General features: G+C 32.2%; 2 long non-coding RNA genes across 3 annotated transcripts; both read right to left on the bottom strand.

Moving 5' to 3' along the window:
- Positions 1-4965: 4965 nt before the first annotated feature.
- LOC139521658 (uncharacterized) lies at positions 4966-61280 on the bottom strand. Its single transcript, XR_011664041.1, has 5 exons — positions 60907-61280; positions 16489-16505; positions 10844-10910; positions 6445-6511; positions 4966-5683 (listed from the first exon to the last, which is right to left on the bottom strand). It is a non-coding gene; the product is annotated as an uncharacterized lncRNA (long non-coding RNA).
- A 1809-nt stretch (positions 61281-63089) lies between these two features.
- Positions 63090-106241, bottom strand: LOC139521657 (uncharacterized). 2 transcript variants are annotated; one of them, XR_011664039.1, is made up of 4 exons: positions 106131-106241; positions 70854-70955; positions 64717-64791; positions 63090-64031 (listed from the first exon to the last, which is right to left on the bottom strand). It is a non-coding gene; the product is annotated as an uncharacterized lncRNA (long non-coding RNA). The 2 variants fall into 2 exon arrangements; XR_011664040.1 differs by lacking the exon at positions 70854-70955 and having other exon boundaries at positions 63091-64031.
- Positions 106242-126020: the final 19779 nt, after the last annotated feature.

Raw genomic sequence — 126020 nt, 5'->3', positions numbered from 1 at the left:
AATTAACCGAATAAAAAAAATGTACCCTAGCTGAAAGTAGCATCTCAAATATGCAATAGAACTGTTTTAAATTCTATTTCACTCATAAAACTTGAAGGTTGAGAACGAGATTATATCGATCACCTCTATATCATAGTACATTTGTACTACTATATATACCGACTGAAAAATACACGGGGGTAGTAGTCGGTACTTCAATAAGACAGCAACCAGACAACAACACAAGGCCAAAAGAAAATTAAAAAGGAAAAGACATCTTATAATATGCATTTGACTGGGTTGGGGTGGTGGTTGTGGTGGTGGTCGTGATGGTGGAAAAGGGGGGGGGGGGGGGGGGGGGTTGCAGGGGTCCTGATCCCGAAATCCCAGACTTAAAAACATGAAATCCCGAGGTCCCGAATTTATAGAAATTTCAATCCCACCATACCGAAATTCGAAAAAAAGAATAGCCGGATCCATAAAGGATCAATCCTGAGATCCCGTGCTGAAAAACATCCGATCCCGGCGTCCCGTTTAAGGTCCCCCCTCATTTGTGTAGATTGACTAAATAACAAAACACAATATTACCAGTCATGTCTCAGCCTGTGTGCGATTGTTTTTTTCTTGTTTTTTTCGGTTGGGGGAGGGGGGTTGTAGATATATCAAACATATATATGTACATCTGTTTTTATGTCATATGTCTCAACCTCCGTTAATTTTGTTTCCTCGGAAAGGTTTTTAAACGATGGAAATACACTGTACTACAAAGACTACAAATGTCTTGAGAGAAAGAGAAATTCAGAGAGAGAAGCACAATAATTTATTGTCACACATGATTAGATCTCAAAGGGAGTTGCAGAATAAGGAATACTGGCGAATGTCAAAATTGAACAAAAAAGTTTGCAAAATTATAAAGAATAACAACGGAAAATAAAATAATTACTTAATATAATAGTGTAGACCATGTACAGAATTTTACAAAATCGTTAATTGAAGATTTTACAGAATAAGCGTTATATCTAAAGATAAAGAACATTTAGGTCCACACTTCAAATGGACCCTTGGACAAGTAAAAATCGTTGGATTATCTCGGTGTTGCTGGTCAGTAATGAATAAAAAATCACTGGTCAATTTAAAGGTTGTTGTAAGTAATGCAATATATTCTTATTTTCCTGTTCCCCTTATGTAACTTCCAGTTTTATTAAATTTTACATCCATCAAAGCCTTAGTTTAATTTATTTCCTGTCATTACTACCCCCCCCTTTTATTTGTCACATGTTGTGTATCATGTACTGATTCTATATATACTTCGAGCATACATATGTACACTTATGGAACAATAACCATTTAGTAAACTTTTTAAAACGTTTTTGTAGACTTGTATACAATAAATTTTATACAGAACAAAAAAGATATTAACAAAGATGTCAGTTTGTCTGCGTGTTTTACTTGTTAACTTGAAGATGTATAAATAACCACACGACACTCTTTCAAGAATTTGTAGAATCATTGATATAGTGTTTGTTTATATATGCGATGTTAAGCAGCAGTATATGGACAGAACGTGATCTGTCGTGATATAGTACCAAAACACAAGCTTTTACATGTTCCGCTGCTAAAAAATCGTTTTTTTTTTAAAAGTGGCCAAATCATATATCGGAACGGAGAAAAAGTGTAAACAGATGACTTACAAGATAGTCTAAGAGATTTATGAATTTGTTACCCACAAATGACAAAGTTCAACTATCTCTCATTAGAGCAAATATAAATTAAGATCAAAACCCTGACCACATGCAAACAGACAGTAAAGTACGTTCTAGGATTCAAACTGTAGATGTTTTGCGGAAACACTATAAACTTTAAAGGGAGGCGGTCGGACAGAAGGACAGGTGGCCAGACGGAATGACGGACGGACAGACGTACAGGGGTAGTTGAGGGGGCATAAAAAATATAGCTTCAATTACATCTTTTATTGCGTCAACTTGTAGACAGTAACCCTAATGATTTCTATTTTTAAGATTTTACCATTTTTGCGTTCATGTACTTACAACGTATTTTTGTCTGAATTAGAAATTGTTTTAGATATATATATTGATAATGAACATACATGTATCACATTTTTTACAACGTATAATTTCTTTTTAAAATGTTTCATAAAAGAGGGTCTGATTGAGGTTTACAGAATACAGAAAAATGGACAAAAATTGCAGAATAAAATGCAAAAAAGAAAAAAAGAAAAAGTGTATAATGAGGTGCTAAAATATAAAGAATAAAGAATATTGGTAATACTAAATAAAAATTTATGATAATTATCCAGACTCTTATGATAAAAAGAATCTATCAATACGAAACACATAATCATCATGCATAATCAACACGAAGAACGTTTGAAATTATTAGCATGATAACTTGACGTTATATGATAAAAATTACGACGTCACGAATTTTTATGTTTTTTTTTGTCAAAATGTTGGGTTTGCGTCGCTTCTACAGGGAAAACGAAGTCGGTGACCATACTTTTTTTTAATATTATCTAATTCGTAAGACAAAGAGGAAAAACATATTACGTTAAAAAAAAATTCTATGGAGCGGTTCTCGTGATTTATACCAGAAACCGAAAATTGTAGAAGAAAAATATAGATTTACCCAATATATTCAATGTAATTTAGTACCCTCTCGGACCATTTTAAAAATGGATTTTTCTTGAAAACAAAGTCGGTGACATATACCTTTTTTCACATCTTCTGATGTATATTTTCAATATCTAATCGAGTTCTAAGTTTTAAAAAAATCTATGGACTAGTTTATTTACTGATCCTTGACCTTAACATAGTAATTATATTCCAATAAGTAGTTCGTGTGTATTATACTTGCTTGGAAAGATGTTTTGAAAATTTTACTTAGCCATGGTATTTTGACCCCCATGCAGTATATTGAACCCCCCATGCAGACCTCTCATTTCAAAAGTTTTAGCTATACTAACTCCTTAACATAATAATTTCACTCCAATAAGTAGTTTGTATGTATTCTAATCTTGAAGAATGTTTTGAAAATTTTACTTTGCCATGGTATTTTGACCCCCCTTGTAGTATATTAACCCCCCTACTAAATACCTCCAATTAATAAATTTGATAGCCAGCAATTTGTAAATTAGACTATCTGCAATACTATTTATTAAAAACAGGGGGGATGGGGATTCAAAATATCATATGGGTAAAATTACCCTTGGGTCACTTTTTAGGGGGTTCAAAATACCATATGACACCGGTCAGGAAAAACAGCATTTGTATGTGATTTGATGCATATTTTTCTACTTCTAGAAAGAATCTATAGGCCCCATTATGTATGGAATTGACACAAGAATATGTTTTACACTCATAGCCTTTTCATATTCTATTTGAGGAAAAACCAAACTTTCCTACAATTTTATTTATTTTAATACATCGAAACAAACACCTCCTAAAAGTTAAAGCGTTAACTATTACCATCCCTAATGCTTTATTTGCTGAATATGCAACGGCTTTTGCAGTTATAGTCTAAATGCTCATTAAAAACTTATGACAATTACAATTTACAAATACATCAGATCTAGGTATAGAGGGTGTTCAAAATTGTACAACATAACACTTTGTTTGTAATAATTGTCTATACATCATGAAGATAAAGCATTTAAAAAAAGTTGTTGCACTTTTCATAGTTTGTCATAATAATCAGCATATAATACATTTCAGGTTTTTTTCACAAAATTGTAATTGGCAGTCTAAGAACTCAAGAAATGAAACTAAATTATTTATATACAAGTTAAACAAAATTGGCCACAAGGGACATCCTTGTTTCAAGCCACAGTTTACATCAAACCACTCTGTGAAATGATTATTTATTCCTACATAACATAACACATTTGTAAAAATGGACTTAATAGCAGAATAAAAAGTCTGGAATACACCAATTATATTTAGTCAATACCATAACATCTCTTTCCAAAGTGTTGTAAGCCTTTTAAAAAATTAATAAAGCCACAAAATGTTGATTAAGGAAGTGTTTTTCTATCAAATTAGTAAGAGTAGATAATTGTTCTTTTGTACTACAAACAGTTCTGAAGCTAGAACATTATTATCATCTACCAACTGAGCTAATCTATCAGTCAGTATAGTACAGTATTATAAGTAAGACACTGATGCAGAGGCAACCATTTATAACAAAGGGGATCTCTCGCATCTTACATGTTAAATTTAGAAACAAGATTCATAATACATCAATATTTTTAATAGAACATCAACAGGATCCATTATATACTAAACTATACAACACTAATTAATAAGTGGATTATATAACCCTGTTTACCATCAGTGATTTTGCAGATCCGTTTAACCAAACATTTTTATGAAGCAAATATTTAGAAATTTGTTTTCACTTGTGCTAAAATTTAGAACCAAAAATTAAATCAAGTTTTTCAAATTTTCAATTTCCATCCATCAAACGGTGTTAAATACAATTTAATTTTGATACAATACATTTCCAAAATAGATTTAAAAAGTTATAAATTATAAAGTTTAAATATTTTACATTCACAGTTCAAATGTTCATGCACTAATATTGTTTCTTTTTCAATGACAATAAATTACCAAATATATATCATTTCAGAATTACATTGACATTCCCTTTGAATGACAAAACCATATCCTGAAGACAAAGAAACTACAAATTCCTCCATAGAAAAAACAAGAAACACACCAATAAGAACTACCTCAGTAACTCTGAAACCCACAATGTTAAATGTTAGTGAAGATTATACCATGCAAGCGAAATGTACTTCTGAAATGATATTTCCTTAGTCCACAACAAAACTTTTCAGATGAATGAACTAAACCAACAAAACTTTTCAGATATAAATTCTAAAATGAATGAACTAAACCATAAGTTAGTCAATTATAAATTTAAAATTTATTTCTTTTGAATTTTGAATTTGAAATGTATTTAACAAAATTGTTTAAACTACATATACATTTTTGTTATTATCTTACAAAATCAATGATAGATACAACAGGAAAAATATTTCACCAAATTTGAATTTATTTGGGTGTTCTGATTCCTTACTCAAAAGATGATGTAGGATATTTACAGAGTATTCTATATAAACTCATCGTATATACAAGAATTAATAATTTGTAGATATGATAACATGTCAAATTTGAATATTGTTTTTTCAAATTCTGGAATTTAAAGATAGTATGAAGAGCTGCATTTATTGCAACCAACACTATTGTTGAATTGATCTTTTGGCTATATATCATTAAATATTTCCATTTCAAATTTCAAAAATTGAAATTGCTGGTAAACCTAAATTGTATATATCTGGAACAGAAATAATAAAAATTTCGATATGAATATCTAAATAAAATCTTATTGTTCCAATTACTTAATAATAGTTGTCAAAATTCAGGTTAATAAGTAAATATCTAAATTTACTATCAGACACTACTTGTGAATATTAGAAAAGAGGTTTAAAATACCAGTAAATTCTTAGTTATGCATGCTATATCTTTGCCGACATATCAAGGGCACTTGGCAAATTCTCATCTGATATTTTAAACATTAATCAATTTTATTATCTAAAGAATTAAACTGTCTCATCACAACTCAATTATACATCTTCTGCTGCTATGCTGCACCTTTTATGACTCAAACATCTCACAAGTTGCATCTGTAACAAAAACAATCAATTCAGAAATTAATGTGATGTTTGTTTTTATATGTCAATTTCGAAATTAGAGACAAGTTATAATATTTAAAATTACTTAACATTCTTATTACAGTTTTTAATTAAATAAAGGAAATGTTATACAAATTTGTTATAAAATTTCAAACTGTTGTTCAAGGGGAAAACTGTAGGTAGGTCTAGTATAGAATTTTAATATAAGTTTAAACTGTTAGAAGTTCGCAGTATATACATGTAAATGTTGAAAATATGCTGCAAACCCATATTTTTATTACCTTTGAATAAAATAGTGCATATGTTTTTTTTTCTGTTCTTGGATATAATATTTCATGAAACTTCACATTAAAATTGGCAGTTTTAGCCACAAAGTGACTTCCTATGGTAAATTGCATTCTCTATTTTCAGAATTGCAATCTAAAAAAACAATTACAAAATTTAATCTTTGAGTAAGCAAGTCAACGTTAAATCAAAACCTATATTCAAGTCAACGTTACATCAAAACCTAAAGTTTACTCTTTGCTGAGATCTGCTTTGAACATTTTTTGATTCAAGCATCACTGATGAGTCGAAAAGCGCGTCTGGTGTTAATATTAAATTTTAATCCAGGTATCTTTGACCAGTTTATTTACAAGTCCAGGTATATAACTTAACATGAAGTATCTTTTTGTCAAATTGTTCAGGAAAAAAACAAATTTTATTGCCTATCAAATATAAACATAAACTTAAACAAACTGTAATGTACTTACATGTGGCCACTCCTATACTGATGAGTCTTCATCTGTCTAGGAGGGCAACATATACTAGATGCTGTATCTGTAACAAAAACTATCAATTAATATCACCTTTAAAAAGAGGCTATTTGTTGTTTCAAGTTTTCAGAATTTAATCTTTGAATTAGCGTGTCAAGGTAACATTAAAACCTAAAGCTTGCTCTTTGCAGAGGACTGCTTTTAACATTTTTTATTTGAGCGTCACTGATGAGTCTTTTGTAGACGAAACATGCGTCTAGATAAATATTAAATTTTATATTATATTTTAATTCAGGTATCTATGATGAGTTTAATTTACAAGTCCCATTTTAACATGAAGCATTTTTTTGTCAAATTGTTGAGGAAAAAAACTAATTCCATTGCCTATCAAATATAAACATAAACTTAAGCAAACTATAATGTACTTACATGTGGCCAGTCCTATACTGATGAGTCTTCATTCTTCATCTGTCGAGGAGGGCAACATATACTAGATGCTGTATCTGTAACAAAAACTATCAATTAATATCACCTTTAAATAGAGGCTATTTGCTGTTTCAAGTTTTCCGAATTTAATGTTTGAATTAGCGTGTCAAGGTTACATTAAAACCTAAAGCTTGCACTTTGCAGAGGACTGCTTTTAACATTTTTTTATTTGAGCGTCACTGATGAGTCTTTTGTAGACGAAACATGCGTCTGGCGTAAATATTAAATTTTAATTCAGGTATCTATGATGAGTTTAATTTACAAGTCCCATTTTAACATGAAGCATCTTTTTGTCAAATTGTTGAGGAAAAAAACTAATTCCATTGCCTATCAAATATAAACATAAACTTAAGCAAACTGTAATGTACTTACATGTGGCCAGTCCTATACTGATGAGTCTTCATTCTTCATCTGTCGAGGAGGGCAACATATACTAGATGCTGTATCTGTAACAAAAACTATCAATTAATATCACCTTTAAATAGAGGCTATTTGCTGTTTCAAGTTTTCAGAATTTAATCTTTGAATTAGCGTGTCAAGGTTACATTAAAACCTAAAGCTTGCTCTTTGCAGAGGACTGCTTTTAACATTTTTTATTTGAGCGTCACTGATGAGTCTTTTGTAGACGAAACATGCGTCTGGCGTAAATATTAAATTTTATATTATATTTTAATTCAGGTATCTATGATGAGTTTAATTTACAAGTCCCATTTTAACATGAAGCATTTTTTTGTCAAATTGTTGAGGCCAGGATTTTTTAATTTGTTGGTTTACGGATCCGCCGACCTGATTTTGCCGATTTCCAGAATAAAAATAAAATTGACTTTTCATGCTTTTTCATTCCCGCCGACCCTAATAAATGCATTATCCCTGAAAAATAAATAAATTATCCTTTTTTTATAAAATGAAATGCATTAATCACTAACAGAATTGATAACACTTTCTGTTGTGAAAAAATGAAACTTCCAGTTTATGTTTCTAAAAATAGATAAATCAATTATTAATGACCTTGACATGTCGTTTGGACAAATATTTTTGTGGAACGAACCCCGTGTTTAAATCCAATTACACAATAAGTTCGTTTCTCTTATTTGTCAACAGTCCGTAAGATGCATCTTCTCATAGAAATAGACTTGTCCAAATGTGGACAGGTGGAAGTTCAGGACATCAAGTTAAAGTACTGAATATTAACAGATCATTTAAAATTTTCTTGTTTCATAAATAATAAAAAAATTTCGTCCATTTGGATAAAAACGGGAATACGTGACAACAGATTAACCCGATATTCTCATTTTTTCCAGTGGACGAGTCTATTACGTTTTTGACGCGTGTGTTGAAAAATTATTTTTCTTACCACGCTTTTACATTTATTTCTTTATCAGTTTTCGTTCTTGAAGATCATTATTCACCAAGTTTTCTGGAATTGATTAAGAGCTATGTGAATTTGTCTTCCTTTATGAAATTTAATTACGTCTTTGTCCTTGCACCCCCCTTTTTTACGGGAAATTATTAGGCAATGTCATGCAATTTTTATTACAACTGAGCAATAATATTTCATTAAACTAAAATTTAAGAAATGATGACAAAATAGGATAACAAACATATTATTATAGAAAGGTGAAATATATATTTATTTTGCATATCAGTTTTCTGTCTTGAAAGATATTATTTTTTTAATTTTTTTCCCGACCGACCGACCCGACTTTTTCATGGAGAAAATCCGTAAACCAACAAATTAAAAAACCGTGGCCTGAGGAAAAAAAATAATTCCATTGCCTATCAAATATAAACATAAACTTAAGCAAACTGTAATGTACTTACATGTGGCCAGTCCTATACTGATGATTCTTCATCTGTCGAGGAGGGCAACATATACTAGATGCTGTATCTGTAACAAAAACTATCAATTAATATCACCTTTAAATATAGGCTATTTGCTGTTTCAAGTTTTCAGAATTTAATCTTTGAATTAGCGTGTCAAGGTTACATTAAAACCTAAAGCTTGCTCTTTGCAGAGGACTGCTTTTTACATTTTTTGATTTGAGCGTCACTGATGAGTCTTTTGTAGACGAAACATGCGTCTGGCGTAAATATTAAATTTTAATTCAGGTATCTATGATGAGTTTAATTTACAAGTCCCATTTTAACATGAAGCATCTTTTTGTCAAATTGTTGAGGAAAAAAACTAATTCCATTGCCTATCAAATATAAACATAAACTTAAGCAAACTGTAATGTACTTACATGTGGCCAGTCCTATACTGATGAGTCTTCATTCTTCATCTGTCGAGGAGGGCAACATATACTAGATGCTGTATCTGTAACAAAAACTATCAATTAATATCACCTTTAAATAGAGGCTATTTGCTGTTTCAAGTTTTCAGAATTTAATCTTTGAATTAGCGTGTCAAGGTTACATTAAAACCTAAAGCTTGCTCTTTGCAGAGGACTGCTTTTAACACTTTTTGATTTGAGCGTCACTGATGAGTCTTTTGTAGACGAAACATGCGTCTGGCGTAAATATTAAATTTTAATTCAGGTATCTATGATGAGTTTAATTTACAAGTCCCATTTTAACATGAAGCATCTTTTTGTCAAATTGTTGAGGAAAAAAACTAATTCCATTGCCTATCAAATATAAACATAAACTTAAGCAAACTGTAATGTACTTACATGTGGCCAGTCCTATACTGATGAGTCTTCATTCTTCATCTGTCGAAGAGGGCAACATATACTAGATGCTGTATCTGTAACAAAAACTATCAATTAATATCACCTTTAAATAGAGGCTATTTGCTGTTTCAAGTTTTCAGAATTTAATCTTTGAATTAGCGTGTCAAGGTTACATTAAAACCTAAAGCTTGCTCTTTGCAGAGGACTGCTTTTTACATTTTTTGATTTGAGCGTCACTGATGAGTCTTTTGTAGACGAAACATGCGTCTGGCGTAAATATTAAATTTTAATTCAGGTATCTATGATGAGTTTAATTTACAAGTCCCATTTTAACATGAAGCATCTTTTTGTCAAATTGTTGAGGAAAAAAACTAATTCCATTGCCTATCAAATATAAACATAAACTTAAGCAAACTGTAATGTACTTACATGTGGCCAGTCTTATACTGATGAGTCTTCATTCTTCATCTGTCGAGGAGGGCAACATATACTAGATGCTGTATCTGTAACAAAAACTATCAATTAATATCACCTTTAAATAGAGGCTATTTGCTGTTTCAAGTTTTCCGAATTTAATCTTTGAATTAGCGTGTCAAGGTTACATTAAAACCTAAAGCTTGCACTTTGCAGAGGACTGCTTTTAACATTTTTTGATTTGAGTGTCACTGATGAGTCTTTTGTAGATGAAACATGCATCTGGCGTAAATATTAAATTTTAATTCAGGTATTTGTCAAATTGTTGAGGAAAAAAACTAATTCCATTGCCTATCAAATATAAACATAAACTTAAGAAAACTGTAATGTACTTACATGTGGCCAGTCCTTTACTGATGAGTCTTCATTCTTCATCTGTCGAGGAGGGCAACATATACTAGATGCTGTATCTGTAACAAAAACTATCAATTAATATCACCATTAAATAGAGGCTATTTGCTATTTCAAGTTTTCAGAATTTAATCTTTGAATTAGCGTGTCAACGTTATATTAAAACCTAAAGCTTGCTCTTTGCAGAGGACTGCTTTTAACATTTTTTATTTGAGCGTCACTGATGAGTCTTTTGTAGACGAAACATGCGTCTGGCGTAAATATTAAATTTTAATTCAGGTATCTATGATGAGTTTAATTTAAAAGTCCCATTTTAACACGAAGCATCTTTTTGTCAAATTGTTGAGGGAAAAAACTAATTCCGTTGCCTATCAAATATAAACATAAACTCAAGCAAACCGTAATGTACTTACATGTGGCCAGTCATATACTCATGAGTCTTCATCTGTTGAGGAGGGCAACATATACTAGATGCTGTATCTGTAACAAAAACTATTAATTAATATCACCTTTAAATAGAGGCTATTTGCTGTTTCAAGTTTTCAGAATTTAATCTTTGAATTAGCGTGTCACGGTTACATTAAAACCTAAAGCTTGCTCTTTGCAGAGGACTGCTTTTAACATATTTTGATTTGAGCATCACTGATGAGTCTTTTGTAGACGAAACATGTGTCTGGCGTAAATATTAAATTTTATATTATATTTTAATTCAGGTATCTATGATGAGTTTAATTTACAAGTCCCATTTTAACATGAAGCATCTTTTTGTCAAATTGTTGAGGAAAAAAACTAATTCCATTGCCTATCAAATATAAACATAAACTTAAGCAAACTGTAATGTACTTACATGTGGCCAGTCCTATACTGATGAGTCTTCATTCTTCATCTGTCGAGGAGGGCAACATATACTAGATGCTGTATCTGTAACAAAAACTATCAATTAATATCACCTTTAAATAGAGGCTATTTGCTGTTTCAAGTTTTCAGAATTTAATCTTTGAATTATCGTGTCAACGTTACATTAAAACCTAAAGCTTGCTCTTTGCAGAGGACTGCTTCTAACATTTTTTGATTTGAGCGTCACTGATGAGTCTTTTGTAGACGAAACATGCGTCTGGAGTAAATATTAAATTTTAATTCAGGTATCTATGATGAGTTTAATTTACAAGTCCCATTTTAACATGAAGCATCTTTTTTTCAAATTGTTCAGGAAAAAAACTAATTCCATTGCCTATCAAATATAAACATAAACTTAAGCAAACTGTAATGTACTTACATGTGGCCAGTCCTATACTGATGAGTCTTCATTCTTCATCTGTCGAGGAGGGCAACATATACTAGATGCTGTATCTGTAACAAAAACTATCAATTTATATCACCTTTAAATAGAGGCTATTTGCTGTTTCAAGTTTTCAGAATTTAATCTTTGAATTAGCGTGTCAAGGTTACATTAAAACCTAAAGCTTGCTCTTTGCAGAGGACTGCTTTTTACATTTTTTGATTTGAGCGTCACTGATGAGTCTTTTGTAGACGAAACATGCGTAAGGCGTAAATATTAAATATTAATTCAGGTATCTATGATGAGTTTAATTTACAAGTCCCATTTTAACATGAAGCATCTTTTTGTCAAATTGTTGAGGAAAAAAACTAATTCCATTGCCTATCAAATATAAACATAAACTTAAGCAAACTGTAATGTACTTACATGTGGCCAGTCCTATACTGATGAGTCTTCATTCTTCATCTGTCGAGGAGGGCAACATGTACTAGATGCTGTATCTGTAACAAAAACTATCAATTAATATCACCTTTAAATATAGGCTATTTGCTGTTTCAAGTTTTCAGAATTTAATCTTTGAATTAGCGTGTCAACGTTACATTAAAACCTAAAGCTTGCTCTTTGCAGAGGACTGCTTTTAACATTTTTTGATTTGAGCGTCACTGATGAGTCTTTTGTAGACTAAACATGCGTCTGGCGTAAATATTAAATTTTAATTCAGGTATCTATGATGAGTTTAATTTACAAGTCCCATTTTAACATGAAGCATCTTTTTGTCAAATTGTTGAGGAAAAAAACTAATTCCATTGCCTATCAAATATAAACATAAACTTAAGCAAACTGTAATGTACTTACATGTGGCCAGTCCTATACTGATGAGTCTTCATTCTTCATCTGTCGAGGAGGGCAACATATACTAGATGCTGTATCTGTAACAAAAACTATCAATTAATATCACCTTTAAATAGAGGCTATTTGCTGTTTCAAGTTTTCAGAATTTAATCTTTGAATTAGCGTGTCAACGTTACATTTAAACCTAAAGCTTGCTCTTTGCAGAGGACTGCTTTGAACATTTTTTGATTTGAGCGTCACTGATGAGTCTTTTGTAGACGAAACATGCGTCTGGCGTTAATATTAAATTTTATATTATATTTTAATTCAGGTATCTATGATGAGTTTAATTTACAAGTCCCATTTTAACATGAAGCATCTTTTTGTCAAATTGTTGAGGAAAAAAACTAATTCCATTGCCTATCAAATATAAACATAAACTTAAGCAAACTGTAATGTACTTACATGTGGCCAGTCCTTTACTGATGAGTCTTCATTCTTCATCTGTCGAGGAGGGCAACATATACTAGATGCTGTATCTGTAACAAAAACTATCAATTAATATCACCTTTAAATAGAGGCTATTTGCTGTTTCAAGTTTTCAGAATTTAATCTTTGAATTAGCGTGTCAACGTTACATTAAAACCTAAAACTTGCTCTTTGCAGAGGACTGCTTTTAACATTTTTTGATTTGAGCGTCACTGATGAGTCTTTTGTAGACGAAACATGCGTCTGGCGTAAATATTAAATTTTAATTCAGGTATCTATGATGAGTTTAATTTACAAGTCCCATTTTAACATGAAGCATCTTTTTGTCAAATTGTTGAGGAAAAAAACTAATTCCATTGCCTATCAAATATAAACATAAACTTAAGCAAACTGTAATGTACTTACATGTGGCCAGTCCTATACTGATGAGTCTTCATTCTTCATCTGTCGAGGAGGGCAACATATACTAGATGCTGTATCTGTAACAAAAACTATCAATTAATATCACCTTTAAATAGAGGCTATTTGCTGTTTCAAGTTTTCAGAATTTAATCTTTGAATTAGCGTGTCAACGTTACATTTAAACCTAAAGCTTGCTCTTTGCAGAGGACTGCTTTGAACATTTTTTGATTTGAGCGTCACTGATGAGTCTTTTGTAGACGAAACATGTGTCTGGCGTTAATATTAAATTTTATATTATATTTTAATTCAGGTATCTATGATGAGTTTAATTTACAAGTCCCATTTTAACATGAAGCATCTTTTTGTCAAATTGTTGAGGAAAACAACTAATTCCATTGCCTATCAAATATAAACATAAACTTAAGCAAACTGTAATGTACTTACATGTGGCCAGTCCTATACTGATGAGTCTTCATTCTTCATCTGTCGAGGAGGGCAACATATACTAGATGCTGTATCTGTAACAAAAACTATCAATTAATATCACCTTTAAATAGAGGCTATTTGCTGTTTCAAGTTTTCAGAATTTAATCTTTGAATTAGCGTGTCAAGGTTACATTAAAACCTAAAGCTTGCTCTTTGCAGAGGACTGCTTTTAACATTTTTGATTTGAGCGTCACTGATGAGTCTTTTGAAGACCAAACATGCGTCTGGCGTAAATATTAAATTTTATATTATATTTTAATTCAGGTATCTATGATGAGTTTAATTTACAAGTCCCATTTTAACATGAAGCATCTTTTTGTCAAATTGTTGAGGAAAAAAACTAATTCCATTGCCTATCAAATATAAACATAAACTTAAGCAAACTGTAATGTACTTACATGTGGCCAGTCCTATACTGATGAGTCTTCATTCTTCATCTGTCGAGGAGGGCAACATATACTAGATGCTGTATCTGTAACAAAAACTATCAATTAATATCACCTTTAAATAGAGGCTATTTGCTGTTTCAAGTTTTCAGAATTTAATCTTTGAATTAGCGTGTCAAGGTTACATTAAAACCTAAAGCTTGCTCTTTGCAGAGGACTGCTTTTAACATTTTTTGATTTGAGCGTCACTGATGAGTCTTTTGAAGACGAAACATGCGTCTGGCGTAAATATTAAATTTTATATTATATTTTAATTCAGGTATCTATGATGAGTTTAATTTACAAGTCCCATTTTAACATGAAGCATCTTTTTGTCAAATTGTTGAGGAAAAAAACTAATTCCATTGCCTATCAAATATAAACATAAACTTAAGCAAACTGTAATGTACTTACATGTGGCCAGTCCTATACTGATGAGTCTTCATTCTTCATCTGTCGAGGAGGGCAACATGTACTAGATGCTGTATCTGTAACAAAAACTATCAATTAATATCACCTTTAAATATAGGCTATTTGCTGTTTCAAGTTTTCAGAATTTAATCTTTGAATTAGCGTGTCAAGGTTACATTAAAACCTAAAGCTTGCTCTTTGCAGAGGACTGCTTTTTACATTTTTTGATTTGAGCGTCACTGATGAGTCTTTTGTAGACGAAACATGCGTCTGGCGTAAATATTAAATTTTAATTCAGGTATCTATGATGAGTTTAATTTACAAGTCCCATTTTAACATGAAGCATCTTTTTGTCAAATTGTTGAGGAAAAAAACTAATTCCATTGCCTATCAAATATAAACATAAACTTAAGCAAACTGTAATGTACTTACATGTGGCCAGTCCTATACTGATGAGTCTTCATTCTTCATCTGTCGAGGAGGGCAACATATACTAGATGCTGTATCTGTAACAAAAACTATCAATTAATATCACCTTTAAATAGAGGCTATTTGCTGTTTCAAGTTTTCAGAATTTAATCTTTGAATTAGCGTGTCAACGTTACATTTAAACCTAAAGCTTGCTCTTTGCAGAGGACTGCTTTGAACATTTTTTGATTTGAGCGTCACTGATGAGTCTTTTGTAGACGAAACATGTGTCTGGCGTTAATATTAAATTTTATATTATATTTTAATTCAGGTATCTATGATGAGTTTAATTTACAAGTCCCATTTTAACATGAAGCATCTTTTTGTCAAATTGTTGAGGAAAACAACTAATTCCATTGCCTATCAAATATAAACATAAACTTAAGCAAACTGTAATGTACTTACATGTGGCCAGTCCTATACTGATGAGTCTTCATTCTTCATCTGTCGAGGAGGGCAACATATACTAGATGCTGTATCTGTAACAAAAACTATCAATTAATATCACCTTTAAATAGAGGCTATTTGCTGTTTCAAGTTTTCAGAATTTAATCTTTGAATTAGCGTGTCAACGTTACATTAAAACCCAAAGCTTGCTCTTTGCAGAGGACTGCTTTTAACATTTTTTGATTTGAGCGTCACTGATGAGTCTTTTGTAGACTAAACATGCGTCTGGCGTAAATATTAAATTTTAATTCAGGTATCTATGATGAGTTTAATTTACAAGTCCCATTTTAACATGAAGCATCTTTTTGTCAAATTGTTGAGGAAAACAACTAATTCCATTGCCTATCAAATATAAACATAAACTTAAGCAAACTGTAATGTACTTACATGTGGCCAGTCCTATACTGATGAGTCTTCATTCTTCATCTGTCGAGGAGGGCAACATATACTAGATGCTGTATCTGTAACAAAAACTATCAATTAATATCACCTTTAAATAGAGGCTATTTGCTGTTTCAAGTTTTCAGAATTTAATCTTTGAATTAGCGTGTCATTAAAACCTAAAGCTTGCACTTTGCAAAGGACTGCTTTTAACATTTTTTGATTTGAGCGTCACTGATGAGTCTTTTGTAGACGAAACATGCGTCTGGCGTTAATATTAAATTTTATATTATATTTTAATTCAGGTATCTATGATGAGTTTAATTTACAAGTCCCATTTTAACATGAAGCATCTTTTTGTCAAATTGTTGAGGAAAAAAACTAATTCCATTGCCTATCAAATATAAACATAAACTTAAGCAAACTGTAATGTACTTACATGTGGTCAGTCCTATACTGATGAGTCTTCATTCTTCATCTGTCGAGGAGGGCAACATATACTAGATGCTGTATCTGTAACAAAAACTATCAATTAATATCACCTTTAAATAGAGGCTATTTGCTGTTTCAAGTTCTCAGAATTTAATCTTTGAATTAGCGTGTCAACGTTACATTTAAACCTAAAGCTTGCTCTTTGCAGAGGACTGCTTTGAACATTTTTTGATTTGAGCGTCACTGATGAGTCTTTTGTAGACGAAACATGCGTCTGGCGTAAATATTAAATTTTAATTCAGGTATCTATGATGAGTTTAATTTACAAGTCCCATTTTAACATGAAGCATCTTTTTGTCAAATTGTTGAGGAAAAAAACTAATTCCATTGCCTATCAAATATAAACATAAACTTAAGCAAACTGTAATGTACTTACATGTGGCCAGTCCTATACTGATGAGTCTTCATTCTTCATCTGTCGAGGAGGGCAACATATACTAGATGCTGTATCTGTAACAAAAACTATCAATTAATATCACCTTTAAATATAGGCTATTTGCTGTTTCAAGTTTTCAGAATTTAATCTTTGAATTAGCGTGTCAACGTTACATTAAAACCTAAAGCTTACTCTTTGCAGAGGACTGCTTTTAACATTTTTTGATTTGAGCGTCACTGATGAGTCTTTTGTAGAAGAAACATGCGTCTGGCGTTAATATTAAATTTTAATTCAGGTATCTATGATGAGTTTAATTTACAAGTCCCATTTTAACATGAAGCATCTTTTTGTCAAATTGTTGAGGAAAAAAACTAATTCCATTGCCTATCAAATATAAACATAAACTTAAGCAAACTGTAATGTACTTACATGTGGCCAGTCCTATACTGATGAGTCTTCATTCTTCATCTGTCGAGGAGGGCAACATATACTAGATGCTGTATCTGTAACAAAAACTATCAATTAATATCACCTTTAAATAGAGGCTATTTGCTGTTTCAAGTTTTCAGAATTTAATCTTTGAATTAGCGTGTCAACGTTACATTAAAACCTTAAGCTTGCTCTTTGCAGAGGACTGCTTTTAACATTTTTTGATTTAAGTGTCACTGACGAGTCTTTTGTAGACGAAACATGCGTCTGGCGTAAATATTAAATTTTAATTCAGGTATCTATGATGAGTTTAATTTACAAGTCCCATTTTAACATGAAGCATCTTTTTGTCAAATTGTTGAGGAAAAAAACTAATTCCATTGCCTATCAAATATAAACATAAACTTAAGCAAACTGTAATGTACTTACATGTGGCCAGTCCTATACTGATGAGTCTTCATTCTTCATCTTTCGAGGAGGGCAACATATACTAGATGCTGTATCTGTAACAAAAACTATCAATTAATATCACCTTTAAATAGAGGCTATTTGCTGTTTCAAGTTTTCAGAATTTAATCTTTGAATTAGCGTGTCAACGTTACATTTAAACCTAAAGCTTGCTCTTTGCAGAGGACTGCTTTGAACATTTTTTGATTTGAGCGTCACTGATGAGTCTTTTGTAGACGAAACATGCGTCTGGCGTTAATATTAAATTTTATATTATATTTTAATTCAGGTATCTATGATGAGTTTAATTTACAAGTCCCATTTTAACATGAAGCATCTTTTTGTCAAATTGTTGAGGAAAAAAACTAATTCCATTGCCTATCAAATATAAACATAAACTTAAGCAAACTGTAATGTACTTACATGTGGCCAGTCCTATACTGATGAGTCTTCATTCTTCATCTGTCGAGGAGGGCAACATATACTAGATGCTGTATCTGTAACAAAAACTATCAATTAATATCACCTTTAAATAGAGGCTATTTGCTGTTTCAAGTTTTCAGAATTTAATCTTTGAATTAGCGTGTCAAGGTTACATTAAAACCTAAAGCTTGCTCTTTGCAGAGGACTGCTTTTAACATTTTTTGACTTGAGCGTCACTGATGAGTCTTTTGAAGACGAAACATGCGTCTGGCGTAAATATTAAATTTTATATTATATTTTAATTCAGGTATCTATGATGAGTTTAATTTACAAGTCCCATTTTAACATGAAGCATCTTTTTGTCAAATTGTTGAGGAAAAAAACTAATTCCATTGCCTATCAAATATAAACATAAACTTAAGCAAACTGTAATGTACTTACATGTGGCCAGTCCTATACTGATGAGTCTTCATTCTTCATCTGTCGAGGAGGGCAACATATACTAGATGCTGTATCTGTAACAAAAACTATCAATTAATATCACCTTTAAATAGAGGCTATTTGCTGTTTCAAGTTTTCAGAATTTAATCTTTGAATTAGCGTGTCAAGGTTACATTAAAACCTAAAGCTTGCTCTTTGCAGAGGACTGCTTTTAACATTTTTTGATTTGAGCGTCACTGATGAGTCTTTTGAAGACGAAACATGCGTCTGGCGTAAATATTAAATTTTATATTATATTTTAATTCAGGTATCTATGATGAGTTTAATTTACAAGTCCCATTTTAACATGAAGCATCTTTTTGTCAAATTGTTGAGGAAAAAAACTAATTCCATTGCCTATCAAATATAAACATAAACTTAAGCAAACTGTAATGTACTTACATGTGGCCAGTCCTATACTGATGAGTCTTCATTCTTCATCTGTCGAGGAGGGCAACATATACTAGATGCTGTATCTGTAACAAAAACTATCAATTAATATCACCTTTAAATAGAGGCTATTTGCTGTTTCAAGTTTTCAGAATTTAATCTTTGAATTAGCGTGTCAAGGTTACATTAAAACCTAAAGCTTGCTCTTTGCAGAGGACTGCTTTTAACATTTTTTGATTTGAGCGTCACTGATGAGTCTTTTGAAGACGAAACATGCGTCTGGCGTAAATATTAAATTTTATATTATATTTTAATTCAGGTATCTATGATGAGTTTAATTTACAAGTCCCATTTTAACATGAAGCATCTTTTTGTCAAATTGTTGAGGAAAAAAACTAATTCCATTGCCTATCAAATATAAACATAAACTTAAGCAAACTGTAATGTACTTACATGTGGCCAGTCCTATACTGATGAGTCTTCATTCTTCATCTGTCGAGGAGGGCAACATATACTAGATGCTGTATCTGTAACAAAAACTATCAATTAATATCACCTTTAAATAGAGGCTATTTGCTGTTTCAAGTTTTCAGAATTTAATCTTTGAATTAGCGTGTCAAGGTTACATTAAAACCTAAAGCTTGCTCTTTGCAGAGGACTGCTTTTTACATTTTTTGATTTGAGCGTCACTGATGAGTCTTTTGTAGACGAAACATGCGTCTGGCGTAAATATTAAATTTTAATTCAGGTATCTATGATGAGTTTAATTTACAAGTCCCATTTTAACATGAAGCATCTTTTTGTCAAATTGTTGAGGAAAAAAACTAATTCCATTGCCTATCAAATATAAACATAAACTTAAGCAAACTGTAATGTACTTACATGTGGCCAGTCCTATACTGATGAGTCTTCATTCTTCATCTGTCGAGGAGGGCAACATATACTAGATGCTGTATCTGTAACAAAAACTATCAATTAATATCACCTTTAAATAGAGGCTATTTGCTGTTTCAAGTTTTCAGAATTTAATCTTTGAATTAGCGTGTCAACGTTACATTTAAACCTAAAGCTTGCTCTTTGCAGAGGACTGCTTTGAACATTTTTTGATTTGAGCGTCACTGATGAGTCTTTTGTAGACGAAACATGCGTCTGGCGTTAATATTAAATTTTATATTATATTTTAATTCAGGTATCTATGATGAGTTTAATTTACAAGTCCCATTTTAACATGAAGCATCTTTTTGTCAAATTGTTGAGGAAAAAAACTAATTCCATTGCCTATCAAATATAAACATAAACTTAAGCAAACTGTAATGTACTTACATGTGGCCAGTCCTATACTGATGAGTCTTCATTCTTCATCTGTCGAGGAGGGCAACATATACTAGATGCTGTATCTGTAACAAAAACTATCAATTAATATCACCTTTAAATAGAGGCTATTTGCTGTTTCAAGTTTTCAGAATTTAATCTTTGAATTAGCGTGTCAAGGTTACATTAAAACCTAAAGCTTGCTCTTTGCAGAGGACTGCTTTTAACATTTTTTGATTTGAGCGTCACTGATGAGTCTTTTGAAGACGAAACATGCGTCTGGCGTAAATATTAAATTTTATATTATATTTTAATTCAGGTATCTATGATGAGTTTAATTTACAAGTCCCATTTTAACATGAAGCATCTTTTTGTCAAATTGTTGAGGAAAAAAACTAATTCCATTGCCTATCAAATATAAACATAAACTTAAGCAAACTGTAATGTACTTACATGTGGCCAGTCCTATACTGATGAGTCTTCATTCTTCATCTGTCGAGGAGGGCAACATATACTAGATGCTGTATCTGTAACAAAAACTATCAATTAATATCACCTTTAAATAGAGGCTATTTGCTGTTTCAAGTTTTCAGAATTTAATCTTTGAATTAGCGTGTCAACGTTACATTAAAACCTAAAGCTTGCTCTTTGCAGAGGACTGCTTTTAACATTTTTTGATTTGAGCGTCACTGATGAGTCTTTTGTAGACGAAACATGCGTCTGGCGTAAATATTAAATTTTAATTCAGGTATCTATGATGAGTTTAATTTACAAGTCCCATTTTAACATGAAGCATCTTTTTGTCAAATTGTTGAGGAAAAAAACTAATTCCATTGCCTATCAAATATAAACATAAACTTAAGCAAACTGTAATGTACTTACATGTGGCCAGTCCTATACTGATGAGTCTTCATTCTTCATCTGTCGAGGAGGGCAACATATACTAGATGCTGTATCTGTAACAAAAACTATCAATTAATATCACCTTTAAATAGAGGCTATTTGCTGTTTCAAGTTTTCAGAATTTAATCTTTGAATTAGCGTGTCAAGGTTACATTAAAACCTAAAGCTTGCTCTTTGCAGAGGACTGCTTTTAACATTTTTTGACTTGAGCGTCACTGATGAGTCTTTTGAAGACGAAACATGCGTCTGGCGTAAATATTAAATTTTATATTATATTTTAATTCAGGTATCTATGATGAGTTTAATTTACAAGTCCCATTTTAACATGAAGCATCTTTTTGTCAAATTGTTGAGGAAAAAAACTAATTCCATTGCCTATCAAATATAAACATAAACTTAAGCAAACTGTAATGTACTTACATGTGGCCAGTCCTATACTGATGAGTCTTCATTCTTCATCTGTCGAGGAGGGCAACATATACTAGATGCTGTATCTGTAACAAAAACTATCAATTAATATCACCTTTAAATAGAGGCTATTTGCTGTTTCAAGTTTTCAGAATTTAATCTTTGAATTAGCGTGTCAAGGTTACATTAAAACCTAAAGCTTGCTCTTTGCAGAGGACTGCTTTTAACATTTTTTGATTTGAGCGTCACTGATGAGTCTTTTGAAGACGAAACATGCGTCTGGCGTAAATATTAAATTTTATATTATATTTTAATTCAGGTATCTATGATGAGTTTAATTTACAAGTCCCATTTTAACATGAAGCATCTTTTTGTCAAATTGTTGAGGAAAAAAACTAATTCCATTGCCTATCAAATATAAACATAAACTTAAGCAAACTGTAATGTACTTACATGTGGCCAGTCCTATACTGATGAGTCTTCATTCTTCATCTGTCGAGGAGGGCAACATATACTAGATGCTGTATCTGTAACAAAAACTATCAATTAATATCACCTTTAAATAGAGGCTATTTGCTGTTTCAAGTTTTCAGAATTTAATCTTTGAATTAGCGTGTCAAGGTTACATTAAAACCTAAAGCTTGCTCTTTGCAGAGGACTGCTTTTAACATTTTTTGATTTGAGCGTCACTGATGAGTCTTTTGAAGACGAAACATGCGTCTGGCGTAAATATTAAATTTTATATTATATTTTAATTCAGGTATCTATGATGAGTTTAATTTACAAGTCCCATTTTAACATGAAGCATCTTTTTGTCAAATTGTTGAGGAAAAAAACTAATTCCATTGCCTATCAAATATAAACATAAACTTAAGCAAACTGTAATGTACTTACATGTGGCCAGTCCTATACTGATGAGTCTTCATTCTTCATCTGTCGAGGAGGGCAACATATACTAGATGCTGTATCTGTAACAAAAACTATCAATTAATATCACCTTTAAATAGAGGCTATTTGCTGTTTCAAGTTTTCAGAATTTAATCTTTGAATTAGCGTGTCAACGTTACATTAAAACCTAAAGCTTGCTCTTTGCAGAGGACTGCTTTTAACATTTTTTGATTTGAGCGTCACTGATGAGTCTTTTGTAGACGAAACATGCGTCTGGCGTAAATATTAAATTTTAATTCAGGTATCTATGATGAGTTTAATTTACAAGTCCCATTTTAACATGAAGCATCTTTTTGTCAAATTGTTGAGGAAAAAAACTAATTCCATTGCCTATCAAATATAAACATAAACTTAAGCAAACTGTAATGTACTTACATGTGGCCAGTCCTATACTGATGAGTCTTCATTCTTCATCTGTCGAGGAGGGCAACATATACTAGATGCTGTATCTGTAACAAAAACTATCAATTAATATCACCTTTAAATAGAGGCTATTTGCTGTTTCAAGTTTTCAGAATTTAATCTTTGAATTAGCGTGTCAACGTTACATTTAAACCTAAAGCTTGCTCTTTGCAGAGGACTGCTTTGAACATTTTTTGATTTGAGCGTCACTGATGAGTCTTTTGTAGACGAAACATGCGTCTGGCGTTAATATTAAATTTTATATTATATTTTAATTCAGGTATCTATGATGAGTTTAATTTACAAGTCCCATTTTAACATGAAGCATCTTTTTGTCAAATTGTTGAGGAAAAAAACTAATTCCATTGCCTATCAAATATAAACATAAACTTAAGCAAACTGTAATGTACTTACATGTGGCCAGTCCTATACTGATGAGTCTTCATTCTTCATCTGTCGAGGAGGGCAACATATACTAGATGCTGTATCTGTAACAAAAACTATCAATTAATATCACCTTTAAATAGAGGCTATTTGCTGTTTCAAGTTTTCAGAATTTAATCTTTGAATTAGCGTGTCAAGGTTACATTAAAACCTAAAGCTTGCTCTTTGCAGAGGACTGCTTTTAACATTTTTTGATTTGAGCGTCACTGATGAGTCTTTTGAAGACGAAACATGCGTCTGGCGTAAATATTAAATTTTATATTATATTTTAATTCAGGTATCTATGATGAGTTTAATTTACAAGTCCCATTTTAACATGAAGCATCTTTTTGTCAAATTGTTGAGGAAAAAAACTAATTCCATTGCCTATCAAATATAAACATAAACTTAAGCAAACTGTAATGTACTTACATGTGGCCAGTCCTATACTGATGAGTCTTTATTCTTCATCTGTCGAGGAGGGCAACATATACTAGATGCTGTATCTGTAACAAAAACTATCAATTAATATCACCTTTAAATAGAGGCTATTTGCTGTTTCAAGTTTTCAGAATTTAATCTTTGAATTAGCGTGTCAACGTTACATTAAAACCTAAAGCTTGCTCTTTGCAGAGGACTGCTTTTAACATTTTTTGATTTGAGCGTCACTGATGAGTCTTTTGTAGACGAAACATGCGTCTGGCGTAAATATTAAATTTTAATTCAGGTATCTATGATGAGTTTAATTTACAAGTCCCATTTTAACATGAAGCATCTTTTTGTCAAATTGTTGAGGAAAAAAACTAATTCCATTGCCTATCAAATATAAACATAAACTTAAGCAAACTGTAATGTACTTACATGTGGCCAGTCCTATACTGATGAGTCTTCATTCTTCATCTGTCGAGGAGGGCAACATATACTAGATGCTGTATCTGTAACAAAAACTATCAATTAATATCACCTTTAAATAGAGGCTATTTGCTGTTTCAAGTTTTCAGAATTTAATCTTTGAATTAACGTGTCAACGTTACATTTAAACCTAAAGCTTGCTCTTTGCAGAGGACTGCTTTGAACATTTTTTGATTTGAGCGTCACTGATGAGTCTTTTGTAGACGAAACATGCGTCTGGCGTTAATATTAAATTTTATATTATATTTTAATTCAGGTATCTATGATGAGTTTAATTTACAAGTCCCATTTTAACATGAAGCATCTTTTTGTCAAATTGTTGAGGAAAAAAACTAATTCCATTGCCTATCAAATATAAACATAAACTTAAGCAAACTGTAATGTACTTACATGTGGCCAGTCCTATACTGATGAGTCTTCATTCTTCATCTGTCGAGGAGGGCAACATATACTAGATGCTGTATCTGTAACAAAAACTATCAATTAATATCACCTTTAAATAGAGGCTATTTGCTGTTTCAAGTTTTCAGAATTTAATCTTTGAATTAGCGTGTCAAGGTTACATTAAAACCTAAAGCTTGCTCTTTGCAGAGGACTGCTTTTAACATTTTTTGATTTGAGCGTCACTGATGAGTCTTTTGAAGACGAAACATGCGTCTGGCGTAAATATTAAATTTTATATTATATTTTAATTCAGGTATCTATGATGAGTTTAATTTACAAGTCCCATTTTAACATGAAGCATCTTTTTGTCAAATTGTTGAGGAAAAAAACTAATTCCATTGCCTATCAAATATAAACATAAACTTAAGCAAACTGTAATGTACTTACATGTGGCCAGTCCTATACTGATGAGTCTTCATTCTTCATCTGTCGAGGAGGGCAACATATACTAGATGCTGTATCTGTAACAAAAACTATCAATTAATATCACCTTTAAATAGAGGCTATTTGCTGTTTCAAGTTTTCAGAATTTAATCTTTGAATTAGCGTGTCAACGTTACATTAAAACCTAAAGCTTGCTCTTTGCAGAGGACTGCTTTTAACATTTTTTGATTTGAGCGTCACTGATGAGTCTTTTGTAGACGAAACATGCGTCTGGCGTAAATATTAAATTTTAATTCAGGTATCTATGATGAGTTTAATTTACAAGTCCCATTTTAACATGAAGCATCTTTTTGTCAAATTGTTGAGGAAAAAAACTAATTCCATTGCCTATCAAATATAAACATAAACTTAAGCAAACTGTAATGTACTTACATGTGGCCAGTCCTATACTGATGAGTCTTCATTCTTCATCTGTCGAGGAGGGCAACATATACTAGATGCTGTATCTGTAACAAAAACTATCAATTAATATCACCTTTAAATAGAGGCTATTTGCTGTTTCAAGTTTTCAGAATTTAATCTTTGAATTAGCGTGTCAAGGTTACATTAAAACCTAAAGCTTGCTCTTTGCAGAGGACTGCTTTTTACATTTTTTGATTTGAGCGTCACTGATGAGTCTTTTGTAGACGAAACATGCGTCTGGCGTAAATATTAAATTTTAATTCAGGTATCTATGATGAGTTTAATTTACAAGTCCCATTTTAACATGAAGCATCTTTTTGTCAAATTGTTGAGGAAAAAAACTAATTCCATTGCCTATCAAATATAAACATAAACTTAAGCAAACTGTAATGTACTTACATGTGGCCAGTCCTATACTGATGAGTCTTCATTCTTCATCTGTCGAGGAGGGCAACATATACTAGATGCTGTATCTGTAACAAAAACTATCAATTAATATCACCTTTAAATAGAGGCTATTTGCTGTTTCAAGTTTTCAGAATTTAATCTTTGAATTAGCGTGTCAACGTTACATTAAAACCTAAAGCTTGCTCTTTGCAGAGGACTGCTTTTAACATTTTTTGATTTGAGCGTCACTGATGAGTCTTTTGTAGACGAAACATGCGTCTGGCGTAAATATTAAATTTTAATTCAGGTATCTATGATGAGTTTAATTTACAAGTCCCATTTTAACATGAAGCATCTTTTTGTCAAATTGTTGAGGAAAAAAACTAATTCCATTGCCTATCAAATATAAACATAAACTTAAGCAAACTGTAATGTACTTACATGTGGCCAGTCCTATACTGATGAGTCTTCATTCTTCATCTGTCGAGGAGGGCAACATATACTAGATGCTGTATCTGTAACAAAAACTATCAATTAATATCACCTTTAAATAGAGGCTATTTGCTGTTTCAAGTTTTCAGAATTTAATCTTTGAATTAGCGTGTCAAGGTTACATTTAAACCTAAAGCTTGCTCTTTGCAGAGGACTGCTTTGAACATTTTTTGATTTGAGCGTCACTGATGAGTCTTTTGTAGACGAAACATGCGTCTGGCGTTAATATTAAATTTTATATTATATTTTAATTCAGGTATCTATGATGAGTTTAATTTACAAGTCCCATTTTAACATGAAGCATCTTTTTGTCAAATTGTTGAGGAAAAAAACTAATTCCATTGCCTATCAAATATAAACATAAACTTAAGCAAACTGTAATGTACTTACATGTGGCCAGTCCTATACTGATGAGTCTTCATTCTTCATCTGTCGAGGAGGGCAACATATACTAGATGCTGTATCTGTAACAAAAACTATCAATTAATATCACCTTTAAATAGAGGCTATTTGCTGTTTCAAGTTTTCAGAATTTAATCTTTGAATTAGCGTGTCAAGGTTACATTAAAACCTAAAGCTTGCTCTTTGCAGAGGACTGCTTTTAACATTTTTTGATTTGAGCGTCACTGATGAGTCTTTTGAAGACGAAACATGCGTCTGGCGTAAATATTAAATTTTATATTATATTTTAATTCAGGTATCTATGATGAGTTTAATTTACAAGTCCCATTTTAACATGAAGCATCTTTTTGTCAAATTGTTGAGGAAAAAAACTAATTCCATTGCCTATCAAATATAAACATAAACTTAAGCAAACTGTAATGTACTTACATGTGGCCAGTCCTATACTGATGAGTCTTCATTCTTCATCTGTCGAGGAGGGCAACATATACTAGATGCTGTATCTGTAACAAAAACTATCAATTAATATCACCTTTAAATAGAGGCTATTTGCTGTTTCAAGTTTTCAGAATTTAATCTTTGAATTAGCGTGTCAAGGTTACATTTAAACCTAAAGCTTGCTCTTTGCAGAGGACTGCTTTGAACATTTTTTGATTTGAGCGTCACTGATGAGTCTTTTGTAGACGAAACATGCGTCTGGCGTAAATATTAAATTTTATATTATATTTTAATTCAGGTATCTATGATGAGTTTAATTTACAAGTCCCATTTTAACATGAAGCATCTTTTTGTCAAATTGTTGAGGAAAAAAACTAATTCCATTGCCTATCAAATATAAACATAAACTTAAGCAAACTGTAATGTACTTACATGTGGCCAGTCCTATACTGATGAGTCTTCATTCTTCATCTGTCGAGGAGGGCAACATATACTAGATGCTGTATCTGTAACAAAAACTATCAATTAATATCACCTTTAAATAGAGGCTATTTGCTGTTTCAAGTTTTCAGAATTTAATCTTTGAATTAGCGTGTCAAGGTTACATTAAAACCTAAAGCTTGCTCTTTGCAGAGGACTGCTTTTAACATTTTTTGATTTGAGCGTCACTGATGAGTCTTTTGAAGACGAAACATGCGTCTGGCGTAAATATTAAATTTTATATTATATTTTAATTCAGGTATCTATGATGAGTTTAATTTACAAGTCCCATTTTAACATGAAGCATCTTTTTGTCAAATTGTTGAGGAAAAAAACTAATTCCATTGCCTATCAAATATAAACATAAACTTAAGCAAACTGTAATGTACTTACATGTGGCCAGTCCTATACTGATGAGTCTTCATTCTTCATCTGTCGAGGAGGGCAACATATACTAGATGCTGTATCTGTAACAAAAACTATCAATTAATATCACCTTTAAATAGAGGCTATTTGCTGTTTCAAGTTTTCAGAATTTAATCTTTGAATTAGCGTGTCAACGTTACATTAAAACCTAAAGCTTGCTCTTTGCAGAGGACTGCTTTTAACATTTTTTGATTTGAGCGTCACTGATGAGTCTTTTGTAGACGAAACATGTGTCTGGCGTAAATATTAAATTTTAATTCAGGTATCTATGATGAGTTTAATTTACAAGTCCCATTTTAACATGAAGCATCTTTTTGTCAAATTGTTGAGGAAAAAAACTAATTCCATTGCCTATCAAATATAAACATAAACTTAAGCAAACTGTAATGTACTTACATGTGGCCAGTCCTATACTGATGAGTCTTCATTCTTCATCTGTCGAGGAGGGCAACATATACTAGATGCTGTATCTGTAACAAAAACTATCAATTAATATCACCTTTAAATAGAGGCTATTTGCTGTTTCAAGTTTTCAGAATTTAATCTTTGAATTAGCGTGTCAACGTTACATTTAAACCTAAAGCTTGCTCTTTGCAGAGGACTGCTTTGAACATTTTTTGATTTGAGCGTCACTGATGAGTCTTTTGTAGACGAAACATGCGTCTGGCGTAAATATTAAATTTTAATTCAGGTATCTATGATGAGTTTAATTTACAAGTCCCATTTTAACATGAAGCATCTTTTTGTCAAATTGTTGAGGAAAAAAACTAATTCCATTGCCTATCAAATATAAACATAAACTTAAGCAAACTGTAATGTACTTACATGTGGCCAGTCCTATACTGATGAGTCTTCATTCTTCATCTGTCGAGGAGGGCAACATATACTAGATGCTGTATCTGTAACAAAAACTATCAATTAATATCACCTTTAAATAGAGGCTATTTGCTGTTTCAAGTTTTCAGAATTTAATCTTTGAATTAGCGTGTCAAGGTTACATTAAAACCTAAAGCTTGCTCTTTGCAGAGGACTGCTTTTTACATTTTTTGATTTGAGCGTCACTGATGAGTCTTTTGTAGACGAAACATGCGTCTGGCGTAAATATTAAATTTTAATTCAGGTATCTATGATGAGTTTAATTTACAAGTCCCATTTTAACATGAAGCATCTTTTTGTCAAATTGTTGAGGAAAAAAACTAATTCCATTGCCTATCAAATATAAACATAAACTTAAGCAAACTGTAATGTACTTACATGTGGCCAGTCCTATACTGATGAGTCTTCATTCTTCATCTGTCGAGGAGGGCAACATATACTAGATGCTGTATCTGTAACAAAAACTATCAATTAATATCACCTTTAAATAGAGGCTATTTGCTGTTTCAAGTTTTCAGAATTTAATCTTTGAATTAGCGTGTCAACGTTACATTAAAACCTAAAGCTTGCTCTTTGCAGAGGACTGCTTTTAACATTTTTTGATTTGAGCGTCACTGATGAGTCTTTTGTAGACGAAACATGCGTCTGGCGTAAATATTAAATTTTAATTCAGGTATCTATGATGAGTTTAATTTACAAGTCCCATTTTAACATGAAGCATCTTTTTGTCAAATTGTTGAGGAAAAAAACTAATTCCATTGCCTATCAAATATAAACATAAACTTAAGCAAACTGTAATGTACTTACATGTGGCCAGTCCTATACTGATGAGTCTTCATTCTTCATCTGTCGAGGAGGGCAACATATACTAGATGCTGTATCTGTAACAAAAACTATCAATTAATATCACCTTTAAATAGAGGCTATTTGCTGTTTCAAGTTTTCAGAATTTAATCTTTGAATTAGCGTGTCAACGTTACATTTAAACCTAAAGCTTGCTCTTTGCAGAGGACTGCTTTGAACATTTTTTGATTTGAGCGTCACTGATGAGTCTTTTGTAGACGAAACATGCGTCTGGCGTTAATATTAAATTTTATATTATATTTTAATTCAGGTATCTATGATGAGTTTAATTTACAAGTCCCATTTTAACATGAAGCATCTTTTTGTCAAATTGTTGAGGAAAAAAACTAATTCCATTGCCTATCAAATATAAACATAAACTTAAGCAAACTGTAATGTACTTACATGTGGCCAGTCCTATACTGATGAGTCTTCATTCTTCATCTGTCGAGGAGGGCAACATATACTAGATGCTGTATCTGTAACAAAAACTATCAATTAATATCACCTTTAAATAGAGGCTATTTGCTGTTTCAAGTTTTCAGAATTTAATCTTTGAATTAGCGTGTCAAGGTTACATTAAAACCTAAAGCTTGCTCTTTGCAGAGGACTGCTTTTTACATTTTTTGATTTGAGCGTCACTGATGAGTCTTTTGTAGACGAAACATGCGTCTGGCGTAAATATTAAATTTTAATTCAGGTATCTATGATGAGTTTAATTTACAAGTCCCATTTTAACATGAAGCATCTTTTTGTCAAATTGTTGAGGAAAAAAACTAATTCCATTGCCTATCAAATATAAACATAAACTTAAGCAAACTGTAATGTACTTACATGTGGCCAGTCCTATACTGATGAGTCTTCATTCTTCATCTGTCGAGGAGGGCAACATATACTAGATGCTGTATCTGTAACAAAAACTATCAATTAATATCACCTTTAAATAGAGGCTATTTGCTGTTTCAAGTTTTCAGAATTTAATCTTTGAATTAGCGTGTCAAGGTTACATTAAAACCTAAAGCTTGCTCTTTGCAGAGGACTGCTTTTTACATTTTTTGATTTGAGCGTCACTGATGAGTCTTTTGTAGACGAAACATGCGTCTGGCGTAAATATTAAATCTTAATTCAGGTATCTATGATGAGTTTAATTTACAAGTCCCATTTTAACATGAAGCATCTTTTTGTCAAATTGTTGAGGAAAAAAACTAATTCCATTGCCTATCAAATATAAACATAAACTTAAGCAAACTGTAATGTACTTACATGTGGCCAGTCCTATACTGATGAGTCTTCATTCTTCATCTGTCGAGGAGGGCAACATATACTAGATGCTGTATCTGTAACAAAAACTATCAATTAATATCACCTTTAAATAGAGGCTATTTGCTGTTTCAAGTTTTCAGAATTTAATCTTTGAATTAGCGTGTCAACGTTACATTAAAACCTAAAGCTTGCTCTTTGCAGAGGACTGCTTTTAACATTTTTTGATTTGAGCGTCACTGATGAGTCTTTTGTAGACGAAACATGCGTCTGGCGTAAATATTAAATTTTAATTCAGGTATCTATGATGAGTTTAATTTACAAGTCCCATTTTAACATGAAGCATCTTTTTGTCAAATTGTTGAGGAAAAAAACTAATTCCATTGCCTATCAAATATAAACATAAACTTAAGCAAACTGTAATGTACTTACATGTGGCCAGTCCTATACTGATGAGTCTTCATTCTTCATCTGTCGAGGAGGGCAACATATACTAGATGCTGTATCTGTAACAAAAACTATCAATTAATATCACCTTTAAATAGAGGCTATTTGCTGTTTCAAGTTTTCAGAATTTAATCTTTGAATTAGCGTGTCAACGTTACATTTAAACCTAAAGCTTGCTCTTTGCAGAGGACTGCTTTGAACATTTTTTGATTTGAGCGTCACTGATGAGTCTTTTGTAGACGAAACATGCGTCTGGCGTTAATATTAAATTTTATATTATATTTTAATTCAGGTATCTATGATGAGTTTAATTTACAAGTCCCATTTTAACATGAAGCATCTTTTTGTCAAATTGTTGAGGAAAAAAACTAATTCCATTGCCTATCAAATATAAACATAAACTTAAGCAAACTGTAATGTACTTACATGTGGCCAGTCCTATACTGATGAGTCTTCATTCTTCATCTGTCGAGGAGGGCAACATATACTAGATGCTGTATCTGTAACAAAAACTATCAATTAATATCACCTTTAAATAGAGGCTATTTGCTGTTTCAAGTTTTCAGAATTTAATCTTTGAATTAGCGTGTCAAGGTTACATTAAAACCTAAAGCTTGCTCTTTGCAGAGGACTGCTTTTTACATTTTTTGATTTGAGCGTCACTGATGAGTCTTTTGTAGACGAAACATGCGTCTGGCGTAAATATTAAATTTTAATTCAGGTATCTATGATGAGTTTAATTTACAAGTCCCATTTTAACATGAAGCATCTTTTTGTCAAATTGTTGAGGAAAAAAACTAATTCCATTGCCTATCAAATATAAACATAAACTTAAGCAAACTGTAATGTACTTACATGTGGCCAGTCCTATACTGATGAGTCTTCATTCTTCATCTGTCGAGGAGGGCAACATATACTAGATGCTGTATCTGTAACAAAAACTATCAATTAATATCACCTTTAAATAGAGGCTATTTGCTGTTTCAAGTTTTCAGAATTTAATCTTTGAATTAGCGTGTCAACGTTACATTAAAACCTAAAGCTTGCTCTTTGCAGAGGACTGCTTTTAACATTTTTTGATTTGAGCGTCACTGATGAGTCTTTTGTAGACGAAACATGCGTCTGGCGTAAATATTAAATTTTAATTCAGGTATCTATGATGAGTTTAATTTACAAGTCCCATTTTAACATGAAGCATCTTTTTGTCAAATTGTTGAGGAAAAAAACTAATTCCATTGCCTATCAAATATAAACATAAACTTAAGCAAACTGTAATGTACTTACATGTGGCCAGTCCTATACTGATGAGTCTTCATTCTTCATCTGTCGAGGAGGGCAACATATACTAGATGCTGTATCTGTAACAAAAACTATCAATTAATATCACCTTTAAATAGAGGCTATTTGCTGTTTCAAGTTTTCAGAATTTAATCTTTGAATTAGCGTGTCAAGGTTACATTTAAACCTAAAGCTTGCTCTTTGCAGAGGACTGCTTTGAACATTTTTTGATTTGAGCGTCACTGATGAGTCTTTTGTAGACGAAACATGCGTCTGGCGTTAATATTAAATTTTATATTATATTTTAATTCAGGTATCTATGATGAGTTTAATTTACAAGTCCCATTTTAACATGAAGCATCTTTTTGTCAAATTGTTGAGGAAAAAAACTAATTCCATTGCCTATCAAATATAAACATAAACTTAAGCAAACTGTAATGTACTTACATGTGGCCAGTCCTATACTGATGAGTCTTCATTCTTCATCTGTCGAGGAGGGCAACATATACTAGATGCTGTATCTGTAACAAAAACTATCAATTAATATCACCTTTAAATAGAGGCTATTTGCTGTTTCAAGTTTTCAGAATTTAATCTTTGAATTAGCGTGTCAAGGTTACATTAAAACCTAAAGCTTGCTCTTTGCAGAGGACTGCTTTTAACATTTTTTGATTTGAGCGTCACTGATGAGTCTTTTGAAGACGAAACATGCGTCTGGCGTAAATATTAAATTTTATATTATATTTTAATTCAGGTATCTATGATGAGTTTAATTTACAAGTCCCATTTTAACATGAAGCATCTTTTTGTCAAATTGTTGAGGAAAAAAACTAATTCCATTGCCTATCAAATATAAACATAAACTTAAGCAAACTGTAATGTACTTACATGTGGCCAGTCCTATACTGATGAGTCTTCATTCTTCATCTGTCGAGGAGGGCAACATATACTAGATGCTGTATCTGTAACAAAAACTATCAATTAATATCACCTTTAAATAGAGGCTATTTGCTGTTTCAAGTTTTCAGAATTTAATCTTTGAATTAGCGTGTCAAGGTTACATTTAAACCTAAAGCTTGCTCTTTGCAGAGGACTGCTTTGAACATTTTTTGATTTGAGCGTCACTGATGAGTCTTTTGTAGACGAAACATGCGTCTGGCGTTAATATTAAATTTTATATTATATTTTAATTCAGGTATCTATGATGAGTTTAATTTACAAGTCCCATTTTAACATGAAGCATCTTTTTGTCAAATTGTTGAGGAAAAAAACTAATTCCATTGCCTATCAAATATAAACATAAACTTAAGCAAACTGTAATGTACTTACATGTGGCCAGTCCTATACTGATGAGTCTTCATTCTTCATCTGTCGAGGAGGGCAACATATACTAGATGCTGTATCTGTAACAAAAACTATCAATTAATATCACCTTTAAATAGAGGCTATTTGCTGTTTCAAGTTTTCAGAATTTAATCTTTGAATTAGCGTGTCAAGGTTACATTAAAACCTAAAGCTTGCTCTTTGCAGAGGACTGCTTTTAACATTTTTTGATTTGAGCGTCACTGATGAGTCTTTTGAAGACGAAACATGCGTCTGGCGTAAATATTAAATTTTATATTATATTTTAATTCAGGTATCTATGATGAGTTTAATTTACAAGTCCCATTTTAACATGAAGCATCTTTTTGTCAAATTGTTGAGGAAAAAAACTAATTCCATTGCCTATCAAATATAAACATAAACTTAAGCAAACTGTAATGTACTTACATGTGGCCAGTCCTATACTGATGAGTCTTCATTCTTCATCTGTCGAGGAGGGCAACATATACTAGATGCTGTATCTGTAACAAAAACTATCAATTAATATCACCTTTAAATAGAGGCTATTTGCTGTTTCAAGTTTTCAGAATTTAATCTTTGAATTAGCGTGTCAACGTTACATTAAAACCTAAAGCTTGCTCTTTGCAGAGGACTGCTTTTAACATTTTTTGATTTGAGCGTCACTGATGAGTCTTTTGTAGACGAAACATGTGTCTGGCGTAAATATTAAATTTTAATTCAGGTATCTATGATGAGTTTAATTTACAAGTCCCATTTTAACATGAAGCATCTTTTTGTCAAATTGTTGAGGAAAAAAACTAATTCCATTGCCTATCAAATATAAACATAAACTTAAGCAAACTGTAATGTACTTACATGTGGCCAGTCCTATACTGATGAGTCTTCATTCTTCATCTGTCGAGGAGGGCAACATATACTAGATGCTGTATCTGTAACAAAAACTATCAATTAATATCACCTTTAAATAGAGGCTATTTGCTGTTTCAAGTTTTCAGAATTTAATCTTTGAATTAGCGTGTCAACGTTACATTTAAACCTAAAGCTTGCTCTTTGCAGAGGACTGCTTTGAACATTTTTTGATTTGAGCGTCACTGATGAGTCTTTTGTAGACGAAACATGCGTCTGGCGTAAATATTAAATTTTAATTCAGGTATCTATGATGAGTTTAATTTACAAGTCCCATTTTAACATGAAGCATCTTTTTGTCAAATTGTTGAGGAAAAAAACTAATTCCATTGCCTATCAAATATAAACATAAACTTAAGCAAACTGTAATGTACTTACATGTGGCCAGTCCTATACTGATGAGTCTTCATTCTTCATCTGTCGAGGAGGGCAACATATACTAGATGCTGTATCTGTAACAAAAACTATCAATTAATATCACCTTTAAATAGAGGCTATTTGCTGTTTCAAGTTTTCAGAATTTAATCTTTGAATTAGCGTGTCAAGGTTACATTAAAACCTAAAGCTTGCTCTTTGCAGAGGACTGCTTTTTACATTTTTTGATTTGAGCGTCACTGATGAGTCTTTTGTAGACGAAACATGCGTCTGGCGTAAATATTAAATTTTAATTCAGGTATCTATGATGAGTTTAATTTACAAGTCCCATTTTAACATGAAGCATCTTTTTGTCAAATTGTTGAGGAAAAAAACTAATTCCATTGCCTATCAAATATAAACATAAACTTAAGCAAACTGTAATGTACTTACATGTGGCCAGTCCTATACTGATGAGTCTTCATTCTTCATCTGTCGAGGAGGGCAACATATACTAGATGCTGTATCTGTAACAAAAACTATCAATTAATATCACCTTTAAATAGAGGCTATTTGCTGTTTCAAGTTTTCAGAATTTAATCTTTGAATTAGCGTGTCAACGTTACATTAAAACCTAAAGCTTGCTCTTTGCAGAGGACTGCTTTTAACATTTTTTGATTTGAGCGTCACTGATGAGTCTTTTGTAGACGAAACATGCGTCTGGCGTAAATATTAAATTTTAATTCAGGTATCTATGATGAGTTTAATTTACAAGTCCCATTTTAACATGAAGCATCTTTTTGTCAAATTGTTGAGGAAAAAAACTAATTCCATTGCCTATCAAATATAAACATAAACTTAAGCAAACTGTAATGTACTTACATGTGGCCAGTCCTATACTGATGAGTCTTCATTCTTCATCTGTCGAGGAGGGCAACATATACTAGATGCTGTATCTGTAACAAAAACTATCAATTAATATCACCTTTAAATAGAGGCTATTTGCTGTTTCAAGTTTTCAGAATTTAATCTTTGAATTAGCGTGTCAACGTTACATTAAAACCTAAAGCTTGCTCTTTGCAGAGGACTGCTTTTAACATTTTTTGATTTGAGCGTCACTGATGAGTCTTTTGTAGACGAAACATGTGTCTGGCGTAAATATTAAATTTTAATTCAGGTATCTATGATGAGTTTAATTTACAAGTCCCATTTTAACATGAAGCATCTTTTTGTCAAATTGTTGAGGAAAAAAACTAATTCCATTGCCTATCAAATATAAACATAAACTTAAGCAAACTGTAATGTACTTACATGTGGCCAGTCCTATACTGATGAGTCTTCATTCTTCATCTGTCGAGGAGGGCAACATATACTAGATGCTGTATCTGTAACAAAAACTATCAATTAATATCACCTTTAAATAGAGGCTATTTGCTGTTTCAAGTTTTCAGAATTTAATCTTTGAATTAGCGTGTCAACGTTACATTTAAACCTAAAGCTTGCTCTTTGCAGAGGACTGCTTTGAACATTTTTTGATTTGAGCGTCACTGATGAGTCTTTTGTAGACGAAACATGCGTCTGGCGTAAATATTAAATTTTAATTCAGGTATCTATGATGAGTTTAATTTACAAGTCCCATTTTAACATGAAGCATCTTTTTGTCAAATTGTTGAGGAAAAAAACTAATTCCATTGCCTATCAAATATAAACATAAACTTAAGCAAACTGTAATGTACTTACATGTGGCCAGTCCTATACTGATGAGTCTTCATTCTTCATCTGTCGAGGAGGGCAACATATACTAGATGCTGTATCTGTAACAAAAACTATCAATTAATATCACCTTTAAATAGAGGCTATTTGCTGTTTCAAGTTTTCAGAATTTAATCTTTGAATTAGCGTGTCAAGGTTACATTAAAACCTAAAGCTTGCTCTTTGCAGAGGACTGCTTTTTACATTTTTTGATTTGAGCGTCACTGATGAGTCTTTTGTAGACGAAACATGCGTCTGGCGTAAATATTAAATTTTAATTCAGGTATCTATGATGAGTTTAATTTACAAGTCCCATTTTAACATGAAGCATCTTTTTGTCAAATTGTTGAGGAAAAAAACTAATTCCATTGCCTATCAAATATAAACATAAACTTAAGCAAACTGTAATGTACTTACATGTGGCCAGTCCTATACTGATGAGTCTTCATTCTTCATCTGTCGAGGAGGGCAACATATACTAGATGCTGTATCTGTAACAAAAACTATCAATTAATATCACCTTTAAATAGAGGCTATTTGCTGTTTCAAGTTTTCAGAATTTAATCTTTGAATTAGCGTGTCAACGTTACATTAAAACCTAAAGCTTGCTCTTTGCAGAGGACTGCTTTTAACATTTTTTGATTTGAGCGTCACTGATGAGTCTTTTGTAGACGAAACATGCGTCTGGCGTAAATATTAAATTTTAATTCAGGTATCTATGATGAGTTTAATTTACAAGTCCCATTTTAACATGAAGCATCTTTTTGTCAAATTGTTGAGGAAAAAAACTAATTCCATTGCCTATCAAATATAAACATAAACTTAAGCAAACTGTAATGTACTTACATGTGGCCAGTCCTATACTGATGAGTCTTCATTCTTCATCTGTCGAGGAGGGCAACATATACTAGATGCTGTATCTGTAACAAAAACTATCAATTAATATCACCTTTAAATAGAGGCTATTTGCTGTTTCAAGTTTTCAGAATTTAATCTTTGAATTAGCGTGTCAAGGTTACATTAAAACCTAAAGCTTGCTCTTTGCAGAGGACTGCTTTTAACATTTTTTGATTTGAGCGTCACTGATGAGTCTTTTGAAGACGAAACATGCGTCTGGCGTAAATATTAAATTTTATATTATATTTTAATTCAGGTATCTATGATGAGTTTAATTTACAAGTCCCATTTTAACATGAAGCATCTTTTTGTCAAATTGTTGAGGAAAAAAACTAATTCCATTGCCTATCAAATATAAACATAAACTTAAGCAAACTGTAATGTACTTACATGTGGCCAGTCCTATACTGATGAGTCTTCATTCTTCATCTGTCGAGGAGGGCAACATATACTAGATGCTGTATCTGTAACAAAAACTATCAATTAATATCACCTTTAAATAGAGGCTATTTGCTGTTTCAAGTTTTCAGAATTTAATCTTTGAATTAGCGTGTCAACGTTACATTAAAACCTAAAGCTTGCTCTTTGCAGAGGACTGCTTTTAACATTTTTTGATTTGAGCGTCACTGATGAGTCTTTTGTAGACGAAACATGCGTCTGGCGTAAATATTAAATTTTAATTCAGGTATCTATGATGAGTTTAATTTACAAGTCCCATTTTAACATGAAGCATCTTTTTGTCAAATTGTTGAGGAAAAAAACTAATTCCATTGCCTATCAAATATAAACATAAACTTAAGCAAACTGTAATGTACTTACATGTGGCCAGTCCTATACTGATGAGTCTTCATTCTTCATCTGTCGAGGAGGGCAACATATACTAGATGCTGTATCTGTAACAAAAACTATCAATTAATATCACCTTTAAATAGAGGCTATTTGCTGTTTCAAGTTTTCAGAATTTAATCTTTGAATTAGCGTGTCAACGTTACATTTAAACCTAAAGCTTGCTCTTTGCAGAGGACTGCTTTGAACATTTTTTGATTTGAGCGTCACTGATGAGTCTTTTGTAGACGAAACATGCGTCTGGCGTAAATATTAAATTTTAATTCAGGTATCTATGATGAGTTTAATTTACAAGTCCCATTTTAACATGAAGCATCTTTTTGTCAAATTGTTGAGGAAAAAAACTAATTCCATTGCCTATCAAATATAAACATAAACTTAAGCAAACTGTAATGTACTTACATGTGGCCAGTCCTATACTGATGAGTCTTCATTCTTCATCTGTCGAGGAGGGCAACATATACTAGATGCTGTATCTGTAACAAAAACTATCAATTAATATCACCTTTAAATAGAGGCTATTTGCTGTTTCAAGTTTTCAGAATTTAATCTTTGAATTAGCGTGTCAACGTTACATTTAAACCTAAAGCTTGCTCTTTGCAGAGGACTGCTTTGAACATTTTTTGATTTGAGCGTCACTGATGAGTCTTTTGTAGACGAAACATGCGTCTGGCGTTAATATTAAATTTTATATTATATTTTAATTCAGGTATCTATGATGAGTTTAATTTACAAGTCCCATTTTAACATGAAGCATCTTTTTGTCAAATTGTTGAGGAAAAAAACTAATTCCATTGCCTATCAAATATAAACATAAACTTAAGCAAACTGTAATGTACTTACATGTGGCCAGTCCTATACTGATGAGTCTTCATTCTTCATCTGTCGAGGAGGGCAACATATACTAGATGCTGTATCTGTAACAAAAACTATCAATTAATATCACCTTTAAATAGAGGCTATTTGCTGTTTCAAGTTTTCAGAATTTAATCTTTGAATTAGCGTGTCAACGTTACATTAAAACCTAAAGCTTGCTCTTTGCAGAGGACTGCTTTTAACATTTTTTGATTTGAGCGTCACTGATGAGTCTTTTGTAGACGAAACATGCGTCTGGCGTAAATATTAAATTTTAATTCAGGTATCTATGATGAGTTTAATTTACAAGTCCCATTTTAACATGAAGCATCTTTTTGTCAAATTGTTGAGGAAAAAAACTAATTCCATTGCCTATCAAATATAAACATAAACTTAAGCAAACTGTAATGTACTTACATGTGGCCAGTCCTATACTGATGAGTCTTCATTCTTCATCTGTCGAGGAGGGCAACATATACTAGATGCTGTATCTGTAACAAAAACTATCAATTAATATCACCTTTAAATAGAGGCTATTTGCTGTTTCAAGTTTTCAGAATTTAATCTTTGAATTAGCGTGTCAAGGTTACATTAAAACCTAAAGCTTGCTCTTTGCAGAGGACTGCTTTTAACATTTTTTGATTTGAGCGTCACTGATGAGTCTTTTGAAGACGAAACATGCGTCTGGCGTAAATATTAAATTTTATATTATATTTTAATTCAGGTATCTATGATGAGTTTAATTTACAAGTCCCATTTTAACATGAAGCATCTTTTTGTCAAATTGTTGAGGAAAAAAACTAATTCCATTGCCTATCAAATATAAACATAAACTTAAGCAAACTGTAATGTACTTACATGTGGCCAGTCCTATACTGATGAGTCTTCATTCTTCATCTGTGGAGGAGGGCAACATATACTAGATGCTGTATCTGTAACAAAAACTATCAATTAATATCACCTTTAAATAGAGGCTATTTGCTGTTTCAAGTTTTCAGAATTTAATCTTTGAATTAGCGTGTCAAGGTTACATTAAAACCTAAAGCTTGCTCTTTGCAGAGGACTGCTTTTTACATTTTTTGATTTGAGCGTCACTGATGAGTCTTTTGTAGACGAAACATGCGTCTGGCGTAAATATTAAATTTTAATTCAGGTATCTATGATGAGTTTAATTTACAAGTCCCATTTTAACATGAAGCATCTTTTTGTCAAATTGTTGAGGAAAAAAACTAATTCCATTGCCTATCAAATATAAACATAAACTTAAGCAAACTGTAATGTACTTACATGTGGCCAGTCCTATACTGATGAGTCTTCATTCTTCATCTGTCGAGGAGGGCAACATATACTAGATGCTGTATCTGTAACAAAAACTATCAATTAATATCACCTTTAAATAGAGGCTATTTGCTGTTTCAAGTTTTCAGAATTTAATCTTTGAATTAGCGTGTCAACGTTACATTAAAACCTAAAGCTTGCTCTTTGCAGAGGACTGCTTTTAACATTTTTTGATTTGAGCGTCACTGATGAGTCTTTTGTAGACGAAACATGCGTCTGGCGTAAATATTAAATTTTAATTCAGGTATCTATGATGAGTTTAATTTACAAGTCCCATTTTAACATGAAGCATCTTTTTGTCAAATTGTTGAGGAAAAAAACTAATTCCATTGCCTATCAAATATAAACATAAACTTAAGCAAACTGTAATGTACTTACATGTGGCCAGTCCTATACTGATGAGTCTTCATTCTTCATCTGTCGAGGAGGGCAACATATACTAGATGCTGTATCTGTAACAAAAACTATCAATTAATATCACCTTTAAATAGAGGCTATTTGCTGTTTCAAGTTTTCAGAATTTAATCTTTGAATTAGCGTGTCAAGGTTACATTAAAACCTAAAGCTTGCTCTTTGCAGAGGACTGCTTTTAACATTTTTTGATTTGAGCGTCACTGATGAGTCTTTTGAAGACGAAACATGCGTCTGGCGTAAATATTAAATTTTATATTATATTTTAATTCAGGTATCTATGATGAGTTTAATTTACAAGTCCCATTTTAACATGAAGCATCTTTTTGTCAAATTGTTGAGGAAAAAAACTAATTCCATTGCCTATCAAATATAAACATAAACTTAAGCAAACTGTATTGTACTTACATGTGGCCAGTCCTATACTGATGAGTCTTCATTCTTCATCTGTCGAGGAGGGCAACATATACTAGATGCTGTATCTGTAACAAAAACTATCAATTAATATCACCTTTAAATAGAGGCTATTTGCTGTTTCAAGTTTTCAGAATTTAATCTTTGAATTAGCGTGTCAAGGTTACATTAAAACCTAAAGCTTGCTCTTTGCAGAGGACTGCTTTTTACATTTTTTGATTTGAGCGTCACTGATGAGTCTTTTGTAGACGAAACATGCGTCTGGCGTAAATATTAAATTTTAATTCAGGTATCTATGATGAGTTTAATTTACAAGTCCCATTTTAACATGAAGCATCTTTTTGTCAAATTGTTGAGGAAAAAAACTAATTCCATTGCCTATCAAATATAAACATAAACTTAAGCAAACTGTAATGTACTTACATGTGGCCAGTCCTATACTGATGAGTCTTCATTCTTCATCTGTCGAGGAGGGCAACATATACTAGATGCTGTATCTGTAACAAAAACTATCAATTAATATCACCTTTAAATAGAGGCTATTTGCTGTTTCAAGTTTTCAGAATTTAATCTTTGAATTAGCGTGTCAACGTTACATTAAAACCTAAAGCTTGCTCTTTGCAGAGGACTGCTTTTAACATTTTTTGATTTGAGCGTCACTGATGAGTCTTTTGTAGACGAAACATGCGTCTGGCGTAAATATTAAATTTTAATTCAGGTATCTATGATGAGTTTAATTTACAAGTCCCATTTTAACATGAAGCATCTTTTTGTCAAATTGTTGAGGAAAAAAACTAATTCCATTGCCTATCAAATATAAACATAAACTTAAGCAAACTGTAATGTACTTACATGTGGCCAGTCCTATACTGATGAGTCTTCATTCTTCATCTGTCGAGGAGGGCAACATATACTAGATGCTGTATCTGTAACAAAAACTATCAATTAATATCACCTTTAAATAGAGGCTATTTGCTGTTTCAAGTTTTCAGAATTTAATCTTTGAATTAGCGTGTCAAGGTTACATTAAAACCTAAAGCTTGCTCTTTGCAGAGGACTGCTTTTAACATTTTTTGATTTGAGCGTCACTGATGAGTCTTTTGAAGACGAAACATGCGTCTGGCGTAAATATTAAATTTTATATTATATTTTAATTCAGGTATCTATGATGAGTTTAATTTACAAGTCCCATTTTAACATGAAGCATCTTTTTGTCAAATTGTTGAGGAAAAAAACTAATTCCATTGCCTATCAAATATAAACATAAACTTAAGCAAACTGTAATGTACTTACATGTGGCCAGTCCTATACTGATGAGTCTTCATTCTTCATCTGTCGAGGAGGGCAACATATACTAGATGCTGTATCTGTAACAAAAACTATCAATTAATATCACCTTTAAATAGAGGCTATTTGCTGTTTCAAGTTTTCAGAATTTAATCTTTGAATTAGCGTGTCAAGGTTACATTAAAACCTAAAGCTTGCACTTTGCAGAGGACTGCTTTTATTATTTTTTTATTTGAGCGTCACTGATGAGTCTTTTGTAGACGAAACATGCGTCTGGCGTAAATATTAAATTTTAATTCAGGTATCTACGATGAGTTTAATTTACAAGTCCCATTTTAACATGAAGCATCTTTTTGTCAAATTGTTAAGGAAAAAAACTAATTCCATTGCCTATCAAATATAAACATAAACTTAAGCAAACTGTAATGTACTTACATGTGGCCAGTCCTATACTGATGAGTCTTCATTCTTCATCTGTCGAGGAGGGCAACATATACTAGATGCTGTATCTGTAACAAAAACTATCAATTAATATCACCTTTAAAGTCATAAGAAACGAGTGACTGGTGAAAAATAATGTTCATCCAATTCTTGAACCAATGCATGTATATATCATAAACTTAGTCCTCTGTGCACGATTTTATCATTTTTTACGCAAATATATCGTATAATCGTCAATTTTTTTTCTATCTGCAGATGTTATGATTTAACAAATATGGCTGCTCATTAAATGCCGTGTTTTGAAGCCGAAGTTTACCGATTGTCACCTTATAGCAAATAATCAACAAAAAGCATGGGTATTTAGCACGTGTTAAACATATACAATCAGGCAATTGTTTATTTTAATGACAGATTCATGCGTATTGCTATCACCGGATATTTACGAGGAGGGTCACGCTTAGGTCACTATGCATATGGAAAATATGTCGGCGAATTGCTTCCTGGCAGCAAGCAATTAGAAATAAGTAAACTTCTTCTAAATGTTGACAAATTAAAGAATTTTCCTCAGAAAAAAGTATATGTACATAAGTTGTATAATGAAAACTATCCATTTAGTTTTAAAAAAACATATGCATATTGTTTTTTAATTTGAGGTTTCATATGACTTTAAATAGAGGCTATTTGCTGTTTCAAGTTTTCAGAATTTAATCTTTGAATTAGCGTGTCAAGGTTACATTAAAACCTAAAGCTTGCACTTTGCAGAGGACTGCTTTTAACATTTTTTGATTTGAGCGTCACTGATGAGTCTTTTGTAGACCAAACATGCGTCTGGCGTAAATATTAAATTTTATATTATATTTTAATTCAGGTATCTATGATGAGTTTAATTTACAAGTCCCATTTTAACATGAAGCATCTTTTTGTCAAATTGTTGAGGAAAAAAACTAATTCCATTGCCTATCAAATATAAACATAAACTTAAGCAAACTGTAATGTACTTACATGTGGCCAGTCCTATACTGATGAGTCTTCATTCTTCATCTGTCGAGGAGGGCAACATATACTAGATGCTGTATCTGTAACAAAAACTATCAATTAATATCAACTTTAAATACAGGCTATTTGCTGTTTCAAGTTTTCAGAATTTAATCTTTGAATTAGCATGTCAAGGTTACTTTAAAACCTAAAGCTTGCTCTTTGCAGACTGCTTTTAACATTTTTTGATTTGAGCGTCACTGATGAGTCTTTTGTAGACGAAACATGCGTCTGGCGTAAATATTAAATTTTAATTCAGGTATCTATGATGAGTTTAATTTACAAGTCCCATTTTAACATGAAGCATCTTTTTGTCAAATTGTTGAGGAAAAAAACTAATTCCATTGCCTATCAAATATAAACATAAACTTAAGCAAACTGTAATGTACTTACATGTGGCCAGTCCTATACTGATGAGTCTTCATTCTTCATCTGTCGAGGAGGGCAACATATACTAGATGCTGTATCTGTAACAAAAACTATCAATTAATATCACCTTTAAATAGAGGCTATTTGCTGTTTCAAGTTTTCAGAATTTAATCTTTGAATTAGCGTGTCAAGGTTACATTAAAACCTAAAGCTTGCTCTTTGCAGAGGACTGCTTTTAACATTTTTTGATTTGAGCGTCACTGATGAGTCTTTTGAAGATGAAACATGCGTCTGGCGTAAATATTAAATTTTATATTATATTTTAATTCAGGTATCTATGATGAGTTTAATTTACAAGTCCCATTTTAACATGAAGCATCTTTTTGTCAAATTGTTGAGGAAAAAAACTAATTCCATTGCCTATCAAATATAAACATAAACTTAAGCAAACTGTAATGTACTTACATGTGGCCAGTCCTATACTGATGAGTCTTCATTCTTCATCTGTCGAGGAGGGCAACATATACTAGATGCTGTATCTGTAACAAAAACTATCAATTAATATCACCTTTAAATAGAGGCTATTTGCTGTTTCAAGTTTTCAGAATTTAATCTTTGAATAAGCGTGTCAAGGTTACATTAAAACCTAAAGCTTGCTCTTTGCAAAGGACTGCTTTTAACATTTTTTGATTTGAGCGTGACTGATGAGTCTTTTGTAGACGAAACATGCGTCTGGCGTAAATATTAAATTTTAATTGAGGTATCTATGATGAGTTTAATTTACAAGTCCCATTTTAACATGAAGCATCTTTTTGTCAAATTGTTGAGGAAAAAAACTAATTCCATTGCCTATCAAATATAAACATAAACTTAAGCAAACTGTAATGTACTTACATGTGGCCAGTCCTATACGGATGAGTCTTCATTCTTCATCTGTCGAGGAGGGCAACATATACTAGATGCTGTATCTGTAACAAAAACTATCAATTAATATCACCTTTATATAGAGGCTATTTGCTCTTTCAAGTTTTCAGAATTTAATCTTTGAATTAGCGTGTCAACATTACATTTAAACCTAAAGCTTGCTCTTTGCAGAGGACTGCTTTGAACATTTTTTGATTTGAGCGTCACTGATGAGTCTTTTGTAGACGAAACATGCGTCTGGCATTAATATTAAATTTTATATTATATTTTAATTCAGGTATCTATGATGAGTTTAATTTACAAGTCCCATTTTAACATGAAGCATCTTTTTGTCAAATTGTTGAGGAAAAAAACTAATTCCATTGCCTATCAAATATAAACTTAAGCAAACTGTAATGTACTTACATGTGGCCAGTCCTATACTGATGAGTCTTCATTCTTCATCTGTCGAGGAGGGCAACATATACTAGATGCTGTATCTGTAACAAAAACTATCAATTAATATCACCTTTAAATAGAGGCTATTTGCTGTTTCAAGTTTTCAGAATTTAATCTTTGAATTAGCGTGTCAAGGTTACATTAAAACCTAAAGCTTGCTCTTTGCAGAGGACTGCTTTTAACATTTTTTGATTTGAGCGTCACTGATGAGTCTTTTGAAGATGAAACATGCGTCTGGCGTAAATATTAAATTTTATATTATATTTTAATTCAGGTATCTATGATGAGTTTAATTTACAAGTCCCATTTTAACATGAAGCATCTTTTTGTCAAATTGTTGAGGAAAAAAACTAATTCCATTGCCTATCAAATATAAACATAAACTTAAGCAAACTGTAATGTACTTACATGTGGCCAGTCCTATACTGATGAGTCTTCATTCTTCATCTGTCGAGGAGGGCAACATGTACTAGATGCTGTATCTGTAACAAAAACTATCAATTAATATCACCTTTAAATAGAGGCTATTTGCTGTTTCAAGTTTTCAGAATTTAATCTTTGAATTAGCGTGTCAAGGTTACATTAAAACCTAAAGCTTGCTCTTTGCAGAGGACTGCTTTTTACATTTTTTGATTTGAGCGTCACTGATGAGTCTTTTGTAGACGAAACATGCGTCTGGCGTAAATATTAAATTTTAATTCAGGTATCTATGATGAGTTTAATTTACAAGTCCCATTTTAACATGAAGCATCTTTTTGTCAAATTGTTGAGGAAAAAAACTAATTCCATTGCCTATCAAATATAAACATAAACTTAAGCAAACTGTAATGTACTTACATGTGGCCAGTCCTACACTGATGAGTCTTCATTCTTCATCTGTCGAGGAGGGCAACATATACTAGATGCTGTATCTGTAACAAAAACTATCAATTAATATCACCTTTATATAGAGGCTATTTGCTCTTTCAAGTTTTCAGAATTTAATCTTTGAATTAGCGTGTCAAGGTTGCATTAAAACCTAAAGCTTGCTCTTTGCAGAGGACTGCTTTTAACATTTTTTGATTTGAGCGTCACTGATGAGTCTTTTGTAGACGAAACATGCGTCTGGCATTAATATTAAATTTTATATTATATTTTAATTCAGGTATCTATGATGAGTTTAATTTACAAGTCCCATTTTAACATGAAGCATCTTTTTGTCAAATTGTTGAGGAAAAAAACTAATTCCATTGCCTATCAAATATAAACATAAACTTAAGCAAACTGTAATGTACTTACATGTGGCCAGTCCTATACTGATGAGTCTTCATTCTTCATCTGTCGAGGAGGGCAACATATACTAGATGCTGTATCTGTAACAAAAACTATCAATTTATATCACCTTTAAATAGAGGCTATTTGCTGTTTCAAGTTTTCAGAATTTAATCTTTGAATTAGCGTGTCAAGGTTACATTAAAACCTAAAGCTTGCTCTTTGCAGAGGACTGCTTTTAACATTTTTTGATTTGAGCGTGACTGATGAGTCTTTTGTAGACGAAACATGCGTCTGGCTTAAATATTAAATTTTAATTCAGGTATCTATGATGAGTTTAATTTACAAGTCCCATTTTAACATGAAGCATCTTTTTGTCAAATTGTTGAGGAAAAAATCTAATTCCATTGCCTATCAAATATAAACATAAACTTAAGCAAACTGTAATGTACTTACATGTGGCCAGTCCTATACTGACGAGTCTTCATTCTTCATCTGTCGAGGAGGGCAACATATACTAGATGCTGTATCTGTAACAAAAACTATCAATTAATATCACCTTTAAATAGAGGCTATTTGCTGTTTCAAGTTTTCAGAATTTAATCTTTGAATTAGCGTGTCAAGGTTACATTAAAACCTAAAGCTTGCTCTTTGCAGAGGACTGCTTTTAACATTTTTTGATTTGAGCGTCACTGATGTGTCTTTTGAAGACGAAACATGCGTCTGGCGTAAATATTAAATTTTATATTATATTTTAATTCAGGTATCTATGATGAGTTTAATTTACAAGTCCCATTTTAACATGAAGCATCTTTTTGTCAAATTGTTGAGGAAAAAAACTAATTCCATTGCCTATCAAATATAAACATAAACTTAAGCAAACTGTAATGTACTTACATGTGGCCAGTCCTATACTGATGAGTCTTCATTCTTCATCTGTCGAGGAGGGCAACATATACTAGATGCTGTATCTGTAACAAAAACTATCAATTAATATCACCTTTAAATATAGGCTATTTGCTGTTTCAAGTTTTCAGAATTTAATCTTTGAATTAGCGTGTCAACGTTACATTAAAACCTAAAGCTTACTCTTTGCAGAGGACTGCTTTTAACATTTTTTGATTTGAGCGTCACTGATGAGTCTTTTGTAGACGAAACATGCGTCTGGCGTAAATATTAAATTTTAATTCAGGTATCTACGATGAGTTTAATTTACAAGTCCCATTTTAACATGAAGCATCTTTTTGTCAAATTGTTAAGGAAAAAAACTAATTCCATTGCCTATCAAATATAAACATAAACTTAAGCAAACTGTAATGTACTTACATGTGGCCAGTCCTATACTGATGAGTCTTCATTCTTCATCTGTCGAGGAGGGCAACATATACTAGATGCTGTATCTGTAACAAAAACTATCAATTAATATCACCTTTAAAGTCATAAGAAACGAGTGACTGGTGAAAAATAATGTTCATCCAATTCTTGAACCAATGCATGTATATATCATAAACTTAGTCCTCTGTGCACGATTTTATCATTTTTTACGCAAATATATCGTATAATCGTCAATTTTTTTTCTATCTGCAGATGTTATGATTTAACAAATATGGCTGCTCATTAAATGCCGTGTTTTGAAGCCGAAGTTTACCGATTGTCACCTTATAGCAAATAATCAACAAAAAGCATGGGTATTTAGCACGTGTTTAACATATACAATCAGGCAATTGTTTATTTTAATGACAGATTCATGCGTATTGCTATCACCGGATATTTACGAGGAGGGTCACGCTTAGGTCACTATGCATATGGAAAATATGTCGGCGAATTGCTTCCTGGCAGCAAGCAATTAGAAATAAGTAAACTTCTTCTAAATGTTGACAAATTAAAGAATTTTCCTCAGAAAAAAGTATATGTACATAAGTTGTATAATGAAAACTATCCATTTAGTTTTAAAAAAACATATGCATATTGTTTTTTAATTTGAGGTTTCATATGACTTTAAATAGAGGCTATTTGCTGTTTCAAGTTTTCAGAATTTAATCTTTGAATTAGCGTGTCAAGGTTACATTAAAACCTAAAGCTTGCACTTTGCAGAGGACTGCTTTGAACATTTTTTGATTTGAGCGTCACTGATGAGTCTTTTGTAGACGAAACATGCGTCTGGCGTAAATATTAAATTTTATATTATATTTTAATTCAGGTATCTATGATGAGTTTAATTTACAAGTCCCATTTTAACATGAAGCATCTTTTTGTCAAATTGTTGAGGAAAAAAACTAATTCCATTGCCTATCAAATATAAACATAAACTTAAGCAAACTGTAATGTACTTACATGTGGCCAGTCCTATACTGATGAGTCTTCATTCTTCATCTGTCGAGGAGGGCAACATATACTAGATGCTGTATCTGTAACAAAAACTATCAATTAATATCACCTTTAAATAGAGGCTATTTGCTGTTTCAAGTTTTCAGAATTTAATCTTTGAATTAGCGTGTCAAGGTTACATTTAAACCTAAAGCTTGCACTTTGCAGAGGACTGCTTTTAACATTTTTTGATTTGAGCGTCACTGATGAGTCTTTTGTAGACGAAACATGCGTCTGGCGTAAATATTTAATTTTAATTCAGGTATCTACGATGAGTTTAATTTACAAGTCCCATTTTAACATGAAGCATCTTTTTGTCAAATTGTTAAGGAAAAAAACTAATTCCATTGCCTATCAAATATAAACATAAACTTAAGCAAACTGTAATGTACTTACATGTGGCCAGTCCTATACTGATGAGTCTTCATTCTTCATCTGTCGAGGAGGGCAACATATACTAGATGCTGTATCTGTAACAAAAACTATCAATTAATATCACCTTTATATAGAGGCTATTTGCTCTTTCAAGTTTTCAGAATTTAATCTTTGAATTAGTGTGTCAAGGTTACATTAAAACCTAAAGCTTGCTCTTTGCAGAGGACTGCTTTTAACATTTTTTGATTTGAGCGTCACTGATGAGTCTTTTGAAGACGAAACATGCGTCTGGCGTAAATATTAAATTTTATATTATATTTTAATTCAGGTATCTATGATGAGTTTAATTTACAAGTCCCATTTTAACATGAAGCATCTTTTTGTCAAATTGTTGAGGAAAAAAACTAATTCCATTGCCTATCAAATATAAACATAAACTTAAGCAAACTGTAATGTACTTACATGTGGCCAGTCCTATACTGATGAGTCTTCATTCTTCATCTGTCGAGGAGGGCAACATATACTAGATGCTGTATCTGTAACAAAAACTATCAATTAATATCACCTTTAAATAGAGGCTATTTGCTGTTTCAAGTTTTCAGAATTTAATCTTTGAATTAGCGTGTCAAGGTTACATTAAAACCTAAAGCTTGCTCTTTGCAGAGGACTGCTTTTAACATTTTTTGATTTGAGCGTGACTGATGAGTCTTTTGTAGACGAAACATGCGTCTGGCGTAAATATTAAATTTTAATTCAGGTATCTATGATGAGTTTAATTTACAAGTCCCATTTTAACATGAAGCATCTTTTTGTCAAATTGTTGAGGAAAAAATCTAATTCCATTGCCTATCAAATATAAACATAAACTTAAGCAAACTGTAATGTACTTACATGTGGCCAGTCCTATACTGACGAGTCTTCATTCTTCATCTGTCGAGGAGGGCAACATATACTAGATGCTGTATCTGTAACAAAAACTATCAATTAATATCACCTTTAAATAGAAGCTATTTGCTGTTTCAAGTTTTCAGAATTTAATCTTTGAATTAGCGTGTCAAGGTTACATTAAAACCTAAAGCTTGCTCTTTGCAGAGGACTGCTTTTAACATTTTTTGATTTGAGCGTCACTGATGAGTCTTTTGAAGACGAAACATGCGTCTGGCGTAAATATTAAATTTTATATTATATTTTAATTCAGGTATCTATGATGAGTTTAATTTACAAGTCCCATTTTAACATGAAGCATCTTTTTGTCAAATTGTTGAGGAAAAAAACTAATTCCATTGCCTATCAAATATAAACATAAACTTAAGCAAACTGTAATGTACTTACATGTGGCCAGTCCTATACTGATGAGTCTTCATTCTTCATCTGTCGAGGAGGGCAACATATACTAGATGCTGTATCTGTAACAAAAACTATCAATTAATATCACCTTTAAATAGAGGCTATTTGCTGTTTCAAGTTTTCAGAATTTAATCTTTGAATTAGCGTGTCAAGGTTACATTTAAACCTAAAGCTTGCACTTTGCAGAGGACTGCTTTTAACATTTTTTGATTTGAGCGTCACTGATGAGTCTTTTGTAGACGAAACATGCGTCTGGCGTAAATATTAAATTTTAATTCAGGTATCTACGATGAGTTTAATTTACAAGTCCCATTTTAACATGAAGCATCTTTTTGTCAAATTGTTAAGGAAAAAAACTAATTCCATTGCCTATCAAATATAAACATAAACTTAAGCAAACTGTAATGTACTTACATGTGGCCAGTCCTATACTGATGAGTCTTCATTCTTCATCTGTCGAGGAGGGCAACATATACTAGATGCTGTATCTGTAACAAAAACTATCAATTAATATCACCTTTATATAGAGGCTATTTGCTCTTTCAAGTTTTCAGAATTTAATCTTTGAATTAGTGTGTCAAGGTTACATTAAAACCTAAAGCTTGCTCTTTGCAGAGGACTGCTTTTAACATTTTTTGATTTGAGCGTCACTGATGAGTCTTTTGAAGACGAAACATGCGTCTGGCGTAAATATTAAATTTTATATTATATTTTAATTCAGGTATCTATGATGAGTTTAATTTACAAGTCCCATTTTAACATGAAGCATCTTTTTGTCAAATTGTTGAGGAAAAAAACTAATTCCATTGCCTATCAAATATAAACATAAACTTAAGCAAACTGTAATGTACTTACATGTGGCCAGTCCTATACTGATGAGTCTTCATTCTTCATCTGAAGAGGAGGGCAACATATACTAGATGCTGTATCTGTAACAAAAACTATCAATTAATATCACCTTTAAATAGAGGCTATTTGCTGTTTCAAGTTTTCAGAATTTAATCTTTGAATTAGCGTGTCAAGGTTACATTAAAACCTAAAGCTTGCTCTTTACAGAGGACTGCTTTTAACATTTTTTGATTTGAGCGTGACTGATGAGTCTTTTGTAGACGAAACATGCGTCTGGCGTAAATATTAAATTTTAATTCAGGTATCTATGATGAGTTTAATTTACAAGTCCCATTTTAACATGAAGCATCTTTTTGTCAAATTGTTGAGGAAAAAATCTAATTCCATTGCCTATCAAATATAAACATAAACTTAAGCAAACTGTAATGTACTTACATGTGGCCAGTCCTATACTGATGAGTCTTCATTCTTCATCTGTCGAGGAGGGCAACATATACTAGATGCTGTATCTGTAACAAAAACTATCAATTAATATCACCTTTAAATAGAGGCTATTTGCTGTTTCAAGTTTTCAGAATTTAATCTTTGAATTAGCGTGTCAAGGTTACATTAAAACCTAAAGCTTGCTCTTTGCAGAGGACTGCTTTTAACATTTTTTGATTTGAGCGTCACTGATGAGTCTTTTGAAGACGAAACATGCGTCTGGCGTAAATATTAAATTTTATATTATATTTTAATTCAGGTATCTATGATGAGTTTAATTTACAAGTCCCATTTTAACATGAAGCATCTTTTTGTCAAATTGTTGAGGAAAAAAACTAATTCCATTGCCTATCAAATATAAACATAAACTTAAGCAAACTGTAATGTACTTACATGTGGCCAGTCCTATACTGATGAGTCTTCATTCTTCATCTGTCGAGGAGGGCAACATATACTAGATGCTGTATCTGTAACAAAAACTATCAATTAATATCACCTTTAAATAGAGGCTATTTGCTGTTTCAAGTTTTCAGAATTTAATCTTTGAATTAGCGTGTCAAGGTTACATTAAAACCTAAAGCTTGCTCTTTGCAGAGGACTGCTTTTTACATTTTTTGATTTGAGCGTCACTGATGAGTCTTTTGTAGACGAAACATGCGTCTGGCGTAAATATTAAATTTTAATTCAGGTATCTATGATGAGTTTAATTTACAAGTCCCATTTTAACATGAAGCATCTTTTTGTCAAATTGTTGAGGAAAAAAACTAATTCCATTGCCTATCAAATATAAACATAAACTTAAGCAAACTGTAATGTACTTACATGTGGCCAGTCCTATACTGATGAGTCTTCATTCTTCATCTGTCGAGGAGGGCAACATATACTAGATGCTGTATCTGTAACAAAAACTATCAATTAATATCACCTTTAAATAGAGGCTATTTGCTGTTTCAAGTTTTCAGAATTTAATCTTTGAATTAGCGTGTCAACGTTACATTAAAACCTAAAGCTTGCTCTTTGCAGAGGACTGCTTTTAACATTTTTTGATTTGAGCGTCACTGATGAGTCTTTTGTAGACGAAACATGCGTCTGGCGTAAATATTAAATTTTAATTCAGGTATCTATGATGAGTTTAATTTACAAGTCCCATTTTAACATGAAGCATCTTTTTGTCAAATTGTTGAGGAAAAAAACTAATTCCATTGCCTATCAAATATAAACATAAACTTAAGCAAACTGTAATGTACTTACATGTGGCCAGTCCTATACTGATGAGTCTTCATTCTTCATCTGTCGAGGAGGGCAACATATACTAGATGCTGTATCTGTAACAAAAACTATCAATTAATATCACCTTTAAAGTCATAAGAAACGAGTGACTGGTGAAAAATAATGTTCATCCAATTCTTGAACCAATGCATGTATATATCATAAACTTAGTCCTCTGTGCACGATTTTATCATTTTTTACGCAAATATATCGTATAATCGTCAATTTTTTTTCTATCTGCAGATGTTATGATTTAACAAATATGGCTGCTCATTAAATGCCGTGTTTTGAAGCCGAAGTTTACCGATTGTCACCTTATAGCAAATAATCAACAAAAAGCATGGGTATTTAGCACGTGTTTAACATATACAATCAGGCAATTGTTTATTTTAATGACAGATTCATGCGTATTGCTATCACCGGATATTTACGAGGAGGGTCACGCTTAGGTCACTATGCATATGGAAAATATGTCGGCGAATTGCTTCCTGGCAGCAAGCAATTAGAAATAAGTAAACTTCTTCTAAATGTTGACAAATTAAAGAATTTTCCTCAGAAAAAAGTATATGTACATAAGTTGTATAATGAAAACTATCCATTTAGTTTTAAAAAAACATATGCATATTGTTTTTTAATTTGAGGTTTCATATGACTTTAAATAGAGGCTATTTGCTGTTTCAAGTTTTCAGAATTTAATCTTTGAATTAGCGTGTCAAGGTTACATTAAAACCTAAAGCTTGCACTTTGCAGAGGACTGCTTTGAACATTTTTTGATTTGAGCGTCACTGATGAGTCTTTTGTAGACGAAACATGCGTCTGGCGTAAATATTAAATTTTATATTATATTTTAATTCAGGTATCTATGATGAGTTTAATTTACAAGTCCCATTTTAACATGAAGCATCTTTTTGTCAAATTGTTGAGGAAAAAAACTAATTCCATTGCCTATCAAATATAAACATAAACTTAAGCAAACTGTAATGTACTTACATGTGGCCAGTCCTATACTGATGAGTCTTCATTCTTCATCTGTCGAGGAGGGCAACATATACTAGATGCTGTATCTGTAACAAAAACTATCAATTAATATCACCTTTAAATAGAGGCTATTTGCTGTTTCAAGTTTTCAGAATTTAATCTTTGAATTAGCGTGTCAAGGTTACATTTAAACCTAAAGCTTGCACTTTGCAGAGGACTGCTTTTAACATTTTTTGATTTGAGCGTCACTGATGAGTCTTTTGTAGACGAAACATGCGTCTGGCGTAAATATTAAATTTTAATTCAGGTATCTACGATGAGTTTAATTTACAAGTCCCATTTTAACATGAAGCATCTTTTTGTCAAATTGTTAAGGAAAAAAACTAATTCCATTGCCTATCAAATATAAACATAAACTTAAGCAAACTGTAATGTACTTACATGTGGCCAGTCCTATACTGATGAGTCTTCATTCTTCATCTGTCGAGGAGGGCAACATATACTAGATGCTGTATCTGTAACAAAAACTATCAATTAATATCACCTTTATATAGAGGCTATTTGCTCTTTCAAGTTTTCAGAATTTAATCTTTGAATTAGTGTGTCAAGGTTACATTAAAACCTAAAGCTTGCTCTTTGCAGAGGACTGCTTTTAACATTTTTTGATTTGAGCGTCACTGATGAGTCTTTTGAAGACGAAACATGCGTCTGGCGTAAATATTAAATTTTATATTATATTTTAATTCAGGTATCTATGATGAGTTTAATTTACAAGTCCCATTTTAACATGAAGCATCTTTTTGTCAAATTGTTGAGGAAAAAAACTAATTCCATTGCCTATCAAATATAAACATAAACTTAAGCAAACTGTAATGTACTTACATGTGGCCAGTCCTATACTGATGAGTCTTCATTCTTCATCTGTCGAGGAGGGCAACATATACTAGATGCTGTATCTGTAACAAAAACTATCAATTAATATCACCTTTAAATAGAGGCTATTTGCTGTTTCAAGTTTTCAGAATTTAATCTTTGAATTAGCGTGTCAAGGTTACATTAAAACCTAAAGCTTGCTCTTTGCAGAGGACTGCTTTTAACATTTTTTGATTTGAGCGTGACTGATGAGTCTTTTGTAGACGAAACATGCGTCTGGCGTAAATATTAAATTTTAATTCAGGTATCTATGATGAGTTTAATTTACAAGTCCCATTTTAACATGAAGCATCTTTTTGTCAAATTGTTGAGGAAAAAATCTAATTCCATTGCCTATCAAATATAAACATAAACTTAAGCAAACTGTAATGTACTTACATGTGGCCAGTCCTATACTGACGAGTCTTCATTCTTCATCTGTCGAGGAGGGCAACATATACTAGATGCTGTATCTGTAACAAAAACTATCAATTAATATCACCTTTAAATAGAAGCTATTTGCTGTTTCAAGTTTTCAGAATTTAATCTTTGAATTAGCGTGTCAAGGTTACATTAAAACCTAAAGCTTGCTCTTTGCAGAGGACTGCTTTTAACATTTTTTGATTTGAGCGTCACTGATGAGTCTTTTGAAGACGAAACATGCGTCTGGCGTAAATATTAAATTTTATATTATATTTTAATTCAGGTATCTATGATGAGTTTAATTTACAAGTCCCATTTTAACATGAAGCATCCTTTTGTCAAATTGTTGAGGAAAAAAACTAATTCCATTGCCTATCAAATATAAACATAAACTTAAGCAAACTGTAATGTACTTACATGTGGCCAGTCCTATACTGATGAGTCTTCATTCTTCATCTGTCGAGGAGGGCAACATATACTAGATGCTGTATCTGTAACAAAAACTATCAATTAATATCACCTTTAAATAGAGGCTATTTGCTGTTTCAAGTTTTCAGAATTTAATCTTTGAATTAGCGTGTCAAGGTTACATTTAAACCTAAAGCTTGCACTTTGCAGAGGACTGCTTTTAACATTTTTTGATTTGAGCGTCACTGATGAGTCTTTTGTAGACGAAACATGCGTCTGGCGTAAATATTAAATTTTAATTCAGGTATCTACGATGAGTTTAATTTACAAGTCCCATTTTAACATGAAGCATCTTTTTGTCAAATTGTTAAGGAAAAAAACTAATTCCATTGCCTATCAAATATAAACATAAACTTAAGCAAACTGTAATGTACTTACATGTGGCCAGTCCTATACTGATGAGTCTTCATTCTTCATCTGTCGAGGAGGGCAACATATACTAGATGCTGTATCTGTAACAAAAACTATCAATTAATATCACCTTTATATAGAGGCTATTTGCTCTTTCAAGTTTTCAGAATTTAATCTTTGAATTAGTGTGTCAAGGTTACATTAAAACCTAAAGCTTGCTCTTTGCAGAGGACTGCTTTTAACATTTTTTGATTTGAGCGTCACTGATGAGTCTTTTGAAGACGAAACATGCGTCTGGCGTAAATATTAAATTTTATATTATATTTTAATTCAGGTATCTATGATGAGTTTAATTTACAAGTCCCATTTTAACATGAAGCATCTTTTTGTCAAATTGTTGAGGAAAAAAACTAATTCTATTGCCTATCAAATATAAACATAAACTTAAGCAAACTGTAATGTACTTACATGTGGCCAGTCCTATACTGATGAGTCTTCATTCTTCATCTGTCGAGGAGGGCAACATATACTAGATGCTGTATCTGTAACAAAAACTATCAATTAATATCACCTTTAAATAGAGGCTATTTGCTGTTTCAAGTTTTCAGAATTTAATCTTTGAATTAGCGTGTCAAGGTTACATTAAAACCTAAAGCTTGCTCTTTGCAGAGGACTGCTTTTTACATTTTTTGATTTGAGCGTCACTGATGAGTCTTTTGTAGACGAAACATGCGTCTGGCGTAAATATTAAATTTTAATTCAGGTATCTATGATGAGTTTAATTTACAAGTCCCATTTTAACATGAAGCATCTTTTTGTCAAATTGTTGAGGAAAAAAACTAATTCCATTGCCTATCAAATATAAACATAAACTTAAGCAAACTGTAATGTACTTACATGTGGCCAGTCCTATACTGATGAGTCTTCATTCTTCATCTGTCGAGGAGGGCAACATATACTAGATGCTGTATCTGTAACAAAAACTATCAATTAATATCACCTTTAAATAGAGGCTATTTGCTGTTTCAAGTTTTCAGAATTTAATCTTTGAATTAGCGTGTCAACGTTACATTAAAACCTAAAGCTTGCTCTTTGCAGAGGACTGCTTTTAACATTTTTTGATTTGAGCGTCACTGATGAGTCTTTTGTAGACGAAACATGCGTCTGGCGTAAATATTAAATTTTAATTCAGGTATCTATGATGAGTTTAATTTACAAGTCCCATTTTAACATGAAGCATCTTTTTGTCAAATTGTTGAGGAAAAAAACTAATTCCATTGCCTATCAAATATAAACATAAACTTAAGCAAACTGTAATGTACTTACATGTGGCCAGTCCTATACTGATGAGTCTTCATTCTTCATCTGTCGAGGAGGGCAACATATACTAGATGCTGTATCTGTAACAATCAAAGTGATGGAAATCACTCATGGAAAGATTAGAAGAGTAGTTTGAATTATTTCATATTAAGGTATGGTGGGGGAAAATGAACATTTATAAAGCACTATTGCTGAAAATTGCATTTACAGCAGGTCTTTAGAAGGAAACCTGCTTTTCCAGTACATTCAGTATGAGGATAAAATGAGCTCAAATTAAATAATATGGGTCTCTTAATTTGCACAATTTTATTTAAACTGCAGTTTATATATCTTATCGAAATTATGTTGCCGGTTCTGAACCTGTTTCAAAAAAACAAAAAAAAGCAAAAATTCTTCTAGTAAATGTTACCAACTATCCTTGTACGACATAAATCTGGACCAACAGCTTAAAACTTAAAGTGTCAACAAAAAAAATTGAAAAATGTTGTTATGGGGCATTTTGTAAGTTGAAACAGAGGTTATAGGGCATTGAAGATTAAAAGTTTTAGAGTGCCTTTTGATCAATTTTTAAAGTATTTTTCAACACAGGGCATTGAAAATGTACTTTTTCAACGTAAACCAATTAAAAAACTTATCTTATTGAAATGTGGATTCTTTATTGATTGCAAAAATATATATTCACTTCTAATAAAAATTCAAATGACTAAAATAGACATAATGATTGATGGGAAATAAACTAATAAACAATGGTTTGTTATAATTAAAAGTTTTAAAATTTTTAAACTGTTTCAAGCCAATTCCTGATAAAAAAAAAGTGTACTAATTTAATTGTTGATTAATTACAGATGATTATTGGAAATTTATCAAGTAAATTATAGGCCTTACTTGAATACCTTTTATTTATTCATATTTATATTCATATTTCATTTTTTTAAGATCTTGTTAATCCATTAATCATTTATCTTTCAGATATAAATTACAGAATCACTTTATGTAATGTAGATCAAAAGTAATTGGCAATACATAAATCTATCATCCTTATAAATATCAAACATCTAATATACACATTTGTGTATTCAATTATGAGGTCAAATACTTGTGTATTAAGAATTATATTGATGGTGGTCTGTATAATTATGTAAGACTGAGGTTGATAGGTAATGTGGTCAATTTGATTGGCAGTTTAGGAGGTGGGGCATTGTAATTAAAGGTTCACCTTGTCTCTGATTGTTTAGTGATAATGACAGTTGTCAATCATACTAGTTGAATCAATACCCAGTTACCTAATCAAAATGTTTTTTTAAAGCCTGCACATCAACACACCTTAATGGCATACATTCTTGAATGAACTGCTCCAATAATATGCCCAGTTTTTTTTCAGTTTATATGTGTATTATGTGCACATACATCAGAACCATAGGGAACTATATTTCAGTGTGAATACATTTAGTAACAGTAGCTAACCTGTCCTGTTGTTAGGGAGGCTGGTGCCTAAGTAAAGATTTAGAACAAGTTCTAATCTTTCCAAAAACTATCAATTAATATCACCTTTAAATAGAGGCTATTTGCTCTTTCAAGTTTTCAGAATTTATCTTTGAATTAGCGTGTCAAGGTTACATTAAAACCTAAAGCTTGCACTTTGCAGAGGACTGCTTTTAACATTTTTGATTTGAGCGTCAGTGATGAGTCTTTTGTAGACCAAACATGCGTCTGGCGTAAATATTAAATTTTAATTCAGGTATCTATGATGAGTTTAATTTACAAGTCCCATTTTAACATGAAGCATCTTTTTGTCAAATTGTTGAGGAAAAAAACTAATTCCATTGCCTATCAAATATAAACATAAACTTAAGCAAACTGTAATGTACTTACATGTGGCCAGTCCTATACTGATGAGTCTTCATTCTTCATCTGTTGAGGAGGGCAACATATACTAGATGCTGTATCTGTAACAAAAACTATCAATTAATATCACCTTTAAATAGAGGCTATTTGCTGTTTCAAGTTTTCAGAATTTAATCTTTGAATTAGCGTGTCAACGTTACATTAAAACCTAAAACTTGCTCTTTGCAGAGGACTGCTTTTAACATTTTTTTATTTGAGCGTCCCTGATGAGTCTTTTGTAGACGAAACATGCGTCTGGCGTAAATATTAAATTTTAATTCAGGTATCTATGATGAGTTTAATTTACAAGTCCCATTTTAACATGAAGCATCTTTTTGTCAAATTGTTGAGGAAAAAAACTAATTCCATTGCCTATCAAATATAAACATAAACTTAAGCAAACTGTAATGTACTTACATGTGGCCAGTCCTATACTGATGAGTCTTCATTCTTCATCTGTCGAGGAGGGCAACATATACTAGATGCTGTATCTGTAACAAAACTATCAATTAATATCACCTTTAAATAGAGGCTATTTGCTGTTTCAAGTTTTCAGAATTTAATCTTTGAATTAGCGTGTCAACGTTACATTTAAACCTAAAGCTTGCTCTTTGCAGAGGACTGCTTTTAACATTTTTTGATTTGAGCGTCACTGATGAGTCTTTTGTAGACGAAACATGCGTCTGGCGTAAATATTAAATTTTAATTCAGGTATCTATGATGAGTTTATTTACAAGTCATATTTTAACATGTAGCATCTTTTTGTCAAATTGTTGAGGAAAAAAACTAATTCCATTGCCTATCAAATATAAACATAAACTTAAGCAAACTGTAATGTACTTACATGTTGCCAGTCCTATACTGATGAGTCTTCATTCTTCATCTGTCGAGGAGGGCAACATATACTAGATGCTGTATCTGTAACAAAAACTATCAATTAATATCACCTTTAAATAGAGGCTATTTGCTGTTTCAAGTTTTCAGAATTTATCTTTGAATTAGCGTGTCAAGGTTTCATTAAAACCTAAAGCTTGCACTTTGCAGAGGACTGCTTTTAACATTTTTTAATTTGAGCGTCACTGATGAGTCTTTTGTAGACGAAACATGCGTCTGGCGTAAATATTAAATTTTATATTATATTTTAATTCAGGTATCTATGATGAGTTGAATTTACAAGTCCCATTTTAACATGAAGCATCTTTTTGTCAAATTGTTGAGGAAAAAGACTAATTCCATTGCCTATCAAAAATAAACATAAACTTAAGCAAACTGTAATGTACTTACATGTGGCCAGTCCTATACGGATGAGTCTTCATTCTTCATCTGTCGAGGAGGGCAACATATACTAGATGCTGTATCTGTAACAAAAACTATCAATTAATATCACCTTTAAATAGAGGCTATTTGCTGTTTCAAGTTTTTGAGAATTTAATCTTTGAATTAGCGTGTCAACGTTACATTAAAACCCAAAGCTTGCTCTTTGCAGAGGACTGCTCTTACATTTTTTGATTTGAGCGTCACTGATGAGTCTTTTGTAGACCAAACATGCGTCTGGCGTAAATATTAAATTTTAATTCAGGTATCTATGATGAGTTTATTTACAAGTCCCATTTTAACATGTAGCATCTTTTTGTCAAATTGTTGAGGAAAAAAACTAATTCCATTGCCTATCAAATATAAACATAAACTTAAGCAAACTGTAATGTACTTACATGTGGCCAGTCCTATACTGATGAGTCTTCATTCTTCATCTGTCGAGGAGGGTAACATATACTAGATGCTGTATCTGTAACAAAAACTATCAATAAATATCACCTTTAAATAGAGGCTATTTGCTGTTTCAAGTTTTCAGAATTTAATCTTTGAATTAGCGTGTCAACGTTACATTAAAACCTAAAGCTTGCTCTTTGCAGAGGACTGCTTTTAACATTTTTTGATTTGAGCGTCACTGATGAGTCTTTTGTAGACGAAACATGCGTCTGGCGTAAATATTAAATTTGAATTCAGGTATCTATGATGTGTTTATTTACAAGTTGCATTTTAACATGAAGCACCCATTAAATTCATCAATGATATATCAAAATTTTAAACTGCAGAGATATGCTTTTTAACATGAGGCATCTTTTTATCAAACTGTTCAGGTAAAACTGGTTGTGTTGCCTTACAAACATGAACATAGTTTTCAGATAAACTGTAATGAACAAATACATACAGGTTGACTCTCTATCTGCCATGAATCCGTCTTCTTCCGTCTAGGAGGGCAACATATATTAAAGAAAAGGCCGTCTTTTTAACAAAAGCTATAAATCAATATCAGCTTTAAAAAGACACTAATTGCTGTTTCAATTTTCAAATTTTCAAATTGTTTTTGATTTTTTATATTTGTGGAAAAAGAGCCAATTATGAAAATCTATTTTGGTGCATCAGCCATTATAGCCTTGCTGTCAAATGTAAAGAAATTGGTAAATATCAAAATGAAATTTTCTATACCCTTTAATGAGCAAACCCATTTATACTCTGGAGAAACTATAAGTCTTGAGTCAAAGTCAATCCAATGTTTTAATGCATGAACATTAATCAATGCTTTTATCAAAAACATGATTTCACCATTAACACATCAATTAAGAGGTCAATAATGAATATGTTTTTGAAGGAGCTAGGTTCAATGGTCCCTAGTCCCATTCAACTTGGATATTTTGTCTAGAGTCTTCAGTCCAGGTGCAGTGTTTGTGTCTTCAGTCCAGTTGTGTCTACAGTCCAGGTGCAGTGTTTGTGTCTTCAGTCCAGGTGTGTCTACAGTCCAGGTGCAGTGTTTGTGCAATATATAGTATCTACAGAGTAGAGATGAGTTAAATTATTTTCAATCAAAATTTTCTAAAAAAGTTAGTAAAATTTATTACATTTTAAAATATGGTCAATGACCTAGGATACACTTAGAAGTTAGTGTGCTTATAGGGAGGGATCAATGCTGTTACAATGTTTTGTTAAAAGAAATGGCATCCAACATCATAACCAGTTTTTTGAAAAATGAAAAAGTTATCTTTAATTGATGCAAGCATGGCTATGGTTAATGTTATTTTGAAAAAAGTATTTTGAATTTCTTTAATTTATGTTATCATTTTAAAGAAATGCTGAAAAAAAAATGGTCATCAAAATTTTTTACGAAGAAACAACATTACCAGAAGGCATACACATAAATTAGCTCATTGAAAAAAAAAATCTTAAACACCTAAATAAATATAATTAAGAATAATTCTTACTAGTTTTTAATGCTTTATAATGGACATCTCCTTTAAAACAACATAATTAACGTTTTTCTAATCTATCTGAGGCAATTTTGTAATTTTATGCAAAACCAAATCATGAAAATTCAAGTCGGCTGACTTTGGACTACCATTCACTTAAAAATTGTTTTGTCTTTTCAAAAACATTTTTCTATTCATGGTGATTATGAACTTGAAATACTGAAGGCTTTTTCTTCAGTTAATACCATTATTTAAGTATCTTGTCATATGTTTAGTCATCTTTCCTTTATGAATAACCATGTTAGCTCACAGATATACCAAACAAAATCTTCTCTGGCTTAGGTCTAACTGATTATTACAGAACCTTAATTTAGCAAGCTCACATACCAATGTCTCCCAATTGAAGAACAATATCTTATGGCAGTTTTATCTGTTTAATATTGAAATTAAAGATTTGGAGTAAGCACAAGGAAAACATAAATGACTGACTAATTGGTTAAACCCTACTAAGCATTGGGTGTAATAATAAGATTTTTCAAATCATATATCATAAATAAAAAGCAGACTATACCTAGTTTGGCTTTCCAAAATGCATCTCAATTCTAAGTAGGGTGACTGCAGATTAAGTTCATATGGTATTCAAAAACTGAAATGAGATGAACAACATAAGTCAATGAAGTAAAACTTTAATGAACCCGGACCATTTGTTTAACAAAAGTGCACAGGCTGAAATGTCTCGCCTTCTATACTAATCATTGATATTATGTTGATAGTCCTAAGTATAAAGCTAAGCTTTATTACAACTGTCACATAAACTTAACATTAACCAAGATAACTAAACAAAGACCAATGAACCTTGAAAAAGAGGTCCAGGTCAGATGAACCATGCCAGGCAGACAGGTACAGCTAACAATGCTTCTATACAACATATATAGTTGACACATTACTTATAGTTTAAGAAAAATAGACCAAAACACAAAAACTTAACACTGTGCAATGAACTGTGAAAATGAGGTCACGGTTAAATAAAACCTGTTCGACTGACATAAAGATCATAAAATATTTCCATACACCAAATATAGTTGACCTATGGCATATAGCATTAGATAAAAAGACCAAAACTCAAAAACTTAACTTTGACCACTGAACCATGAAAATGAGGTCAAGGACATTGGACATGTGACCAACGGAAACTTCGTAACATGAAGCATCTATACACAAAGCATGAAGCATCCAGGTCTTCCACCTTCTAAAATATAAAGCTTTTAGAAGTGATCTAACGCCGCCGCCGGATCACTATCCCTATGTCGAGCTTTCTGCAACAAAAGTTGCAGGCTCGACAAAAACCGAAACGATTTCACACTTGCTCTCAAAAAAGCAAGGACAATTAAAAAGTCAATTGTTCATAAACAATTGAATGGTCTTTCCTTTTTTTCTTTTATTAATTGCCTTCTTAGTTAAAAAATATATGGTTTCTAAGGACTTTTATGTTCATAAGTGGTTGCTTAGGGCAAAAATCATTCCTAAGGTTAAATATATTAAAATAAGTTATTAAAAATGTCATATGTACTATTCATAGTTTTTAAAGTTAAAAAAAAATAAGTGATTGCTAAGGACTTGTATGTCGTTGCTAGGGACAAAAATGTCATTTCCAGTAATAAAAATGTCATATTTATATTATTCATAGCCTTCTAAGTTCAAAAATATATGGTTGCTATGGTGTTTTATGTCGTTGCTAGGGACTTGACCTTTGACCTTGACCTAACTTTGTAGATCTTATTATGCTGATCATTTTTGCAATTCAAAGTTTCTTTCTATCTGTAACCACTTTTGAGTTATAAGCAAACAATCATCATTTCGGACCCCAAAAACAGTTTTGGTGCCCTAGTTCCATAACAGTTGGTCCAATGATTTTCAATCCAACATAACAAATGTAGATCTCGACAAGACACATATTTTCTCCGTTACATTTTATCAGCTATCTTTTACGGTTATTTAGTAAATCCGATAACAAGCTAAGGTCAAAATCTAGGTCATGACCTTGACCTTTGACCTTAAGTCAATTTTCATGTTCATGTGAATTGATGATCATTGGTGGTGATCCTAGGTGGCTACAACTTACAGTTTTTGAGTTTTAGTGGCCAACCGACATTTGTTAATTTTCAAAGGGGCATAACCCTACCAATGAGTCGTTGAATCTTTTCGATCCAAATTTAACGAAAAACCAGGGTCTGTTCCTGAACAAATTCCACCCTTTGTTTTTTTTCTACCTATTATGGTTATGGAGTTAGAATGATAACAAGTTTTTCGGTGTTAGGGGAGATAACCCCTATAAAGGAAATGTTACGGGGTCTTGCCCTCACCACAAGATAGCTTTTGGTCAACCGATACTAGATACCTAATATCATTTCAACATGTCGCGTACTTTTTTTGGGAAATTTCGTTAAAGTTTGGCGGAAAGAATAACAAGAGGCTCTCAAGAGCCTGAATCGCTCACCTGAATTTTTTTGGTTTAATCTCTCATCAATGATTATTTTGGCTTTTCAATTTATTTAAATGTTCTTTGAATCGTCCTATTTTCTTCAAAAGCAAAAAAAAAATCATTTTCTCCTATGTTCTATTTTAGCCATAGGAGCTATGTTTCTTGACATACAAGGAAATGAAATATAAAATTTATACTAGATACTCTGAAACTCTGAAACTCATTTAGCCTAAGTTTGGCTGAAATTGATACAGCAGTTTCATAAGAGAAGATTTTTTAAAGTAAGTCAACATGATGAACAAATTGTGAAAAAAGTCTTTAAAGGGCAATAACTCCTAAAGAGGTCAATTGACAATTTTGGTCAAATTGACTTATTTGTAGATCTTACTTTGCTGATCATATTTGCTGTTTACAGTTTATCTTTATCTATAATAATATTCAAGATAATGACCAAAAACTGCAAAATTTCCTTAAAATTACCAATTAAGTGGCAGCAACCCAACAATTGGATGTTTGATTCATCTGAAAATTTCAGGGCTGATAGATATTGACCTAATGAACATTTTTACTCCATGTCAGATTTGCTCTTAATGCTTTCGTTTTTGAGATATAAGCCAAAAACTGCATTTGACCCCTATGTTCTATTTTAAGTAACGGCGGCCATGTTTTTTGACGGATCAAAAATCAAAGCACACACTTTGTGCAGAATAATCTAAGGAACAACCATGCTAAGTTTTAACCAAATCCATTCAGTAGTTTCAGAGGAGAAGAATTTTTAAAGTTAGCAAATATGATGAACAAATTGTGAAAAATTGTCATTAAAGGACAATTACCCCTTAAGGGGTCAATTGACAATTTTGGTCATATTAACTTATTTGTAGATCTTACTTTGCTGATCTTTTTTGCTGTTTACAGTTTATCTTTATCTATAATAATATTCAAGATAATGACCAAAAACTGCAAAATTTCCTTAAAATTACCAATTAAGTGGCAGCAACCCAACAATGGTTTGTTTGATTCATCTGAAAATTTCTGGGCTGATAGATCTTGACCTAATGAACATTTGTCCATGTCAGATTTGCTCTAAATGCTTTCGTTTTTGAGATATAAGCCAAAAACTGCATTTGACCCCTATGTTCTATTTTAAGTAACAGCGGCCATGTTTTTTGACGGATCAAAAATCGAAGCGCACATTTTGTGCAGGATATACTAAGGAACAATCATGTTAAGTTTCATTCAAATCCATTCAGTAGTTTCAGAGGAGAAGATGTTTGAAAAATTGTTAACGACGACGAAGACGACGACGACGGACGCCAAGTGATGAGAAAAGCTCACATGGCCTTTTAGGCCAGGTGAGCTAATAATAATAATAAAAATAATCAGAAGAAATACAGTAAGGTCTTTCCTCATAGAAAAAGGAAAGACCTTAATAAATAAACGCTCACTTTTATTGTTAGATACAAGGAAATTGTGCTTCTTTGTTGATCAAAACATTTAAACTAATCAAAATAAGTTGGATAGTCATGAAAAAACTATCATAATTACGAATTAACAGTTAATTTACCTTATCTCATATTTTTTCACTTGAAAAAGCCTAAACTACACTCGAAAAAAACGCACCAAATCACTTGAAAAACCATGATCCTAGCCGGACACTATACCTACAGTGTTAAACATAAGTTATTGTCCTGAAACTTCAAAAAATGCTTGTTTTTGGCCCCTTTTTGGCCCTCAATTCCTACACTGTTTGCCCCATAACCCTAAAATAAAATCCCAACCTTCTATATCTGTAACACTATGCAGTGATGGAAAGAATTGAAATTATCAAATATAATTTGTAGTGTTGTCAAATCATACACTTTTGTCTAACCAGTTACTCGTATAATCGTTTGACCGATTAACCGGTACTTAAAGTTAATGTTTGGAGGCCTTATCAATAGTTAGTACCCTACACATCAATATAAGACGATGTGGTATGAGTGTCAAATGTGACTACATTCCATGTAAGTCATACATTTTTTATAAAACAATGAATTGAAGTTTGGCCTTTGGTTTTATACGGCTCGTCTGTGAAGATTCTTGTCGGAGTTTGACTGTTAATAATCAAATACACGGTTTCAACTATGGTGTTTGTACCGACTTCAAATTGAAAAATAAAAAAAAAACGTCTTGATCTCGTTGAAATGAATATGTATGAACCGATGATTCTTCCATTTTGTCTTGTTGTCTCCGAAAATAATGTGAGGTGTTTCAACTACAATTGATTAATCCTGATATTTGTACCATCAAGTATACATTGATTAAATCCTCCTTGGTTTGGTTTTTATAGTTTGAGTTAGCATTTAGTTTAAAGTATGACAAACACTTGCACGACGGAGATTGCACATTCAGATGTAGGTCTACATAATATAAGATCAAAAATGAAATAATGAAGTAAATCGTAAAATTTAATCGTATTACTGATTAAAAATTACTGTTTAATAAATATTAAACTAGTTATGTTTCCTTAAGATCTTGCCAAGCTGAGAGACAAGTTCTAATCAATTTCATATTTTTGGATTAACAATACCAATCAATATACTGGACATTTGATCCGTCAAATTAATTACCCTGACAACAATTTTCAAAGAAAACTCAACTATTTAATGATTTCAATACAAATTTTTATCAAATCTATTAAAATTAAAAAAAAACGGTTAACTGGTTAGCGTTTTTGGTATTCGGTATTTGGACGTTCGGAGAGTTAACCGTTGACAACACTAATAATTTGTAAAGTTTATAATTATATGTATTATTGTTAAACTACAAACGTGACTTTCTATATGTACATGTATGCTTTAGCTTAAGGGATGTTCAAGTTTATGGCTTTTTCATTCAGCAACATGTAGTCATCGTGTTGTGGCCAGTTAATTAGACTTTAATAGTTTGGCTGCAATTAACCTAATGGGACCAAAAGTAATGGTCACTGTTTAGAACCATTTTATTTGTGGCTTTGGGCTTTCCAAAGCAAGTACCTATCATTAACAAAGTTCTTTCTAAATTAAAGTCACGTTCGTAGTTGCATAAAAGAACTGTCCCTAACAAGACAGTTCAGATTGTAACTAGGCACTGAATAAAAATTAGTTCCTTTTTAGCCATTGGATTTTATGGTGCCACATATGGTATGAACATTGTGGTACAATTTCAGCGTAATTAAAATACTTATACACAACTTATTGTCCTGAAACTAGATAAATGCTTGTTTTGGGCCCCTTTGAGCCCCTTATTCCTAAACTGGTGGGACAATAACCCCCAAAATCAATGCCAACCTTCCTATTGTGGTTATAAACATTGTGTTCAAATTTTATTGATTTTACTTATACTTAAGTTAATATCTGGAAACCATCCGTCTTCGGAGGATGCTGACAACGACGCTGACGACATGATAGCAATGTACGACCACAAAAATTTGTGCGGTCGTATAAAAAAAACTCAAAATTGACCTTTGACCATAAAAATGAGGTCAGGGTCAGATGATAGCTGCCAGATACTACATATACATATGACTATTATTGCATACACCAAATATAGCTGACCTATTCACAGCTCCAGATAATCTGTGTATTGGTGTGATCAAGCAATAATAAAAACAATTGAAAATCCAATGCAATTGACTATCATGACTCAATTGAAACTTTCACAAACCCAATTAATTCATGCCAAAAAAAAACCAATTATATATGTAAACCATCGGTTCACAAGCCTTCTAACCCTTTTCCTACACAGTGGGTTATTATCTATACATCATGATTGTGTAAATCTTTTTTGTAATATTCATAACAGGAAATTAAATCTCCTTTCGTGTTAAATCCAATACTTAGTCTGAGACCCTGTTGAAGGGAAAACGGTACTATTTATTCTGCCATAGGCGACAATAGTATATTTTATAAATATACCACTTTTTATAATAAAAACTTGGATAAAACAGTTATGTGTGGTGTTAGTACTTTATTATGCTGTTTTAAAAATTGAAGCCAAATAGTATCATGACCAATTTGTCTTCCAACGGAACTTGTTTATGTTATCCATCCCCACCGTCATTTTACAAAATAATTATGAAATTTTAGAAGCCTTTTTGATTAATTCTCTAGGAAATATTTGACTCAATATTTCAATAGGTTTTAAAATTTATATAGTTAATATACACACTGCAGTTATTCATAGATAAATGAAAAAATATATTGTACCATTACATCCAATCACAGCGCTCCTAGGTTGACTTCCTTCACCTGTCTTGGGAACACAAAAGGCCAACCTAATGCTGGGAAAATGTAATAGTACCGTTTTCCCTGAAATTGACATGTTCAAAAAGGTAAATGTGATGATGTAAATAGATTAGGATCTGTGTTAAAATCAGCTTAAGACTAAGAGGTATTAATACTTTTGGTATTGCGAAGGATTTAATTTAATTTCCAGTAAAAATATTGAATAGAACTGATGATGTCTTTGGCTTCTTTTTGATAGCTGATGGATATATAGTTATGCAACTAAACTCAGCAAGTGTTATCAACAGGGAGTGTTACTTAGACACACTGGTTCAAATGTAGCTTTTCGAGAGAGAAAACCCATGCATCTAGTGCGACTAATATCCCTATGGGCCTTAACTAGACTTGTTAGCATGACAAATTAAAGGTGCATCAATATAACAAGAGTGCACACTTTGAAATGTCAAATCTTCTTTACTAATTATCAATATTATGTTGATTGTCCTACATATAAGGCTCAACTACAACAATCACATATAAACTTAATCCAAGAAAAGAGGTCAAGGTCATATAAACCAAACATGAAATACGTTATTATATATGTGTACATCTAACATCCCTAAAAGACGGATTCCGGAGATCTAAATTCTGTACTTTCCTGAATCATTTGCTGGTTTCAATTTTTCAAACTCCATAAAAGTAAATGATTTACAGAAATTCTGTTAAAATGTCCCATTTTGGCATTATACGGCTAAAATAAGCATTTTAAAGCAGTTTGCATTTTATGCATATATATTATTAGAGGCATGCTAACTTTCTATCCGACAGTTTTTTTGTTCCTGATATTTTATGTTTCTATGCTTAAATCAAATTAAGTTAGCCATTGGTGAACGCTGAATCTAGAAAAAAGTAGATTATCGCAGACGAAATGTGCAGAATATTTTGTTTTCATGGCCCTGGTTAAACAGCCTGTTTGATGTATGCAAAATGGGAAGAGCTTTGTACATGTAATATGTGGTCCATCACAAATATTTCACTAAATCTGTAACAAAGCACTTTACAATGATCAGTTCACCTTATTTCTTTCATAAGTTTCATAATTTTCTTCTTAAGGTTTATGACCCCTTCTGTAGCCTTTTTTTTACAAATTTTTCAAACATCAATTGTATCAAAACTACAGATATAATGAATAAAAGAGATAGGCCATTTAGTACATATACCAAGGGGAAACTTGATGGAAAGCATAAGTAATTACTGTTTCATTGCATTTACTAGAAAAAGAGTATTTTGTGGCAAATAAACCAAGATTTTTATAGAAAATCCACAGCCTTTAATACAGAGATTTTCGTTATAAAATTTGAAACATAGATTACTCACTTGCTTTCCTATGATGTGCTAGTCTTCATTTTTTACAAAATGTTCTAACCAACCTGTAAATTCCAAAATACATCGTGCTGAGGCACTAAAGTCGAGTGCACCTTCAAAGGTGTACTTGATTTGGTCCATATTTTTATTTGTTTTAACTAATAACTACATTATAACTTGTTTTAAGGACATCAATGCTAGCACTGCATGCACTAATCTTATAACTATCAGTCATCAAATTGCCAAATATGAAAGTACAAGGATAAATGCTGTGGGTTTTCTATAAAATTTCCATATGTTTAACATTGAATCAACATAAGGGTACATAATCCTTATTAAGTATAGTAAGTGGTCCAAATATATGCCTATCAAGACTAAAACTTAGATTCATGTTTTCCATTGAAAAGTGAAAAAAAATGGTCATCAGACCGTACTGTCTTTAAACAAGAGTGCACACGCTGAAATGTCTAGCCATCTTTACTAATCATTGCTATTATATTGATAGTCTTAAATATATCAAGCTTTGTTAAAACTGTCACATAAACTTAGCTAACCAAGAAAACTAAACATTGACCAATGAACCATAAAAATGACACCTGCCAGCTAGACATGTACACCTTACAATCATTCTATACACCAAATATAGTAGGCCTATTGCAATAAGTATAAGAAAAACAGACCAAAAACACAAAAACTTAACTACAACCTCTGAACCATGAAAATGAGGTAAAGGTCAGATGACACCTGCCAGTTGGACATGTACACCTTACAGTCCTTCCATACACCAAATATACTAGACCTATTGCTTACAGTATCTGAGGTATGGACTTAACCTTGTTGATCACCAATCCATGAAATGAGGGCCAAGTCAAGTGAAAACCGTCTGAAGGGCATGCGGACCTTGCAAGGTATTCACATACCAAATATACATGTAGGTATCCTATTACTAATAATAAGAGAGAATTTAACATTACAAAAAATCTTTTTTTCAAGAAGTCATTGAACCATGAAAATGAGATCAAGGACATTGAACATATGACTGACAGAAATTTCGTAACTTCGTAACACGAGGCATCTACATATAAAGTATAAAGCATCCAGGTCTTCCACCTTCCTTAGTATAAAGCTTTTAAGAAGTTAGCGAACTCCACCGCTGCTGGATCATTATCCCTATGTCGAGCTTAATGCAAAAGTTGCAGGCTCAACAAAAAATCTAAAGTCTAAATCTAAGTCCTTTTATGGCCCCTCATTCCTAAACATTTGGGACCATAATCCCCAAAATCAATCCTAACCTTCCTTTTGGGGTTATAAACATTGTGATTAAATTTATTTGATTTCTATTTACTTATACTAAAAGTTATCATCTGGAAACCATACTACACAGACAACGCAAAAGACACCAACATAATATTCGCAAAAATAGTCAAGAGCATTTAAAAAGCTAACTTTTTCAAAATCATGAAAGCTTTCATCTTCGCTAGCCAAGGGTTACGATCCACTCCAGTTCTCTTCACCCTTGGCAGATTGAGATAACATTTTGGAAACACAAGGTAAGGATTTTTATTGGTTGCAGTAGAAACTCGCTGCATCCAATCAAAATGCGCCTATAACATGATCACGTGTAGATGTAGAAAGTGTTTGTAAACAATTGCCACGTGTTTATTGTACAACAAGTCTTTACATCACTAAACATACGACTATATTCATGATATTTAGAGACAACTTGAACGTTTTAATCAACTAATAGAAGTTCCTGTGTATGTTTCATGCACAAATGCATGAATGTTTAAGAAATAATTGATGCCAGCTATACTTTATTGTAGTTTTAACATGGGTAGGCATTATATTCGTGATTATTTTTGCCAGAGCGATAGCGAGGGCTAAAATAACACGAATATAATGCCTACCCATGTTAAAACTACAATAAAGTATAGCTGGCATCAATTATTTCGATTCTGATTAGGACAATTACAGTAATTTCTATGTTCGCTGTGTATAGGTGCACAGTATTTGTGAAGGCTCTTCCATCAACCTTCCTGTCGATTTTTATGCAACTAGTTCAAACCAGTTTAATTTCGCAAAGTTGTTAATTTCTGAAATTCAAAATTGAAACAGAAATTAACAAATTAATTTATTAACTAAAACACTATTTGTGTCACAATATAACAGAAAAGTTATATTACAACAGTCTTTTCCTTTGAGGTCAATTTCTGACACGCACATTTTCAAGTCAGTTGTCAATGGCGGTGGACGCACAAGGAGAATCGGGTAGGTCTTTATTTACTAAATTAATCGTAAATATTCCGCCGGTTAATATTGTAGGATTGGTAAATACGTTCATATCTGATAGAGGATTCCTTGATAAAGTTTTGCTGACATTCGAGACTTGGCAGGAGGGGCCCTTTCAGTTTGACAGATCTCCATTTATACTTGCGGTGGCTACACCTTGTAAAGTTGGTGCCCTTTGTGCATCTGACGGTTTCAAATGCTGTATACCATCATGATTAAAATTAATACTGGGTGACAATCTTGTTGCATTTGTAAAATGGATTGGAAACCTTGGTGGTATATTGGTAATTACGCCTATTTCTTTTTATAGGAGAATGGGGTTCGATTCCCTGCTAGGGTCAATCCATTTTATCAGAAATATGAAACAATTTTGTCATTTCAGTACAACAGTAATAATAACCTATACTTTATTCTATATTTTATCGTCGGAACATATGTTTCAATGAAATTATTATATACAATGACATGCCTTTTAAACAGGAGAGATGAAACGTATTTTTCAGAGGGGGGGGGGGGGGGGGGTTGAAGTTAGAACAGCCAACATGAACGTTGTGGTATCTAGGTCAAATATGACAATTACGAATTGTAACACATTGTTGTTATTGTAAAAGTATTAGTAACAAAATGTGTATCATTTTAGTGTTTGAAAGTGCTTTAATTTAAGGAAATACATTAAATGCATACCAATTTGACGAAATTTATTTTTCTGCCGTAGTCAATATACGCATGTGTAAACTAATTTTATTGGATAATAAAGTATGGTTTCTTTACAAAGCTAAAGAAGCCCGTCATATTAGAATGACGTATATTTTCGTTTCCGGCTTTACCAAGTGTGTAGAATCTAGACGCTACTGTGTTTTTACCTCCAAATTGAAGAGTGCAAGTGCTACCATTGGTCAAGAATAGTGCATTCGGAATGGGCACGACTTTAATCTTCCGATAGATGGCGCAACATTGATATCACAAATGTTAGCTCAATCTGCCAAGGGTGAAGAGAAAGGGAGTGGATCGTAACCCTTGGCTAGCAAAGATGGAAAGCTTATAGTACTGCAACCAGAGTTCATTTTTTAAAACTTTAATGGTCCGGAAGAACACACACCTAAATTATATATCGATGGAAAGAGGAAAACGTGTATAATAAGAAAAGTTGGGTCGTAAAAATCCAGAGTGGTCACAATTTTGTGAAATTGAGGTCAAAGGTCAGACCTAAAAATATCAACATTTCAACCACAAGGACAAAAAGGAGAAATATTCTGATATTTATTCAATAGAATGCTACAAAAACGATTCAATCATAAGCATATGGTGTAAACGATGTTAAAACGACAAATTTGACTTCTTATATGAAAAGCTGCCATTAAAAAATGGCGTTGATTTGGAACCTTCTAATTTTTTTCCATTTAAGACATAGCAAAAGAAGAAGTGGCCTTGACCTTTTCACATCCATAAACTTCATACATGTCAAGTGACATGATATTCGCGTGTAATACACGCTTTTTCAACGGTTTACACGCGAGGATTTTGTCACATGGCGTGTACACGCTTTTCACCACTTTACACGCAATTACACACTTTTTCGTTCTTTTAAATTTTTGGTCGTTAGTGATATCGCTATTCTCGGGTTTTTTCCTTATTCGGCGATAAATACCGAAAAATTCGAAGTAATTGTTTGGCTGCCGTATTGTTTATTTTTCTATATGGACAAACAGTAAAAGGTAAGTAGTTTGTGATTAGTTTTAACGATTTTGTGACTTTCTTTCAAATTGACTTGATAGGGGAAATGTGCACAGAAAGAGGTCACTTTCAGGGCCTGTACCGTCGTCTAAAGTGCCGATTGTTAAGCCAAAACGATGTGTGCGGCAAGATTCAAGATTTATAAATTATATTTTGGAGTTCGAGTTTAAATGATCGAGTGACAAGTAACGTATAATTTGTGCATTCTATGTTGCAATGATAAAAAAACAATACATGTGAGAGGAGAAATACAATGTAGCTATTTGAATAAGCATTTAACATGTTTATCTAATGGAAATCAAATTTTAAAACATTTTTCTTTTTCAATTTCAGTTTCAAATCTAGCCAACACAGCAACAGATTTCTAAAAATATCACAGAACTGATGGATCAGCTCTCATAGTGCCAGCTTTCTTCTGATGAACTACCCAGTTTTAACCAGGCAATAGCAATGGGAGCAATGGCAGAGATAATAGATGACATTTTACATTGCCAAAAAAAAAAAAAAAAAATTATGACATTCTTTCAAATCTTGATGAAGCTAATTCAGTCAAATATCAATTCCTACTGTGGGAGAGCCTTTTCAATTATAAAGAAATTGACACTGAATTCTGATCAGAACTTGACTATGTTACATTTGTATTGTGTGCTGTTATCAAATAAATGTAACTAAACTTGAAACTGGCAGTTGTTTTGAATATGTGCCTAGTGGTGGTGCTTTAGAAGCAACATAACAAACCACTGTTTAATACAATAAAAGTTCACAGTAGAATATATATTGTTTTTTTATATTCACAAATTTGTATGAAATTATGAACATTACCACATTCCACATAACAAGTCCGCATTTACGTCACGCGTTTTCACACGCTTTTTGACATATCATGTCATGTCATGACATGATTTAATTCCCATTGTCAGAGGTTGACATGTATGCTGAACTTTCATATTGTGTATAGTATTTCACTTAGTATATTACAGAATTATTTTCTAAAGTATAAAACACCAGTTTATCAAATTATTTCAATATTTTTTGAAAAAAACAAAATTCAAGCGTTGAAACAGTGTTTTTAATTTTGCATCTTAAAAAGGTTGTGTATTTTGTGAAAATTAGTATCTAGTTATAGATAAATACATATTGTGTATTTATCACCAAGGAAAAATGAGGTATTTTCCTTAGCAATATTTTTGAATAGTTTTGTATTGTAATAGAAAAATGTAGTTTATTTTATTTCATATGGTTTATTAGTTAATGTATGCGGGTTCTACTTTGTAAACTATTTTACATAAAATTATTGTTTAAATGTTCTATACATTTTCAAGCGTAGGATACTTCAAATATGTCAAATAAGCATTTTTATAAACTATTGAACTTGTCTGGACAATGAGACTGCAGCAGTTACCAAATTATATATATGTCTAGTAAAGTTATAAAGAGCATCTTAAAAGTTCGGACAACGGTCAAGCGTTATAATATTTGTATAAATAAATCTATATTTTCTTTATTTCTTTAAGGATAAATCAAAGTATTAGAATGTCAACATGTCAAAACTAAGTAAAGGCTTAATGCAAATAATTCACGTTTCAAAGAAAACATAATTAGACTGTCTTTCTTAATTCTGGATTAGGGATTAAGTTAAACTTGAGGAGTTATGTATTTTGATTGGTCAAGTTAATATGATATACATAAAATGATTATGGAAATTATGGCAGATGGAGATGCGTTTTAGAAAGTGACTTGGATATATGAACTTTATGTAATTTTAGAGATTGGATAACTTAGGGTTTTGTCACATCATGGTGACTTAGTTGCATATTCGTATACATATATTTCTTGTGTTGTAAATATGAATGCTTTATCTATACGAGAATAATTAATATACCATCATTGAACTTAGTGTTTTATTGACTTCTTGTGCGTTATATGAAGAAAACCAGACAATGAGATACCTATGCTCTACCATCATTATACAGAGTTAGTTCCCCTACAAAATAATATGATAGGAACTGGGTCGCAGAATGTCAGCTAGTTCCCACACTTATTGACATGCAATCCAGTCCGGTCATAGAGTGGTTCGAGGACCCGGCTTCGTTTCTCGTGAAGAAGATGCTTGCTGAACTTTAAGGACTAGTGCCATAATATAGAAGACTTCCAGGACAGGAAACCGTATAGGAATTTAGCTATTTACTTATTCCTTGGTAACTGCAGAGGGTGAGTACAGCCTACTATTAAATCACCTGTGACACTTTTATATATAATAATAATTTTAATTTATTGAACATATAATTAGGTCTGATAAGTGATAAGGCTTATATTTCTCATCCCTCCTGAAGTCTAATATTATATATTATTAAAATGGCAAAGTCTTTTGAGTTCAAAAACAACTTCATGGCTAATGTAGAAACAGCCATTGTAAATAGTAATAAAATAAGGGTTAAATTAGGTAATATTTATATTAATGCTCTTGTAGACTCTGGTGCTACAATTTCTGTTATTAATGAGCAATTGCTTAGAAGAGCATTTTATAAGAAAGAATTACCAGTCATAAGTACTACAGATTTACATGAAATTCGTGGAGTATGCAATACTGTACATAATGTTCAAGGGAAAATTGATTTGGACATAGATGTCAATGGATTAGTTATGCCCTTTTCTTTTTATATTTTAAGAGATGTTGGATTTCACTTAATCCTTGGTCAAGATTTTTTGACTACTCATAAGGCAAACATTGATTTTTCAAATGGTTGTGTTTCATTTCATAATGATTTTACTATTGCTGCCTTGGAGTCATAGCAAACACAAACAAAACGCTGACTTTAAAAGCATATACAGAGAATGATATACAACTTTCTATCAATAAATTCCCAACAAATACAACAGTGCTGTTAGAGCCACACGATAATTTGATAAACAGACAAATATTAGGTTCAAATTGTCTCAGTGTAGTTAAAAATGCAAAAGTTTACTACAGAGTGCTAAATCCAACAAATGAAGACATTGTTATAAAGGCAAATTCACCAATTTCAAAAGTTTGGAAATCACCCACAAAACCAATCTGTGCCTTAGATAACAAATCAAAATCAGATGTTCAATTTCAAGACCCAATTAAAGAGGCATTAAATCTTAATGTTACAATTGATTCCGATAACATTACTAAAGAACAACACCAAAAACTTCTAAAGTTAATAGGATCAAATAGGAATGTTTTCGCAAAAGATGCGTCTGAATTAGGCAAAACAGACTTGCATTATCACAATATTGAAACGACAAATGAAGCACCAGTAAGGTCTAAACGGTTTCAATATTCACCAAAAATGCAAGAAGTTATGGAGACACAAATCAAAAATCTCAAAGAAAATGACATCATAGAAGAATCAATGTCTCCTTACCATAGCAGTGTAATCTTAGTGAAAAAACCAAACAATACATACAGATTCGTTTTAGACTTTCGAAAATTGAATGAGGTCACTAAAAAAGTTTCTTTCTCAATTCCTAAAATAGAAGAGGTTGTTGATACAGTTGGCTATTCAAGAGCTAAAATTTTCAGTTCGCTTGATCTTGCTAGTGGATTTCATCAGGTGCCACTTGATGAACAGTCAAAACACAAAACAGCATTCATGACACCACAAGGTCAATACCAATTTAAAAGATTGTGTTTTGGTTTAACAAATGCACCTGCAACATTTCAAATGTTAATGACTAAAGTCTTACAAGAACTAAATTGGAAGGTTGCACTTATATACATAGATGACATATTAGTGTTTTCCAAAAACTTTGATGAACATCTTGAACATTTGAATCTGGTATTTCAAAAATTAAAACAAGCAAAGTTAACTTTACAACCCTCAAAATGTCATTTTGCGGCAAAACAAGTAAAATATTTAGGACACATTATCTCTGAACATGGCATACACGTTGACAAATCTAAAACAGTTGCAGTTTCTGAATATCCCATTCCAAAATCAGTCAAACAATTACGTAGCTTTCTTGGTATGTGCAACTATTACAGAAAATTTATTCAAAACTACAGTAAAATTTGTTCCTCTCTTACAACACTATTAAAGAAAGATGTAAAATTTGATTGGACAACAAAACAAGATGATGCATTCAATACATTAAAACAAAAACTGACATCTGCACCAATCCTTGCTTTTCCTGACTTTGAAAAAGAGTTTTTCCTGTCAATAGATGCGTCAGATTCAGCAATTGGTTATGTATTAGGTCAAAAACATCATGAAGGACTAGAAAAAGTTATTGCATATGGAGGTAGAGGTTTAAGAGATCAGGAAAAACGTTGGCATATCAATCACAAAGAAGGGTTAGCTCTAATTGAAGCTATAAAAACTTTCAAACCGTATATAGTAAACAATCAGTTTACAGTTTACACTGATAGCATAACCGTGCGATGGCTAAATAACTCAAAGGACGCTACTGGACGACTTGGGAGGTGGTCATTGTTTTTACAGCAGTACACTTTCAACATTGTTCATAGGCCAGGCACCCAGAACCAAAATGCTGATGCATTGTCACGAAGAGATTATCCCATAGATAGCCAAGACAAAGAATACCAATCTGATGATGACCTTCCAGAGATTGGTTCACTTCATGCTGAAAGGAAAGAACATATAGCAGTCACCTTTGAGTTTGGCTGGGAAAACAGCATCCGGATTCCTGAAGTTCTAGCTATTGAAGAGGACCAACCTAAAGATCCTGATGAGATGTTACCAACACGTCAAACCTTGTACCAGCTACAAAGAAACTGTCCAGACTTCAAACCAATTTTTGATTATAAACTAAAAGGACTCGTTCCAGATGAGGTTCAAAAGGCAAGATCTCTTGTTGCAAAGGCGTACCATTATGAAATTATTGAAAGCATTTTGTACCATATGGTTTCCGAAAATTCAAGAAAACTTCCTCCAGGCCATAATTTCATAAAACAACTTTGTGTTCCAGCTGTCCTACGACGTGATGTGATGTTATGTTACCATGATAGTAAAATGGCAGCTCATCCAGGTGTTGAGAGAAACCATGCATCCTTACGTTTAAAATACTATTGGCCAAATATGTATTCCGACATAGACAAGTACGTAAGAACATGTGAACAGTGCCAGAAATCAAAGAACTCTAAACATCAGAGACCAGTACCCCTTACTCCTTTGCCAATTGAAAATGTGTTTGAAAGAATGCATATGGATTTTTTAGAACTATCAACAACACCTGACAAACACAGATACTTGCTACTAGTGGTTGACAGTTACTCGAAATGGTGTGAGGCATTTCCCTTGAAATCAATGGGAGCAAAGGTGGTTGCTAAAGTATTATTCAATGAGATAATTTGCCGCTGGGGAAGTCCACGTTGTATCATATCTGACAGAGGTGCCAATTTCATGTCCAAGCTTGTTCAAGCTCTTTGCGAGTTATGTGATGTTACTAGACACTATACAAGTAGCTATCATCCACAAACCAATGCAGCCTGTGAAAGAATGAATTCTTATATCATTCAATCCCTTCGTTCATATTGTAACAAAGAACAGACAGATTGGCCAGATTTTATACCTCCAATCATGATGGCTTACAGGTCCACACCTGCAACACAGTCAACTCAATTCTCACCATTTGAAATACTGTTTGGACAACCAATGAGGCTGCCTATTGATGTGTCTTTAATACCAAAACAAACAATGCCAAGGGAAACTAAACAACATGTAAATGAATTGGTAAACAGATTAAAACTCTACCGTGAAGTTGCTGCTAAAAACCAGAAAGAAAAACAAGACAAATATACCTTTCAACACGACAAAAAAGCAGTTCAACCAACTTTCGTTGCTGGGGCAAAAGTATGGCTATATTGTAGCAGAACACCAAAAGGCAAGAATCACAAATTAGTTCAAAGATGGACAGGTCCTTACCGAATTCTGTACAAAGGGCCAAATAATACCTTTAAGATTAAGAATACTGAAACACAAAAAGAGGTTAAGGCATTAGTACATGCTAAGAGACTGAAAGACTACCATAATCCCCTAGACCGTCCAAATTATCTGCTGCCTGAATATGAAGACATTCTACTTGATGTAGAAGAGCAAGATGATAACGAAGCCACAAATGTTGAGCGTAATGATGACCTTATTGATTCACAAAACATGCAAAATAAAGACAATAATCAGACACAAAATGAAGTTCAGACTCAAAGTTCAGTTCAAAATGATACAAATATTCAAGACAAACATAATTCACAGGTCAAAAATTCACAAAAGGCAAACCAAGGGGCATCACAAAATCAAAACAGATTACAAAACCCTCAGCATACCGCATTTCAGTCCAATGAAATTGAAAAACTTGTTGAATATAGTCTTTATCAGGGTAAACCTATATACAAAGTAAAATTGACTGGTAAGCCAGGAACTAGTTGGCAAGATGGTTCACGTATTCCAGAAAATTTAAAACAGGATTACCATAGACAATACAATGCAAAAGGACGAAAGCGGAAACGTCCAGGAAAACACAAGTTTTTTGAGTCAACTAAAAGTCCGTCAGTTCAAGTCATTCAAACTTATAAGGCATTTCCCAAAACAAAACCAAATTCATTTCAAAACCAGGGAAATAGTCAACAATTCAGTCAAGTACCTAATCAAAAAATTGTAAGCGTTCTATTAGACAAAGATCAAAAACAGTCCAGATATTTAGTAAAGTTTTCAAATGGTAATGTCTGTCAAGGTCCAAGAAGTACTCTATTTATGAGTGAGGATTTAAGACCTGATGTGTTTAGGCAGTTCTTAAAAGTCCTAAAACAAGAAGAAAATATATGTGCAAAATCTCAAAATCCAGTACAACCAAATGATTTTGTGCCAGTATCCCAGTTTGATATTGAAACAATGAAATTTATGCACCATTTTACACCTACAACACGAAGAGCAATACCCACTCAATATTCATCTGGTCATGGCATTAACAGGTTCAGATTAAAACTTATTGAACATTATGCAAGGGTTAATGGCAATGATCCAAGTCTGTACTAGTTCCTTACCAAAACTGGGTATGTTATAGGTTCTGCTTTAATCGAGCTTTTGTTCTTAAAAAGACATGCTCGTATAAGTTTTTAAGGATCTATATACTTATTTCAGCATTGTTCATGCTCTTGTCCTAGACAAAGACCATGGAATACAATTTTTTTTCCAATAGTAATGTAATTTTTGTTGTTCTTATCATTCAACACTAAAATAAAGTAATAAGACATAAATTAAAAATAACAATGATTGTTTAATGTGATGACAAATATTTAGAAACATTTTTAAACTGTAGAGTAAGGGTTGGTCTCGTCAACCAAACCTTACTTCTTACAGGCAGTTTAGTATGGAAGTGACGACTCCATGCTGAATTATTATCAAATTCGGGGAATTCATTTTCATTGATTTCTTAAGATTATGATACATCATTGTTATTTTTGGTTTTTGAAATATTAATATTTATATCTAATCAGTCAGTTATAAAAGTCCGAAAATTTATTTTTACCCTATATTTCTTAAGTAATGTGTTAGTTAATCCCAAGGGTTTGTACTTTATAGTTTTTAATAAATTCAAAGATCAACTAAAGAATAATATTAATGCTATGTACATGTAGATACTAAACGTTTCTCTATTAAATATAAACTCTGCTCATCGCTTTGCATAGGGCTAAGAATAAATAGTTTTTCAAGTTTATAGGATATTAATATTTCATGTATTAAGGCCAAAATAAATTGTCACAAGGTGATTTTGGTAAGCTGTGTCTCATTATACTCAGTAGTATGGAAGAAGTTTCAATAACATTTATGATTATCAAATTAGACTATTTCAGAGGATTCTAGTACAGAAAAGAACCAGAATACAAGACATTTTCAAAGTAAATTGCAGTTAAGCAATCAAGTTCTGTGCTTTGCTCGTGGGAAAAAGAGATATATTCAGCCTCATTCTAGTGTCGGTTCCTCATGCTTGTCAAATATTATATAAAGGAAAAATCCATTAGGTTATGGATTTCATGTTACATTTCGGAATATGTAACATTTCATTGTGTGTCTTTTTTTGAAACTTCCATGTGGATATTGATTTCAAAGTTTTACATTCGTTGATGTAAAACATCAGTGGATCAGGTGAATCTCCATGTGGATATGGAATTCACAGTTTACATCTGTCATATGTAAATTTCTTCAGTTTCATGCGGATTGAAACTTCGAAGGTCAGGAAAACCATATATAAGGTATGAATCGCCATGCAGAAATGGGATTTAGAAGCTTCATGTGGATTGAGACTTCAAACCAGGCAACTGGTTTATGCCGATAAAACATCCTTCGGGTACCACTCTCTTCTGAGAGGAAGGTTTGTTTTGTGTCCAGAAGATTTGTCGTGTTCGTGCAACAGAACAGATGTGTTCCAGAATATTTCAGACCAATAGACTATTATCAAAAGATTTGTATCAAAAGATTCATATCAAAAGATTCAAATCATAAGACTGTGTTAAAATAACTATTCATTTCGTTAATAATGAGATTTATGTCAAAGGATTAATATCAATAGAAGCAAAACCAAAAGACTGTGTTCGAATGACAATACATTTTTTGTTCAATGACGTTAATAATGATATTCATGTACATAATTCAGGATGTGTTTACTTTCAATGAGGATATTTCAATTATTGTAGAATAATTTGCTTTAATGAAATAATGTTAATTTAAATAATGTGTGATACCATGTAGTATATATATTATGCACATGTATGAAAAGATTTTTTTTTTATTGTTATTTCTTCTTTCTATAAGAAAAAAAAAAATCTTTTGTGGAAGAAGGGAGAGTATATCACCAAGGAAAAATGAGGTATTTTCCTTAGCAATATTTTTGAATAGTTTTGTATTGTAATAGAAAAATGTAGTTTATTTTATTTCATATGGTTTATTAGTTAATGTATGCGGGTTCTACTTTGTAAACTATTTTACATAAAATTATTGTTTAAATGTTCTATACATTTTCAAGCGTAGGATACTTCAAATATGTCAAATAAGCATTTTTATAAACTATTGAACTTGTCTGGACAATGAGACTGCAGCAGTTACCAAATTATATATATGTCTAGTAAAGTTATAAAGAGCATCTTAAAAGTTCGGACAACGGTCAAGCGTTATAATATTTGTATAAATAAATCTATATTTTCTTTATTTCTTTAAGGATAAATCAAAGTATTAGAATGTCAACATGTCAAAACTAAGTAAAGGCTTAATGCAAATAATTCACGTTTCAAAGAAAACATAATTAGACTGTCTTTCTTAATTCTGGATTAGGGATTAAGTTAAACTTGAGGAGTTATATAACCAAGGCCAGTACTATGTTCGTTCCTGACCTGGTTATTCATCTTGCTAGGTTGGGGGAACTAGCTGGTAGCTTTTGTATGAATACATGTCAACGTAACACAGATTCAAAGTTCAATATATAATGTTTATTAATCAGCATTCAATATAGTTATCAATCACAATAATCACAATAGTTCATGAGACATAATAAAACAGCATGTCTAACATAAATCCAAGTCTATAACACAGTGTCCAATACGTGACTATCAAGCAAGTCTCAGAATACAAGTCTAATACATGACTGTCCCTTACTACATGGTCAACTAATATATATCGTTTCATTATTCAATTAACATAACATTAATACTCAAATAGCTAATTTACATAATAATGCTTATTTATCTATATTCCCAAATATCAAGTCTTTGTGACATAACTTAAATCATCTTAAAAAGTAAGAAATCCCTTTGTATATATAACACTTCTTTAATCCTTAATTCTCTATTGTCAATTTAGCCCTCAGAGGATTACATAATAATTTGCTTTACACTTATCTAAAATTGTGAAGATTTATATTAACTATTTATCAAGTAAATTATTTCTTAAGCTAGTGCTAAATATCTTAACTAATACTAAATTATAACAAATCTTTGAATTCCACATTTTAACATTCTTGTATCTAAAATATACTGGTTATACCCTTCCCTTCGTCGCCAAGATTGCTCCTGCAATCTTCAATTAAAATACAAAATGCATAATAAAAAAAATATAATATTTTACACATATGTTATATAGCAACAATTGAATTACTGATTCCTGTCAATAATATATTACAATATATTGTGAAACAATTAAATCACTGATTCCTGTAATAAAACATTACTAAATATATATACATGTACATGGATGGGGAATGGTCAAGTTTAGATTGTCCATATCAGGGAAGTTCTCTGAAGTTCACTAATATTGATAAGTCCAACTCTCACATAATTGATGACAATGAGCTCATTGCATACTTCATGAAGTATTTCTAAGGGCATAAAGGGGCATAAAAAATAGCAATATATACAATACAGCTGAAATATAAGATTATCAATGTTTTATCAAATAGGTCATCAGCTACAAGTTAAAAATATTAGTAATCATATCATAAATATTATTCTTAAAAATAAAATTACTTTATGCCTAACCCATAAGTATGTAATATATCAAAGAATTATCTAATTAATATAATTGAAACACAAAACAATATACAATGTATCAATAAAATATCATAAGCAATAATAACTGTTTTGTAATAAAAACATATTCAATACATATATATAGGCAATATATTTGTTCTTGAGCACAATCGTCATATTCCATGTCAACATTTTTGGGGAAACATCATATTGATAGTTTTTACGGATTAATGTTCATATTTTTCTGGTTCAAATTTTAACTTTATTGTCTCTTCATCTTCATCTGACACTAATCATGTACGGTTATAAAAATGTCACTATATATATATCACAAATCTCTGCTAATTTGTTCCTATAATATTAAATAAATTTTCACTAGATAAATATTATATGTCCATCATTGTTTGACTTCATTAACTTTTAAAAGCACAATATGGTCACTTCTATGGGTCCACCATTTCATCATATTGTGGGTCCACCATTATATCATTTTGTGGGTCCACCAATTCATCATTTTGTGGGTCCACCATTTCATCATTTTGTGGGTCCACCATTTCATCATTTTGTGGGTCCACCATGTCATCATTTTGTGGGTCTACCATTTCATCATTGTGTGGGTCCACCATTTCATCATTGTGTGGGTCCACCATTTCTTTATTTGTGGGTCCACCATTTCTTTATCTGTGGGTCCACCATTGGTAGGTTACTTCATGAATGTAAGTGCAACCAATATCATAATCATACATGACACCAATTAACCCTTATCTTTATTATAATTAATTCATTTGAATCGAGGGATTTTTTTTTTTTTTTTTAAATTTATTTATCTCTTATATTCACTAGAATACCACAATTTTAGGCCAGTAACTGAACTACCTATTTGTAAATATTACAATAAATAACAATCTACATGTAAGAATTTCTAATTCTCTTCCTTTTATATTTTATCTTAATTTCCTATATTTTCTCTTCTTATTTCTAATTTATATATTTAGCAACTGTATGCCAGTTTATTTTGTACTTCCTTATTAAGTACTCCTTAATTATTTTATCTCTTTAGCTAAAAATCTTTTAAGTCATAATAAAAAAAACACAGCTCAAAAACAGTGATGCCTATACACAATGTATGTGTAGGGAACACTTGATAGTTCTATTTGTATCATTGATAAAGTAATTTTGTATAATCTGAAGTAAATTTGGTTTAAAAGTACATCAGTAGATGTGCCGTCCACCTGCAATATTTAAGGATCTAATAGTAAGAACTACTAATGTAATCAATACATTTGTCCAGTAGGATTAAATTAACAGACACTATAACTAATCTGAATATTGTGTACTTTAACCAGAAATTCAGAACAAAAATAACATTTTTCAACGATACAAAAGAATAATGTCACAATGCATTTATGTATGCTCATAACATGTATAATACTATCTAGTTATAACATCTCAACCACTCATTTTCATATTTATTTTGGAAAAGTTTAAGAAGTCCTGGGGGACAAGTTTCAAACGGTACCCACTCTGGATCATAAATATGTTTTTCCTCATAGTGTATGAAACATTTTGGAACATTATTTTCTATTTTAAAATGTGTAATGTGAGAGCCTGTAACAAAACATCCTGGTCCCATATCTTTTGTTTGTGAATTGCATGTAAGGGTCAGCATAATGTTATAAAACTGGTCACCATAAAAATAATCAAGCAAGTTTGTAAAAGCATGCTGATCTTCTCCATTTACTCTGTGTAAGGGTTGATAATGTGATATTCTATTATTTCTCAATATGGTTTTGACGAAAAATCTGTTATTTTCCAGTTTTACAGCTTGCACTGGAAATTTATCCCAATTTATTTTTGGTCTTTGTTTATATTTAACATCATTGTTTTGGTCTATTGCAGTTACATTTTGTGGTTCATTTGAAGGTTCAAAAAATTTATGTTTGTTTCCTAGTAATGGTCTTTTTCTCTTTTTACCAGTATGTGTTCTGTTTTCATGAAATTCTCTTCTCATATTCTCTGGGATTTTATGTTGGTGTACCCATTCTGTTTTTGACATGTTTTTAATTTTTATTTTGTAGCATAGTTTCTTGTTTACCCATGCCGATGATATAATTTTTTCAACATCATCAGGTGTAATTTGTATTTCTGTTGTAGCTTGTTGAGCAGTTTTATTTGTATTTTGTTGGGTTTCTATAGAATTGTCAGGAGGCACTCCTTTATTTTGCTTTGAAAGTTTTGATTTACAATGATTGTTTTGATTATTCCTGGGTGTATTTTGGGGTTGAGAATTAGATATTGTGTCTTGATTTTCAGAGTCCTCATTCTGGACTTGCTGTTTATCACCTTCATCATCCTCATCTTCTTCAAATGGATCATCAGTATCATCTAGGAGGTAGTCAGGGCGGTCTGTTTTACTGTTAAATGCTTTCAGACGACTTGCATTAACTAATTTCTTTGAGATTTTGTTATCGCTGTCCCTTCTTAGCTTAAAAGTATTACAGTCTGGGGGTCCAAGGTTTGTAATTGTAAATGGGCCGGTCCACTTAACTGTTAATTTTGGACTTTGACCTTTTTTAACCTTCTTACAAAATAACATTACTTTGTCACCAGGTAAATATGTGGGTTTTACTGCTCTTTTGTCATGCTGTGTTTTGTATTTTGTTTGTGCTCTTTTTGTGTTTTCTGCAGCAACATCCCTTGTTAATAGGAGGTCCTTAATAAATTTATTGAGGTATTCTCTATGGTTTTTAGGCAATGTTGACTTTGGAATTAAGGCAACATCAATAGGTGCTCTCATTTCTTGTCCAAAGAGAAGGTGAAAAGGTGAGTACTGAGTAGACTGAGTAGCTGGTGTCATTCTATAAGCCATCATTATAGGTGCTATATAGTTTGGCCAATCTGTCTGTTTTTCCAGTTGAGCTCTCAATGATTGGACAATAAATGAGTTCATCCGTTCACAAGCTGCATTAGTTTGTGGATGATATGCACTTGTATAGTGGCGTTTGATTTGGAGAAGCTCACATAAAGCTGCAACAAGCTTCGAAAGAAAATTGGCTCCTTGATCAGATACAATACAGCGGGGTGCACCGAAACGGGCAATTATCTCTCTAAACAGGATGTTGGCTACTTCTGTTGCTTCTTGTGTTCTCATGGGAAAAGCTTCACACCATTTGGATCCACTATCAACCACCAACAGCAAATAGCGATATTTTTCTGGAGTCTCTGGCAGTTCTAAAATATCCATGTGCCATCTGGAAAAAACCTCTTCTATTGGCATTGGTTTAAGCGGTACTGGATGGCTGTGTGTGTCTCTTTTAGATCTTTGGCAGATTTCACATGTCTTAATGTATGTCTTTATATCAGTGTACATGTTTGGCCAGTAATATCGTTGACGCACAGCTTCATATGTCCTTTCTTCTCCTTGGTGACATCCAACAATATTATCATGGAAAGCTTCTAGTACCTCCTTCCGTAGGGTTCTTGGTATTGCTAGCTGCTTAACCATGTTTTGCCCCTTTGGTAGGCTTCTCGATCTTGCATTAAAAAAATGATAAAGTATGCCATTATCAATTTCGTAATGGAAGGCTTTCGCATCCAGTTGTCTAGCTTTTTGTCTTTCCTCAGGTACTTGGCCATCTAATTTGTAATTAAAGATTTCAACAAAATCTGGGCAATGTCTCTGAAGGTGCCGAAATGTTTTACGTTTCTTTAATTGCTCTGGGTCAATGGTTTCTAATGTTTCATCATCCTCATTACCAGTATCTGTTATTGTAAGAATGTTAAGTTGCTGTTCGTCATCTCCTTTGTAATCAAATGTTATGATTTCGTACTTCTTATTGCTCATGGCTGCAACTGTTTGTTCATTTTCATTCTGCGGAAAATATTCTGGACCTATCTTTTCATACTCTCTTCTTGACAGGGCATCTGCATTATTTTTCTTCCCAGGTCTATGCATAATGTCGAAGTCATATCCTTGAAGTTCAAGTGCCCATCTACCTAGTCTCCCTTGTATATTTTTAATTGTATCTATCCAACGAACAGTTATATTATCTGTATAAACTGTAAATTTGTGTGAGGCCAAATATGGATTAAAATGTTTTATTCCCTCTTTAAGTGCTAACCCTTCTTTTTCGTTTATGTGCCATTTTTGTTCATTTTTATTCAGTGATCTACCACCATAAGCTACGACATGTTCAAGTTTTGTGTTTGGATTTAATTGTCCAAGGACATAGCCAATAGCATAATCAGAAGCGTCCACTGACAACACAAATGGTTTCTCAAAGTCTGGGAACACTAAGATTGGAGCTGAAACAAGGTTGTGCTTCAATGTTTCGAAAGCTGTTTGACAATCTTGTGTCCAGATGTATTTCTTATGTTTCTGAGTTAATTGTGTAAGTGGAGTTACAATTTTTGAGTAATTGTGCACAAATTTTCTGTAGTAATTGCATAATCCTAAGAAACTGCGTAATTGTTTGATATTTTTAGGTATTGGGTACGTTTGCACAGCATATGTTTTTTCAGGGTTTACTTTAATACCATTTTTGGACAAAATATGACCTAAATAATGAACTTCTTCTTTTGCAAAATGACATTTTGTTGGATTTAGTGTAAGATTTGCTTGTTTTAATTTGTCAAAAACTAATTGTAAATGTTTTAAATGTTCTTCAAAATTTTTACTAAAAATCAAAATGTCATCTATGTATACTAAAGCAACTTTCCAGTTCAATTCTTTTAAAACTTTTGTCATGAGCATTTGAAAAGCCATTGGTGCATTTGTTAACCCGAAACTCATTCTTTTGAATTGGTAAATACCTTGATGTGTTACAAATGCAGATTTGTGTTTTGTTTCTGGATCTAAGGGTGTCTGAAAAAATCCACTCATGAGATCCAGTACTGAATATATAACAGCTTTTGAATTAGCAACTGTGTCGAAAACATCATCTATCCTAGGAATACTAAATTTTGCCCTTAATGTGCATTTGTTCAGCCTACGATAGTCCACCGCGAACCTATACTCTTGTTTTGCATCCATATTACTCTTCTTTTTGCGAACTAATACAATTGGGGATGACCATGGAGAGTTTGATTCCTCTATAATGTCATTTTTCAACATTATATCAATATGTTTTTCTGTTTCTTGCCTCATTTGTGGGGTTTGCCTGTAGGGCATTGATTGTACAGGTGGTGCATTGCCTGTATCAATTCTGTGATAGTGGTAACTAGTTTTACCTAACTCTGTAATGTCTTTAGCAAAAACGTTTCTATTCCTTGATAGAAGCTCAGTTAACTGTTTCCTTTGATTTGCATTTAAGTTTTCATTTATTTTTATTCCCATCTCTTTTTCAATATTCTGATATTTATTAACTTTAATATATTTTTCTTTTGAATTATTATCATTTAAGGCAAAAATACCATTTTTGTCTACTTCAAAAGCCTTGGCTACTTTCTTATTCCTATACAATGTTATGCTTAATCCAGTAGGATTAAGAATTCTGTACAAAGCCTTTCCATTTTGTACATTTACTACCACTTTTGAACCAACCAAATTTTTAATATCATTTGAAAAGTTTGGTTCAAGAATTACTGTACTGTTATTGCGATGCCTTACAGAAAGCCTAACAGGTATAATAATTTCACAGTGAGGGGGAATAACCTCTTCTGCTATAGTTTTAACATGTGCATAATGTTCATTCATAGTCTCTATATTATTCAAAGGTACATTCAATAGATTTTCTTGAATTGCTAAGGTATTATTTTCAAAATTTATGTGAGCTTTATTAGCTTTAAGAAAGTCTATTCCTAAAATTATATTAAAAGTTAAGTTCTCAAGTACTGTTAATTCTTGATATATAATTAAGTCATCTATATTTAATTCAACATCTACTTTTCCTAAAATTGGATAGCTCATTCCACAAGCAGTAAAAATTCCAGATTGTGTACTTTTTTGTATTTTGATGTTTTTCAAACATTTTTGTAAACATTTTAATGATATACAAGAAATTGAAGCACCTGTATCAACTAATGAATCAACTGTTTTATTTCCTAATTGCAAATGTATAATATTTTTTGAAAGGGGGGCTATTAGAGCTAAGGAGGGGTCAGGATAAACTGAATAAGACATGTTGAGTCTTTGTAGAGGGAAAATCCTATTAAAAGATCTTGACAACTTTAATTACAAAATAAAGTAAAATTTAAAGATTTGGTGTCATATAAGATCATAAATAAAAGGTTGACTCACCTCTGCACACTCAGGAAAATGCACTGTTTCCTATATGGAGATATGCTGACTCTTGTCTTCAGGTATTCAGGTTCGCATCCTACGTGTATCCCTCCTTAGTACCGGAAAGCTGGGTCACTCCGCCACGTATAACCAAGGCCAGTACTATGTTCGTTCCTGACCTGGTTATTCATCTTGCTAGGTTGGGGGAACTAGCTGGTAGCTTTTGTATGAATACATGTCAACGTAACACAGATTCAAAGTTCAATATATAATGTTTATTAATCAGCATTCAATATAGTTATCAATCACAATAATCACAATAGTTCATGAGACATAATAAAACAGCATGTCTAACATAAATCCAAGTCTATAACACAGTGTCCAATACGTGACTATCAAGCAAGTCTCAGAATACAAGTCTAATACATGACTGTCCCTTTCTACATGGTCAACTAATATATATCGTTTCATTATTCAATTAACATAACATTAATACTCAAATAGCTAATTTACATAATAATGCTTATTTATCTATATTCCCAAATATCAAGTCTTTGTGACATAACTTAAATCATCTTAAAAAGTAAGAAATCCCTTTGTATATATAACACTTCTTTAATCCTTAATTCTCTATTGTCAATTTAGCCCTCAGAGGATTACATAATAATTTGCTTTACACTTATCTAAAATTGTGAAGATTTATATTAACTATTTATCAAGTAAATTATTTCTTAAGCTAGTGCTAAATATCTTAACTAATACTAAATTATAACAAATCTTTGAATTCCACATTTTAACATTCTTGTATCTAAAATATACTGGTTATAGTTATGTATTTTGATTGGTCAAGTTAATATGATATACATAAAATGATTATGGAAATTATGGCAGATGGAGATGCGTTTTAGAAAGTGACTTGGATATATGAACTTTATGTAATTTTAGAGATTGGATAACTTAGGGTTTTGTCACATCATGGTGACTTAGTTGCATATTCGTATACATATATTTCTTGTGTTGTAAATATGAATGCTTTATCTATACGAGAATAATTAATATACCATCATTGAACTTAGTGTTTTATTGACTTCTTGTGCGTTATATGAAGAAAACCAGACAATGAGATACCTATGCTCTACCATCATTATACAGAGTTAGTTCCCCTACAAAATAATATGATAGGAACTGGGTCGCAGAATGTCAGCTAGTTCCCACACTTATTGACATGCAATCCAGTCCGGTCATAATTGCATACTTCCAGGAAGAAATTTGCTTTTGGTTTTAGTTGTCTTCAAATATAGTCCCTATTGTGAACAGTGTACATGTATATCCTGCCTTTTTTTTTAATTGATACACTTTCAATTTATTAAGAAATAAATTGAAAGTGTATGTACCCTTTTGTAGCCATTTTTGTACGAACTTTTTAAACTTCAATTGTATCAAAACTACAGATATAATGAATAATAGAGATAGGCCATTTTGTACATATTCCAAGGGGAAACTTGATGCAAAGCATTATTTTTTACTGTTCCATTTCATTTAATAGAAAAAGAGGACTTTGTGGCAAATAAATCAAGATTTTTATAGAAAATCCACAGCCTTTATCCTTGTACTCTCATATTTGGCAATTTGATGAATGATAGATATAGGATTATTGCATGCAGTGCTAGCATTGATTTCCTTAAAACAAGTTTATAAATGTAGTTATTGGTTAAGACAAGTATAAATATGGCCAAAATCAAGTACACCTTTTAGGGTGCGCTCGACTTTAGTGACTCAGCACGAGGTGTTTTGGAATTTACAGGTTACTTAGAACTTTTTGTAAAAAATAAACACTAGCACATCATAGAAAATCAAGTGAGTAATTTATGTTTCAAATTTTATAACAAAAATCTCTGTATTAAAGGCTGTGGATTTTCTATAAAAATCTTGATTTATTTGCCACAAAGTCCTCTTTTTCTATCAAATGCAATGAAACAGTAAAAAATAATGTTTTGCATCAAGTTTCCCCTTGGAACATGTACTAAATGGCCTATCTCTATTATTTATTATATCTTTAGTTTTGATACAATTGAGGTTTTACAAAAATGGCTACAGAAGGGTACATAAACCTTAATGCATGAAACATTAAGTATGGAGATGAAATTACATGTTCAAAAATTTGGATGCTGAATCTTTATGTTAAGTAGTGATTTGGCATGGCGTAGCTTGCAGGTATGCTCAGATGCTCAAGCATCCACATCATTTTCACAAAAAACAAAAAATTATGTGTTCGTAGCAGATATCAAAACTTGGAGGTATCCAAATGAAACAAGGGTGAGGATATGAGGATAATGTCCAATCATTTCTGAAGCAATGTGCTCGGACAAAACTGCATTTAAAGTAATGATTAAATCCAACTGTTTCACATATGACATTAAGGCTACGGCAAGTGTTGTGGGTGATGATACACAAACCAGCGGACATGTTTTATCTGAAATTGAGACATGGAGTGATGGCTTCTACATCTTTTTTGATGTAGCAACATTATTCACAACTAAACCACCATATCCCGATATCATTTACTGTGACATGATAAACACCCAGGTTGTTATAGAGTGCGTCGTCGTTCCTGGTCTTATAAATACCTTTTAACATCTATTATTATACAAATATTAATTTTATTTCCAATAAAACCATAGTGCCAATGTCCCCTGCATTGCACATATTTTATCTATCCAAGAAACAAAAAGGGCAATTATTAAAACTAGATGCTCAGCAGGGCACAGCTTTGTACGACCACAGAGGTTGAACCCTGAACTGTTGGAGCAAGTATGAACACAACACTCAAACTTTTAAGTTAGCTCTGAATTTGGATTGTAATTTAACAGCATAGGTTTCTGACATGGAATGAATGATGTCTAATGAACTTTAAAATTTAAATTTACCTATTATGGTCCAATTTCCAAATCTAAATACATGGCCATGGATTGATTCAGCATATCAAAGAATCCCAAGAATTCAACTTTTGATGAAATCAAACATTAAGTTTAATTTTGGACCCTTTTGACCTCAATGTCGACCAATTTGATAACAGGGCCCAAAAATCAAAATACATCGTTAGATTTAGCATATCAAAGAACCAAGTAAAATTTTTGGCCTCAATTTGGACCAACTTGAAAACTGGGCCCTGATAATCAAAAAATTTAATACATGTTTAGATTCAGCATGATGAAAAAAATGCAAGGATTCAATTTTTGTTAAAATGAAACAAAATTTAATTTGGGACCCTTACAACCTTAATGTAGACCAAATTGAAAACGGGACCAAAAACTTAAAATCTAAAAACACAGTTAGATTCAGCATATTTAAGAACTCCAATATTACGATATTTGATGAATTCAAACAAAGTTTTATTTTGGACCCTTTTGACCTCAATGTAGACCAATTTGATAAAAGGGTAAACCAATCAAAAATCTAAATACATGGTTATATTTAGAATATCAAAGAACTCCATATCTCTATTTTTTTGTTGAATCAAACAAAGTTTTATTTTGATCCCTTTTGACCTTAATGTAGACCAACTTGAAAACTGGGCCCATAATCTAAAATCTAAATACATGTTTAGATTCAGCATATCAAATTATGAACCCCAAGAACTCAATTTTTGTTAAAATCAAATTAAGTTTTATTTTGGACCCTTTGGACCTTATTAATGTAGACCTAATTTGAAAACAGGACCCAAAATTAATAAACTGTTATCACAGATATGTCTCTCCTTTTTTTATTTTGATTATGCAAATGTTGAAATCAAAATAGCAATACTTTAACATATCTAATACACAAGTTATGCAAATATTCAAAGTCAATGAACCATGACTGAGTTACATGGCTTAAATAATCTCCATGTAAATGAGATGTGCCAATGCTATACAACTGTGTATCAAATACCATTGACGTATTACAAGTGGTTCCCTAATCTAAATACAACAATTTAAGAGGCTGTCAGAGTGACAGCAAACCGGATTTATTCACCTTTATTCCTGTCCTGGCATTTTTCAATATCACAAGAACCATAACTGATGAATGGTGAAAATGAAAATCTTCAATATCAGACTTGACCTCCATTTTGTCATCAGTAATAACATATTTAAATTTGAAAAGCTTTGGTTGAATGGACCAACATGATTGGTAACACAATTTTTCGATTTTTCAAGAACCATAACTCCTGAACAGACAAAGTGAAAATCACCATTATTGAACTTGACCTCCATTTTGTCATTGGTAACAACATATTAAAATTTCAAAAGCTTTGTTTAAACGGTTCCTGAGTAAATGCACGGACAGGACTGGAAACACCATTTTTCAATCTTTCAAGAACCGTTACTCCAGATCCGTAAAAGTCAAAATAGTCATTACTGAACTTGACCTCCATTTTGTTGTCAGCAACAACATATATCAATTTTAAAAGCTTTGGTTGAACGGTTCATGAGTAAATGCACGGACAACATTTGTCTGCCGCCCGCCTGCCGTACATCCCCAAATCAATAACTGACATTTTTGTCACAAAAATCCGGTTAAAAATCAACTTGTAAACTATGTATAAGTTTCAAAGTCAATGAGGCATTAAGAGGGGGTGGGGGCTATATAATCTCCATGGAAACATTACTTGAAAATGTAAATAAATTTGCATACCAAATATTATTGATTTAACATTAGCAGTTCATCTTAAACTGATCTAATCACAAACTAATACATGTAAACTAAGATACAATGTAAGATTCAAAGTCATTAGACTGTAACTGAAGGGCGAGGCAAATTATTCTCCATGGAAATGAAATTTGCCAATGCTTATACATGCAACTGAATACCAATTAACATTGGCCTACCACTAATGGTTCCCCTTGAACTGAACTAATCACAAACTAATACATGATAACTTACAAAAAATTTCAAAGTCAATAGACCATGACTAAGGGGGTGGGCCGGCAGCAAATTATCTCCATAAAAATGAAATATGCCAATGCTTATACAACTGCATACCAAATATCATTGACCTACCACTTGTGGTTCCCCATTAACTGACCTAATCACAAACTAATACATATAAAATAAGCAAAAGTTTCAGAGTCAATAGACCATGACTGTGGGGGCAGGGCCAAATAATCTCCATGGAAATGAGATATGCCAATGCTTATATATACAACTGCATACCAAATATGATTGACCTACAACTTGTGATTCACAATAAACTAGACCTAATCACAAACTGATTCATTGTTGATGGAAACAGCATACTCGTCAAGGCGAGACAAAAATTTAAATACACAGCTAGATTCGGCATATCAAAGAACCTCATTAATTCAATTTTTGATGAAATCAAACCAAGTTTAATTTTTGACCCTGTGGACCTTGTGTGGACTTATTTAAAAACGGGGACCAAATTCCAAAAACTTAATACACGGTTAGATTCAGCATATATAAGAACCCTAAGAATTCAAGAATAAAACCCTATTGAAATTTGTCAAGAAATAAGCAATTTATACAAAGTATTAGAAAAGTTGTTTTTGACCCCTTTTTCCTAAACAGTTTGAGCCACAACCCCGAATCCCAACCTTTCTTTTTTGGAATGGTGCCTTCTGATACAATTTCAGAAAGATCCATACACTTACAAGTTTTTGTCTGAAAACTAGAAAAATACTTATTTTGACTCCTTTTGGGCCCCTTGTTCCTAAACCGTTTGGACCAAATTCTCCAAAATCAATCCTAACCTTCCTTTTGTGGTTCCAAACCTTGTGTATAAATTTCATCCATTCACTGAAACTAAAGTTATTGTCCAGAAACTAAGTGTCTTCGGACAAAGATAACGACACCAATACATGTATGTGAATGCAAATTTTTTTTGCAGTCGTATAAAAAGCACTTTTTTCCTCTACATATTTTATTAATATTATCTATAGGTATAGAACCACTTATTCCGGCATGGTCAGAAAGAACATACAAGAAACTAGTATATATTTTAAACAAAATAGTTCCTATGCATAGCTGTATCTTTGTCAATAACAGGAATATTTCGGTAGTTTTAGTATCAAATGAAAGATTGGGGACTTGGGATCACTTTAGAACTCTTGTTGAAAGTTTTATTCAAATTGTAAGAAAGTATATGCAATTCTAATAAAAGGACTCATTTGGCCTGTTGTTCAGATCAGACGTTCCTGTTTTTGTACTATCAAACTTCCGGGAACCAGTACACTCTAATATGCAATTGAATGGTATGTTGATTTTTTCAGCACAAGTCAAGATAAGGTACAGTTTTGACATGAAATAACTGCCACTTTATTTGAACTTAAGACAAAGTAGCCTTTAATGCTTGAAATTGATGAATTAGTGGTTTTATACCTTTATAATAAGAGAAATAACAGTTTCAGTGCAAAAGAAACGAAATTTTCATTATAATTTATATTTACAGGGGGTATAACTGGTTAAAGATAGTTGAACAGGATTTATTTTAGAAAGCGGATTTGGATGGAGAGTTGTCAGATTGGCACTCATACCACATTTTCCTATATCTATATATGAGAGGCTCAAATTCCGGGAAAGGCGAGTCACTTTGGTTCCTATATTCCGAAGTTCCTTATACATAAATGCGACTTTAATGGGTCTGTGTTTGCGATATTAAATATAAGATTGGGTTAAATTTTTTCATTAAATATTGATGAATTGAATGATGGTAGTTTCGAGAAGAATATAAAATTCTGTTGGAAAAACTAGTATATGAATTGGTTGGTATTTTAAAATTAAATAAAATTTAACCAGTATCAGATTCTGGGAGAGTTACACATGCATACAATAAAAATGTCCAAAAATAACCATTTTCTACATAAAAAAGGTCCCATAAAAATTATGCCTCGATTGACTCGGCGACAGTTTGGCATTCGTGTCTCTGCAGTTTTGTCCATGCCACTCTTTGATCCAGTTTAAAAAGGTCAAATTTTAGTACGTCTGAAGCTGTCAAAATGAATTGTGCACCCTTAAACACAGATAGACAATAACTGTTTAGGGTCTTTAAATATCAGCTGTATTTGTACGAGGCTAGGAAACAAGGTGTATGTGAGCTTTTAGCGAGCTGCTACACCTGTTTCGAGCAGAGTACAAATACAGCTGACATTTAAAGACACTAAACAGTTATTGTCTTTATCCTGCAATTAATTCTGTATATTGTTTGTGTTTTGAAAGACACAAAAACTAACATATTAAGCATTTATTTTCGATTTGTAATCCCTTGAGCCCCGTGTAGTAATATCAAAATCACACATTTCGCTGAAGACGGGTTCGCAAAAAAGAATCTCGAATGGTCAACAATAATACATCGCTCAAGGTGAATAATTATCTATTTTAGCATGACAACTAATTTCAACAGTTAAAACAAATAACAAAACATTGTCAAATTTGAAACAGAAGTGTACGAGTTGTCCTACGCTTCAGACTTGACATTCACTAAACATGCATGCTGAAATTGACATGGTTGATTTTGTAACACAATCATACACATTCAAGTTTTGAAATTAACAATTGTCATTGGAATGCAACTGGAATACACATTCTGAGGTCACAGTTTAAACAATACTCAGTCCGGCAGTGGGTGGAGCTTTAAAGCGATAACTGTATAATATACATATACAGCATAGCGATATCTGTAGGGCTGTATCTGTTTAGTAGGACACCCAATTGCAGGATAAATGTCAATATTTTGAGTTAGAGCTGGTAGAAGTTTTTATAGTTTTGATATTAATTGTCCCATTAGTTGTACACAACACTGCAAGTCTTTTTTAAATTAGGCTTAAATTAAAATATTGTTTGTTTGCCCTTTACCGACCGACCCTATTAATTTGTTCCGACTGAAAATCTTTTATTTCTATTTACCAGCAATATTTTATTTTATTATTTTTTCCGTTCCTACCGAAAATCTTATATTTGTATTTCCCGCTCAAAACTTTTTTTACCGGAATCCTCGGGTTTTATCTTCCACGTTTAAGGTTAAGTACGTTTGGTATCACGTGAGCGTTTGGCATGGACACTTGCATTTAGAGATTCAAAGCATTTGATTGAAGTCGATGTTGAAAGTAGTTCATTAAAAAAAGTTCGTCCGACACAAAATTATCAACGTGTGTACAAAATATTTTGTTAACGGACGTTGTATCCTATGTACAGTGATGTAGGGATGGCCTTTGGTGATCCGTAGATCAGGATGATTATGTTAACGCTGCCTCCGACCATCTTGGACATTTTATTTATATCTTACATGAATGGAAGTCCTGTAAATTGGAGAATAATTGGCAGTAAAATCGCCAAGTTTTCCTGACAGACAATTTATAAATGCGATGTAAAATACGTGACAATTGAGTTTCAAGTCTTTAAAATTTTTATTGATAACACCGGGACACACGAAAATTTAATACACAGTCTCTAGGGTTGTAGAGTGGGGTGCTCATTTTCGTTGAGCATTTTCGCCATAACTTTCCTTGTTTTCTGCAGTTAATGTTCAGATTTGTATGCTTTTGAAGTCTACTGATTTTTTTATACATAAACAAAAATATTCTTAGCTTCAAAATCTATTTCTTTGAAAAGAAATCATCTGAAAAGTTAGATTAAAGGCTAATTGAAAGTTCCTGATGTTTTGTCCAAGGGGGACACATATTCGCCGTTTTTACACATCTATTTAAAACCAAATAACTGCAGCTTTAAACAATATTTATCAGATCAATTTCTTTATAAATGAATAGCAGAAATTTCAAAGGTTTAAAGAACTGAAATTAAGGTCAATCAGTCAAACAATTACTAAGAATTACATCTTTGAAATCATTTTTTTCATTCAGGAAATTGGCCGAAAATCGTTGTCTGTTTTTCGGTCCTTTGCTGTAAGTGCCGAAATTCTATCTAAGTTTTAAAAAAATATATTATAATAATATAATTTAACGGCATATTTCTTCCTTTTCACCCATCCATTGAAGTTTTTACACCTCAAAATCATAAAACAGCGAAATTATGTCCCTGGCGAAAATTAGCACCCCACTCTAAGTAAAGTAAGACAAATGATTAGTTTTAGCTCTTTTAACTGGTTGCATGATGGCGATGATGGTGGGAAATGCACTGCAGTGCAGTGGCTTTATATTCTAGTCATATATTCTTTTTTTTCATAGATATATCATCTCTGATAATTTAAGTTTAAATTTTGATAAAATTGGTAGAATGTCGGAATAAAACATGCGATAGATTGCACATTGTACAGTTGTTACACAAACCTTTCGTTCAAGTTAATCGTACAAGGTACATGTATGTAGTACTGAATATCAGTTCAAGTTAAAACTCTTCAAAGTTCCAGTCATAAAAACGTTGGAAATATGCTGCACAGCTCTATATTTTGATATTTGAAAACAAAATAGTAGTGCATATGAATTAACTTCACATTCTACAATATTTGTTTTCCATAACTTCCTTGGACTGTTAAACTAATAGTCCCAGAAACTTTAATAATTATGTAATTTAAAAGATCATTAAAATCATACTTAAAACAAAAGCAAATACAGACAAAAATGATATCATGCAGATTTTGTATCTATAAAATAAAATATTATACCCATGACAAAAAATGTACCGAGCCAAGTTATTTTTTTTGGGAAAAAAATAAAATATTTTACCTACCTACCTACCCTGTTTCAAAAAATAGGGTCGGAAAAGGGCAAACAAACAATATTTTAATTTAGGCCTTAAGAGCAGGTGCGATCTGTTTAATTTAAATTTATTGTTTTAAAGAAATGCACTACAAAAAAATTATTACTGTTCTCGGGCCTATTGCTTATAGTTCAAGAAAAACAGACCAAAACGCAAAAACTTGACACTGAGCAATGAACTGTGAAAATGAGGTCACAGCAAAATTAACCAGCGCAATTTACATGTACATAATGAAATATTTCAACATGTTCAATACACCAAATATAGTTAGAATCAAAGAGCAGATTGCTCTGAGGGATACGATTGCCGTTGTTTCATTGACACATGTATACATGTAGCTGGATAATATTATTTTCAAAACTAATTCAACTTCACATTTAAAATAGTTACAAAATAGCCAAACACGGATAAAAGTGTATGAACAATGTAAACAGGCCTATGTTCTATTTTTGTACTATCAATTCCAAGTTTACTTTCCACAGCAGTCACTGAGACTCAGACTGAGAGAAGGTATTTCACTTCGTATCTTATCACCTATTTTCCTACGTTAATTCTAGGAGGAACCCCATTCCTAACTCTTTAAATATTTAATTTCCTTTGGGTCAGTGATCATGACTCCTTTCCGTACACATTTATCGGTTTAAAATGCGATCGTTTTTAATATAATACGACGTTTATTGACAGAACGAGCTAATACTCCACGTGTTGTTATTCAGAATTCACGGAAGGAGTCTTCCATATTATCGTTTCGAGTTGTCTCCCGTCTTCAATATTATCGTTTCGAGTTGTCTCCCTTCTGGAAGGGAGACAACTCGAAACGATAATATGGAAGACTCCATTTCGCCTGAAGGGGTGTTCTACGATGAGGATTTTTTTTTTAATTTAAATGATGCATATGATTTAAAATTATGCAACAACAATAACCTTCAATAGCAGACATACATAGAAAAAATCCCATGAGTTATAAATTAATTAACTGAGTGGAGAATCCAGAGCAACCATTCAATCTAAAACCCCTCGAAGTCAAGAAAACTATACGCATGCGCATAATTTCCAAAACAAACCCTGGAGCAAGAACGTAAATCAAATGTTTATTAAACGACCTAGATGGTTCTCTATTTCTTTATGGAAGTACAATCTCAAATATCAGTTTCAAATTGGTAACATTTAAGAAAAACTCCACTTCAGTTCTTAAATGACATTCTATCGGAATTCAGAGAACTCTCGCATTTTATCAAAACTGGGAGTTCCCTCTGACGTGTTTCTAAATTTATAAAAATACTAAATATAAATACTGCTTAATTCTGATTTTCCGTGTTGTTTAAAACACCCATATAAATCAAGTATAAGAAAATCAGACATAAAACACAAATACTTAAATATAACCATTGAAATGAGGTCAAGGTCAGATGACAGCTGCAAGTTGGACATGTACACCTAACAATCCTTCCATACACCAAATATACTAGACTTTTTGTTCATAGTATCGGAAATATGGGCTTAACCACCAAAACTTGAAACCTTGTTCACGGTTCCATGAATTGAGGTCAAGGTCAGATGAAAACTGTCACGAGGACCTTGTAAGGTACACACATATCAAATAGTTTTCCTATTACTCATAATAAGAGAAAAATTAACATTACAAAAAATCTTAACTTTTTCTTCAAGTAGTCATTGAACCATTAAAATGAGGTCAAGGACATTGGACATGTGACAGACCAAACTTCCCAACATAAGGCATCTATATAAAAAGTATGAAGCATTATAAGCCTTCAAGAAGTTAGGGAGCTACCATTTGATTTTTATGGGGGGGGGGGGGGGGGGGGGGGGGGGCTAGGATGAAATTTGAAAAAAATAGGCAGGACAGGAGTTTTGAGTAAAAAAAAAAAAAGGCAGGATGAGACACTTACAAAAAAAAAAGTCAGGACGACAATTTAGGTAAAAAAAAGTCAGGATAAACTAAAAAAAAAAAGGCAGGACCGAACAGAGTGAAAAATAAAAAGGCAGGACAGAGATTACAGCTAAAAAAAAATGCAGGACAAAATTTTTCATCCTAGCCCCCCCATAAAAATCAAATGGTAGCTCCCTTAGTTAACGCCACAGTCATTGACAGTTGCTGCCGGATCACTATCTCACTCACTAAATCTCGTTGTCTAAATCTCTTTGTCTAGCTTTGTGCGACAAAATTTGCAGTCCGGCACACCACTTCCAAAAAAATATTGAAGTATTTACCCTCCCCATCTTGGGAGTAAACCTTAGTAGTTATGTAAATATTTTTGACCACATAGTATATAAATAATACTTTTGGCACTATTGGTTTGTTAGTATTTATGACATTTACAATGTATGTATAATTATGCTACGCATGCGCAGCAGTTCAGGGGAGAATCCAGTCGAGTGGATCTTTTTTTAAAAGGGGGTCTTCCCATGGAGAAAAGGGGGGTCCAACCATGTATTCCCATTTAAATGCACTGATCGTCTCAAAAATGGGGTGGTTCAAAACTCTGATGGATAACTGGATATCATAAGTAAGGAAGTAAGAAGGGTCCATGTGCAGAGCATTGACAAGCTCTCTATATACATGAGGCATAAAATGTAATGTTGACATTCTGACTGAATGGTTGGGTACTTGTATATCTTGAACAGCCAAACCCCTCTATGGCAAGTGTTTTACAGACACATGGAAAAAGCCCTGTAGTGACCATCTTTCTATTTCCCAGTCACTGTTTTATGACATTGCCAGACATAATAATTTAACTGACAATTTCGACAACAAAAAATCCTATATTATAGGATAAACTCAAATTAACCCTATTACATAAAACAATTTTCTTTTCAATGCCATGTTATTTCAAAATCAATTCACACGAGCATACTCGGTCTACTCGAACGAGAAATCCACAGAATTCAGTAATTTTTTGGTTAAACCAGAGACTAAATACAATAACATTATGTTTATTGAATGATGACATTTTCTCGTCTTATCTTTATTCACAAATGTATTTTTTATAAAGTGATAACAAAAAGTTTTCGACAGTCGTTCACCAAAATAAAATTGACATTCCGATATTTATAGATTATCGTTGATCATCTCAACGAGATTAATTTTCTCGCTTGAGCTGGTACAGCGAAAGTGAGAAAAGCAATCGAGTTGAGATGACCAATGATAATCTGTTTATCGCTATTTTACCTATGACGACGTTGTCAATTTCATGTCAATTTCGTTAGCAACGCCACGTGGCCTCCTTAGTTTCTAGCGATAATTTTTCCATCTCAAGCGAGAAGCATGATATGAAAATTATCACAAAAAAAGATCAAAAGAAAAATGCACAAAATAGCGATAATGTGTAATATTTAAAACTTGATATTTATACTGATTCTATACTGGTAACAAAACTAGGCAATATCTCATCTATAAATTTAAAGAAAGAATAAAACCTACCTTTTAGACGAAACTTTCATAACAGATGTATGAACAGTCCTTCAGTTCAAAATGGATACGCCGGCAAGAGTTGAGAACTGTCACTTATAAATAGAAAATCCCGCCAATAGTAGCAAATAATAAACAGATTGCACGTGGTGCCATGAACCGTGAAAAACGGGGATTTCCCGAATATAGAATAATTAATCACTAATTTAATCTAATTAATTGGCAAAAATAATAAAGAATAGAGAATAAGGAGTGCTTAAATATAAACTGAATTGGAAATATGAGAAAATTAAAGAATTGAAAAATTTGGGAAAATTAAAGAATTGGATAAAGATAATACCATTTGTACAGAAAAACTACAATAATGGAAGATTTGAGCAAAAAATATACTGAGAAAAGAGCAATGTCAAAAATACAGTTATCAAGTATTTATATAAATGATGCCAAATGGCTTATTATGGGAGCATACAAACCTCCATCCATGAAAAATTATGACTTTAGAGCATTTGATTTTCTGGGGGAGGAGGAGGATTTTGAAAATAAATAACTCAACCTTGATAATCACATCAAAAAATTGTTTGTTCTGTGGTAGTTTGAAAATAAATTACCTGACTTGCAATGTATTGAAAATAAATAACTCAGCAAGTCTAATCGAAAGTATGAGAATCAGATGGCACTAGATTCTTCATAAATTCATCTTTTTTCCCAACAAAAACCGAGAAACACTTCCCAACAAAAATCGGGAAACACTTCCCATTTTTTTTTAACAATAAAAGTATAAATATTTTTTAAATATACTTGAAATGTCTGAAAATTGGTTTCATTAAACTTGAGGTATATTGTCTCAGGAAACCTTACCTCACTTTTATTTTTACTGAGGGCCGTAACTACATTGAGACAAATGCCTCATGTAGGAAATTTCAAAACCAAACGCTTGTCTCCATATCAAATTGTGTTCACGGCGAGAGCGGCTTGCAAGAAGCAAGTTCTGTTTTCCCTCAGACATAGCCCTGATTTTTCAGGATCAATGTTTCTTATTTATTTCTCTATTGTTCATTGATTGCCCTTCTGCATTCTGATGCATTCCTTTTGTAATCTAGTAATTTTGTTATGAACTTGATCATGAGTTAAAAAAAAAAAACAGCAGCCACAGACTTAACTATGTGAATTCCAATTTTGCTTAATCATGCACATTGGTCTTTTGATGTTGTCCCTAGAAAGTCTTCCACTGAATTTATACATTTTGCTTTGAGACCAAAATATAGTCAAAACATTATTAAAACAAAACCTGCATTTTCAAATTATGAAAGGGTCGTCGGAACACCCCAAAAAGCATGATTTTGCATCATTTGTTCCATAGCTTCTTGGGCCTTCAGTGGCTCCAAAACCCTTCAAAAAAATTTTTGCCACGCTCCGCTCGGCAAAATATCTTGGCCAATACTTTTAAAAGAAGCTAGTTATTACAAAACTTGAATACTATGTATGTATGCAATACATACAGTTGGGAATATAAAAGATTCATTCCTGCAGAGGATGATGATTAACTCTGATTAAATGGTACATAATGACTTGAATATACATGTATAATTTATAATAAACAAATCATTTAAAAATTGGATGTTTTTGAATATCATAAATATAGTTGTGAAAATGAATAATCAGTCCCTTGCTTTAATGAAAATGAAAAATCTTGCTTCAATAGTGCAGAAAATTAATAGTCTGTCCTCTTAGTTTACAAAAATAAATAACCGATCAAAAACAAATCATCCTCCCCCTCCCCCCCCCCCCCCATAATATCAAATGGTCGTCCCCTTATTGAAAATTTTACAAAATCACTAGATAAATGTTTTGTGTCATATGACAACATTATTTTTTTTGGTGACCTAAATTTTGATATGCTGTCTGCTGAAAAATCTCAGACATGGTATATGTGATATTTTCAACTTGTCCCAACCGGTTAAAGGCCCAACATGTTTTAAAAAGGATTGTAACCCATCCCTTGTATATGTTATCATTACAAATAAAAAGAATTTGTGTTTTAAAACAATAAATAGTCCAAATGGTGTTAGTAACTGTTACAATATTATTTCAACAGTTGTGAAAGGGAATATACCTGCAAAAAAAACGCAGGGATGTAACAAATAGAAGTTACAAAACTTTTGATATTGATGAATTTACAAATGATTTACAGGAAATAAAGATTTCAGAAAATTGTACTGAAAAGATTTAAATAGTATATATGATGATTATGAAGAAGATTTTAAAACATATTAAATAAACATGCAGCTGTAAAATCTAGGGGTCAAAGAAATAAACCACTTCCATGTATGAATAAAGAACTGAGAGGGGCCATATATAGAAAACAATGCTTTATTCACAATATACTAAAAGGCACTGGCTACGGTTACATGGAAATGTAACAATAATAAAAATATTATTGTTACATTGGAGACTAAATACCGGAATGCATGGTCGGGTGATGACCTGATTAATTACGAATGTAACAATAAATATTGAGGCTACGGTTACATAGCGTTATTGTTACATGAACTTGCAACAGCAATGTACGATGGGACTTGTAATATGTACTAATTTATAAATATTGATGACGTTTATTTTATATTTACAATACATACAATTATTACATACAATTTCTTTGTTTTTGTATTTACAATGACAGTTTCTACATATCCCGAGTAAGTGGTTTTGGAGCATGTTTAAGTCCGACGCATTTTTGATGAATCCACTCCAAGCAGCCATCACACACCAGTGATGCCGCATTACGAACGTCTGTATTGCATACCGTGCAATTCTATTCTGCAATATTCCTTTTAGAAGATAAGGCAGCCTTTAATGTTTGGAGCTTAAATAAAAATGTGTAATGGTTCACAATGGCGGATTATGCCAGAAATTTTCATAAGTGGGTGCCCACCGACTGTCTAAGAGGGGGCCCGCTCCGGTCATGCTTCAGTGGTTCCCTATATAATTTTACCCAGGAAAGGGGGTCGGTCCCCTGCCCCCTAAATCCGCCTCTGGTTCAGTGAAAATCGACGTTATGTTCAACTTCAAAACATATAAATGAACTAAGTAAAAAAAAACTTGAAAGGCCAGAGGCTCCTGATTTGGGACATGCGCAAAATGGGGCGGGGTTAAACATGTTTTGTAAGATCTCAACCCTTCCCCTATACCTCTAGCCAATGTAGAATAACGAAAAACACAGCAATGCGCACAGTAAAACATATTTAAAATGAAGTTCGAGTTCGATGTCAGAAAAGGTAACAAAAGAAACGAAACAAAATGACACAATACATAAGTTAACATGCAAAGGACTACAAGTAGTTACTGACATGCCAGCTCCAGACCTCAATCAAGTTGTCCGCAGCAATACCAAAAACATCATGATAAAAAGTTTCATACAGATAAAACAGTTATAGCGTTTGTTTGAACTTTGATATTTAATCACAAGGTTGTTTCAAAAGAAACAAATACTGAGCTCCATGTACTTTTTTATTCAGAAAAATGTGAAATTAGAGAGATTATTTATTTATTTTAACAATGGAATTTTTAATAAATTCTTATGTTTTTATTTTTTCACGTTTATAGTTGTGCCTTAATCTTTTTATCAGACAGGATCCGACTTCGTCAAAAATTTCTCCCAATTACTCCGTCCAATTTGTACAATTGTAAAAATTGGAAAGTATTATATATATGGATGAAACCCTGCCAATTTAGATCTTGAAAACGACAAATTCATCCACATTACGTTATAACGATCCTTACATGCAAGTTGTATTTTAAAAGATATATGTACATCTACTAATTATCGAGCAGCATTTAATGTACTTTTCTGCCTTTAGTCAACTTGATTTTTTTTTATAATCGGTTGTCTGGTGTAGTTTTCGAAAGTTCAAAAACATTTAAAAAAAAAAATCAATTAAATATTTCATGGAATGGCAGACTCAACATTTTCAGAGGTTAAAGACTTGCAACCCTAGATAACTTATACAAACAATTTAGTTTTTTGACGTCATGCATTTTTTTAAGATACACTTGAAAAGTCTATCAGTAAAAGTTTGTTATTCGAACACACCTACTATGTTGTTATGACTCATCGGAAAGGTATTTCACTTGACCGACGTATTTCATTTTTTAGTACTTTAAATTTTTAATGAAATTAAATCAACCTGTAGCCAAAATATGTAAAAGTTATAGAATCTGAAGCGAGATGATGTATCAAACATTTTTGCTTTATACGTTTTCAAGGCAAAATAGTCAACTCAAACACGCCCAAAAACATTAAACGGTGCACTCTACATTCCATTTATGATGAAATTATTGCCCATATTTTACGATTTAAAAAAAAAATGTAGTGGGAAGGGGGGGGGGAGGATAGAGATACAACTTAAGGACGCATTCCTCTGATGTTTCAGTTTCGTTGAAATCTCTTTCGGGATTTTTTCATGTAATACAAGGGGTGTTGCTAAACGGCGGAAACGGAAAACGGAACGGAATACGGAACGGAAACAGTAAACGGAAACAGACAGAATTAACATCTTTTCTTTTTGTTAATTTTATCTACATAGTCATGTTTTATATAGTATTTCACATGTTCACAAGAAAAAAAACCCAGAGGAATGAATTTAAAATAAAAGATTTCAAAGCATAAAGTATTGAAATACTTACCAGGAGATGATGAGACTATGTTTTTGAAATATTTGATAAAGTCATGTGTACGTAGTTCATGCGATTCAGGATAGTCTGTTCGAATTTTCTTTTCTTTTTTTAATTTTGATCAATGTCAATAAGATAGCAACCCAACATCACGAAACAAATATCTATGGGCCTATAAAAGATTGACATCGGCCTTGATTCTATAAATCGAGTGTGAAGTAATAAACTTGGGGGAAATCCTTTGCATCAGTTTCTTCTTTGTTTTTTTTAATTGCCTTGAAACAAAATTAGTGATGTGGTGTATCTTGTTGCGTTGTTCTGCATTGGTGATTTTCGTTGTATCTTTTCTTGTATAATGGAAAGAAAACCTAAAAGAAACCTAATAGGACAATGGTGTATGGACAAAATCCGATATGGAAACTATAATAGAAACTTGTATATACTTTAGTTTTATGAAGACAAAAATGACAAAATCTCTCACTATACAAAGCCTTTCTCAACATTTACAATACTCAAGGATTTGTATAGTAAATCCTTGCAATACTGATGTATGTTCAGTGTTTGAAATTTACATAGGAAAAGCATTATATCTCCTAGAATTTAAATCAATTAATACGAATTGATGTGCAAAATGTGGCGAACAATTAGTAGCCTACATGGATATATACTATTTGCACAGTGCCCTCACGAAGTTTTTCGTAGTCATGTCCCAAGTTTTTCAAAAACAAATTGTTCACGCTACTTTTTAAATATCTTGCTTTATTCTTCTCTGAAAATTCAATATCTCTCAAGTAGCCGTGAATTTTGTTTCATAATATTATATTAAGTGAAAATAGTGTCACTAATTCAGTATTATGTTTTACTATATTTATAGAAGAAAACATCTTGAAAGATAGGCGGAAAATACAAAAGGGTTATTCAAACTCAGAAGTCGAAAACAAACCGTCAACGCCATTATTAAAAAAGAAAAAAAAGGCCAAAAAGACCAAAAGACAAACAGACAAACAATATTGTACACAAAACACAACATATAAACTAAAGGTGTAACACCACCAAATCATGGTACGTCACATCCGGTTGTATACGAAAGTAGGTCTAAAAAAATATTCCCTTGAATTTGACAGTTGTAGGTAATTAATCCTACATTTTATTGCAGTAAAAACATTTCTTTGTCATAAACATATGTCTTGGGTATTTCAAAACACCATTATTTTTTATTTGGGATTTCTATAGAAAATTTTGTAATCTTGAGGTTACATGGTGACTAAACCTTGTACACAGATGAAATAAGGGGAAAAATTTGATTGGTTAACTTCCAATGATGGTTTATTTCTTATATGCAATGAAATGTTATGTAAATTTTTTTTTATAGTACTGGACAGGATAAAACTTTACTCATGCCAAGTATTTCTTTATTTGAAACAAAGATTAATTCTGCACATTTTTTTGAAAAGTGCAAATTTAACAAAGACTAATAGGGGAAAATCAATGGTGGTATTACACCTAAAGGCTGAGCAACACGAACCCTACCAAAAACTTGGGGTGATCTCAGCTGCTCCGGGAGGGTAAATTGATTCAGCTGCACATGTTACACCCGTTAACATAGACATATTCATTCACACAAGAGGAATATTGAAATTTGAAAGTTACTTTCAATTTTGGTAGTTTTTAATGATTTTGGTGTTATGTCAAGACAACTAAAAACTCATTCTGCTCTGTTCTTTTTTATGACGGAAATGATACTTTATTTCACACTACGCATCTGATCATTTTGATGTTTCTATTCGCCATACACCCAATTTTTTCAAGATATCACTGATATCATTTACTTAATAACACCTGACCAGAACAGTTCCTTGAGATACCCCAGAATCAACGGTCTGTTGGACCCACATGTTTGATGTTGTTCAATTTACCACGACTCTTTGCTTGCGGAAGCATAGGAATGAGTAAATCCAACATTGCATGTGTTTTACCTGGTTTCCTGTAGCTGTTTAATTTTGATTTAATAGTTTATATGGAGCGTTTTCAAAATATGAAATAAATATATCTGTAAGGTGTTCTAACGATTTTTTTGGCGCAATACATGTAATTGCAACTGCGACATTAACGTAAATATATAAAAAGAAGATGTGGTATGATTGCCAATGAGACAACTCTCCACAAGAGACCAAAATGACACAGAAATTAACAACTATAGGTCACCGTACGGCCTTCAACAATGAGCAAAGCCCATACCGCATAGTCACCGATAAATGGCCTCGAAATGAAAATGTTAAACAATTCAAACGAGAAAACTAACGGCCTTATTTATGTACAAAAAATGAACGAAAAACAAATATGTATCACATAAACAAACAACAACCACTGAATTACAGGCTCCTGACTTTAAACAGGCACATTCATACATAATTTGGTGGGGTTGAACATGTTAGTAGGATCCCAACCCTCCCCCTAATCTGGGACAGTGGTATAACATTACAACATAAGATTAACTTAAAGTGGACGTGGCCGGGTACTTGTACATCCCAACAGCAAAAAGACACTAGGTAGTACTCGCAGTTAACTGACAGCTAGTTCAAAGCCACTAACAACCAACAAAAAATCATGCATTTAAGACGTAACCATTGATGGTACTATAATAATCTAGACGATATGTTGCAGCATCCTGCAGTGAATGCATGTTTGAGATACTTCATACTTGAATAGCGGAAATGCACAAATGTCTCCTGTTGTCCATTCATCACGTATCATGCTGGAATTGATGATTGTTGAAAAAATGGTAAATAATAATATGATAGCTGCTAATTCATTTTATATTTTTTTTTAACATTCTATAACCTATTTCGTCTGGCCCTCATACTTTTTATGTATTGAATCAATATTCTAATTTTGTTTTCGTCCATACTTAAGTTATTATGTTTTTCCAATTTGGATGTAACGGTTTATTTAGTGGTACATATTTAGTTGATGTCTTCTTAGTTGATCCAATTATAGTGATATATTCACTCGATATTTTTGCTCTGTCATGGTCGTTTTCTGCTAGTACTAAGACCTGCTTTAATCTTTAGTTGTATACTTTGAGAGTTCTTTTTTTAACTGACCTGGGTCCTGCTTAGTGAGCTTTTCTCATCACTTGGCGTTCGTCGTCCGATTTTCGTCTTTGTTAACTTTTACAAAATGCCCTGACAATATGCTTTCACATAAAAAAAATGTCCCAAATTGTTATAAATGCACAGCAAGATGTGTCTGTGGTATTAACATTAAAACATGGTTATTTTACCACCAAAAAAAGTTCTTGTCATCAAGATTTAATGAAATTATTTGATTTTAATCCCTTATATCATTGCGTCATAGCATGTATTTGGCAGATAACATAGCCTGATGTAAACATTGCAAAAACTCACAAAAATCCCATTTATTATCTCAAATGAAAGTTTTATGCATTAAGTTGTATCAACTGATAGAAAATAAAAACAGTTAAATGACCATGACTGCACTTTTGATCATTTAATAGTCCCATTACTTACACCAGGTGTAAAAAAGGGGGGTCAATATTCCTTGACTCTTCAATACCTTGAATTTTTTACTTAACCCATTGTAAAAATTGTGGAAAGTCTTTTAAGAAGTAGAACAAACAAGAAAAAAATCAACAAAACTGATCTTGATATTGAAAGTTTATGTTCCTGTAGTCCAAAATGAAATTTTCAAGTATTTTCTATCAAAGTCATACATTACAGTCAGTTTAAATTGAGCTGTGAAATTTGTAATATAAGTCACATTATGCTCAGATAGGATGTTTCTGACTTCAAATTGACTAAGGATTAAGAATAAAGCAAAGCAAGGATTTCTGAGCAACTTTTTTGGCTCTTTAGGTGTCAGACCACCAATTACTCCCTCCAATTTAGAACGTATGTAAAAGTAGTCCTACTTTGACACAAAATAGTGCTTTTGATGTCATTGTTTACTTAAACTAACCAACAAATTTGCAGAAATGAAACTTTTGGTGAAAGGGAAATATATTTAGACCATTTTGAGCCAAAATTCACTTGTCTATGAGTTTGCATTAAAAATTCAGGATTAATGCGCTACATAGTACACTAATTTAAGATTTCCAGAAAACCGGGAGTTATTTTGGTAGTACCTGTCTTTTCAAAATCAGAAATTTGTTACAAGACTTTAAACATTGGTTGAAAATTGGCATGTAGGAAGGTGATACATGTACAATTCAGGATATACCTGGTTTCCTTGAAGTTAAACTTAAGGTAAAATATTTAGAAAGCTGTGAAAATTGCAAAATTTGGTTGAACAGATAGGGATTTTTAATTGGTGGTCTGACACCTGAAACTACTGGGCCAAATGTTATTGAACATATGGCTTTTAAGGAGTCGCCCGATAGTTTTGGTTAAACTTTGCAACAATTATCATCGGTGTATCTAGTTTAAAAACTGTATGAAAAACATTTCTAATCTGTCATCGGACTCGGACTTCTTTTAAAATTAGGTTTACTGTGTATTGCTTCATATGTGTTTCTTAATTCTACATTGGCTAGAGGTATAGGGGGAGGGTTGGGATCTCACAAAATATGTTTAGTCCCCCCCCTTCCGCATTTTTTCGCATGTCCCAATTTCAGGAATTGCTGACCTTTGTTAGTCTAGTTTATATGTTTTGGAGTTTAGTGTGACGCCCATTTTCACTGAACTAGTACACAATTTTATTTAGGAGCCAGCTGATACCACCTCCGGGTGCGAGATTTTCTCGCTGCGTTGAAGACCAATTGTTTTCATCGGGTTGTTGCTTCTTTGACATTTTTCATTCTCAATTTTATTAGAATCTTGAGCTCTACCTTATGTCCATTCACGTCAAAACGGTCAAATGACTAGGAGTTATCGACCTTATTTGACGAATTTTCTCACTTACATGTTCGCCTGTTTTATTGAAATATATGATATATAGATAGAAACTTTTAATAGCAAAAATTACCAGCAAGATCTATTGATGTTCATAGTTCTTTTTTCCCTCCCCTTAAATTCCGTCTATATAAAAAATTCTTTCCGTTTCCGTTTCGTTTTCCGTTTCCGCCGTTTAGCAACACCCGTAATACAAGTGGAAACTATCAATCAATAATTTAATTTTGGATGTAACGCGTCTTCTAATTGGCTGACGTTATTTGTTATCAGTCCATAGACATAATTTAGTCATGTAACTGTGACGTCATCAACGTTTTTCATGGTTTTCTACGGTTTAAAATAGAATTTAGAATTAAATTACTAGTATAAGAAATGACTGTAATATTTTTTCTGTATATTCGAAATAACATAAAAATGTAACAGTCATTCCTTAAATTTTTTTATGGCCCTGCAACGCAGTTGTCGGTGCCATATAGTTTTACCCTTGTCCGAAATTCCGTAATTCCGAAATTCCGTAATTCCAAAATTCCGTCATTCCGTCATTCAGCAACAAACTATTATACAGAGTTTTTTTCTAAACACCTTCAGATAGTGGGCTGATTTTTGGTATGTGAATTAACCATGATGAGTTACAGATCAAGTTTATTAAGTTTTGTTCCGCTTAATTTTTGCCGAAATAACGTGCTACGGACTTTGATAAATTGTTGAAAATCACAGTTATACAGACTTTTTTCGAAATGCTATCAGATATTGGGCTGATTTTTGGTATGTGAGTTTACCATGATTAGTTTCAGATCAAGTTTAAAGTCATAAGAAACCTCAAATTAAAAAAATAATGCATATGTTTTTCTATAACTCAATGGATAGTTTACATTATAAAACTTATGTACATATACTTTTTTCTGAAGAAAATTCTTTAATTTTTTCATATTTAGAAGAAGTTTACTTTATTTTAATTGCTTCCTTTTTTACGTGTCCGTTATACATCCGCTGAAACGGATAAATGCCAATTGAAAATTTCGCGTCAGAAATGCCAATTATTGGTATGTCAGATTTATAAAGGTTCATGAATTCTTATTATTCATAATCGACAGTATAGGCACGTCAACACAATCAAGCAGTTCTTATTCAGGCCAGACACTGCCCTTTGGCGGAATTTTGAAGAACAAACCAAAACCAGTTACACAGAAACATTTTGAATATTTATGCGATTTACATGTATTATTATTGTCGCCTTTGATTTTTCCGTATATCTTGTTCATCCGTGTTATCCGTTACGCTTCCGATAAATGTGTCCGTTTTATTAACAAAACTCGATCAATTGTATTGAATTTAGCCTTAATACTGAATAATTTGAGTGTTGATATAATATCATTTTATTTATTATATCACAGTGTTCGTGTGTCCAGCTACAAAATGCATGCCCTAAATTGTTTGCACCAGAACTAGGCGCGGAGTTAATTTGCGTCAAAACGCTGGGTGTATGCACCTTCATTTTAGAGCTTAAAAACTACATAGTTTTAATAAATTGAAATTATTATTTATGTAATATATTAAAGTTTGTTTTTGTTTTTGTTTTTTTCTGATATTTAAGAAATAATTCATGGCCCTTTATGACAGATATTTTACCCTGAGCGATAGCGAGGGGTAAAATATCGGCATAAAGGGACGAACCCGTGGTAAAAACACGATATATGGTCCGAGACCACAATTATTTCGTAGTGCATTTCTTTTAGAACATAAATGAAAATAAAAAAAATCCAACCTGCGCTTTCTCAAAGAAAGAGGTAGGGACAATTTGTCGGCAATTTGTTTCATTCGATAAGATAGGTAAATAATGTTTTAAATAGCCCGATAGATGCTATTTATAGTACATAAAAATACGTCACATCATTTATTTTCATACCTTGAACAGGTATTCCTACAAAAACAAGGCCATGACTATTGATTTTTTAATGTTGATTTTATTTTATTATTAACATCCTTTATACAAGGTGCCATACCATCATGCATGTAACTTCTCAAGGAGCCAAATGATATCGAACTAATTCAAATCGTGATTTTCTCATTCTGAATATGTATATCTGTTACACAGTATTTGTCCTGGTCTTTTAAGGTTTTATCGTCTATAAGATTAGACAAGAAAATACATGTGCATGTATATATTTTAACCGCAGAACATCTTACATCAGTTGGTCATAGATCACCCTGTGTTACTACTTCATGTTGTATTGCCTTTTCTGTAATTTTAACAAATCGGCCCTTCGTTGTGATACAGATGCAACAGCTTCTTGATGTTTTACCTACAATCACGATTTGTAGTGTAATTGATTTGTTCTGTTATGTTGTTTTATTTTTCTGATGAGTTATGTACCCGTGTATAGACGGTGGTAAAAATTTCAGTACTAGTATCTTTACAGTTTGTGATTTGGCGACAAAATTGTTGTTGACTGCATTTGTTACATATAATACCATGTTCAAAAAAGGTTTCGACGAAATGTGTTTTGTTGTTATGAAAATTGTATACAATGGCCTTATTTTAAGTTATGTGTATATTACACCCGCAACATGTAGGCTTAATTTCTATAGAATTAATTCTCGTGTTATTAGTTATGTACAGGCACCTACATCAGTTTGACGGCAGTTGTCCCTTGGATATATGTAATAACGTAAACACATGAATAGAAAGTAATTCAAGAGTATGGACAGTCATAGGATTGCACACAATAAGCGATACATTGTTTTTTCTTTGATACACGTAAAATTATTTACTAGTACACTAACTGAATAGTCAAAATGAACCAAAATGACTCTATGAATCAAGCAAACAACCGAAAAAATATGATAGAAACTTTAAAATTTAATATAACAACACAAAAAAATGCAAAAGTTCTGAGCGAGGTTCGAACCCTTTCTTCAAAACCGTCATTTATTAGTAGTTCTGTGCTGTGGAGCTACGGCGATTCTTATCATTATGACTCTTATTTAGAAACTATATTGGTACAATTTATCGATGTTACAATTTTTTCTTTAAAAAGTTGTTTTTTATGTAATAATCACACACTAAACCAATTTCATTTTTGAAGTAAAAAGTAGTATGAATAACAACAGTCATAAAAAGCATAACTTTTCTTTGGTTTGAAATGTCCTTCTTGGGGGATTCCCTGTTTTTTCCACATAAAAACACCCGAAAATCCGGATATTGGACTTTCATCCTTTTTTAGGGTTAAATTAACTATTGATCACACATATCATACTATATGTAAATCGAGATATTGATCAAAAAGCATTTTTATTTTTGGTTTTTATAGGAAATTTTACTCTGTTGGCACTTTTTGAAATTGGCCCTTCTGTGAAAAAAATCCTCGGCATATTGGCCCTACCTCTTTTTACAGTGTGTTGTACTACTTTTGGGACAAACTATATCAAAATTATAGAAAACTTCATCGGCTCTAACTCAAAATATGAACCATTTTAGGTTTGGGGCGTCTTGAAATCTTTTGACAGCTTCCGAAGTGCTAATTTTTAACCTTTTCCAGCTGGACCAAATTATTACTTTCCTTTAAAATTCTGGACCCAATTTTGTTTACAGTAATTTCACCCCCTACTTGCAATTTGAGGCATTAAACATGGAGAAATAAATTTGGAAGGGGTATAAAAATTAATGGCAAGTAACCCACTGTCAACACAAGGGACTATATAGAACAACGAAAATCAAGGGACGACAATTGTGGACTCGGACCTAATAGGATAGAAAGAAATGACCAATCTAAAAAAGACTTAGTATGACCAAAGCTTAATAAATTATAACACTGCTTACAAAGTTTCATGACGATAGGATGTATATTATAGACAATAAGTTAAGTTCTATACTCATCTTTGCGTGTTAAATGTTGACGTTCAAATTGAAAAAATTCAACTATCAACATTTGGGGCTTTAAAAATTAAAATATTGCAAACAAATATATATACTTTTTAAATGCCTTAATATATAACTTATTATGTACTAAAAGCAATAGAGTACTCATTTGATTTATTAGACTTAGCATAATTATTCAAAAGTCAAATTTATATGAGCCTGCACCCAAACATTGAGGTTTTTCAATGAAGGGGGCCTTACATAAAGATGTAATATTTTCCAGCAATTTTAAATTTGTGAAGCTTTTTGGTTAAAAACAATCCTTACATATGTATTGAATGTACTTTAAATGGACAGAAAAGTTACGAATAACATATCATATTAGTTTAAAAGGGTCTTAGGCCAAGTAAGACTGGAAAAATGTAGGTCAATTTAGGCCGTGCAACATATTTGCATTACAAAATGCATATTGAGGCTATAAGAAATAAAAATGTGTGTCTTTTTTTATCATTTCTATACTCATGTGACATGATACAACAAATCTGAGCACAAAAAGACTCTTGCAATTAACTTTTCTTACAGACAGTATGGTCTGATACAAAGATTTTTGCCTTTTTATGGAAAAACTTGCATGCAATTTATTCTCAACAGGCTTATATTTTAACCACTTGCTATCCTACAGAAGAAAAGAAAGATATTATGTGAAATGGAACAGGAACAATAGACATTGTTAAGTGCTTTTGATACAAATTTAGTGAGGTCTTTATTATGGACTTCAAATTTATGTACCAAGCTCCCCACTTTTGACTTCATCAAAACAAGGCGTTAGACAAGATAAAATTGAGAATGGAAATGGGGAATGTGCCAAAGAGACAACAACCCGACCATAGAAAAAAACAACAGCAGAAGGTCACCAACAGGTCTTCAATGTAGCGAGAAATTCCCGCACCCGGAGGCGTCCTTTAACTGGCCCCTAAACAAATATATACTAGTTCAGTGATAATGAACGCCATACTAATTTCCAAATTGTACACAAGGAACTAAAATTAAAATAATACAAGACCAACAAAGGCCAGAGGCTCCTGACTTGGGACAGGCGCAAAAATGCGGCGGGGTTAAACATGTTTGTGAGATCTCAACCCTCCCCCTATACCTCTAGCCAATGTAGAAAAGTAAACGCATAACAATACGCACATTAAAATTCAGTTCAAGAGAAGTCCGAGTCTGATGTCAGAAGATGTAACCAAAGAAAATAAACAAAATGACTATAATACATAAATAACAACAGACTACTAGCAGTTAACTGACATGCCAGCTCCAGACTTCAATTAAACTAACTGAAAGATTATGATTTCATCATATGAACATCAGGCACAATCCTTCCCGTTAGGGGTTTAGTATCATACCATCATAACATATATGAGAAGAACATAACCCGTGTCATGCCAACAACTGGTTTTTGAATAAATGTGTTTAGTTCCGATGCAAAGACCCTATAAGTGAATCAATATTAACGCCAAAATATGCAATCTTTAATGACCTGACAACATTATCGTAACTATATCCCTTCTTAATAAGTCTATTCAAGGGTTTTGTTAGTTTTTGAGGTGAATACTGACACCTTTGTTCTTTATAAAGAATATTTCCATAAAAAATTGGATGTGAAATACCTGAACGTATAAGAAGTCTGCATGTTGAGCTATATTTACGAATGATGTCCTTATACCGATGATAAAATTTAGTAAATGTTTTGACTGGTTTGTGATATCGAAAACCCTGGTGTAATAATTTTTCAGTAATACATAAATTTCTCTCGTTAATATCTAAAACATTGTTACATACACGAGCGAATCGTACAAGTTGAGATATATAAACACCGTAAGATGGTGACAAGGGAACGTCACCATCTAAAAATGGATAATTAACGATAGGAAATGAAAAATCATCTCTTTTATCATAAATTTTAGTATTCAGCTTTCCGTTAGTGATATAGATATCAAGATCGAGGAAAGTGCAGTGGTCATTGTTAGTATTAGCTTTATTTAAAGTAAGTTCAACAGGATAAATTTCTTTAATATACATACTGAAGTCGTCATTATTAAGAGCCAAAATATCATCCAAATATCTAAAAGTATTATTAAATTTGTTTATCAGATGTTGTTTCGATGGGTCTTTGCTTATTTTTGTCATAAATTGTAACTCATAGCAATACATCAAAGCATGTCCAATTGACATAGTTTTTTTGTTGATTGCTACTAAAAAATGACATAAAAGAGTTTGAACATATATATTCACATTCTGACTTTTTAAATGCCCATTTAATTAGGTGTGTGAATTTTTTCTTAATGAGAATGTGAGGCAATGTGGTATACAGGGTAGAACAATCAAAACTTTGAACAGATTTAAAATCACCAATATAAGCATGCAATTTATCAAGTACTTCCAACGAGTTCCTGACACTCCAAAAGTAATTAATTCCACTATTTTCGAAGGCCTTATTTGAACAATTTATTATCAGGTTTTTAATTGTACCAAGTGTGCTGGTAAGAAGAATAGACAATTTAGTAGTGGAACAATGGCTTGAAGACGAAATAAATCTATATTTGTAAGGTGTTTTGTGTAGCTTCGGAAGCCAGTACATAGTTGGGACTTTCATTGTATTTGACTCTGCTTTTAAAGCGGTAGCTAAAAGTTTATGTTTGTTACAGATGTAGTTTTCTGAAAATGGAGTCAGTTGGAATGTTGGTGAATTGGTGATTTCTTTTTTCAGAACCTCAATGTAAAATTTACGTCAAACAATAATAATATTATTAACATCTTTATCGGCCGGGACAAAAACAAAGGAGTAGGTCCAGTAAGACCCCTTTTTGGCCCCAAAATATAGCAGTTTTACAAAATTGTTAAAATGTAAACTTTTAGTTATTTATTGGATAGTAGAATGGTTCTGCTACATAAATATGGGCTGTTTTTGACAATACAATGCACATATATTGGGTACTAGCACCATTAAGTCATGCTAAATTACTGAAATCTTTACAATTCCAGCATTTTAGTTAAACTTTAGACGGTTTCCGTGTAAAACGAAAGTGGCCGCATTCGTGTTCATCCAAAATATTGAAATGGAAGTTGTATTTGATTATAATACAGAACATATATAAAGATTAAAGATGAACACGGATGCGGCCACTTTCGTTTTTGACAAAAACCATCTGAAAAGTGACATTTTTTCGCATATTTGATAGATTTTTCATATTTGAGCTTAAATCGGATTGTTTTTAATGATTAAATAAGTTAAAATCTTTCACATAAATTAATTGAATCCTATGAAATAGACACTTAAGTGTTTAAAAAGTGGTCAAAATCTTTCGTCAGATGAAACTGAAATTTGAGGCCAAAATCGGTCCTTACCGGACCTACTCCTTTCTTGGCTAGTTCTTTAAGTTTATGTTTGATACGAGAAATAGGTTTTTGTGGTTATTGTTAATAGTAAAATGTTCTTTAAAATGTTGAATACGTATATCAACTATCTTCATTACTGAATTAAAAAAAGAGTCCAAAGATTTTTTGTCAGCTTTTTCCCGTTTTATCCATTTCATACAGTAAGTATGGAGTGAGTCGTGGATGATATTACGACACTCATTCCAATTATTAATTGACGGGGGACGATATTTAGGTCCTTTACTGAGGAATGATTTTAACTCTCGGTCTTGAACGATGTTAAGATCTCCTGTTATAACATGGGAAATGGGTCCATAAATTTATTCGGAGGTACTACAATTACATAAAGTAGGTGTATTTTCACTGATATTAACATCTTTACACAGTTGACTATAATTAAACACAAATGGTCATTTATACAACACATTTTGCACATATTGTCTGAGATAATCTTCTTTTCTGTAGATTCAGAGTTCAAAAATAAGTAAAAGAACTAGATAAAGCCATAGAAACACAAATATTGACACATGAAAACCTGTCAGATAGAAAGTTAGGATTTATGCATCTATTTTGAAAAACCTATGAAAATGCCTATTTTGACCTTGAAGTGCCAATATTGGTCATTTTTGCAGAAATTCTATAAAATAAAAGTTTAAATCCTTGAGTTTCATGATATTTGACAAATTGACACCATCAAATCATGGTTTTATATTAGAAGTTGACTTAGAATATCCGATGGAACTACACGACGACCACAACGAATATCCACTCGCTCCAGAAAAATTGAAGGTTACAAATGATATGTTATCGCCCTAAGCAGAAGAGCTATTGGATGATTTAAACTTAAAAGTAACATCAACAGAAAAAATGACACCAAATTTACATCCAAAGGAAAAATACGTGGTACATTACAGAAATTTAAAACTCTACTTATCACTTGGAATGAGACTTACAAAGATCCATAGAGTCATGACCCTGGTTAAAGACCTATAGTGATTTCAATACAGAGAAGAGAAAGCTTGCAAACAATGAGTTTGAGAAGGATTTTTTTTAAAGACGATGGAAAATTTAAGGAAGAGAACAGATATAAAACTTTTGAATGACCAATCAAACGCCAGAAAATTAATCAGCAAACCAATGTTTCATGCCTTCAAAATATTCAACGACGACTTGGTGGCTGTGCACAAGTTGAAACAACGATTATGCTTAAACAGACCTATCTACGTGGGATTCACTATACTCGATTTGTCAAAGACACTTATGTACAATTTCCATTATGATTACATAAAGGATAAATATGGGTCTAGAGCAAAACTCTTGTTTACGGATACCGACTCGCTATGCTACAACTTCTACACTGATGATATATATCATGATATGATGGAGGACAAACACTTGTTTGATACGTCAGAGTATAAACCTGAACATCGGCTTTATAGCACCTTAAATAAAAAGGTTTTAGGAAAGATGAAGGACGAAACACATGGTATTCCCATACAAGAATTCGTTGGTCTTAAGTCAAAAATGTACTCACTGATATATGAGGAGGATGAAACACTCTGCGAAAAGAAGACAGCGAAGGGTATAAAGAAGAGTGTGATCAAACAAGACACAAGACCAATAAACTTTCTTGATAAGAGTGTCAGCAAGGAGTGGAGCTGCAATATTAGATAAATTAGTTATATATATATGACCCAAATGGAATACAATACAACGTTTCAAAAGTGTATGACCCTAGATGTGGTCTTTGTGAATATATGGAAACCGGCCCGCAAATAACATTAAAAAACGGCCAAACCATTGTTACAAATGCAGACATTAATTGCAAAACGGTAAACCTAATTTACTGTATTGTATGCAGCACTTGCAAGGAATGGTACATCGGATAGACAGGTAATTCAATTTGTTAAAGAGTCCGTATTCACAGACAACACATACGAGATCCATCCACACGAATGGAAGATGTGAGCGAACATTTGGAGACGTGCATTAGTGGAAAATTTACCGTATATCCGTTCTATAAAGTGAACGAATCGAACAAATATAAAAGACTGGCAAAAGAAGCACACTGTATATCCTCTTTCATAAAGGACTTTCAGCCAAAATTAAACAAATCTACGTAAACACGTTTGATTTATCTCCCCTTACCATTATTGTAACGTAATACACGTTACCAACGGTAGTGTCGTCAAGGACAAAAGTCATATGAAACGAGTGAGTGGTGAAAAATAATGTTTATCCAATTCTTGAACCAATGCATGTATATATCATCAACTTAGTCCTCTGTGCACGATTTTATCATTTTTTACGCAAATATATGGTACAATCGTCAATTTGTTTTCTCTCTGTCTGTCGCGATTTAACAATTATGGCTGCTCATTAAATGCCGTGTTTTGAGGCCGAAGTTTACCGATTGTCACCTTATAGTAAACAAATAACAAAAAGCATGGGAATTGAGCACGTGTTTAACATGTACAATCTGATAAGTGTTTTTTTAAATGACAGATCCATGCGTATTGCGATCACCGGATATTTACGAGGAAGGTTACGCTCAGGTCACTATGAATACGGAAAATATTTTGGCGAATTGCTTCCTGGAAGCAAGCAATTAAAAATAAGTTAACTCCTTCTAAATGTGGACAAATTAAAGAATTTTCCTCAGAAAAAAAGTATATGTACATAAGTTGTATAATGAATACTATCCATTTAGTTATAAAAAAACATATGCATCATTTTTTTTAATTTGAGGTTTCTTATGACTTTAAACGTCGCCTAAAGATTGCCAGAAGCATGAAAGCGCTAGTGACAATATTTTAATGAACTGTTATTATTTGATGTGAAATGTAGTTTGCGAATTTAAAAAAAATTAATATATTCGAATCCCGCTGAGGGACGGACAAAAATTTGTCAGCAGAAAATCTAACTCTAACACTGTTTGGTGTAATTTTCAGACTTATATATATGACTACATTTGCAAGCCCGACCTACCTTCCTACCCTCTAGATTTAGAAAAAGTTTCTCAGT

The sequence above is a fragment of the Mytilus edulis genome, chromosome 4, assembly GCF_963676685.1.
Source record: "Mytilus edulis chromosome 4, xbMytEdul2.2, whole genome shotgun sequence".
Lineage (NCBI taxonomy): Eukaryota > Metazoa > Mollusca > Bivalvia > Mytilida > Mytilidae > Mytilus > Mytilus edulis.
This window is presented reverse-complemented; position numbering and strand designations above follow the sequence as displayed.